This window comes from Tamandua tetradactyla, chromosome 7, assembly GCF_023851605.1.
Source record: "Tamandua tetradactyla isolate mTamTet1 chromosome 7, mTamTet1.pri, whole genome shotgun sequence".
In the NCBI taxonomy this organism is placed as follows: Eukaryota; Metazoa; Chordata; class Mammalia; order Pilosa; family Myrmecophagidae; genus Tamandua; species Tamandua tetradactyla.
Genome location: NC_135333.1, coordinates 66,482,657 through 66,626,835, shown reverse-complemented (window position 1 = coordinate 66,626,835; position 144,179 = coordinate 66,482,657). Strand labels below are relative to the sequence as shown.

At 42.5% G+C, this 144,179-nt stretch overlaps 3 protein-coding genes and 2 long non-coding RNA genes across 11 annotated transcripts; 3 read left to right on the top strand and 2 right to left on the bottom strand.

Annotated features, from left to right (window-relative positions):
- The first annotated feature begins 25,637 nt into the window (after window positions 1-25,637).
- FGF23 (fibroblast growth factor 23) lies at window positions 25,638-33,915 on the top strand. Its single transcript, XM_077167897.1, has 3 exons — window positions 25,638-25,934; window positions 31,878-31,981; window positions 33,354-33,915. The coding sequence occupies exons 1-3, from the start codon at window positions 25,739-25,741 to the stop codon at window positions 33,789-33,791; spliced, it is 738 nt and encodes a 245-aa protein (XP_077024012.1). The 5' UTR covers window positions 25,638-25,738; the 3' UTR covers window positions 33,792-33,915.
- Window positions 33,916-43,331: 9,416 nt separating this feature from the next.
- On the bottom strand, window positions 43,332-91,405 carry TIGAR (TP53 induced glycolysis regulatory phosphatase). Of its 2 annotated transcripts, XM_077169728.1 has the most exons (6): window positions 91,245-91,405; window positions 61,830-61,867; window positions 60,112-60,233; window positions 55,185-55,262; window positions 48,030-48,140; window positions 43,332-45,284 (listed from the first exon to the last, which is right to left on the bottom strand). In XM_077169728.1, the coding sequence occupies exons 1-6, from the start codon at window positions 91,274-91,276 to the stop codon at window positions 44,847-44,849; spliced, it is 819 nt and encodes a 272-aa protein (XP_077025843.1). In that variant the 5' UTR covers window positions 91,277-91,405; the 3' UTR covers window positions 43,332-44,846. The 2 variants fall into 2 exon arrangements, with proteins under 2 accessions (XP_077025843.1, XP_077025844.1); XM_077169729.1 differs by lacking the exon at window positions 61,830-61,867 and having other exon boundaries at window positions 91,245-91,403.
- A 179-nt stretch (window positions 91,406-91,584) lies between these two features.
- On the top strand, window positions 91,585-103,604 carry LOC143691373 (uncharacterized). Of its 6 annotated transcripts, none has more exons than XR_013179499.1 (5): window positions 91,585-91,769; window positions 98,966-99,117; window positions 100,769-100,854; window positions 101,637-101,769; window positions 103,346-103,604. It is a non-coding gene; the product is annotated as an uncharacterized LOC143691373 (long non-coding RNA). The 6 variants fall into 6 exon arrangements; XR_013179497.1 differs by having other exon boundaries at window positions 98,966-99,168; XR_013179498.1 differs by lacking the exon at window positions 101,637-101,769.
- A 5,644-nt stretch (window positions 103,605-109,248) lies between these two features.
- CCND2 (cyclin D2) lies at window positions 109,249-134,881 on the bottom strand. Its single transcript, XM_077169727.1, has 5 exons — window positions 134,376-134,881; window positions 132,372-132,587; window positions 129,796-129,955; window positions 120,040-120,188; window positions 109,249-110,875 (listed from the first exon to the last, which is right to left on the bottom strand). Exons 1-5 carry the CDS (start codon window positions 134,568-134,570, stop codon window positions 110,726-110,728), a joined length of 870 nt encoding a protein of 289 aa, XP_077025842.1. The 5' UTR covers window positions 134,571-134,881; the 3' UTR covers window positions 109,249-110,725.
- LOC143691370 (uncharacterized) lies at window positions 125,981-128,786 on the top strand. The gene is made up of 2 exons (XR_013179493.1): window positions 125,981-126,305; window positions 128,653-128,786. It is a non-coding gene; the product is annotated as an uncharacterized LOC143691370 (long non-coding RNA).
- Window positions 134,882-144,179: the final 9,298 nt, after the last annotated feature.

Here is a 144,179-nt window from a genome sequence, read left to right as displayed (position 1 = left end):
ATATTTTAAGTGTGATTTAAGGAAGCTCAGAAGTTGCTCTCAGCTTCCTCTCCCAACCAAAAACATCCCTCCTGCCACTTGCCTGAAAACTGCCTTATCTGTGGACTTCAATTTTGAGTGCATAAATTTCATTTTTGTGGAAAGTAAATCTGAATCAATGTTTTGCATCAGTATGTATTGAATTTAACTTACCTCTTAGAGGGGAGAGCACATTTCTGGGTTCTGGGGCATCAGAAGATTTTGTTTCTGCCTCACTGTCCTCTGAGCCCCTGCAAAGCTACCCATACCACTAGGAACTCAAATGGAAAATACAGACAAAGGTGTCAGCAGTCGGCAGCTTGGTAGAGTGAAACAACCAGATTTTGAAGGCAGAAATAAACCAGCAAGTTTCTTCAGCTCTCTTTTTTCATCTGCAGAGTGGGAATCATAGAATCTATTTTGTAGGTCTATCGGGAGGAATAAATGAGATATTATAGTAAAATATTGGTGCATAGAAAACAATTAGGATTATATTGCTATCATGGAAGGATTTATTTATATTTTCACGGAGGTAGGTTGGTTTGAAAAAATGGATTCATAATGGCCACATCTAAGCTGGTCATTGCAGAAGGTGCCTGGCCTTAGCAACTAGGGGCTAAGCAGTCATGGCTCTTTTGGATAAGATGAGAGTTTCTCTGGCAATACAGTTTGTTTATGGTCAGTTCCTTCACTTAGTAAACATAGGTCAAGCCTTATACAGACACAGTCTTTGAGCATCCTGTCCAGTGGGCTTTGCACTCTGCCCATCTCCCTGAACCCAGTTTAAAGACACCCACATAATATCCTCAGGTAGGGGGTCCTCAGCACAAAAGCTGATCTTGGCCACAGCCTGTGCAGTGGGCCAGGTGGAGTAGCTTACAGGGAGGTATCTGGGGGAGGCCTGGCCAGGCAGGCTTCTCAGGCCTCAGCACCAGCTGGAAATAAGATTCTTGCCTCTTTCTCTGCTTTCCTATGGGACTTTACTAAAGGTCACGTAAATAGCCTATACTCCAATATCTGAAATTTCCCAGTTTCCCCTAATCCTGTACCTTCAGTGAGAGCTTACTGACCATCCATGGTTCAACCAACGACAGCCAGGCTGGTGGCTTCACAAGCACAGAACAGAGTCACCAGCTTCCCTGCCTGGCACAGCAGGATTCCAATCATCTGCTGCCATGCCTCCTTGACTCATCTCCTTCCTTATTTCAAGGCATGGCACTTGCAGCACTTTGCTTCCTCAGACCCGATTGAGTTAATATGCCGCCTCCAGCTCAATTTAATTCACAAAATGAGAGGTCTATAACTTGGGCAGGTGCCATGTGACCCATGGAGACCAGCTCTGCCTCCATGCTGTCACACCCCTCCTACATGTGCTGGCTTCGTCCTCAAGTGAATGAAGGTAAGTGGTAGGTAGGTGGCTGTAGCCTTTCCTGGCCTTTCTTGCAGACATGCTAATGTCTTTGTTGTCTTTCTTTGGGAGCAAGACTCCCCATCCCCCATGGCTTCACCTAATGCCTCGTTGGTCAAAACTGGGTCGCATGCCCACGCCTGGACCAATCACTGGCTTGGGAAGTGGAAGTTCCTTGGTAGTTTTCTACTTGAGATCTGGACCCCCTAGAGTCACCAAAACCCTTTCAGGGGGGTCAAGAAGGCCACAACTACTGTCATAACAATACTAGGACATGATTGCCTTTTTCTCTCTCTTGCTCTCACGTTGGAGTTGTGCAGAGACCAGCTGAGGCAGACACGAGAATCCAGTGGCCTCCTATTAAGCCAGACGTTAGAGAGATTGGCAAAGATGTGAATACAATGCCATCCTACTTACTAAATTTGGGGGTCAGGGAAAATATAGTTATGCTTCATTAAAGTGTGTTAGTCAGATCAACATATAATGGATATATTGCTATTTTAAAATTAATATGTTAATTAAAAGTCTTTCAGTTTTCATTTCACATACAGTAAATATTGATAGATATTAATACATAAACAAAAGTTCTTTGGGTTCCTCAATCATTTTCTAGAGTGTAAAAGGGCTCTGAGGCTGAAATGCTTGAGAACTGCTGCTTAGATTAGCCAGCAGGCTACCCAATGAGGCTGGAGGTAGACCAGCTAGCCCGAAAGCCCTAAGGCTATTCAGAGGAGGGGGTCATGTCTGGATGAATAGGGGCATGGGCTCAGTTAGAAAGGAATAAAAGGGAAAAGACAAAAGAGAACTGAAGCAACTTGCCCAAGGTCATGCAAGTAATAAGTCAGAGAAGGCAGAACTTCCAGTCGGGACTTGTGACTGCTAGCTAGAGAGAGCTAGACCTCTCTTTGCTTTCTGCTGACCTATTTCATTTTCTCACAAAAGGTCAGAAACAAATTCAGAAATCCCGGTGATGTTGGAATAAGCTGGGCGTGCTCATAAAATGCTGGTCAGAGGATAAATTGTACAGTCTTTCCAAAAAGCCATTTGGCAATATATGTTGAGAGCTTTAAAAATGTTCATACCCTTTAACCTAGTAATTCCACTTCTAGGAATCTGCAGAAAGGAAATAATCAGAAATGTGGATGGAATCTATGTACAAGGATGCTCATCAAAACCTTATCTTTAATTATGAAAAACTGGAAACAACCTGAATGTCCAACAACATGGGAATAGTTACATAAATTCTGATAAAGCTGTGGCTGTTTATAGTTGTTTTCTTTTAAGGTGTGAATATAGGAAATGTTCACATACTAAACTTGATAGCTTTGCAAGCATGTGTTACTTTGGTGATCAGAAAAGCAATAAAGATAAATAGTAATTATGAATTTGCAAGATATTAATAACATGGAATGATGTAATATTCTTTTGAGTTAAAAAGTGCAGTATAATATAAGATAATGCTATTTTTATATGTGTGGGAAAATTTCAGGAAGGAAGCACCCCAAAATATGTTTGTCTTTATCTCTATGGTATGAGATTATTGGTGACTCTCTATTTCTTTTCCTGCATTTTCCAAGGCTCAAGAATGTGTATTTTCTATTGTTGTAATTAAGGGGGAAGTAAAGGTTATTTTAAAGCTAGATTGGTGCAGAAAGAGGAAAGGACAGCCCAGCAGAGCCCAGCATAACTGCAGGGGAATGAGGAGAGTTGGAGGCCCACTGAGGGCAGGCACTGCTGGCTGCATTGCTGATGGACCACAATTTTGCTTGGCCCAGCAGCATGCCTAGCTTCAGGCAAAATACTCATTTGCTCAGTCTGCCCTGTAGCCGGAGGTGACTATGTAACACACTTCTGGACAAGGAGACCTGAGCAGAATCCTGCCAAATTTTCCAGAAAGCCACCCGTGCCCTGTTTCCCCTATTTTCCTGCCTGGAAAAAGAACACGATGCCTGGAGCTAAAGGCCGAAGACTCACAGTGATGCCAGCCCTGATGTTATTGAGCTGCTGAATCATCACCAGCTAATACCTCTGGATTTCTTGTGACACTAGAAAAATACCCCCCTCTGTGTTTAAGCCATTGTTGTTAGGCTTTCTGTGACTTACAGCCCAAAGTGTTCCTGATACACACCACACCTGGGGAGCTTAGGAGAATTAAGTAAGACCATGTATATGAAAATGTTCCATAAACTGTAAAATACAGTCACACCGCAGAGATAATGACATCTGTTAAAACTAATGCAAACGGGGGGAAATTATCAAGACAGTTGTTGATCGTTTTGTAAGTCAAGCATTTTAGTCGGTTTCATATAGACACGCATCTCAGGAGTGCACTCAGGAGTGATATTTAAATCTAAGTATCATACAAACTAGCTCACTGCAGACCAGACACTTCTCCTTGGGCCTAGTATTTCAGCTGAAAGCGGGATGGATACTCACTCAGGTCCCACTAGCCCTCAGGTATTTGATTTTAGTGCTGCCTCCCATGTCCCTAGGACTGGCAACCCTGGAGCCAGCAGAGTGGCTGGGTCAGGGAAGCGGCTTATGCCACAAGTGCAGTGAACACACACACATTCTAGGTTTACCAGGACAGACCCCATCTCAAGTATCCTGTACCACTATCCCAGTAGGGAGGTCCATACCATTCAGAAAATGTGTCCCAACTTTTTTGATTGTCAAATATTGTCACTATGAACATTAAGATATCTCCATAGCAAGATATTATCTTGGGCATACTTGACATATTAAACATCACACTGGAACCTCAAGAACTGGGACACCGCCGCAGCCACCTTGTCTGGTCCCTACCTACAAGCTCACTAGGGTGTTTCCATGGGCATATCACCCTCCGGCCCAGCCTTAGGAGTTCCCAGCCAAACATCCTGCCATCTCCATGGCCAAGTTCAAGCACAATAACAACAGTCTGTAGAGATAAGATTAATTTTCTGCTTGTTGTTTCCACATTATGTAAAAATGACCTAAGAAAAACTTTAAAACAAATTTGGGGATGATCGTTCTTGAAATAGTATACATGCTTGAATTGCGGTTAATGTCCAAAGTTAGAACTAAGAGTTCTAAGAACCCCTATACTCAAAAGAGAATAGCCATCACAAGGCTTCTAAACGGCAGCCCCACCAGCCCTACTCCAGCTGCCATCACCCCTTCCCCTCCTCTACAGTCAAAAAGGTATAAAAAACTACTGGGGAGCAGGGTATGGTGGCCACCAGCCCTTTAGGAAGGTATGATGCACAAAGGGCAGGCATAGGAGGACCCAGCAGTTCCTGAGCCCCATGTAAGGGAGCTCATGGGTCGGTGGAGGTGCAGGAGGTGTGGGGCAGCAGCCGGGCTAAGTGATGGAATATCCCACCTGGGGTGGGAAGGGATCAGGGGCAGGCACTGCTGACTGGGCCAAAGGGAGACTCAACTTCTCCCAGGAGGGTGGGTGCTCAGGGACAGGGATGGCTGGGTGACACTGAACACCACTCCAAGAACCATAGCCACCTCTACAGAGACCACATGCTATCGAGTCCGCTACCAACAGACAGACCCAGCACAAAGCAGAGGAGATTCGGGGTACCTCACTGCTACCTACATGCAGCAAACCACCCAAAGTAGAGGCCTTTCCAGTCCTCTCCACTTCCCCTATCACTGGGAGCTAAGGGGGTAGTAGGTAAACAATCATATCCCACCCCCCAATCCCAGCACCTGACATTGCAAATCTAGCTTGGGGGGACAGTGGAGAAAACATGTTTAACTGGATGTGAGATTAAACTTTTTAACTATACTTTTCTATTGATTTCTATTATCTCCTTGGAATTTTCTCCCCACTCTTTTTGACCGACCAACCAATCAAACATGAACCTTTCCTTGGTTTCTTTGAAGATAGCTGAGACAGGCTGGTATTTTCCAAAGAAACAGCACCAAGATATATTCTGTTAACTTACTGGACTTCAAGAATTCTTCAGGTATTCTAAAAATGATATGAAATGTTAAATGAATTAATATGACCCAAGTATTAAAATTAATTAGAACAGACCATGAAACTTAGTAAGCTCCCTCTCACTCCACAAAAAAAAATCTAAATAGAAAAAAGCAGTTCACCTACCAAGGTAAAATCATGTTGACCTCAGCCTTTTGAGAGCAATAATTAATGCCAGAAAGTAATGGAGCAATATTTATAGAGTTTTGAGGAAAATAAAATTGCTCCCTTAATTAGAAACATCAGGAAGTCATTCAACATAAAGGCCAAAACACAGAATTCCTCAAATCTGAAAGAAGTTAGGAAGACATGACCCCTACTTGGAAAACAAAAAAACAACTTATAGTAAAATTCAATTTACTGGGTGGCTGTGGTGGCTCAGCAGGCAGAGTTCTCTCCTGCAGTGCCAGAAACCTGGGTTCAATCCCCGGTGCCTGCCCATGCAAAAAAAAAAAAAAAAAATTTATTTACTAAAGGATGAATCCAAATTAAAAATTCAGGAATGGAGAAGAGTTAAAGCATACCAGTGGTTAGAACTGAAACCATTAGGTTCCAAATAAAGACTGGACAATTGTAGAAGTTATGATTCCAGGACACATTTTAACATGGTAGACTTTGAGAAAATCTAAAATAAATTTTACAATGTAAATTATATAGAATAATTAATGAAATCAGGGAGTTATAGGGAGGGAAGAGAGAGAGGATGTGTGAAATGTGCAAATTATTTTTCATAGCCAATACTCAATTCAAATTGCTTAATTCAAATCAGTAACCAAAAAATATATCAGTGATGATTCTAACCTCTTAATGTTTTCTATAATGTCTTCATAATCGACTTTTTAAATGTGGAAGGATTTTATTAAAATATATCTTGTGCAAAAACACATTTATCTGAAGTGTACCTATTCCTTCAGTTTCACCTCAATTTCTTTTTCTTTTGTTAAATCCAAGTAAAATGTAACTGAGGGCGGGCAATGGCGGCTCAGTGGCAGAGTTCTCATCTGCTGAGCCAGAGACCTGGGTTCGAGTCCCAGTGCCTGGCCATGTCAAAAAAAAAGTAATTGAATATTTTGTTTATAAAATAACATAGATGGTATGGTCCCATTTTTATAAAATATTTCTGGTTATATATATTTTTTTCTCAATTGCATTACTTTTTAATGAACTTTCATCAGAATTTTCACTTTTGTAAAAGAATAATATGTTAACCATGATCGTTTTAAGTCTTTTTTTAATAAGCATTTTTTTATTAATTAAAGAAAAAAAAAGAAATTAACACAACATTTAGAAATCATTCCATTCTACATATGCAATCAGTAATTCTTAACATCATCACATAGGTGCATGATCATCATTTCTTAGTACATTTGCATCGATTTAGGAAAAGAACTAGCAAAACAACAGAAAAAGATATAGAATGCTAATATAGAGAAAAAATAAAAATAATAATAATAGTAAAAAAAAAGACAAACAAACAAATAGACAAACAAAAAAAAAACCCTATAGCTCAAATGCAGCTTCATTCAGTGTTTTGACATGATTACTTTACAATTAGGTATTATTGTGCTGTCCATTTTTCAGTTTTTGTATCTAGTCCTGTTGCACAGTCTGTATCCCTTCAGCTCCAATTACCCATTATCTTACCCTGTTTCTAATTCCTGCTGATCTCTGTTACCAATGATATATTCCAAGTTTATTCTCGAATGTTGGTTCACATCAGTGGGACCATACAGTATTTGTCCTTTAGTTTTTGGCTAGACTCACTCAGCATAATGTTCTCTAGGTCCATCCATGTTATTACATGCTTCATAAGTTTATTCTGTCTTAAAGCTGCATAATATTCCATCGTATGTATATACCACAGTTTGTTTAGCCACTCGTCTGTTGATGGACATTTTGGCTGTTTCCATCTCTTTGCAATTGCAAATAACGCTGCTATAAACATTGGTGTGCAAATGCCCGTTTGTGTCTTTGCCCTTAAGTCCTTTGAGTAGATAGTTAGCAATGGTATTGCTGGGTTGTATGGCAATTCTATATTCAGTTTCTTGAGGAACCGCCAAACTGCCTTCCACAGTGGTTGCACCATTTGACATTCCCACCAACAGTGGATAAGTGTGCCTCTTTCTCCGCATCCTCTCCAGCACTTGTCATTTTCTGTTTTGTTGATAATGGCCATTCTGGTGGGTGTGAGATGCTATCTCATTGTGGTTTTGATTTGCATTTCTCTAATGGCCAGGGACATTGAGCATCTCTTCATGTGCCTTTTGGCCATTTATATTTCCTCTTCTGAGAGGTGTCTGTTCAAGTCTTTTTCCCATTTTGTAATTGGGTTGGCTGTCTTTTTGTTGTTGAGTTGAACAATCTCTTTATAAATTCTGGATACTAGACCTTTATCTGATGTGTCGTTTCCAAATATTGTCTCCCATTGTGTAGGCTGTCTTTCTACTTTCTTGATGAAGTTCTTTGATGCACAAAAGTGTTTAATTTTGAGGAGCTCCCATTTCTTTCTTTCTTTCTTCAGTGCTCTTGCTTTAGGTTTAAGGTCCATAAAACTGCCTCCAATTGTAAGTTTCATGAGATATCTCCCTACATTTTCCTCTAACTGTTTTATGGTCTTAGACCTAATGTTTAGATCTTTGATCCATTTTGAGTTAACTTTTGTATAGGGTGTGAGATACGGGTCTTCTTTCATTCTTTTGCATATGGATATCCAGTTCTCTAGGCACCATTTATTGAAGAGACTGTTCTGTCCCAGGTGAGTTGGCTTGACTGCCTTATCAAAGATCAAATGTCCATAGATGAGAGGGTCTATATCTGAGCACTCTATTCGATTCCGTTGGTCGATATATCTATCTTTATGCCAATACCATGCTGTTTTGACCACTGTGGCTTCATAATATGCCTTAAAGTCCGGCAGCGTGAGACCTCCAGCTTTGTTTTTTTTTCTGGTTATATTTTTATCTCTTCTTCTGTCCATATATATGCATATAGATATGACTGGAAAGATGTTTATTCAAGGATGGATATTTAGGATGGTGATTTTTTTTATTTTTATTTTTTTTAGTTTGCACTTTTAAAGGCTTTTTCCTTAAATTATTTGTGAGCAAATATTATTTTCACAAAACAAAAAAAATATTTTTCAAGAAAGAAAGACATATCAGGAAAATATACTAAATTTTTATCAAATAATTATCTATGTTCAGAGAGATTATGGATGATTTTCCACCTCTACTTCTCTGTGTTTTCCAAACTTGTTCTTTCAGATCTCGACTCAGCCAGCCTCATTTCCTCAGGGTCTTTGCACTGGCCCTGAACTGGATGGCACCCGCTGCCACATCTCCTCATGGCTCTGAGTCCTGCTCCTATCATAACATTTATCACACTTTAATGTTATTTATAAAATCATCTGTCTTTCCTGCTAAACACTAACCCCTGGGAGAGCAGAGGCCTGGTCTGACTTTTTAACTGCCAAAGTACTGCATCTAACACATGGCAGCGTTACTCAACAAACATTTATCAGCTAAATATAAATGCTTGTTATATCAGCAGATATTACGGCAGCACATGCAACTGCTTTTTCTTTTCTAAATTGAATTCTCTGGTTTTGCTGAGCTTATCAGACTGTAAGTTACTTGGACATTTTAAGGAGGAAATAATTTTTAAATATACCCCCAGCTTCTCATTTCTCTGATTGGAGAAGACCAAAAGTCCCATGATTGAAATAAAGGAGGCAAATGAGGATAGGTGGTAACATTTCTCTAAAAATTGTCTTTTTACAGTTTGATAAGCAAAGGATTTTCCCTTTCAGTTTCTTAACTAATTTAGGTCGGAACATCCCCCTATGTTTCCATCTCTTATGGTCTTTCTGTACTTTAAAAGAGTGACCCCACTCTCTATTTTCATCTCCTCATTTCTGGTTCTGCCTTAACCCACTACAATCTCACTCCATTGAACCAGCTCTTTTCAAGGTCATAAACGAAAAATTGAAAATCCTTTGTCTCCTTAGCTTGTATCACCTCTCTGCAAGCATTTAGCGTGGTTGATCACGTCCTCTTTCTGGAAATGTCGCATCCTTTGACTTCCTTAACACCCCACTAATCTATTTCCTTTCCCATTCCTTGTAATTAAGAACATACTCTGACTTCTAAGATTTTAAAATTTGCGTTTCTACCCCCAGGAATGGAAATTGGGATATGAGTCAAGAACAAAATGGGCTTCGTCCCCTTAAGGGCATACACTGGCATACTCATACTAGTGGCTGGAGCTTCTTTTTGTTATTTAAAAATTTTTTTTATTGTATAGTATAACATATATACAAAGCAAAGAAAGAAAAAAGCAATAGTTCTCAAAGCACTCTTCAACAAGTAGTTACAGGACAGGTCCCAGAGTGTGCCATGGGCTACCATACGATCCTCTCAGATTTTTCCTTCTAGCTGCTCCAGAATATAGGAGGCTAGATGGATAAATATTTTTTTTATCATCACAATTGACTTTTTTTCTTTTTTTGTGAAAAATAACATATATACCAAAAAAAACCAATACATTTTAAAGCATAGCACCACAATCAGTTATAGAACATATTTCAGAGTTTGGCATGGGTTACAATTCTACAATTTCAGGTTTTAACTTCTAGCTGCTCTAAGATACTGGACACTAAAAGAGATATCAATTTAATGATTCAGCATTCATATTCATTTCTTAAATCCTATCTTCTCTGTATAACTTCACCATCACCTTTAATCTTTCTATCCCTCTCTTCAGGGGTATTTGGGCTATGGCCATTTTAACTTTTTCATGTTGGAAGAGTCTACTATTAATATGGGGTAAGGAGATGGAACTATCTGATGCTCTGGAGAGGCTGGGCTAGGTTTTGGGAATTATCTAGACCAGGGACCCATCTGGAGAGCGTAGGTTTCTGGAAAGTTACCCTAGTGCCTGGAACCTTTGTAGAATCTTACATATTCCCCTAGGTGTTTTTGAGGATTGGCTGAAATGGTTTTGGTTGGGTTTGGAAAGTTATGATAGGAAGCAATGTCTAACTGAAGTTTGTGTAAGAGTGACCTCCAGAGTAGCCTCTTGACTCTATTTGAGCTCTCTCAGCCACTGATGTTTTATTTGTTACACTTCGTTTCCTCCTTTTGGTCAGGATGGCATTGTTGATCCCAAGGTGCCAGGGCCAGGCTCATCTCTGGGAGTCATCTCCCATGCCCCCAGGGAGACTTTCACCCCTGGATATCATGTCCCATGTAGGGGGAAAGGCAATAATTTCACTTTCAGATTTGGGCTTAGAAAGACTGAGGAGTGGCTGGAGCTTTTTAATAGGAGGAAAAAAGAAACTAGTCATGGAACCAACCTGGGGTAAATTGCACCATGCCCCTTCTCAGCTGCTAAGATCTTCTATTTCTACCACCACCCCCCACCTCCGCTCCCCCCAAGCACGTGGTACACACTCAGGTGGGGCTGGAGGAAGGAGTAACTAGGTCAGCTCTGCTTCAGCACTTAGGAAAGAAATCCTCCATTCTTTGCCTCATTTAAACATCTGTTCTAGTTTGCTACCTGTCAGAATGCAATATACCAGAAACGGAATGGCTTTAAAAAGGGGAATTTAACGAGTTGCTACTTTACAATTCTAAGGCCAAGATAATGTCACAATTAAAGCAAGTCTATAGAAATGTCCAATCAAAGGCATCAATGGAAAGATACCTTGGTTCAAGAAGGCCGATGAAGTTCAGGGTCTCTCTCTCAAGTGAGAAGCCACATGGCGAACATGGTGTCATCTGCTAGCTTTCTCTCCTGGCTTCCTGTTTCATGAAGCTCCCCTGGAGGTGTTTTCCTTCTTCATCTCCAAAGGTCACTGGCTGGTGGGCTCTCTGCTTCTTGTGGCTGTCGTTCTGCTCTCTCGGAATCTCCCTTTCTCCAAAATGTTTCCTCTTTTATAGGATTCCAGTAAACTAACCAAGACCCACACCCAAATGGGTGGAGACACGCCTCCACCTAATCCAGTTTAACAATCACTCTTGATTAAATCACATCTCCAAGGAGATGATCTAATTACAGTTTCAAACATACAGTACTGAGTACAGATTAGAAGAAACGGCTGCCTTTACAGAATGGGATTAGGATTAAAACATGGCTTTTCTAGGGTCCATACATCCTTTCAAACCAGCACAACATCTTTATTCATTTACCCCTTTGGTAATTGGAGAGGTAAGACTCCAAAGGTCAAGAGCAGGTGGCAGTTTAGAGGAGAGAGACTGAACAGAAGGCTCCTTCCATCTGCCTTTACTCAAAACCTCAAGTTAAAGTCAATGCCATGCTCAGGATGCATACACTGCACAGCACAGTTTACTAGATTGGACATGTAGCTCATCATAAGTAAGGAGCATTCGTTGTACATCTTTACATCTTCTATCCTTCAGCAATCTACTGCCACCCAAGATAGTTAATCTGTAGGTACTCAGGTTTGCCAGTCCAAATTTCAAGATCCATGTTTCTGTTCTCCTTCAGGGGATCCTCTTCTTCTACCCTCTTCTTAAATGGTGATATCCAGGATCCTATCCTGGATCTTCCATGGGCTCTCCCTGCGTGATCTATCCTTAAAATTGCTCCAACTGTCATCTGTGTGCAAGTCACTCCCATTTCTACACCACCAGTCTTGATCTCTTGAATGGCACACATATCCTAATGCACCCCAAGCCCAACAACACTGGACCTATCATCCATCCTACCAAACCCAGCCCTTGCTAATATTCTCTAGTTTGGCAATAGTACCATCAGCTACTTTTCTTGCTCCCATGTATAAGTGATTATCTTCTATTCCTGTCCGTTCATCTTTCTAGCCTAATCCTGCTAATTTCTTGCCCAATATATCCAAGTTGTCCCCCTAGGCTGAAGGTTATCAGCTAAATTTCTTAGTACGCTGTTTAAGCCCATTTGTAATCTAATTTCTGCCCACCTTCTCATCCTCATTTCCCAATACTTCACATCTCTTTTTGTAAGCAAAAATTGATGCAAAGATTCTTTTTTGTTAATTGTGGTAACATGCATATAACATAAAATGTGCCATCTGAACCATTTTTTCATCTGAATCATTTTTAAGTGCATAATTCAGTGTACACTTATTCACAATGTTGTGCGACATCATTGCTATCTATTTTCAAAACTTTTTCAACCCAAACAGAAGCTCTCTTCCCTTAAGTCATAACTTCCCATCCCCCCCTACCCCAGCCCTTGGTTACCTCTGATCTACTTTCTGTCTCTATGAATTTGCTTATTCTAGATATTTCATGTAAATACAATCATGGACTATTAATATTTTTGTGCCTGGTTGATTTCACTTAGCATAATGTTTTCAGTGTTGTGGCATGTATCATAACTTCATTCCTTTTTATGCCAGAATGATATTGCATTGTATGTGTATACATTTTGTTATCCATTCATCTGTGGGTGGACATTTGAGTTGTTTCCACCTTTTGGCTATTGTGGATAATACATCTATGAACATTGATGTACAAGTATCTGTTTGAGGTCCTGTTTTCAATTATTTGGGATATATACCTAGGAGTGGAATTGCTGGTCATATCATGTTCTATGATCAACTCTTTGAGGAACTGCCAAACTATTTTCCCAAGAGTATACCTCCTTTTATTCTGAGTTACCTCTCTAGAGATGTGTTCTCTCATGACTCTGTGCCTTTCCATATGTGACCTTCCTTTTAAAATGCTCTCTCCTATGTCAGATCCTGTCCACTCGGCTAACTCTTACTCCTACAAAATCCAGCTCAGCTGTTAACCCTTCAGGGAAGCCCAAGTTGACTTCCCCTGGCCAATCTTGAGGCTCTTGCTGCTGGAGCCCTTTGACCACCCCTCCTTCCTGGCCCACCTCACACTGAGAGTGGGTGTCTCCTTGGCCCGTGCCTTTCCCCACTCTACTGTAAGCTCTTTGAAGGCAAGAACAAAGTCTTCTCAAGTGTCTTTCAGCCTAACTTAATGTCTGATATATATTAGGCATCCAATAAATATTCACTGAATAATTGGATAAATATTCAACTCACCTTACCTTGAATGAACTTTATGGGGACAGGAATAGAAATATAATGTGCAAATGATTTTTAGAGACCATTGGGTGCTTTAAGGAAATATGGACTGGAAGGGAATTTGAGTACCTACAATGGGCTGGGCACTTCTAATAGGGAGACATTATATCCCCATTTTACAGGCAGGTTAATTAAGTTCAGAGATGCCAAGCAACTCATCCAAGATCACAGCGAGCAGGAGGGATCCTTGGGACCCCCAGATGTAGCAAACATGAAGTCTGAGCTTCCACACCATGTAATCTGTCAGAAGAGCCCTGGTATATATCACCTCACCTTCCCCAGCTAGAATGCGAAGACTGGAGAGCTGGGCACCATCCAGTGCCATGAGACACTGAACCAGTCAATAATCTTTTTAGGTCTCAGCTTCCTCCTCTAACAAATAAGGGTAGTGGCACCAGTCTTGGCTCCCTCCCAGATCTGTGGTGAAGCTCAAGCGAGATCATGTGGACTTGCTTTGAAAGACACCAAGGAAAAGAAAGTGTAGCTAGATGGTTGCCATAAAATCATGGTGAATCAATGAATTCCTAAAAAATATGAGAACATACCCCAAGATAAAGTACATGCATGATTTGATGCCCCTTCATAGGAAACATTGAGATAATGGGCAGGATGAACTCCTGGGCTTGTGGGAAGAAGGTGGGGGAGGCTCCCTTTAAGGAGTGAGTTGTGTCACTTCCAAAGGAGGAGAGAAAGAACAGAAAAGGATGGAAATGACTGTGGCACAGCCAAGGTAACGCCTGCTCTGGGTGAGGGGGGCTAAATAGAACAAATCTTTCTTCCTGGAGTGGGAAACCTGAAAGATGGAATAATTGTACCTAAAGAATAAACTGCCTTGACCATACAGCCCCTCACAGTTTCCAAAGCAGTGCCACACCCTTGGCACATCTGACTTTACAACTCTGGGGAAAGGACTGGGTGGGAGCCAAATCCCTACTTGACAGATGAGGAGACTGAAGAACATCGAGAATAGACATTCAAACTTTCTCAGCTGGGTCACAGCACTAGCAAAGCAGTACCACTGGGATTTGAGACCAGCTTCTGTTTTTTTAATCTTATTTTCATTCCAAGTCCAGAGTTCTTCCATCATTTCAAGTAAAGGAGGTATTGATTCACTTATTCAATGGATATTAATTAAGTACATAAAATGTGCCAGATGGCAGAAGCACAGTAACCCTGGAAGACACCTGTGAGGAATTCTGATAAGAGATGAGAGCCAGGTAGGAACCATCTGCAGTTGTGATTGGAGCTTTGGGTTGGGAAAAGGGGCTTCAATAGTCACAGCAGGACAACAAGCATTTACCACAGGCCAAGCTGATCTCTGGGACCCTTGCACATGAGACTAAGGATTATAGGTATCATACTATTAAGTCCCATTGACAATATATGAGCTAGGTTCAGTTATCTTTTTTTTTTTACAGATAAGGAAACCGAGGCTCAGAGAGATGAAGAACCTTGACCAAGATGGCATACTGGGTCTGGGGCACAACTCAGGTTCTGACCCAGACTCTTTCACTCCAGGACCTGCATCCAATCACAGGTCGATTCTGAGCAACCCTGAAGAAAAGTGATTCTTGACAAGGAGAGGACTGCCGATGGTGTGTGTGTGGAGTGGGGGGGGGGGGGGGGGTCCGGGCTCAGAGATCTGCTGGAGGTGCGGGGAGGCTGAATTCCAGCTTTCCCCCTGGACGCCCAGCTCCTCCCAACCAGGCGGCAGGAGCATCCTGTCTGCCCCTACTCCCACGTCTCAGCAACCCTGACCTCCAGCAGGCTGAGGGGTGCCTGCCTCCGGAAGCCCCCACATCCTGCATTCTGCTGAACCCACAACGTGTCAGGTCACCCGTCCCAGCTGCGCCACCCAGACAGCTTGACCTGACAGGCTGGGCTGAATTACCGGCCCTTCAGCTAGAAATAGCCCTCCGAGAAGTGTGTGGTGGCTACGTGTCCACAGGGAGGGGAGGAGGCAGGACAGGGGAGCCAAGGAGTCCCAGGATCCTGAGATAACATGGGCCGGATGTGCAATGACCTGAACATGGTAGGCTGGCCTGGGTCACAGGAGGAGAATGGGAACCAGGATGTTGGCTCCCCAACGTGGGCTGCGTGACAAACTCAGGCATCCTAAGAGGGTGGGCTGGGTTCCAGTGGGCAGCTTTTGTGCGCCAATCAGATCAGGCACACAACACACACACACACACACACACACACACACACACACACACACACACACGTCTTCTCTACAGTCCCTGCAGGCAGAGTAACCAAGGGCTCTAACCATCATTCCTCCTTTCTCCACCTAGAAAAGAACAAATATCCACAGTTTGCCCAAAGGAAAGCAGTTTCTGGTCCTGAATCCCCAACCTCTCCTTTGTAAATGTCCTCTATCTGCTGCCTGCCCATTCCAGCAGCACCTTCTTGATAGCAGACATTCTCAGAGGGGTGTGGTATAGTTGACCAAGCTCTGAATTCAGACTACGAAGACCTAAGTTGGATACCCAATTCTGCCATCCAACAGGTGTGTGATCTTGGGCAAGTCATACCTTGATCCTCAGCTTCTTCATATGTAAGATGGGGCTTCTTGATATCCCATGGGGTGGTTGGAAGATCAAATGAGAGAATCCATGTGAGGATGCTGTGTAAAGAATATACAGTTTGGAAAGTCTTGGACAAATGCCAGGGCTGACTTCTATCATCACATGAGTCTCAGTGGCATGAGGTCTAGTCTCAGCTTTGACTATGGGTTATCTTGGACACATCCCTAATCATCTCATGTTATGACACCACCCTGGTCTTCTCCATGGTCCAAGTACCAGCAAGTCTGAGAAAGTACTTTGCCTTTGGGACTGTTACTGTACCTGTCTTCTCAATTTTTTTCATAGCTCAGCCCACTTGGAAAATAATTTTTGTACAGCACACTGGCTGCCCATGACTCTGGGGACAACCAGTCCAGAGATCCCAGCCACTGTGGGCTGAAAAATCAATGTTTCTACAAACCTGGTGCCCCTGGGGACTTTCAGGACACACATTTAGGACTTTCTACCTTAGAATTATAAAATCCTCACACATATAAAGTGAGATCAATTGGTGGGTAAGCAATGGGGGGGTGGACATTGAGGTCTCTAGAGATGGTTAGAATGCCTCAGTCAAGACACAAATTCTTAAAAATTTGTAAAGAAGGCAAAATATATTTTGAATTTTAGCATTTGGTTTTCTGGATATAGAAATGGCAACGAAGAGGGAACAGCTAGCATAGCAGTGTCTTTAAGCTAAGTACATGGATTTCAGAGCTGAATGTGTCTAAAGAGCTCCTCTTCTAGTTGAATCCCTTTATTCAACAAAGGAAAGACATAAGATCCATGGAGGTGATGGTGAGTTAGTCTGAGACTCAAACCAGGAGCCCCCTCTTCACATCTGTTTTGTCCACCACATGACAAGAGCTGATAATGGTGAAATCAGGACTGAAGATGAAACATTTGTGCAAGGAATGTCTCCAACACTGTCACTGTAAGCACTAAGAGGTGTAAACATCCTTGAGGTGGAGGGAAGTGAAACTCTGGGGCACTAACCCTTCTGATGTCCAGACCAGTGCTAGGACTCTGAAGGCAAAGATGGATCTGTTCACAAAGAGCTCATCCAATGCCCCAATATGATCTCCTTCATCTCCATCATGTCCCATGTTACACATGGCACAAGAGGCATGGGTCAACTGTGCAAAAAATCACCCAGTTTTCATGAAGCAGTCTGGAAATCCAGGTGACCTGATTCCTTTCCAGTGAATTCATTCCAATGAATAAATGTAGGTGTGTGTGGTGGAAGGGACTGCTTGCTGAGACTCAGAAGTCTGGGTTAATACCAAGCTTTGCCTCTAATGTAGCCTTGTGACCTTGGGTAAGTCACCTCTGGGCATTGACTTTTTTCTTAGGAAAAAAAAAAGGCTAAAATGATGATCTGCAATGTCCCAAATGAAGTTCTCCATCACCTAGCTCTGAGATTCTGTGTTTCTGTGACTTACACAAAAAGGAGAGTGGAGGGAGTAGAGTTTCCCTGATTGCCTTGGTAGGGGGTTGGTCGGGGAGGAAGAGAAAGAAAATGATGAGAAAAGGGAATGGATTCAAATTTCACAAGTTTTCCAGGCTCAGAAAATTCCAGGAGGTTTCTGATGTAAAAAGCACAAGGTGGAGATGTGGGGATGCACTGGGTGGGAATGGGAAAGCTGGGGAGATTCAGTCACTCCAGCAAGGGCCATGGGGTACCCTAGTTGGGTCAACCAAAGTAAGAATATTCTTACTTATTCTTTATACAGTAAGAATAACAGTTTGGGGGATTTGTTGCAGGTCTCAGAAGTTTCTCCAAGTCCACAATTTCTGCAAGGTAAAAGTGAGATAACCATTATGAAAGAATCTTGAAATGTTACTATTCAAATATAATGTCAAAAAATTTTTCTTGGAGGGTAAAGAGTGACGATGAGGAAGGAAGGACAGTCAAGGATACCCCTGAACTTGAGAATGAGCATAGGGCTGGAGTAGTACAATTTGACAAACGTTCCATTGACGATTATGTATGCACACATTAATTCTAAAGCTCTATCGCCCCCGTTCCCCCACACCACCCCCATTCTGACCTAACTACTTGGCTTTGTCCCGAGTGGAACAAACATGACCCTGTCCTTATCACCTAAAGTGAGAACTTAGTGCGATCTTTCACGCAGACTCTGCTTCCCCTACCCATGGTACTCATATTGTCTTATCTCCCATGAGCTGGAGAGGTGGAGGCTAGGGGAGGGTTTACAGTAATAAGGACATGGACAGAAAAGAGGTGGGGGGTGAGGAGTTGAGAGGGAAGGAAAAGGGAGTTGAGGCTGCAGCTATGGCTCAATTGCCTGGACTTCTCTCCTGTCCTTTTGCTCTCAAGCTCTTCTGTGACCTTCAGTTTATTGGTGTCCCCCAGATGAAATGATCTACAGTTCCTTAACCCCCTTTTGTCCTGGCAAAATAAGCTTCTGGTTAGGGGTATCAAAGGTGACATAGCAGTTGTACTGATTCTATAATGCTGTAAAAGTAGTTTGTATTTGGTTTTGGAATGTATAACTAGATGTATTGTTTGGATTTACTCTTGAGTAAAGCTCTTGGGCTGAGGTTGATATTATAGTGACTTATTCCTTGAGTGTATTCCTAATTCAGTAGAGGCATTGTAAGCAAGAAAAAGGGAGAGAAATAAGTCCACCAGCAGGGAATTTAAATGCTTCCGTTCACCATCCACAAAGTGGGCAACTCACATGTAGACAGATGGTCAAGTATAGAAGTTGACAAAGGAAACAATTTGATGGGTCAGAACATCCTACCCCTAGAGTAACTCCCAGACTATAATATCTGGGAGGAGTTTTAAAAGATTGTTTTTACATCCCACCTCCCCAATATACAGCTGGGGGAATTTAGGTGAAAAGAGAGGAAGTGATGTACTCAAAGTTGCTCCTACTGACTTACAAAGAAATGGGCTCTGACTTTACAGGGAAGCTGATACATGGGATAGAGATGGGTGAGAGATTTACTTGGATCTTATTTTAGAGGAATGAAGAATAGCTAGCCTTACATAGTGAAATATATGCTGTCTCAGCATGTTTTATTTATGTGATCCTGGAATGAACCATTTCAGTACTGATTGAATCTAGACAGCTATTGAGGCAAACATCACTGCTGAAATTCGCTTCCACGTGCTTTTAAAGTCTTTCCTGTACTCAACACCCCTCACAGAGCAGCCATCTCAGACAGAAGACTAAGCGACACCTACCGTTAATGAGAGCATGCAGTATAAGGGTTGCCTGTTCTCATCCCCAGGTCCTAATATCAGCAGAGCAGCACTCAGCGGGAAAAGCATTTCCCACGGGCTGTTGTTGGTTGTCGCTGGATGACTGGGCAGTACCTGCACCTACTGTTGATTAGTCCTGTAGCACACCTGCTTCTGCTCACCCCCCCACCATTCGCTCTTCAGGGTTCTCACAGCAGTTTCTTTTCAGCCACTGTTTTAGTTTCCCGGGCTGCTCAAGTAAATCCCATGAAGTGTTGACAGCTTAAACAATGGGTATTTATTAGCTTATGGTTTTGACACTAAAAGAAAATCCAAATCATGGTGTCACCAAGGCGATGCTTTCTCCCTGAAGACTGTGGCACTCTGGGGCTGGCTGCTCCCTCTTGGTCCTTGGTTTGACATATAGCAGGGCACATCGCGGCATCTCTGGGTTCCGCTGGTCAGCTTCTGACTGCTCCTTTGGAGGCTTTCCCTCTCTTTGTCTCAATTTCATTCTCTTATAAAGGACTCCAGTAACAGGACTAAGAATGAGGAGGTCACACCTTAACTGAAATAACCACATCAAATGGTCCTACTTGCAAGTTCACACCCACAGGAATGGATTAACTTTAAGAAGGTGCTTTTCTGGGGTACGTGGAGTTCCAGACCATCACAGTTACCATTTATCAGACCTCCTTTTTAATGTTCCTGTGAATTCGTATACTCAGGGCAGCCATTTTACTATTTACTATTGAAATACCTTGTATACTTTGAATTAAGTAAATATTTTCACACCTTTGCTATTCTGACAAAAACTTTTGTCCCCTGCATTATGTTCAATGTGGGTGACAAAGTTTAATGTTACACATTTGGAAACCTAGGCACATTGTCAAAAGGATGCAGTAGATAGCACTCTGGGGCCTACTCCTCTCTTAACAGTCATTACTGACCCATCAGTGTCAATATTTGTAAATCAACAAGTGTGATTTTTATAAGATCACTGGAAGTTTGGGGTGCATTGGCAGGAGTGGCAGGAGCGGCAGAAGTAAACACCATGCCCACCTGGATCTCAGGGAAGCATTCAGCACTTTATGGAGATTTGAACCCCTTTTCAGACTGTGGTGCTCTACTCCATTGAGTTCTAGGCTCCCTTGCCCAGGGTCTTGGTGATGGGCCTGTCCTGAAGACAAGCCCCCCCATGAGCCTTTATTGTGGAAAAGGTGTATGACAAAAGTAAGCTGGAAGTTTTGTCCTAAGGAGGAGAAGTTGGAACATCTGTTTTGGAGGGAAAGAAGGGAAGTGGAAGAGATTGATATATCCCTGTAGCACAGAGTGGGTGCACCAGAAGCTGGGATGCTCCTGGGCGAGGTATCGGTTCTAGGCCAAGACTGGAGAGTCCTTGAAGTGACGGAGAACAGTGGGGACCCTAGCCCCCAGAGCCCCTCCTTGCAGGGCCACCACCCATGATGTTGGTATATGTTCACGTGTATGTGTGTGTGTGTGCGTGGGTATGTGTGTACACATTTAAAGTCCTGTGGCCTTGGGAACCACCCAAAAGTCTCTGGGGCAGAGCTTGGCAGGGAAGAAATAAGGCTTCCAGAAGAATCCATCTCTCTCAGATGGAATATGATGAAATAGAATATAGCCATTAAAGAGAAGGGGTAGAGGGCGGGCCACAGTGGCTCAGCAGGCAGAGTTCTCACCTGCCATGCTGGAGACCCGGGTTCGATTCCCGGTGCCTGCCCATGCCAAAAAAAAAAGAGAGAAGGGGGTAGAGACACACCGACTGGCCAAGAAAGATAGTCAAAAGAGACTGCTGCATGGGCGAAGTAGACTTACATGATATACAGTATGATCTCAATTTTTATCTTCAAAATAAATATTTTAATAGCTTATTTTATATATTTATATATGATATAATGTAATGTTACTATTAAAATATTTAAATATATGCCAATATTTTACCTTTGGTAACATTTTGCCTTTGGAGGGTGGAAACTACAGGAGACGTTCACTTCCTACTTCATAAATTTCTATACTGATGAACTTTTCTTTCAACAAAGTCCATTATTGAAACAGTTCTTAATTAACTTTTTAATAAACACAGATGTCAAAAATAAAATAATGATTTTCCCCCTTTCTTTTTTATTTTTTAACATGGGCAGGCACCAGGAAACGAACCAGGTTCTCCGGCATGGCAGGCGAGAACTCTGCCGCTGAGCCACCGCCGCCCTTCCCTTTCTTTGAAATTCCTATAGCCGAGAACGGGTGCATCAGCAGCTGGGACGCTCTCAGGCAAGTCATTGAAGAACATCTCCCAGCCAGCCTCACTGGGCTGGTTTCAGGATAACTGAGAGACTAGATAGGGCTGTACATTGTACATTGTGAAGCGCTGGACAAATGTTAAACACATTCTGCAGCAAATTGTAAGCTCCTTGAAGGTTGGGACTGTGCATTTCCCTTGTTGGGCTTTCCTAGATTTTTAGATGGTAACAGCCATGTAATAGGTTTTCTATGAATAGCTATGTTTATATGTGTATATATATGTTTAACGTAGTCTCATTAAAGCAGGAGAGACTCTAACTGGTTGAAAGGAAGCACTCTTTAACTCGACAGGACATGGGAATGGCATTCTGAGGAAGGCTGCACACTCCCTGTGATGGTTTGGAGCTGTATGTGCCCCCGAAAAACAGATTCTTAAATTTAATCCTTTCCTGTGAGTGGGAACCCATTGTAAGTAGGACCCTTTCTGCTTTGTTTTGATTTCTTCCCTTCTTTTTAAAATTTTTCTAGCAAGACCTTTCGATGAGGCTACTTGAGTCAAGGTGTGACCCATCACATTCAGGATGGGTCTTAAACCTATTACTGGAGTCCTTTATAAATGGAATGAAGAGACAAACAGAGAGAGAGTGCACACGAGCTCAAACCGTGGAAGAAAGAAGCTGAAAGCCATGAAACCTGGAAGAAAAGGGAGAGACCAGCAGATGCTGCCATGTTGCCTTGCATGTGGCAGAGGAGCCAAGGGCCATGGGCAGCCAGTTCTTTTGGAAGAAAGCATTGCCTTCAAGACGCTTTGACTTGGATATTTTGCAGCCTCAAAACTGTAAGCTACAAAATTCCTACCATTCAAGCCAACCTATTTAATGGTATTTGCCTTGAGCAACCTAAGAAACTGAAACACTCTCTCAGAGAACTTTGAGAGGAAACAACCAGGTGTCCCGGATGGCTTAGCCATCCACCTGCCTGTACCCAGAGAGGGGACAAGGCAATCCTCTGAGAAAGCAAGAGGCTTTCTCTTGACACCAAACAGGCATGAGGGAGATGGCATCTGAAGAGGAGAGGGACAGAGGGCAGAAGCTTACCAGCTCCCCCCTTCTGTGGGACTGAGCTTTTAGACCAAGTTCACCTGAGAATGAGCCCCCACCTACCCCCTACAAAACAGGAAAGAAAACTGAGCCACCCTGAGGCCACCTCCTCTGCCATCTCCCAGCTATTCTTTCACCTTGCTCTCTTCAACAATTTTTCATCCTAACCTAATGACAGTCAAGACAATGTTATGTTTTGAAAATTGTTGAGAAGCCTTCTATATTGAGAGAATATGCTCTGGGGATGATAATCCTCCTGAATTCCTCCTCAGAGAGGATTCTGAGAAAAAGGAGTCAGAAGATGAGGGAACAGGCTCCTATAGCCCCCGGCCCATGTTAGAGCCTTGAGTCTACCATTATAAACGCAGGGACAGGACCAGAAGGCCTCCACACAGCAACTTGGGCAAATTCTCCTGATGGGGCTGGGGCTTCCAGGGCAGCCTGGAGAAGAGCAAGTTTCCTTACTTTAGGACCAATTTCTCAGCTGCACCCTAGGCAGGACCCAGGACCATGATAGCCACAAAGCACAAACCGTAGCCTCCTCCTGAGTCTCTTGCTCCCCTCAGAGGTCAATGTTTACATTTGGCTCCCAAGGGCACACTAGTTCCCCCGGTCCTCCCACCTGAACTGTGGCAGGTGAGTGCCCCCTAGGTGCAAAGAACAGGAACTGATGGACCCTGGGCTCCCTCTTTCCTGTCTCTGATACTGCAAAGGAGACACCCACAACCAGTGAGCCCAAGGAAAAGGCTTCTTAAGACACAGTATACTGACCCCGTATTCAATACTGAAATTCCTTATAATGGCCATTTATGTCTTAATCTGCACAGTCAGGCTGGAAATCTAGAAGGTGTTGGAAGATCAGGCAGGCAACTGAAGGTTACTAATTCCAAGCAAGGTCGGTACTCAAAGTCTGTTCATTGATAAGTGCTTTTAGTATTGGTAACAGCTAAGTGTGGTGGATTAGTATCTCCTAAGTAGCTTTGACAAAATGCAAACACCTGGGCTTCACTTCTGCAGATTCAGTAGCTCGGAAGTTTGTACCAGGTCTGGGAACCACTGGCAGTGAGTTCAGCTGGGACCTGGAAGATATGCGATAGTTATGTGTGCTAACAGGCAATTCCTCACCTCCTCTCTCAATTGCTCTGTATCACAGATGGGAAAACTTATTCTGAGATCCTTGGCACCTCCCATTACTCTTGCCAAGTAGGGATGCTGACAGAAACAGATCTTCCTGCTCCCCTCGGCTCTGCTCTGCCTTCAGAAGACCTAGGCATGCAGGGCTTCTTGGAGTGGAGCCTTGGGACATGGAGTAAGCCAGCACATCGGTTCAAACAGAAGTGGCCAGGGAAGGTACCCCAACCACTTTGGGAACTGCACGAATGAGCAGGTATCCTTCCCAAGGCAGCAGCACTCCTACCCTGTTGTGCCGTGGCAGGGGCTAAGCCACACCCTTCCCCTTCCATCTCATGAGACCCTTCCCTCAAAGTCCTCCTCAACCACAGCGTCTGTGCATAAGCCCCACTTCACCCCCTGTGATCTCTCCCTTTTCTGAATTTTGTTAGCATTTCTTCTGTGTCCTAGTCATTTAGCACCTCTTACTCACTGCCTCGAATTGAACATAGTTGTTCCCTGTTCACTTATAAGTCCCTTGAAGATAAGTTTGTTCTGCGCTTTATTCCCATAACTCCTTCCCTTCCTTCTCTCTTGTACAAAGAAGGTTCTTAAGAGCTACTGATTGCTTCACAGATACTTCCCTTCTCTTTACCCCTTGCAACCAGAAGAGGCAAAACACAGTTATTGATTGGCAAGTGTTCACGAACAATTTGCCTATCTCACAGAGTTGTAGTAAGATTCAAATTAGCATCGTGAAAATGCTTTATAAACTATACAAACCTGTCCAAATGGAGGGTCATGATGTGATCTCTTTTTGCCTGCACCTGCATGAAGACACATCACATTTTGCTTTGTACTATGTTTTCATCTGCTTAGATGGTGAACTCCTTAAGGCAGGGATCATGTCTTGCTCACTACTGTCAACCATTATGTTTAGCCTTGTGCCTATCCATGGGATGTGCCATATGGGTTCCAGTAGCTTCCTTCCCATTGGACTATCTGTGCTAAGATTATCTCCCAACATCAGATTGTAGCTTACCAGAGGGCACAATGGTGAGTAGCATCTGCAAGACCCCACTGACCTGGGTAAACCCTGCCCTGCAGCCCTGCTCCTGGGACCCTTCCTGGGATCTGATTCTCCATGTTCAGCCTGCAGCCTTTCAACTTTCAAGAAATCTTTGAATTGATCCCCCTACTATTGGAGAGACTGTAATGACCGGTTTAGTTGCCCCAGACAGTTTAAACTAGGGCAACTGAGAATGCAAGCCTTGGCATTTTATAAGGCAGCAAAAAACTCAAGGCTTTTTCCTCCCATTTTGAAATATTTCCAAGATGGCAACTTTGATTTTTGAGCCTGGGGTTGCTCTTTACAAAATGATGTCATGTACTCCTCCATCCTTCAAAATACACACCTAGGGCTGTGCTCAGAGAAGTCACTGGTTACATACTTGCTGATTGGAATGAAAAGGATGGAGAAAAACCAAAATGAGTGGACTCAATGGGAGATTAATTGCATAGGAGTCAGTCGACTGTATAACTGAAGCTGGATTTTTTCAGAACCGCTAGCTGCCTTCGCATTTCCTGGTGGAAGTGGGACAGGTCAACAGACAATCCAGAGTTGCAGATAACTTTTGCCCACACATTCACTTTTTGGAGCTTTGGCTTGAAATTGAGGGGTGTGTGTGCATGTACGTGCGTGCGTGTGTGTGTGTTTGTGCGTTTCTGGAACTGACATGCCCTCCATGAGCCTCAAGAGGTCTCTTCAAATGGGCTGATTACAACACAGAGGATGTGAATGGTGGAGTTTTTCCTGTTTGATGTCATACTGCTACCCTTTAAAAGTCAAAGGGGGAAAAGGAGGGAATCCAGCCTAAGATCCTCACTGCAGATATCCACGAGAAGGGAAAAAGGCCAGAGAGGAACTGGTGGAATCGGGGAGGGAGTGTCAGATTTCAAACTTGGGCCCAGCCATTCAGAGCAGTGCAATGTCAGGGACCCGCCTCGGGCTCCTGGTCTGTGCCCTGGGTAGTGTGTGCCTCATCAGAGGCAATGCCTCTCCGATGCTCGGCTCCAGCTGGGGTGGCCTGACTCACCTGTACACGGCCACAGCCAGGAACAGCTATCACCTGCAGATCCACAAGGACGGCCACGTGGATGGCACGCCCCATCAGACCATCTACAGTGAGTAGGGGCTTCAGCCGGAAAGAAGGGGTGCTCTCCTTTCCATTACCTACCTCCAAGGGGATGCTGGGGGCTGGGCCAGAGGGCTAACCCAGCCTCCTAGCTTCTTTGGTGTGTTTTGTAAAACTTGGGGAAAGTTTCTGCCACCAGCTAACTAATATTCTCTGATTTCTCCAAATGTCAACAATTTCTGTCTTAACTATATCCCTCTTTCCACCGTAGAAGCCCTTTTCCTGTGTCCTGTCCAAACAGCCAAAGAGTGTACAGAAAGAAAGGCTAGGGGACTGAGCAGAAAAGAAGCCAAGTAGATCAATAGATGATGAGTTTCAGCTCATGAACTGTGGGCTGGATTCGCTAGGGAGGTTGTCAAGAAGATTCTTGTGTCAGACGAAGGATTGGACTAGTTGAATGCAGGGTCTCTTGCCAGTGCTGGCCTTCCAGTATTCCAGCCTTATACAAATGATCAGGAAAAACATGTTAAGGACAGGCTATTCAGGCGTGTTGTCTCGGTGAGTCTGACCTGGATAAGGGGGTCCTTTGATGATCCATCCATGCACTTAGCTATCCATCCACTTATCCACCCTTCCAACAAGTTGTATTGGGTGCTTCAGAGGTGCTTAATTTGGTGTGAGTTGGTAATTCTTCCTTGTGGAGCTGAAAACTGTGGCAAGTTGAGCTAGTTCTTAACATCAGACAGTGATACTGTTTTTAGAGATTAGTTTGTAGAAATACTGGACCACCATCCCTCAATAGTCAATTAGCTATCCTTCAAATGAGAGGCTGTTTGTGTGCACCTATAAAAGGGCCAAGGGGGTGGGAGGAGGGTGCGGATGTTGAAAAAGATAGTGTCGTCTATTTTAGACGAACATGTAAAAATTATCTCAAGGGCACAGAAAAATGCAAATTGATTCAATATAGATCAAAGTGAAGGAATGAAAGAGTAATCACAGTCTCTGTTTAAAGAAAACTTCTGATAGAAATTATGATTTGCTCATTATAGTCATAATAAGTTAATAATTATGCTGTGGCCTTGCTGTGTTCATTTCAGTGGAATTAAAGGTCCTTAACCCAGAAGCAAGCTATGTGCATAGGAAAAGCTCACAGTTCAGATCTCTTCAGGGCATTCAGTGAATGACTACAAGAGCTGAGGAGAGGGATAGAAGGTCTCTGCAAATACCAAACAGGTTCCTGAACTCAAGGGGATGTAATGGGACTCAGGAAGCCAAGTGTATGTCTAACAGCAAAAATCTGAAACCAGTCTGGACACACTTGAGCCATCCAAAGTATTGCTCATTTTATCCACTGGGTATTTAACAGACCCCACAATGTAGTTGCCATATCCAAAGTTTCGTGACTACAAAAGAAGATAGAGCCCTGGCCTTCCAGGACCTCACAGTCTGCCATCTTGGTCTCCCAGTTCATTATTAGGAAATACAACTTCGCACCTCTAATGGAGGGCTGCCCTTAACTCTACTTATAAGATATGCAGGACTTTTTTTTTGGGGGGGGGTTGTTTGTTTGTTTTTGCTTTGTTTTTTGTATGCTGTGTGGCGGGGGTCACATTTCATTCTTTTTCCATATGAGGATCTCCTTATGGCAGCACCATTTGTTGAATTGTTTTGTTTCTTTGTTTGGTTTTGTTTTTTGTTCTTTGTTTGCTTGTCTGTTTCTTTTTGGGGGAACTGTATGGGCCAGGAATCAGACCCAGGTCTCCTGCATGGCAGGCGGGAATTCTACCACTGAACTACCCTCGCACCCCAGATATGCGGTTTTACATGCTGGATAGTGGATTATGGTAAATTATTTTGACTCCTATAGATGAAAAGGATTGCATACAACTAGAGAATGCTTTAAAAAGCATGCCTAGATCCATAGGATCCCTTTGCTGAAAGGAACCCCTAAAGACTCGCTGTCCTTAACCAGCAGTAGAGTAGAGTAGCCCAGGCCAGCCATCCGCAGTGCAGGGAGTGGGGCTCAGCCTACTTCGTGAGCAGTCTCAACCGTAGAACTTTTTCTCTCAAAAACTCATGCAGTGCCAGGTTCAGGAAAGGCACTGAGTACTAGCTGGAATGAATTAAAAGGACTGAGTTGAAGCAAAATGAATTGACCTGATTTCAGATTTTTCTGATAGAAATATGATTTTGTTCCATCAGATATAAATATCAAATAAGCATCATGTCTCTGGAAAGATACACACTAAACTGGGGAGGGAAGCTCTGGCTGGGGGACAAGCGTGGGTGGAGCTGGGGGAGGGAGACTTACTTGTCCTAGAAAATATAATCATTTGTACTACTTAAATTTGTTGCCATGTGTATTCCTCAAAATGGGAAAAAATATATACACTAACATAAAAAGTTACCAAAAAGGAAACATTTATATATATATAGATAATTAACATTAGCTGCTGAGAAAGCTGGTGAGGGATTTGTAATGACCTCATCGATGACCGTAAAGCAACATATATACTGCTGAAAGGGTGCACTTAAGCATACATTTCTAGTGAAATCTTGTTCATCTGATAATTTTGAGTTAGTAAATTCTTGAATAATATGTCAGTGCCCAATCCATCTGGGCCAATGATTGTTGACCAAATGAAAATATCTGCCTAGGAGATTCTATAACTTTCCTCAGGACTCCCAAATCCCAATGTCAGGAGCCCGTCCCCTGTCTGCTCCTCCTGCTCTGATAGGAACAAGACAACCCTTCCACCTGGCATTAGATTCCTAGATTCATTTTGTAGAAATAGAAGAGAAAAGATGGCTCTCCTCCCTCCTTAGATTTAACATTCCTACTTCCTTCAGCTTTCCCTGGAAATTTTCTCTGCTTGAAGCTGAATTTTCTTCAGGCTCTTTAACTCTCCTTAATATTGTCTTTCTCTTGAGCCACTTAAAGTAATTTATATCTATCATCTTCTTTGTCATCTGCTTGCTATAAGGACAGACTGGAGTGGATTCTTTTCTACTTTTATAGCAGGGGTTGAGATGAAGTGGTGATAGTGACAATTATAAGCATTTAGAAAGTACTTCACGGCAGATAAACCATTCTCTCATTACCTTTTTTTTTAACATGGACAGGCACCAGGAATCGTACCCGGGTCCTCTGGCATGGCAGGCAAGCATTCTTGCCTGCTGAGCCACTGTGGCCCGCCCTCTCATTACATTTTTTAAATGACCAGGCAAGGTAAAGGTTTCTGCCACTCCCATTCCACATATGAGAAAACAGGTTTACAAAACTTAAATAGGGCAGACCACAGTGGCTCCGTGGGAGAATTCTCACCTGCTGTGCTGGAGACCCAGGTTCCATCCCCGGAGCCTGCCCACGTCAGAAAAACAAACAAACAAACAAAAAAACGGCTCAAGGTTGCAGTGACTTGGAACATCCTGACTCAGTTCCCAGGTACCTTCCACAGTCACTCGCATGGAAACCCCTCAGTCACTGAGAGCACTGATGCCCGTTGAGCCCACAACAGGTTGCGGTTCCAGCAGCTGGAATGCCACATTCTCCGCTCAAATCTTTGGGGCCTGGGAAAACATGCTTCTGAAACTGCAAAGGAAAGAAAATCTGCCTCTTTGGAAAGTTCTAACTTCCATAATTGGCTTATATTAGTTTGATTCAAGAATTGGTGCAGCCTCTGCAAGAGCTGCTCATAGTTCTGCAGACTGTTTCCTATTGGGACTGACCCCGGGGGCCAAGAGTATGTGCACCTCCCGCACTGGCCACACTGACCCCAAGCAGCAAGCCAGCATGACGGCCAAGGTATGGGGTGGCCATAAACAGTAGGTGAGCAGAAAACAGAGTAGAAGGTCTTCCATTGGCTGAAAGCTTCCAAGTCACTTGTACGGCCATTATCTTGTTTGCATCTTATTGTAACCTTTCAAGTGGGCAAGACAGAGATTAGTAGTCTCAGTTTACAGTTGAGGAATAGGAGGCTAGAGAAATGACTTTCCCAAGGCTAGTAAGGGGCAGAACTGGGACCAGAAGCCACGTGCCCTGCTTCCCAGCTCAGCGCCCTTTCTCGGCCTTGTTCAGGGGCGCCATGCATTGGCGTCCTAATGGCCTACGGCATTTATTTTGGATTTCACCTTCTCATGTTGCAGTGATTTCTTTTGGGGTCATGGAAAGAGCAGCTGACCTGGGTCTGAATCCTGCCTTAGCTTTCTTATCACTAAATTGATGCTAGTACCGCTACTGCTATAATATTAATATAATAGTTGTTTTGATAATTCAAAATATGTGAAGTATCTATGATATAAAGTATCAAAAGTGGTTATGAAGTGTAGCTTTTTCCCCAGTGAAACGGAAAATGCATCACGATAGAAACCATTTCCTACATGTTCCTTACATTTCTCTCGGGGCTTGCCATAAAATTAGCCCCACACTTGCGTGGCACAGGCAGACACCATCTTGGAGTAATTTAAGCGTCCTCTGCACCTCCCATCCTCCACACCACTTTACAGAAGCTTCCACAAACCAAGCCCTCAGCCAAACTTTGAAACAAATTTAGCTTTTCTCTTTGGCCCTCTTTCTTTCTCTTCTCTCTGGGTCCACTCTCCCCCTCATTCCCTCTAACCACATCATTCCAATTTCAGTCCTTATAAGGCTCGGTTCTCAGCTGGTATCACCTGCCTGCTTACACCTAAAGGTATCTGTGTTGCACCTGAGCAGGGTCGGGAGGAGCCTGCATGGGTGGGGGAGGAGCCTAGGCTTTAAATCAGCATGAGAGGAAGGGAGCAGGACACCACCACTTGCTGGGCACAGACTTTTACAACCTCTCTATCTGCAGATCGGTGATTAGAATCTCTGCTTGGCCTCACTCCCTGAGGGCTGTGAGGTCAAATAAGATGCATTTAAGCAATAGGGACCCTCTGACAGCCCCCAAAGACCTAAATAAATGATTTTGAAGAGAAAATTTCAGGTAATTAAAGACTTTGGGGCAGATATCTTGTGGAATCACCATTCAAATCACACCACTCCATGACCTAGTTACACCTTTGCCACAAAACAGAAAGCTCTAGATTTTATTTAATTAGGTTTTGATACTTGTTAAAATGCAAGTCCCCATGGAAGGGGGCAGGGTGTCACAGTAAAGCTGTTATCAATTACTAAAGGTGTAAGTAGTCTGACTGGGTTTCAGTCCTTACTGGTGACGAATTTTTGAGGGAAGACAGTGAAAGACCATGAGGGGTCACTAGCAAACTAGAAAAGGGCCATGAACAGTGAAAAAACCCAAGAAGAAAATGCCATGCATTGCAGGTGTCAACTCAACATGGAGATATAAGCCCTCTGTTCCTAAGTAGCTAAGGCACTAGCTAGGTAAACCCAGTTAAAGCCAGATGAGGGAAAGCTATACTACAACAGAGGGGTAGGCATTGAGCTGGGGGAGCCGAGAAGAAATGACAATCAATCCTGATTCCAGTTAGGAGACTCTTCATAGAGGTAGTGGCATGGGTGAGTGATTTCAAAGAGGACAATCAACCCTAAGACGGGACTTGCCATATAATGGGTGTTGACTTATGTATCACAGACTGTGGCTTAGTTATCTGGGTGGAAAAGCAAACAGGATCCATGAAATACATCTTGATATAGATTAAAAATCATAAAAGCAGAAGGCTTGGAAGACAACTACCACCACAAACATCAAAAGGAATGAGCCAGGCAAAGAAGGGGAAAATAGAAGCATTACAGGCAGAGAATGTCCATGGACAACACAGGCGAAGGGATGTCAGTGTGCCCCATACAGGCAAGAAGATAAAGCAGAAGGCAAATGGGGGCCGGGGGAGTCACAGGAAATGAAGCTGAACAAGTTAAAGGGGAGAGTTACATGAAATCATCACTACCCTTCAGATCAATCCAGGGAGGTTTCACAAAGGTGAGTTTAGGGAGTACTTGAAGGTAGGAATTGGACGTATGGGAAGTTTTTTATCTGAAAGTTTTTTTCCGTAGGTGCCCTGATGATCAGCTCCGAGGACACTGGCTTCGTTGTGATAACAGGTGTGATGAGCAGGAGGTACCTCTGTATGGATTTTAAAGGCAACATTTTTGGATCGGTGAGTCTCTTTTTCTGATGGTCCATATTTGCAAACAATTACCTAATTTCTTTGGCAGAACATAAACTTTTACAGCTTAAAACTTCCATTTGCCCATACCTTGGTAATCTGTTTTCATCGAGTATTATATTCAGGCTAAGTGTTAAATACTCAGGTTAATATGGCTGGGATTTGAAGCAAGGCAGTCTGGTTCTAGAACTTCTATTCTGCATTGCTTGCTGGTACCCATTTTTGCATCTAACACAGCATCTTGTATGTAGTAGCAGGCCCTGAGATCACATGAGGGACTTCAAGTTGTTGAGTAAAGTACATTAACAAGGGTGAGAAGCCATGGGGGTCATCTTGATTCTGTTCCTGTGACTTTGGACAAGTCGCCTCAGTTCTCTGGACTTCAGTGCCCTCATCTGGAAGAAGTAAAGTGGGATGGACCATGTGGCCTGTGGCGCTCCCTTCCAGTTTAAAGATCTCTAATAATCTTAGCCCCAATTGTGATAGCTGACCATTCGGATTTGTAAGCAAAAGGATTTCTCAAACAAAATATATTCCAAAGGATTTTGAGATTGTAGATAGTAGGACTGCCTCTCTTGGAGGCTAGTAATACTAGGCACACCTGCTAGAAATTCCATCATTTCTGTGTCCCAGCATCTAGAGTCCTACTGGCCCAGAGTAGGCCCTCAATTAATATCTGTTGAACAAATACATGTATAAAGATAGGTGGTCCTCATCTGTAAAACACCTGCATTCTGGAGTTTGAGGATTAAATGAGATAATACATAAGGGCCCTAGTAGACACTCAATAAAACCCAACACCAGCTAGTGGTAGTAGAGACAAGACTCAACCCCGGGTCACCCATTATCACAGCTCATGTCCCTAATCCCCAAATTATACACTCTGTCTCTGCTGGGATTACCCTCATTTCTCCTTACCCGACAGGCTCCATCCCACTTCATTTCTCCAGGTAAGGAGAGGACCCCAACCCCATTTTCAGCAGGAAGAGGGTTTCAAAAGGTGGAGAGTGTAAGGACTGTGTGGCATCCCAGTTCATTCTGCCCCCAGAAACTGAACCCAAGCAGCATGCTGGCTCTGAGGGGGCCAGGCCAGGCAGGGCCAGTTTTCCTCCTGAAAGTTGGAGCAGCTGCATCTAGCCCTCAGGCAATTAGGAAGCATTGATATCTTAGTGTCCTCTGCTGGAAAAGGAGGTTAAATAGAAGCTCCCTAGGGGCGTAAGGCGACATATGCAAAGCCCCAAGCACGATAAACACTGGAGGGCTTCAGGCTGCGTAGCACAGAGCGGGCGGCCCCGAGAGGAGTTGGCGCTTTTGGGGTGCAGACCAGAACCCGCCTCCACCCGGTCCGCTCTCGCCCTTTCAGCATTACTTCAGCCCGGAGAACTGCAGGTTCCGACACCGGACGCTGGAAAACGGCTACGACGTCTACCACTCTCCCCAGCACCACTTCCTCATCAGCCTGGGGCGCGCGAAGAGGGCTTTCCTGCCGGGCATGAACCCCCCGCCTTACTCCCAGTTCCTGTCCCGGAGGAACGAGGTCCCCCTCATTCACTTCAACACCCCGAAACCGCGGCGGCACACGCGCAGCGCCGAGGACGACTCGGAAACGGATCCCCTGAACGTGCTGAAGCCCCGGCCCCGGATGGTCCTGGCGCCGGTCTCCTGCTCCCAGGAGCTCCCGAGCGCCGAGGACAACAGCATGGGGGACAGCGACCCCCTGGGCGTGGTCCGGGGCAACAGAGTGAACATGCATGCGAGGGGGGCGGGCGGAGAAAGGTGCCGCCCCTTCCCCAAGTGGTAAACCCGGGGGAAAGAACCCTTTTAACCAATCAAGTCTTCTCTAACTAAGCCGTCTTTAAAGGGCCCAGCTCCCTTTCCATTCCAGGGAAGGGGAAGGTGGGGTGATGTGTGGAATAAGCTTCTTCTCCCGTTCCCTTCCGCAGGGGGACCTCTGGCAGTCAGACTCCCAGGCCTGAGGTAGGACGCCCCCTGCCTTCCTCACTCACATGTACCACCTTACTTTCCTGAATAAGCAGCACCCCCCCCCACACACACACACACCCCGTAAGTAAACTAGAAACTTCCTCTTCACTAAGGGGAAAGAAGGGATTGCTTTTTTTTTTTTCCCTATATTTTTCTTCCCTGTGCCTTCCTTCTTAATCAGTTTAGCATGAAAAAGCAAGTACTAGCGGGACGAAGCAGTACAAGCTGCCTCCCACGACTCCCGCCTTCATGATTTCTACCCGGGTTCCATGGGCATCTGAGTTTGCAAATCTTGACCAAGGGCATTAACCGGTAAACTTAATCAACGGGTGGATGAAAATCCTCTTTTTAAGTTTTTGTTCTGCCTTGAGTTTCTCTAGGGAAGAGTTGTCAGAAAGATGGATAGTATGTTGTTCAAAATTTAAACAGGAATGGATGCTCAGTGAATCCGGGCAAAAATCAATCTCCCTTAACAGGAGGGGCAGGCCTTGCCTGTCTTTCCCTCTAGCAGCCAGAGCCCCAAGGGCTGAGGACTCTACCCTACCCCCATGTGGACCACGATTGCATTGCTTCTTGGCTTTAGTGGATTTGGTCTGAAGAAGAGCTTTAAAATTGGCTCATGAAAATCTACCTTACTAGGATTTGCAAGATGGAAAAACATTCACACTCTCCTAAAAGGCTTTTAATTAAGCCTATGCTTCCAGGTTCTAGATGAATCACCAAAAAGTTACTGTTACAGGCCAGGGGTACCTTGAGGAACGGGACTGCCTGTGTTGGGTTTTCTGTGGGTTGGCACATCCTGTCCCTTTTTTCTCAATGAAGTGGCCTCAAGGGTTCAGGGCAGTATGAGGCCCAATCACCAGGGGATCAAATGTAGGAGTTATGGAAAGACAACTCTCCTTGCTGTTGACTGTGATCGCTCCACCACTCTGAGGCACTGGCTGTGGGATCAGATCAAACACTCGTAGGCTTCTGGGTCTCAATCCCTGGAAATTCTTGGTGCCTTAAATGAAGACAGCTTTCAGTCCCTGCAGCCCCACCCACACTTACCACATAACTAGGGAACACCAGAAGGGAGGGTCTGCTGCTCAGCTCTTATCCTAGCTCACCCCATGACTTACAAGGGGACCCTATTTTCCTACCTCCACTTAAATGACCACCTAAAAAGCAGAATATTAGCAAGCAAAGTAGACTTAAGCAGTGCCTTCTTCCCAGTCACTTTTCCCCACTACTGTCATGTACCCAGCCTTAAAAATTGATTCATTCTTTTTACTTACTATAGAAACATTGGACAGCTGTTTTCATCTGATGATTTTATGCTGAACTCGAGGGACCAGTTCTTATTCTGAAACACTAAAACTCGGTATAATCCTATATAGAAGTGCGTGGCAAAAAACGGTCTCTAGTTTCCATTTCTCATTGGAGATATTATCCTGCATTGTAGCTATTGGAGGCTCCCTGGTAGTAATAACTAGATGGAGAATCCCAAAAGGACTCGGGTAGAAAAACAAATGTAAACTCAAACACTGTGTACCACCAACAGGAGTACTTGATTTGGCAGGGCCAAGGCAGCGCCCCCCCCCCCCCCCCAGTTTCCTATGTCCCTTACTATGTGGCAGTATTTATTTATTTATTTGGAAGAATTTGCCTATCACTCTATATTTATAGATATTTATAAAAATGTAAGCTCACCTTTTTTTCTTTCTTCTAATTGTTTAAAGGAAAAATAAAATTTCTCTCAGCTTCTGTTAGCTTCTCCTCTTTGTATTACTACATAAAATTATGTCAGAATATGAGAGTAAAAGGAATAATGGGAGGGGAGTATTGGGAAAATCCAGAGAAAGCAGATAAGAAGAAAGTTATGGGAACTTTAAACTATTCAAAGATTTGTTTCCTTTCATAAGTAAATTCAACAAATTTGATTAATCCAGACAGAATTATTGAAAATAAGAAATTTTACAAATATTGAATATTGAATCACTCTAGTTCTAAAGCATTTCTTTTAAATAGTTTTTTAATTTGAAAAATACATGCAGACACAACCATATCAATATCCTAGTAAACTAGATGCTATGTACTGAGTGCATTCACAGTGTTACTGCCCTGTGGGATTTTTAATAACAGGGCGCCAAGATAATGGATCCAGAAGCCTTTTCCTTGAAGTTTAGATTACCAAAATTCCTCCTTTAATCTCCATCTGACTGTAGCACCAAGACACAGGAAAGAAAGATGCCTATTACACATTTACATCTCTGTTTTTAAATTCACATCTGTCCAAGGCTATAGTTATTCATTACCTGATTTGAGCCATCAACTTTTCCCTTTTAACAATTAATGTTAAATAACTTATAAAAGGGTTCCACTGTTTTTATTGCTGTTCGAATAACTTTCTGACATAGTCTGCAAAAGGAAACTTTGATTATGTAAGAGTTTGAACACAAAAATCCTACAAACCATAGAGAAGGGTGATGGCTAAACCATAGGATAAATACAGGGGAAACATAGGTCAAAACACTTATTTTGTTGATCACATAAAACAGAATTATGAAAAGCAGATTATTGTTTAAAAAGTTCTCTCCAGTCTTTGTTTGAAACAAATAACTTGACTTCTGATTGCTTATAAGGGTCCTCCCTCCACAGTATTTCAAAATAAAAAGGGGCACGTGATTCTTAATTTAGTTTCTGGCCCAAAGGACTTTAAAATCTGGTAACCTACAGGCATGGAACAGTACCAATATAATCATTTGGGAGTAAACAGACCTTCATTCTATTATAGAAGAAGAATTAAATATTGAAGAGGAAAAAAGAAGAAAAATTAAACATTGAAGACAGGTAAAGATGACTTACAGATGTTTCCCTTCCACAGGTGTGGGAGAGCTCCTTTCTCTTTCCATGAAAGTACTCCCTAAAGAAAGGAAAACGTAAAGCTTTTTAACAAAATACAATTGGTGGGATGAGGACGGACAGAGTAAGGGGAGGACTAAAATGTGAATATATCACATGCATTTTTAGTGAATTGTATTGACACTATTATATACACCTGGCTTTTAGAAACTTCAGAGACCTGACCGTAGGCAGTATTTCCAAGTTTTAAAGTCCAATCTCTGTCTTGTCTACAAAAGTATAAATCCTTACAGGACAAAGATGTCATGACATTCATAAATAGTTGTAGATACCGTTTAAACAGAAACTTTGCACATTTAACTCATTTAACTCTTGAAACTACATATCTTCCACTTCAGTTATGACAGTTGCTGGTATTAGACTTGGCCTCTTGCCCAAAACAACTACATAACAGAACAAAATATATGAGGTTACTGTTTTCAGGCATGGAGTAACTCAGGACAATGATCCTCATAATGTAAGACTCTGATTGTTTGGAGAAGAGACTCACATTAATTAACTCACAAATTAAGCCCCATGATTAATGCAGCCTTTTAACTTAGGAACACATGACACCCACAGAGCAAGGAAATAGAACTCAGTAAGTGTGGTCATCTTGCTGGGCTGAGAAGGCAGCAGGACTTTGTGAGGAAGGATAGCTGAATAGAGGGAGCTAAGCAAAGGAAAGAACTCAAAGTCTGCATGAGCATTCACTGCAGGTCTGTGGCCATGTACATGGAAAGATTCAGCAGGGCCAAACAGAGATTACCTGTTAAAGGACCAGGAAATCAACAGGGAGTGATACAGAAGCCATGTGATGCTAAGAAACATTAAAAAGCCAACCAAGTTAGGGTAAAGAGATCACCTAAGTGCACAGACATTTAACTGAGACTATAGAAAGTCCATATCTCATAGGTGAGAATAAAGCCTCACAGAAGGACGTACACACTAGAACTAAATTTAAAATGGAACTAGACCTGCACTCACAAAGAACTACTCCAAACCTGACAAAACCACAAGAATCTGCCAATAATAAAATTATCTGTCAGAATAAACTCAACATCCTTTAAAGGAAGGTAACATAATTCAGTCTCAATACATGGTATCATCTAAAATCCAGCAACAATAAAAAATAACTTAGACAAGAGAAAAATAGGAAAAAGTGGCCCACAACCAGTCATTAGAAACAAAGGTAAGCACAAAGAAAACCATACTTAAGTATATCATGGTCAAAATGCCAAAAGACTAAGCTAAAGAGAAAATCTTGAAAGCTATTGCAGAAAAATGACACATTATATGTAGAGGAATGTCTATAAGAAAGATGGCTGATTTCTCATCATGAACAATGGAAGCCAGAAGACAATGGAACAACATGTTGGAAGGATTGAAAGAAAATAAAAACTACCTATACAGAATTCTATATGTAGCAAAGACATCCTTTAAAAATGAAGGAAAATAAACACAGATAATTTGTTGCCAGGCTGAAAAATAGTTACCAGAACAAATCTGGAACTATAGAAAGAAAAGAAAAGCATCAGAAATAATAAATGTATGGGTAAATTTAAACAAATATATTTTTCTATCTTATACTTTCTTTCCCTGATTTCTTTAAAAGACTATTTGAAGCAAAAAAGTTTTTAACACTATATTGTGCTGTTCAACATGCAGATGTAATATACATAGTAACATTGGTTCACAGGATCAGTGGTAAATGGAACTACATAACTACAAGATTATAACACTGTATGTGAAAGCCATGCGATATTAACCCTATGTAACTCTGATAAGGTATGGATGCATGTTGTAATCCCTAAAGCAACCATTAAAGTCACCATAATAATAATTCAGAGATGTCAGTAAAAAGCCAATAGAAGTATTACAATAGAATACTAAAACTTATTTACCCAAAAAAAGGCATAAAAGGAGGAAGAGTAAAACAAAAATCTGATGAAACAAATAGAAAAATGATAGACTAGATACAATCACATCAATAATTACATTAAAGATAAGTGAACCAGATGCTGCAATTAAAAGCAGAAACAGTCAGACTGAAGTTCTTCTTATGCTGGGTCATAAAAAATGTGCATCTGCGGATTTTGTAAAAGCCAAAGGGCCTTTCAAAATGGAAAAATCTGTTCTAAGTCTCTCTAGCAATATTTGAAAGTTGCTGTTTTCTCACACCTGTATCAACACTCGATACTGTTTAATTTTTGCTAAAGAGTGAAAAATGGTCACTTTATGTTGTTTAGCATTTCTGTGATTACTAATGAATGGACTTTTTTTTTTCAACATATGTATTGCTTGGTGTACACATGAAGAAATCATACAATGCAACAACAAAAGAACAAACAACCCAATTATGAAATGGGCTAAAAATATGAATAGGCATTTTTCTGAAGTGAAAATACAGATGGCTAAAAAAACATGACACGATGCTCATTTTCATTAGCTATAAGGGAAATGCAGGTCAAGACTACGAGATACCACCTCACACCTGTAAGAATGGCAGCTTCTAAATAAACAGGAAACTACAAATGTTGGAGAGGATGTGAAGAAATCGGGACACTTATGCACTGCTGGTGGGAATGTATAATGGTACAGCCACTATTGAAGACAGTTTGGCAGTTACTTAGGAAACTAAATATCCAGTTACCTTATGACCCAGCAATACCATTACTCGTACATACCCAGAAGAGATTAAAGTAGTGACACAAACAGACATTTGCACACTGATGTTCATAGCAGCATTATCCACAATCACCAAAAGATGGAAACAATCCAAGTGTCCATCAACAGATGAGTGGATTAACAAAATACAGTATACACATATGATGGAATATTATGGAGCAGTACAATGAAATGACATCCTGAGGCACATGACAAGGTGGATGAGCTTTGAGGACATAATGCTTAGTGAAATAAGTCAAAAACAAAAGGACAGATACTATATGATTCCACTTTTATGACCATGATAAAGGTTAAAATCAGGCTTATAATACAGAATTTAGGGGACCTAGAGATACACAGAAGCTAGAGGTGGGTGAACAGTTAGCTAATGAGGTTGAACTCAAATGTAAAGGAATAGACAGATATGAAGGCAGTTCACTAGTGGGTCTATAAGTAATACTACCATATTGAAGGTGAACATGATTGAAACGGGTTTTATAGACCTATGTGTCCCACCGATTAACACTACAAATATAAATAAGTTCTTGAATTAACTACTTCAAAAGTATGAATCTTGTACAAAGAGTGTATAAGTTTGGGGTATAGAGGGGAAACTGCTATTGCATGGTATGGTATATGTTTAACAGGAAAACATTAACAGTACCACAGCAATAAAAGGGGTAAATAATGGGAGAAGGGACAAGAGTTAAGGGGAAAGTTAGATTTTCTATTTGGTGAGGGTGTGTTTATTGGTTATCTTTCTTTTGGGAACAATGAAATTATCTACAACTGAGTGTTGATGGACTGCTGCCTTTGGACATTACATATGATGCCTAATGAACGGAGGGGGCTGAAAGATGCACTAAGTAGATTGGCAAATGATAGTGTATACATATGATCAAAATTGTGCTGCTACAAAAAGGAGTGAAGTTGTGAGGCATACAACATTGTGAACGAACTTGTGGGACACTTGGTGAAGCAAAATAAGCCAGAAACAAATGGGCAATTATTGTATGATCTCATTTAGAAAATTCTTGTAAGAAATCAGGGGCCTAGATTGTAAGCTCTTGTAGCAGTCACAATTAGCCCAGAGTGGTAGTTATTATTTCTGCATTTTGAGAAGCTATTTTACATATGCACAACCTGATATTTATAGTTAAGAATGAAGCCGATCAGGTCGGTATTAAGGTAATTCAGAATATAGGGGCAAGGAAGACATTGCCTATATTTTAGAACCTCACCTACTCTGTGAAACCAAAGGAAGAAAGGGTTATTTTGCCCTGAATCTAAATTTTCTATAGCACATAATCTAACTCAACCTGTCTGGATAGATCATTTAAACAATCCAAACACAGGGAGCCCACAATAAGAATGAGGGCCTTTAATCCTGTACAGTTTAATGTAATGCCTGAATACATCCCCAAGTAAGAAATTCATTGTTTTTTTGTATATATGTTATCGTTCACAAAAAAAGAAAAGAAAAATTCTTCTAGCCTCTAGTGTTTTGGAGCATCCAGAAGGAAAAATCTGAAATAGTGGAATGATAATCCATAACAAATTCTGAAATCTGTTCTGTATCTACTTGAAGTGTGCTTTGAAAATCACTGTTTTTCCTTTTTTTGTATATATGTTATATTTAACAATAAAAAATGTAAAAAAAAAAAAGAGAGAGAGAGATCAGACTTCAGTTACAGATAAGAAGGAAGCCTATTGGATCAGAACTATGATAAATCAGAATGCAGGTAAGGAAGACATTGTATTTTAGAACTTCACCTACTCTATGAGACCAAAGGAACAGAGGTTTATTTTGTCCAGAACCCAAATTTTCTGCAGCACATAATTTAACTTAACCTGTTTGGAAAGATCATTTAAACAACCTAAACACAGGGAACCCACAATGGGAGTGAGGGCTTGCAATTCTGAATCGCTTAATGTAATGCCCAGACACATCCCAGAGTATGTTGAGCAGATAATTTAAAAGTATTGGCAAAGTCCCTTGAGGATGAGAGAAAAAATACAGAATTATTAAGCTTTACCACAAGGGAAACTCCTGATAATACCTCAAACAACTGGGACTCCCAAGGCCACGGGCTAAGCTCTTGGGCTTGAGGCTTGTTTTTGTGAAGCTTATTTATGTAGCAGAAAAGCTTAGCCTACCAGTAGATATACACAAGTGTTACTTCCAGAGGACCTCTTTTGTTGCTCAGATGTGGCCTCTCTCTAAGCTCAACTCTGCAAGTGAAATCATTACCCTCCCCTCTACGTGGTACGACATCCAGGGGTGAGTCTCCCTGGCAATGTGGGATATTACTCCCAGAGATAAGCCTGGCCCTGGCATCATAAGAATGACAATGTCTTCCTGACAAAAAGGGGGAAAAGAATTGTAACAAATAAGGTATGAGTGTCTGAGAGAGTTCAAATACAGTCTAGAGGCTACTCTGGAGACTACTAAGGTAAACTTCAGCCAACCACAACCAAAGAACACCTAGGGCTTTGAGATTCTACAAAGGTTCCATGTACTATTACTATACAGAAACATACAACCTCCAGATAGGTTCTTAGGCCATATAAGTTATATAACCCCGAGGGGCCAGCCTCTCCAGAACATCGAGTAGTTCCATCCCCCATCCTGTATTATCAACATGAAAAATTAAAATGGACATAGCCCAAACAACACTTGAGATTGGAAGAAAGAGGGCGGGCCACGGTGGGTCAGCAGGCAGACTTCTCGCCTACCATGCCAGAGACCCGGGTTCGGTTCCCAGTGCCTGCCCATGCTAAAAAAAAAAAAAAAAAAAAGATTGGGAGAAAGATCAAAGGAAAAGGGGGGTTTATAATACAGAGGATAGGATTTAACAAATGAGTATGACTGCTGAATCATTATACTGATTTTAATTTCCAGTGTCTTGGATCAGCTAGAGAAAAAACCTAAAATTGTGGAATTGTAACCCATAAACAAACTCTGAAATCTGTTCTGCAACTAACTATTGCAGTGCGCTTTGAAATTTATTGCTCTTTTGTATATATGTTATTTTTCACACAAAAAAATTTTTTAATTAAAAAGACTTTTATGAAAAAAGCATCCTAAATGGGACTAAAAAACGCATAATACAAGAAGATAACGGTATTGTATACAGAAGAGGATTTTTATCTAGAATATTCTAATTACTCCCATAATTCATGAAGAAAAAGCCAAGCAGCCCCACAGAAAAACAGGCAAATACATAACAATGATTCACCAGTGAGGAAATCCAAACAATACATATGTTGAAAAAAAGAGTCCACTCATTAGTAATCGCAGAAAAGCTAATCAACATGAAGAGACCATTTTTCACTCGTCAGCAAAAATCAAACAGTATCAAGTGTTGATACAGGTGTGAGAAAACAGCAACTTTCAAATATTGCTAGAGAGACTTAGAACGGATTTTTCCATTTTGAAAGGCCCTTTGGCTTTTACAAAATCTGCAGATGCATATTTTTTATGACCCAGCACAAGAAGAGATGCAAAAGGATGTTCTCTACAGTATTGTTTCTATAAGAAAGTATTGACTACACTTAAACTTCCATTAATAAGAAAATAAACAAAAAATGCTAATATTTATTCAATAGAATCATCAACAGTAATTATAAGTAATTAACTAGGTCTATACATATTAATAAAGACAGAGCTCCAAAATGTAAGTGAAAAAGAATACATCCATCTTGATGACATTTGTGTATATTTTACAAACAACAAAACAAAAATTTCCTAATGATACTAGGTGAAAATGCAAAAAATAGATGAAAGTATACACAAACTCAATGAAAGAACTGGTTAAGGGGACTTTATTTACGTCTTGATGTTCAGAAAGCAAATACAACAAAATGTTAACAGTTATGATTTCTGAATGGTGGGAATGTGGATATTTACTATTACTTGTCCTTTTCTGTTATTTTTTCAGATTTTAATTCATTTCCTCCGGTGTTCAAACAGATGCTCTGTTTCAATACTGGTGGTAAACTGGACACACTGAAAAACTGTTCAATACTGGACTTCGCATGCGATTTAAACGATGTTCAAAATAAAAGTTGACTAAATGTGACATTAGCATTAACTGATAACTTTAGTATCGACCCTCTTAAGAATAGACTCACAGCATTCATTAACATGATAACGTAAAAGCAAACCAAATGTAAAACTCTTTCTTCAATTATATAAGGATTTTTGAAGGACCAATCTTTGGACAAGATTAAGTTAATCAAACTAGCTTTTCTCCAGCGCCATCTGGTGGAGACAAGCAGCAACCTACTCTGTACCTTCCACAACTTAACCATGGCTAGGGTTATCACAGCAGCACTCTTTTCAATGGTGGCACCTCTTTTATTCTGAAGTTACTGAATAGTGTACTACTAACTGTTTAAAGTCTTTAGAGTCTTCCTTAAACTGTAAATTCATCAGCTTATTGGTTAGATAAGAGGCAAGCGGATATTTCACCTCTATTCTCTTATACTTATTTTTCTTTCTTTTTTTTTTTTGCTTTCTTGGCTTCCACTGCCTTGCCTTCTGCAAAATAAATGAATTTAGACTGATCATTTAAAAGAGATGCTCTTTTAACTTCCTCTCAGACTCCCTCTTTAATTTTTTAAATCAAATAATGCCTTAACTTCGCTTCCACTCCAGAGCATCCTCAAATCATAATCTCCACTCATCCACATTCCAGATCTGGTACAAATAATTCCAACAGTTGCTCCCTATACAAAAAAAACAAAAACTGTAGTGTCACTTTACTTTACATAAACTTATGACAGTGACAAATTTTCATTTAAAGGACAGCACTTTTTAAAAATACCATATTGTTACTATAAATATGCAGTGGGAATTACAAAATAAACCGTTCCTTCTCCCAAATGCTGGTTGAGCTAGTGAAAAGCATTACAGTTTCTTACAAAGAGCCAATAAAATAGGCTAGATTTTCAGACAGTAAAGAAAAATATCAACATGACAAAAAAGGAAAGAAACACAGTAACAAGGTTATTAATTCCCCATCTTACAACACTGAGTTCCTTCATCCTGGGTGGGAAAAAAAGAAAAGATGGAACTGAGCTGGGTGAAAAAATTATTCTGGAAAATGTCAACTGTACTCAAACAAATAAGTCCTTTCTAAATGGTTTCCCATTAGTGTTTGTTTTATATGGCTATGATTGCATTCGAACTTTATAACCTGCTGTACAATAGAAAGATTTTCAACTGTTTGCAAAGCAGCAGTAGCAGAGAATGGAAATAAATAAAGCCAAAGGCACTCCCTCCCTCAGAGGCTCCAAACTGTTAGACACTGATGTAGGTTTAAGCTTGGTGGGTTTCAGTCACTCCATTCAGATGTTCCTTTAGGTTCATACAAACACACTGAATTGCTGGTTTAACTTCTTTTCCTTCCTCCAAGTTTATGATAAAGAGACTAACTCCCGTATTGGGACTGACTGATACAATCTCAGATTTGCTCACAGTTGCTGGTAAGGAACACTTAAGGTCAGTCAGAAAATAATCAAATAGGCTTCTCATATAAGCTCCATGACTCACAACTAAGACACTGGCTGCTAATCCTGGAGTACTGCCGTTTGAATTAAATTTGGATCCAAGGTTTTTTGCTAAAGGAAATATTTCTGCTAAAGAAGTTTCCAGAGAGTTGCCTGGTACGCCTTGTGAGAACTGTTCTTTCTGACTTGCTTCTTTCAGGATCAGTTGACAAAGATATTCAAAAAAGTCTTTTCCGCGCATTCGCACCTACAAGGAAAGAAAGAAAGAAGTGAGAGTTCTCAAAGAAAGTGGCATAATGACTTACCTTATAGAGTCTGATCATTCTTTTTTAAAAAAGATTAGTAGTTACCATTTACTGAACAGCTAGTAAAGGACAAAGCCATATGTATACCAATTTATATATATATATATAATCCACTTTAAACCTTAGGAGCAACTAGGCAGTTGACAAGATCAAAGCTGAAGAAGAGGCTGAGTAATGAGTCTTAAGGTCAGGCACAGGCAACGGGCCATCGGGAGTCCAGGGTGTCCACTCCAACGTACCCATGGCCTGTGGCCAGACATCGGACTCTAGTACCAAAGCCAGGATCCTGCCTCTTGGAGCCTGTGGGTTTGTTTGTTCTTTTTCTTCTTCCTGAAATGTCTTCCATTTGACCTTTTTTCCCCTCACAACTTCAAAAGCGAATACAAACTTGCTACAGAAAAATATGCTGGTATACAAAAATAACACATACAAGACTCCCGCGATTCCATCCTCTGGGGTTTGGGGTGGGCATCTCCACATCTTTCACAGTCTAACTTACCTCCCTCACACACCTCCATAAAAGCAGGAGAGAGAGTAACAATATACATAAACATATACATACATACACATATATATATTTTGCATGGGAAGGCAACAGGTCTCCAGCATGGCAGGCAAGAATTCTGCCACTGAGCACTGTTGCACAGCCCAAGAGTAACTATATTTATATAACTTGTTTATTTAACCAGAGTTTCCTAAACATCAAAAAGATTCTTTACAAATTTAGCTTATGAGCTTTGTCTGTTGATACCTTTCAAGAAGCTAAGTACTTATGTGTTCCAGGGGCCCTGATTCTTGAGGACAAGTGCATAATGGTGTGACTTTTGCAATGTGACTGTGATTGTGAAAACTTTATGTCTGATGCTCCTTTTATCCAGGATATGGGCAGATGAGTAAAAAATATGGATAAAAAATAAATAAATAATGGGGGGGTAAGGGCAAAATAAATTGGGTCGATGGAAATACTTGTGGTCAATAAAAGGGAGGGATAAAGTAGATGAGATGCATGAATTCTTTCTTTTTATTTCTCTTCTGGAGTGATGCAAATGTTCTAAAAATGATCATGGTGATGAATACACAAATATGTGATGATATTGTGAGCCAATGATTGTATATTATAGGATTGTATGTGTGTGGAGATTCCTCAATCAAAATAAAAAATAAAAAAGAAGCTAAGCATTTAGCACATATTCAATAAAACCTGCCAGACTTTGTTTTGACTTAATAACATTTAGAAAATAAAAGAAGATATTATTTTTACAATTCATCTGAGAATTGTAAAACTTTATGAGATTGTCCTGAATTCTAAACCTACTCCCTACCCCAATCCCAACTTCCAGGCCCTGGGCTGACTATACTCAGGTGAGTGCTTGTCCCAACAGGAGACAGCAGTGCCCTTACATCTCCAGCCACTGTAGGCTCATTTTGATGCCTGATACCACTTTCCACAATGCTGGTCCTCAGCTGTCCTTAAGCGAATACAGTATGATCCTAAGAACTTACCCCCTGAAATGATCAGCAGGCTGCCATGAACTAGGTCTTTCCTGCTAGAAGCCCCACACCCCTATTTTGAAGCCCACACCTACTTATCAGGCACCTGTCTCCTGAAAAAGAAGCAGGAGTACTAAGAGATGGCACACGCCTTGGAAGGAAAAGAGAGGTTTTTTGAATTATACAGAATCGCCATATAACTTCTGATAAGATACAGTGAAATAAATCACACAGGGAAATTATTTCTTTTGAGTTTTAGATCCTGAGGCCAAAAATATTACTTTAGCAACTAAGCAAAATGAATGAAGGGAAATGGTGATATCTGTTTCTCCACACCTGAAATTGCAAGTCCATGTTCACTTTACTTGTTTCTAGAGGCAATAAATTAGTCCCACTGCTTATATAAAACATATCTGATTTGATTTTTTCCCAATATGTTGACCTAAGTGCTACATAAGCAGATAACTCTCAATCTATATTTCTTTTTCACTCGGTCATTCCACAGACATCAGTAGGAGCCCCCATGTAGCAGGAACTACGAAAGTTCATGAGGGACCAAGATGAGTAAGATACAAGTCCTAACTCCTATTTCAAAGCATTCAAAGTCTAGTTAGAAAAACCTGCAACTAAACAGAAACTTACAAATAGTGCTAACCAGAAAGCTACATTTGTATTACCTTAGTAAGGTAATATATGAAGTCTTTAGAAGAGAATTATGAAAAGAAAGAATAAGAGGGGAAATTGCCAACAATGCAATTCAAAAGCAGCACGCACCAAAGAAATGCAACAGCAATGATGACATTGCTGAAAGAGCTAGAGTGGCAGAAGAGACTTGGTTTTGTCACTCAGGTGACTTGCCTTACCCTCCTTGAACAGCACCACACACACTTTTCTAATTTTCACAACTACTATTGAAGATGCTACTTTATAGTTAAAGATTTTCCTAAAAGTGCCATCTAATAACATGTTCCCGTCAATCCATTATCAATGACTGCCAATGTACAGTCAATGAGAAAGATAGGTTATTCTAAAAAGGAAACAAATGATATCAAACAGCGTTGTTTTATGAACCAAGCAATGTTCCAATTGTTCAGTTACAATTTAGAAGCATCTAATTTACACAACGAGCCTGATCTCAGTTCTTTTATGACACTGGCAAGTTTGTGAACATGGTGCTTTGTACTGGTGCTACGTACCTGGTCCAGTGTCTCTCCTCCGGGTGGTGTGAAGGTAGGGCATTCCAACCCCGCTACCTTTGCCAATGCTCTTAGCTCAGTCAGTGCCTTGCCTTCCGCAGCCCCATATCTCTGCAATGGTCCGACAGATAAAAGTGGCCTTGAATGAATTTGCAATACAACGATGAAATACATGTTTTTGGCAAATTTATAATAGTCACTCCGGGTTAAGCTTCAATTCCTACTACTATATTATAATTCCTCTGAACTGATAATGGGAATATATTCGGTAGTGGGCCACGTCTCCTAAGAAATACAACTGAAATCCTGAGTTGGGCACGATGTCAGAATAGGTTGTACGGAATAACTCACTTGGGTTATGCGCTGGTTTGAATCTGTGGTGTACCATAGGAAAGCTAAGTTCTTTGCTCCTCATTCAATATTGCTGTGTGGGAGTCCTGATTGTTTCCATGGAGATATGACCCACCCAATTGTGGGTGGTAACTTTTGATTAGATGATTTCCATGGAGATGTGTCTCCACCCATTCAAAGTAGGATTGCTTACTGAAGTCCTTAAGAGGGAACCATTTTGGAAAAAGCTTTAGAGCCCATACAGCCAGAGAACTTTAGAGATGAAGAAGGAAAATGCCCCCAGGGAAGTTTCATGCAACAAGAAGCCTGGAGAGAAAGCTAGCAGACATCACCATGTTCAACACGTGCCTTTCCAGTTGAAAGAGAAACCCTGAACATCATTGGCCTTCTTGAACCAAGGTCTCTTTCCGTGAATGCCTTAGCTTGGACATTTTCATAGCCTTAGAACTCTAAACTTACAACTTATTAAATTCTTCTTTTAAAAAGCCATTTTTTTGTGGTATATCGCATTTCGGCAGCTTTTGGTATCAGGGAAATGGGGTGCTGCTGCAGTTTGCAAATACCAAACATGGTGGAATGGCTTTTTGAATGGATAAGGGGAAGATTTTGGAAGAACTGTGAGGAGCTTGATAGAGAAGAATGCTTTGAAAAGACTGCTGATAGAAATGTGGACTCTAAAGATAGCTCTGACGAGGCTATAGACAGAAATGAGGCAAATGTTACTGCAAACTGGAAGGAAGGTGATCCTTGTTTTAAATTGGCAGATAATCTGGCAAAATTGACTAGTGGCTTTGGCTGGAAGGCAGGTTTTAAAAGCCATGAACTTGGATATTTAGCAGAAGAAATTTCCCAAGTAAATGTGGAATATGCTGTCTGGCTGCTTCTTGTGAAGCAGGATAAAATAGGGCAACTGTCACTCTCTGCTTTCCTATTCAGCTCTGAAAGTGTTAACAGACAACTGTAAGTCCCTTGTTTATTATCGGAGCTCCAAAGGAACTAATACAGAGCTGTAAACTTCCTGGGACAAAAACTTCCCTAAAGCACCCAAATCTCCCAAAACCAATAAATCCTTCCCAAACCATAAAAGCCTGTAACATTCTGGGCCTAAAGGAGACTCTTAGTTAAAAATAGGAAGCACAGGGTCATAAAGATTGTTAACCATTTGCCCAAAGACAAATTTTAGGTGTGTGACAACAAACCATGAATTCTGCTATCTCTTCCTAGAACAAAGAAGATACCTAGTATTCAAAGGTTACTATGGAAACCTGCCACTGGTAAAACTTTCCTATAAACCAAGCTAAGCTGGCCCACTTCACTCTGTGCCTGTCCTCCCTTGGGGATGCCCACGTTAACCTCTCCAACGTGTACTCTTCTCCCTTTAACAAACTTTTCTTTTAATAAACTTTAAAACCTATGTCTACTGGCCCTCTGGTCTCTAAATTCTTTTAGTTTCCAGACTATCAAACCCGGATCAGGGCCCAACTGGAACCACTGACAGCAGGGCACCAGTTACATTTGAAGCTTATAGTGAAATGCAAGAAGAAAGAGATACACTGAGAACTGAACTCTTGGGTACAAAGAAACCAGAAATTGATGTTCTGGAAAATTCTAGCCTCCAGAAAGGGAGACCCCAGAGAATGTTGCCCCACAAGAGGATTTAACCAAATGTGGAACCAGCCAGAATTTGAGATGGAGTTATCCAAGGTCATGGCTTTGGAAACTCCTTTTGTCTAATGAGCACGATCCTTGCCTACTACATAGAAAGCGAACAATAGTGTTGTGGTATCTGTAAAATGGAACCGCTGCCTGTCTGAACTAAAAGATTCAGAAACAGGACAAAGTAAAGGTAAAATGTCTTCAAAGGCAGAACCATGGAAGCTAAGTTCTGAAGTTAAGAAACCTCAGGCCAGGAGCACAGACCCAGCCAAGCACTTGGAGAGGGTGAGTTTGCCCAGAAGGCAGAGGATAGGCCTTCTACCTTGTTACAGTGGAAGAGTGGTGCCACCTCAGACCTTGGAGAGAGTGGAGCACATTCCCTGGGGACTGGGAGAGCCTGGCTGCCACCACATGGAGGGGTTGAGTGTATGCCCGGGAGATGGCAGAAAGCTGGGGTGCAATCCTGATACTTGAAGAGGGTGGAGCCAAGAAAAAGGTGGTCTTCCCAGTGTTCCCCAAGGTTGCATTTGGAGAGAGGTGGGCTGCTGAATAGGCCCTTGGAAAGGGTGGGACTGGTGCTTTCTAAAGCCTTGAAGATAAATGACTCTGACTTTGAAATCTAATGGAGTTTACCCTACAGGTTTTCGAAACTGCTTGGATCTGGTGACACCTGTGTTCCTTCCAATTTCTCCCTACGGAAATGGGAATATGTATCTTATGACAATTCCTCCTGCAGCAGATAACTTGTTCTGAGTTTTACAGGTCCAAAGCCAGAGGAAAATTTTTGCCTTAGGACAGATCATGCCTGTAACTGACTTTGATGAGATTTTGTACTGTTTCTGACTTTGTATTGCATTTGTATTGTTACAGAAATGGCCTAAGGCTTTCTGATATTGTTATGGAATGAATATATTTTGCATTTGGAAAGAATATTTTTTTGGGGGGTCCAAAGGGTGAAATATGCCAATTTGAAACTGTTATTACCCAAAAAAAGCCAAGTTCTTTGATCCTCATTCACTATGGTCCAAAGGGTGAAATATGCCAATTTGAATCTGTTATTACCCCAAAAAAGCTAAGTTCTTTGATCCTCATTCAATATTGCTGGTGGGAGTTTTTTGATTGTATCCATGGAGATGTGACCCACCCAAATGTGGGTGGTAACTTTTGAATAGATGGTTTAAACCATGGAGTTTTGTGTCTCCATCCACTCATGCTGGGATTACTTACTAGAGCCCTTTAAGAAGGAACCATTTTGGAAAAAGCTTTGGAGACCATGCTGCCAGAGACCTTTGGAAATGAAAAAGGAAAATACTCCTGGGGGAGCTTCATGAAACGAGAAGCTGGAGACAAAGCTAGCAGACATCCCCATGTTTGCCACATGCCTTTCCACTTGCAAGAGAAACTCTGAACATCATTGGCCTTCTTGAACCAAGGTATCTTTCCCCGGATGCCTTAGCTTGGACATTTTCATAGCCTTGCCTTAATTTAAACTTTTTCACAGTCTTAGAACTCTAAACTTGCAACTTATTAAACTCCCCTTTTTAAAAGTCCCTCTATTTCTGGTATATTGCAACTTTCAAACTAGAACAGGCTAACTTATGTAGAGGGTGGGGCTTAACTGGGCAAACCAAGGGATGTACACAGAATTCAGGGCTAGAGGATGGACAGCCACATCCCATCCACAAATTATTTCACCTGATCTGCATAGCAGCATGATGAAACAGGTGTTTCATTTCCATGCTTATAAAAAGAGGAATCTGAGTTTCAGAGTTTAAGCAACTTGTCTGTATTCTCACAGCCAATAATTAGCAAAGCTAAAATTCAGACTCAGGTCTGTGCAGCTTCAAAGCTCACAATGATTCTAGATCTGCTAAGGCTGAGTCCTGATACAGGACACACAAGTCACAAAAGAAATACAGATGGCCAAGAAACACAGGGACTCTTCTAACCTCATTAGGAATTAATAATATGAAAATTGACAAGGAACCATTTTTATACCATTAAATTGGAAGGTCAAAAAGACTAATAATATCTGGTGTTGATGTGAGAAAAGGGACTTTAAAATGGCACAACTTTTCTGGAAGGTAATTTAGCAACATGTTAAAAGTCTTAAAGAAGTACACATTGAGCAATTCCATTTCTTGGAATTTATTAGACACCTGTGCAATGAATTATAAAGGTATTTATTAGCATTATTTACATCAGTTGTAAAAGCAAGTTACAACTTAGATGTCCATCAGTGGTAGCTTGATTAAATAAATTATGCAAAATCCATAGACTGGAAGGATATAGAGTCATTAAGTGATTACACTGATGTGTATTTATAGGTACTTAAAAATAATTATGACATAAGTGGGGAAAGTTGGCTAAAAAACAATACCTATAGCAGGATTCTATTCAGAAAAATACATGCATAAACATATAGATAGAAAGACAGACAGACAGGTAGGCAGACAGATCTGAAAAAAGGTCAGGAACACACATACCAGAATTGTTAACAGTATTTATCTGTGGGTGGTAGAATTTTGTGTGTGTGTGTGTGTGTGTGGTAGAAATTTTAAGTTTTTTTCAAGTTATTCTCCTATTTAATTTTCTAAAGGATAATAGATTACCTGCATAATAAAATATTTAAAGAGAGAAATCATTACTTGTTGTGCCAGTTCGAAAGGATGTATGCACCCTAGAAAAGCCATGTTTTAATCCTAATCCCATTTTGTTATAGCAGCTGTTTCTTCTAGTCCCTATTCGGTACTGTATATTTGAAACTGTAATTAGATCATCTCCTGGAGATGTGACTCAATCAAGAGTGGTTGTTAAACTGGATTAGATAGAGACACGTCTCCACGCATTCGGGTGGGTCTTGATTAGTTTACTGGAATCCTATGAAAGAGGAAACATTTTGGAGAATGCGAGAGATTGTGAGAGAGCAGCCACAAAATAGCCACAAGAAGCAGAGCCCACCAGCCAGTGACCTTTGGAGATGAAGAAGGAAAACGCCTCTCAGGCAGCTTCATGAAACAGGAAGCCAGGAGAGAAAGTTAGCAGATGACACCATGTTCACCATGTGCCTTTCGACTCGAGAGAGAAACCCTGAACTTCATCGGCCTTCTTGAACCAAGGTATCTCTCTCTGGATGCCTTAAGTTGGACATGTCTATAGACTTGTTTTAACTGGGACATTTTCTTGGCCTTAGAACTGTAAACTAGGAACTTATTAAATTCCTTTTTTTAAAAGCCATTCCGTTTCTGGTATATTGCATTCTGGCACCTAGCAAACTAGAACACTTGTGTTTTCTAATGATGCCAGAAGATCCTAACACCATAACCAGATATAAGCCAGTTCAAAATTAAATTCTTTCTGTGTTGTTACGAGACTACATGCACAGGTTGTTCTTCCAATCTTCAAGTCCAAATTCACATATCCTCAACTCTATGTGAAGCAACCCTTATTACACAGAGAGACGTTAAAAATCATTTGCTTTGTCATTATTAAACAAATATCCTGAATACCACCATGAAACACATCAGGCAATGAGGCCACAGAAGTGAAGCAGAGAACAGAGTCGCAGAGTTGCCCGGCCTCACTGTGATGACAGCGTGGTGGGACACTAACCAAGGACCTACAGTAAGAAAGGGCCATAAAGGAAGAAAACACAGGACACAGAAGCACAAAGGACAGAATATAATCTGGACATGGGGAACTGAGAAAGGAGGATATCTGAAAGGCAAGTGGACATTGGCCAGGTATGGGGAGCAAGTACTCCAGGTAGAGTGGACCACAGATGCAGAAGTTTAGTGAGGAGAAAGCACGAATTATTTGGGTCACTCAGAGATCCCCGAGAGGCAGGCTTGGTGCTCAAGTGTGTACTCCAGTGCCAGACAGCTTCAACTTAAACCCCAGCTCTGCCACTTCCTCGCTATGTGACCTGGGCATGGACTTAACCTCCACGTGCCTTAGTTTCAGCATCTGTAAAATGGGGATTAAAAAAAGCACCCTCCTCTTTGGGTTCTTGTGAAGATTAATAAACTTTCAGTGCTTGCAACAGTGCTGGCATGGATGGCAAAGCATCTAAGTGCTCACTCTTGTATGATTGTTAAAGCTGGAGCCCTGAGGCCTAGGGGAAGAGGGAGCGGGTAAGTGGAGATGATGAGTAAGCAGAAGTCAGCTCACACAGGGCCTTCAAAGTCAGGTTAAAGAGTCTGGACGACCGCTGGAAGGCAAAGGAGAACCAGTGAACCTGTGTTATACAGAGGCATAGCTATCAAATCTTCGAAAGACAACTCTGGCTGCAGACTGGAAATTGATTGAAAAAGAAGGTATGAGACAGAAAGCAGCAGAATCACTGTTAAAAGGGCACTGAACTCCAATGGGATGGCAGCAGTGGGGGGTGGGGACTGGGAGGAAATTTAAGGACACCAGAACTATTACAAAGGTAGACGTGAGAGGAAAGGATGGACAGTGGGACACAGTGGGGACAATTCTGGTTTCTTTGTGAAGAGTAGGGCAGCAGTTGAACATGGGTCAGTAGGTCCTATTACACAATAAAAGAAGTCTTACAAAAATTCTTCCTAGAATGGATTCAGGACATAAAAAGAAGATTTCTGATATGGTTTGTCTATTTTTCCTTTCCGGTTTTTCAAAGTTGTCCCATTGATGTCATAGAGTTTTTATATGTCGATATCCTGATATTAATCTTTTGTCAATTACATATGTTGCAAATTAAAAAAAAAATACTGAACTAGGAAGAGACGTGGGTTCAAATTCCAAACCTGAAATGGCTGCTTGGTTTTAGCTAAATCCCAGCTTCAGGAAGATTCATTTCTGGTATATAAAATGGACATAAAAAAATCTATTCATGCTTAAAACTGGGAAGTAGGATTGGGAGGAGAGAAGGAACTTTTCACTTTTACTATAAAATAAGTTCTTATGAGTATGTCTTGCTTTCACAATTTAAGATACTCAAATAACTTCAATAATTAAATAAGACCTGTATATGAGTGTATATAAGTGCCAGTCACATAGTAAATTCTTAACATGCTGGCTGATTTCAAATACATAGTAGGAATGCATTTAATTTTTAGCCATGCATTAAACTGAGGTGGCTTACTGTTAATTTATTTTACAGAACATACTATATATGTCACTTACCCTTTCTCGAAGTCTTGAATCATACTTTACTGTCAGGTTACTGCAAAACTTGCTTTTCTGCAAAATCCCGTGCATGGTCTGGAAATTAAAAGACACGTGTTTCTTCTCTCATAAAAATAATTATTCTAGCCAAAATGTCAAAATAACACATCAACTTAGTGAATAAAAAAGAATGAGAAATTTTCCTTTGCAGAAGTTGCCTCTCCTCTGCACTGCTCATCCTTTGTCTCTGCATCCCTCATTCTGATATTTTCTAACTTTTCTTCTCCTTCAGAGGTCAGCAAACTAAGGCCTGTCAGCCAAATCCAGACCATTACCTGCTTCTGTAAATAAAATTTTATTGGAATACAGCCATGCCATTGTTTATGTACGGTCTCTGGCTGTTTTCATACAACAACAGCAGAGTTGAGCAGCTGTAACAGAGACCATATGGCCTGCAAAATATTTTCTATCTGGCCCTTTACAGAAAGGACTCCAAACCCCTGTTCTTTCTAGTTCATTTATACTCCTCCATTCATCTATGGCTAACCTGCTGTTAAACCCATTCACCAAATTAATTTCAGTTATTATATTTTTCATTTCTAGAACTTGCAGCTGGTTCCTGTTTATAGTTTTCAATTCTCTGCTGAAATATTCAATAATATTTTAATACATAAAATAGTTATTTTAAGGTCTGGGTCCAATAACTGCAATTATCAGATAGTTTCTGAGTCTGTTTCTATTGTCTTTTCTGTTTTTGTTCATTTGTGTTGTTTCCTCCTCTCCTCCTATACATGGTCATTTCTGACCGACACAAAACATTGTATCTGCAATTATAAAATAATTTAAGATGAGCATCTTCCTTGTTTTTGAACCCACTCTCCACCCACCAGATTAGACATTATCATCATTATCATTTCTTATTGCTAATATTTGTTTAGATCTACCTACACCTTTACCAATTTCTTTGCTCACCATTCTTCAAACCTTCCTTCTGGAATTATTTTCTTTCTCCTTCAATTATCCTTGTAAAGTTACCTTAAAGCATATTTGTCTTCATTTCAAATATACCCTAGAAAAAGTTTTGCTGGGTATAAAATTCTAGGTTATTCCTTACTATCTTTCAGCACGTTAAAGAAATTTCTGTTGATAGTGACAAACCTGCCGATAGCCTAACTATAGGTTCTTGGTGGATGGCATTTTTCCTTCTTTTACTTCAGAGTTTGGCTTGAAGATTGATTTGTTTTTTATCCTGATTGGGATTTATGATACTTCCTGGGTCTGAGAATTTGTGTCTTATTAGCTATGATCTCTTTGAATATTGCCTCTTCCCCATTTTCTCTGAAACCTCCTTTTCAAAAACATTTGAACTTTTCATCATATTCTTCATGCCTTTTAAACTCTATCATATTTTTAATCTATTTATAATATGGGCTACATTTGAGTTATTATATAAGATATAAACTAATGACTGCTTCAGCTGCCTAATCTGTAATTTAGCACATCCAAGGAAGTTTTGTTTTTTGCATTTTAACTTTTTCATTTATTTTAAAATTTATTTTACTGATGTACAATTTAAAATAAAATAAACCTATTTTAAGGGTACGGTTTGACTTCTGACAAATGTATAGACCCATGTGAGCACCAACAAAATCAAGATATGGGAGAGGTCCATTACTCCTAAAGATTCCTCTGAGCCTTTGCCATTCAATACCTCCCACCTTCTGGCCCCAGGCAACCACTGGTTTGCTCCATATAACTAAACTGTAGATTAGATTTGTCTTTTCTAGAGTTTCCTATAAATGGAATCATATAGTAGGTAGTCTTTTGTCTCTGGGTTCTTTCACTTAGCACAATGTTTCTGTGACTCTGCATGTCTGTAGTATGTACTGACAGACCTTCTCATTGCTGAGCTCTATTCCTTTATGTGACTATAGCACAGTTCATTTATCCACTGTCTACTGATGAACATATGGGTTGTTTCTAGTCTCTAGCTATTACAAATGAAGCTGCTAAATCAAGTCTTTCTGTGTGTGTGTGTGGGGGGGGTGTATATATATTATTTTCTTATATAAATCCCTAAGACTGAAAATTGCCAGATCATTTGGCAAGTATGTAACCGATAAATTAGGATTTAAGGGATGATTTTTTTTTAAGTTATTTAAAAATATTTTTTCTCAGTAAATCTTCACAAACATACATTCCATACATGGTGTATAATCGATGGTGAACAATATCATCACATAGTTGTGTATTCATCACCATGATCATTTTTTAGAACATTTGCATCAGTCCAGAAAAAGAAAAAACTCATGCATCCTAAACCCCTTACCCCTCCTGCTCACTGACCACTAGTATTTCCATCTACCCAATTTATTTTACCCTTTGTCCCCCTCTTATTTATTTATCCTTGATCCATCTTTTATTGCTCATCTTTCTATATCCTAGATCAAAGGAGCAACAGACATAAGATTTTCACAATCACAGTCACATTGTAAAAGTTGTATCTTTACACAATCATCTTCAAGTATCAAGGCTACTGGGACACAGCTCAACAGTTTCAGGTACTTTCCTCCAGCCACTCCAATACACCATAGACTAAGAAGGGATATCTACATAATGCATAAGAATAACCTCCAGGACAACCTCTCAACTCTGTTTGAAATCTCTCAGCCACTGAAACTTTATTTTGTCTTATTTCTCTCTTCTCCCTTTTGGTCAAGAAGGCTTTCTCAATCCCTTGATGCTGGGTCTCCACTCATCTTGGGATGTCTGTCCCACATTGCCAGGGAGAATCATACCATGTAAGGGGGAGGACTAAGGGATGATTCTGATTATTGAATTGTTTTATGGGTATTCCTTTTTGCTTTCTGGTATACTGAAGTAGACAAGGGGAAATACCTGAAATCTCTAAACTGTAATACACCAGACTTGATCTCTGATAATGATTGTATAGCCCTTATCTTCTGCCCCTGTAATTGCAAAACCCTTGTGACTAACCTTCATTTGTATCCATTTATCCAGTTTTTCAACTTTAGAGTCTTGTAATCACTAAGGACAGACCCTAATGTTTACTAATGAAGGGCCCTGGGTCAGCCCAGAACTAACCCACCCCAAGCCAAAGTTAACTTGATAACCAAGACTGGACAACCAAAATGGGCCCGCTTGACATGCACAGTAGCTTAGACTTTAACCTATAAACCACCTATACTTTATTTATACCCATCATCATATTGAGGCTGCCATCTCCTTACATAGGTGCTGTGACTAAGCATGTAATCAACCTGTGCATGCTCAATAATTAGATCATCTCTATACAAATAATATCATCTGGGGCCACTGTGCTCATTATCCTGAACCCTGCCGATATTTTTCTCTAATAAAACTATCCAAATTACTGAAGTTGGGAAGACAAATTTTGGGCCAATAGGTCATCTGCTCTTTTACTACACACCTAGTAATAAACCTTTTCTCTCTGAAACCCTGGTGTCTCAGGGTCTGGCCATTGGCACACTGGGCATAAGAATTCGCTGCCTTTGTCCGGTAGCAAGTACATACTCAACTGTCACACTGTTATCCTAAGTGGCTGTTCCATTTTATATTTTCACCAGTAATGTATGAGCTCTACCACCATCTCCTCTGCAACACTTGGGATGGGTCAATCTCTTTAATTTTAGCCATTCAAATGTGAGTATAGTAGTATTTCATTGTGGTTTTAATTTGCATTTCCCTAATGAACAATGATGCTGAGCATCTTTTCACGTTTATTAGTCTTCAATACATCTTCTGTGAGATGCATGATCAAATCTTTTCTCCATTTTTAGGCCAGGGAGCTTGTCAATTACTTAAGGGTAAAGAATTCTTTATACATCTGGAGGCAATCAAGTTCTTAGTCAGAAGTGTGTGGTATGATATTGTATATATATATATAAAACATTACACACAATTCACAATTTTCTCCCAGTCTGTGGCTTGCCCTTTCATTTTCTTAATAGTGTCCTCCAAAGAATAGAAAATTTTATTTCTTTTATGGTTCATACTTTACTGTAAGAAATTTTTGCTCAACCCAAGATCATAAAAGATTTCTCCTGGCTTCATGGGGTTTCACAATACACACGTGCAGATTACTATTCCACCAATGATTCAGGAGACTCCGGACATATTTCTAGAGTTCTTTTATGAAGCTCCCTGGTCCAACATTCTGCCCTACAAACTTCAGTCCTCTTAGCCTCTCCAAATACCAAGCTCTGTCTCCTCAATTCCCAGGGCTCCATTTGGCTTCCTCTTCCCTCTCAGCCAGAAAATTAGGAGAATCTCAGGGAACAACCTCATTTGCTTCCCTTCATTCAGGGATCACGGTCCTGTATGGCCAGAACTAAAACAGTTTCATATATTTTGTTCTATTTTCTAGTTGTTTATGGATGGAAGCTAATTCCCAACCCTGTTACTCCCTCGTGGTGGGTCACAAAAGTTTCCATCCACTGAACTTTTCATTTCAATATTGTATTTTATATCATTATTAATTGATTTGGTTCTTCTTTAAATCCCTGGAGTCACTGATAGTCTTCTCTTCCCTAAGAATAGTTCAAGCATGTCTTTCTTATTTCTTTAATATATTGGCACAATTTTTTTTTTTATTATAAATGGTAATTTCAGTATCTGAAGTCTCTGAGGGTTAAATGTTGCTATCTGTTGTTTCTGCTGGCTCTCCTGCATGACACCTTCTGTGTATTCTTGTTAGACATATTTTCCAAAGCTATTCTAATTTTAAAATTACCAAAATAAAGTACAAAAGTAAAATGAAAAGAAGATAAATAAGTTCTGGGAGACAGCAACAGGTGTTCTGTCTCTCTGTGATTTAATTCCTTACACACCCTACTAAATTTTTCAAGGATATGCAATGTTGAGATTTTTGGCCTGCCTGCCTTAACCTTGACTCCAAACTTACCTGCTTGGTCCTTGTGAGATCGCTGGAGAAAGCATGAGTAAACTTGACGTTTTTAAGATACATCCCAACGGCAGCTGCTTGTTTAAATCCAGTTTCTGAAAGAGGCTCATCTATTCCTTGTCCTGTGGTGTTAAGAGAAGGAACAGTGACATTAAAACACACACACACACACACATTAAGTGGTGCAAATTAAATCACATGTAAGAGAATATTAATTGCGCTTCTCTATATTTTAAGATCTCCTTGGGTGGTTTCTCACATAGCACTTCAAAGAATAGATAGCAAGTAAAATTAATCTGTAATTCTATAAAAGCTCAGGTAGTCAAATATTTTTCAAAACAAGGTTCCCCTAATGGGAGTGAGATGATAAGAATTCAACTGTTTTAGGCTTTTTCCCTAATCTAGAATGGAAACTTTTACTCACATTCCATTGTGAGTTTCTAATGAAATAAGATGAATGAGCAGCACTATAGGACAAGGATTATCCAAAGGATATTTTGGGTGAGGGACACATCATTTAAAAATAAAGATTCACCTCATTACAAGACTAGCTTCCAGAAGAGGGATTCAGGAACACGGAGCATGAAAAACAGTTTCTGACAGCCCCAGGAGTCCCTACCCAAAAAAACAAAACTACATGCTTTTATAATCATAGCACGAAAGTACTGTCTAGCTGAAAATTCACAAAAAATATTCGGGAAAAAACAGACTAGCTGGATAGCTGGGAGCTCAAAAGATCTAAGTACCAGGTAAGAGGACAAGAGAGGAAATATCTTTTCAGAATAAAATAACAACCACATGGGAGAAAAGGAACTCTCTTACTAAATCTCTTCTATTGTTACTTCTTAAGTTACTATCTTAGCAGAAAAATACCATTAACACCAACCAGTAAACTTGATGCTTCCAAATATGAAAGCACTTTTCAACCCAGGCAGTTACATATATTCTGAGACACCTAGATCCAATATAACTCTTTAATTAGCTAGGTGGGCCACTTTGAAGCCATGCATGAACAAATTTGGAGAACTGTTCTTTAAATTAAAACATCAACCCAAGATCTCTAACCCTAGCTCTAAAGTTAATGTTTGAATCCAGTCAAACTTACACTATCTTACTCCCTATATCTCATTCTAACAATACAATAACAACTGTACTGACAGCCAATCTTTTTTTTTTCTTTTTTACATCAAAACAGGTACATTTCTATTGGGCTATCTGATACACAGAATAGCGTGGTATGGATGGGTAGTTAGAGTGACAAATAATAAAAATTTATTTTATCTGAAATAAAAATGCTTATACAGTTCAACGGTTCACTTGGAAACTCTCTCATTTGTCTATACTACTGAGCAAAAACAAAGCTGAAGCACAATCACCCTTCTTTTTGACATGTATTTGGAGATAGGTAGGAAGACACTACTTGGTTTTCAAAAAACTAGCCTTCCTTTAAGGGCCTGGTCATAGAAGTATAAACAATGTAAACGAATCCATCATTGCCAGCTGTCATATCATAGCTACATCACCTGTGTACACACTTCAGTGCACTTAAAAGACATTCATTCCTCTTGATTACAACTACTGTTCTGATCATATTATGATGATTTAATTCCATAATCTCAATTCACAATAAAATGCTGCCAATACACCCCGACCTACCAAATCTGATTAATCACATATCACATCAACACTAAAGCTAATAACAGTCAGATTATACCAACCTTGAATTATTTTCTCCTTGTTAAATCTTGTTTCTCCACTAAAATAGAAGGAAAACAAAAAACTTCATTATCAAATTATGTTATTTTGCAATGAGAATAAAGAAATCAGAAAATTCTTACCAAGATAAAATAAACTACTATAAACTTGTAGTAAACGTACAAGTCTGTATGTATATGTGTTGTGTGTGTATATATGCATATTTAGTTGTTAAATGATCTTTTAAAAATAAACTACTTCATGGGTAGCAGGACCAAAATATGAAACTCAGTCTATTTGTTGCTGAACAAATAATAAATGAAATGGAATCTGAATGAACTGAAAAAGAAGTACACAGATCTTCAGAACTCCTTGCCTTCTCCTAGTCCCTAGATCTTCTTAAGTTGTTAGGTTTTATAATATTGAAAAACATCCTGCAGACCACTCTCAGGAGAACTGAGGTTTCAGCACTATGCTTTTTTGTTTTAGAGCCAAAACAAAACAAAGCAAACCAAACCCACACAATCTTGAAGCAACCAAAAGGGTGCAAGGTCTGGAAACACTGTCAAGAAGTAACTGGAGTCAAGATCGTGGTGTAGGGAGGTGTGGAATTTAGGTAATCATCTAGAGCAACAAGTAGCCAGGAACTGTCTGGAACAATTATTTGAGGGACAACCATGAACACACACATTGTACACCAGTCTGGAATGGATGGAAGGGCCGAGACCATAACACAGAACTGTAAGCCAAGCCTCTAAACTCCAGAGGCTGGCGCCCGTCCCTGACTGGCACGCAGGATCAGCTGGAGATACCTTCCTGTGGGAAAAGATGCAGTCTCTGCTGGGAGCAAGGGAAAGTGGCTCAACTAGGCTCCAAATGGGGTTTTAATCAACAAATGTGAACTGCTGAATATAAGATTCAAACACAGACAAGCTCAGAGTAAGCAGGAAACGTATCTTGAGGTCTTGCCCCACAGAGAGGAGGTGGGGCTGATGAGAAGGGAAAATAAATAAATAAAAAGGAGGGTTTGGAGTCAGCCAATCTCAGAATACACGAAAAGGGCTACGTCCCAAGAAAAGGGGCACACAGAGCCAGGTACCATCTCCAGCCCTTGACACAGCACATTAGAGAAAGCCTCAGGTATTTTTCTGTCTTTCTTTCTTTTTTTTTTTTTTAATGCCCCCCAGCCTTCTTCCTCTCATGGTTTAACTGTTTTAACTCTTTTTATTGTAAAATATAACATATACACAGAGCAAAGAAAAGAAAAAGCAATAATTTTCAAAGCACTCTTCAACAAGTAGTTACAGGACAGATCCCAGAGTTTGTCATGGGCTACCTAACCATCATCTCACATTTTTCCTTCTAGCTGCTCCAGAATATAGGAGGTTAGAAGGAATAAATTATTTTTATCATACCAATTGACTTTTCTTTTTTGTGAAGAATACCATATATTAAAAAAAAAAGCAATAAATTTCAAAGCACAGCACAACAATTAGTTTTAGAAAAGATTTCAGAGTTTGGTATGGTTTACAATTCTACAATTTTAGGTTTTAATTTCTAACTCCTCTAAGATACTGGAGACTAAAAGGAGTATCACTTTAATGATTCAGCAATCATATTTCTTTGTTAAACCTTACCTTCTTTATATAACCCCACCATCACCCTTGATCTTTCTATCCCATTTTTTAGGGACATTTGGGCTATGCCCATTCTAACTTTTTCATGTTGGAAGGGGCTGTCACTAATATGGTATAGGGGGATGCAACCAGTTGATGTTCAGCAGAGGTTGACCCCTCTGCATTTAAGGACTTATCTGGTCCAGGGACCCACCTGGAGGTTGTAGGCTTCTGGAAAGTTATCCTAGTGCATGGAACCTTTGTAGAATCTTATAGATTTCCCTAGGTATTCTTTAGGATTGGCTGGAATGGTTTTGGTTGGAGTTTGGCAAGTTATGATAGGTAGCAATGTTTTACTGAAGTTTACATAAGAGTGACCTCCAAGGTAGCCTTTCAACTCTAATATGAACTCTCTCAGCCATGTGTACTTTATTAGTTACACTTCTTTTCTCCCTTTTGGTCAGGATGGAAATGTTGATCCTTGGTGCCAGGGCCAGACTCATCTCTGGGAGTCATCTCCCATGTTGCCAGGGAGATTTTCACCACCAGACGTCATGTCCCATGCAGCAGAAAGGGCAATGATTTCACTTACAGATTTGAGCTTAGAGAGTGAAGCCATGACTGAGCAACAAAAGAGGTTCCTCCAGAAGTAACTTCTAGGCATACCTATAGAAGTTACTGAGCTTCTTCACTACCTATATAAGATTCACAAGAGCAAGGCTCAAAATCAAGGGCTTGGCCTGTTGATTTACATGTCCCTAATGTTTGGCACAGTATCAGTCAATATACATATATATATATCATAGATACAGATACAAATATACAAAATAGCCTCTCAAAATCCAGAAATAATAATTACCACTCCAAACTAAATAGATCTTACAATCTAGGCTGCTGTTTCCTTCGAAGCATTTTCTAAAGGAGACCATACAATAATTGTTCTTTCATTTCTGGCTTACTTTGCCTTACCAAATGTCCCACAAGTTCATTCACATCATTGCATGTCTCATGACTTTGTTCCTTTTTGTAGCAGCACAATATTCGATCATATGTATACACCATCATTCACCAATCTATTTCTCAGTCAGTGCATCCTTCAGCCACCTGCATTCATTAGTCATCACACATAATGCTCAAAGTCCAAAGTCCATCACCACTCTCAATTTTTGATAATTTCACTGTTCCCAAGAGAAAGATAACCAATAAACACACCCTCATCAAACAGGAAATCTAAACCTCCCCTTATCTCTTGTACCTCCCCCCATTATTTACCTCTGCTGTTGCTGTGGTACTGCTGATGTTTTCCTGCTAAACATAGATAGCATGCAATAGCAGCATTTCCCCTGTACCCTGGATTTAAACACTCTTTGTACATAACTCATACCTTTAAAGTAGTTCTTGCAAGAACTTATTTATATTTCTAGTGTTAGTCAGTGGGACACAGGTCTATACAATCCCTTTCAATCATGTTCACTTTTCATATGCTAATGTTACTTATAGACCCACTAGAGAACTGCTCAGGCATTTTCAATTTTCTGCACTGACCCAGGCAAGGGAAGAGAGACAAAGTAACAAGTCAAGTGAAGGAGAGAACCCCTAAAGAGTGGACCTTCCCCAAGAAAAAGGAGAGGGGCTGTTCTAGTTTCCTAGCTGCTGGAATGCAATATACCAGAAACAGAATGGCTTTTAAAAAGAGGAACTTGAGGGAGCTTCCGGAGAAGATGGCGGCTTAGTAAGACGCGCAGGTCTTAGTTCCTCCTCCAGAACAGCTACTAAAGAAATAGAAACGGTAGAGAACAGCTCCCAGAGCCACGACAGAGACCAAAAAGACAGCATACCCCATTCTGGAAAGGCTGAACCAACAGGGAGAATCTGCTGCGGTGAGATACCCGAGGGGCGTGCGCTTCCCCGGGCCCGGGCTCCCTCCCTCCTTTCCAGGTCGGCTGGGAGAATTGGACAGGCGGTCCCCTCAAGCCACGGCGGCCGGCGCACCCCCCCACAACGCGCGGCCCCCCGGGCCGGCTGGGAGAATTGGATAGGAGGTCCCCCAAGCCGTGGAGGCCGGCGACCGGGGTCCCTTCCACACACGTGGCTTCCCAGTCTGGCTGGGAACGTTGGATCAGCACTCCCCCAAGCCGCGGCGGCCGGCACCCCACACCACGCTTGGCTTCCCGGGCCGGCTGGGAGATTTGGACCGGCACTCCCCCAAGCTGCGGAGGCCGGTGTCCCCCCCTCCCCCCACGCGTGGACTCCCAGGCCGGCTGGGAGATTTGAATCCGAACTCCCCCAAGCCACTTCGGCTGGTGACCCTCCCCGACAGCGAGCGTTTTCCAAAGTTAAAGGAGCCACAGCATCTTTTACTGGTGGGACCCGCAGACAGACGAGCGCCACGAGCGCCACATACTGGGCAGGATAAGAAAAACAGAGCCCAGAGATTTCACAGGAAAATCTTTCAACCTGCTGGGTCCCACAAACAGAGAAATCTGATTAAATGCCCAGATGCCAGAAGAAAATAATGGATCACGCTAAGAAAATTGAAGATATGGCCCAGTCAAAGGAACAAACCAATAGTTCAAATGAGATACAGGAGCTGAGACAACTAATTCTGAATATACGAACAGAAATGGAAAACCTCTTCAAAAACCAAATCAATAAATTGAGGGAAGACATGAAGAAGACACGGGCTGAACAAAAAGAAGAAATAGAAAGTCTGAAAAAACAAATCACAGAACTTATGGGATTGAAGGACAAAGTAGAAAAGATGGAAAAAACAATGGATACCTACAATGGTAGATTTAAAGAGACAGAAGATAGAATTAGTGAACTGGAGGATGGAACATCTGAATTCCAAAAAGAAACAGAAACTATAGGGAAAAGAATGGAAAAATTTGAGCAGGGGATCAGGGAACTGAATGATAATATGAAGCGCACAAATATACGTGTTGTGGGTGTCCCAGAAGGAGAAGAGAAGGGAAGGGAGAAGGAGGAGAAAAACTAATGGAAGAAATTATCACTGAAAATTTCCCAACTCTTATAAAGACCTAAAATCACAGATCCAAGAAGTGCAGCGCACCCCAAAAAGAATAGACCCAAATAGGCATTCTCCAAGACACTTACTAGTTAGAATGTCAGAGGTCAAAGAGAAAGAGAGGATCTTGAAAGCAGCAAGAGAAAAACAATCCATCACATACAAGGGAAACCCAATAAGACTATGTGTAGATTTCTCAGCAGAAACCATGGAAGCTAGAAGACAGTGGGATGATATATTTAAAATACTAAAAGAGAAAAACTGCCAACCAAGACTTCTATATCCAGCAAAATCGTCCTTCAAAAATGAGGGATAAATCAAAACATTTTCAGACAAAAAGTCACTGAGAGAATTTGTGACCAAGAGACCAGCTCTGCAAGAAATACTAAAGGGAGCACTAGAGTCAGAACCAAAAAGACAGAAGAGAGAGGTATGGAGAAGAGTGTAGAAAGAAGGAAAATCAGATATGATATATATAATACAAAAGGCAAAATGGTAGAGGAAAATATTATCCAAAGAGTAATAACACTAAATGTTAATGGACTGAATTCCCCAATCAAAAGACATAGACTGGCAGAATGGATTAAAAAACAGGATCCTTCTATATGCTGTCTACAGGAAACATATCTTAGACCCAAAGATAAACATAGGTTGAAAGTGAAAGGTTGGGAAAAGATATTTCATGCAAATAACAACCAGAAAAGAGCAGGAGCAGCTATACTAATATCCAACAAATTAGACTTCAAATGTAAAACAGTTAAAAGAGACAAAGAAGGACACTATATACTAATAAAAGGAACAATTAAACAAGAAGACATAACAATCATAAATATTTACGCACCGAACCAGAATGCCCCAAAATACGTGAAGAATACACTGCAAACACTGAAAAGGGAAATAGACACATATACCATAATAGCTGGAGACTTCAATACACCACTCTCATCAATGGACAGAACATCTAGACAGAGGATCAATAAAGAAATAGAGAATTTGAATATTACAATAAATGAGCTAGACTTAACAGACATTTATAGGACATTACATCCCACAACAGCAGGATACACCTTTTTCTCAAGTGCTCATGGATCATTCTCAAAGATAGACCATATGCTGGGTCACAAAGCAAGTCTTAACAAATTTAAAAACATTGAAATCATACACAACACTTTCTCGGATCATAAAGGAATGAAGTTGGAAATCAATAATAGGCGGAGTGCCAGAAAATTCACAAATACGTGGAGGCTCAACAACACACTCTTAAACAACGAGTGGGTCAAGGAAGAAATTGCAAGAGAAATGAGTAAATATCTCGAGGCGAATGAAAACGAAAACATAACATATCAAAACCTATGGGACGCAGCAAAGGCAGTGCTAAGAGGGAAATTTATTGCCCTAAATGCCTATATCAGAAAAGAAAAAAAGGCAAAAATGCAGGAATTAACTGTCCACTTGGAAGAATTGGAGAAAGAACAACAAACTAACTCGAAAGCAAGCAAAAGGAAAGAAATAACAAAGATTAGAGCACAAATAAATGAAATTGAAAACATGAAAACAATAGAGAAAATCAATAAGACCAGAAGTTGGTTCTATGAGAAAATCAATAAGATTGATGGGCCCTTAGCAAGACTGACAAAAAGAAGAAGAGAGAGGATGCAAATAAATAAGACCAGAAATGGAAGAGGAGACATAACCACTGACCTCACAGAAATAAAGGAGGTAATAACAGGATACTATGAACAACTTTACGCTAATAAATACAACAATTTAGATGAAATGGGCGGGTTCCTGGAAAGGCATGAACAACCAACTTTGACTCAAGAAGAAATAGATGACCTCAACAAACCAATCACAAGTAAAGAAATTGAATCAGTCATTCAAAAGCTTCCTAAAAAGAAAAGTCCAGGACCAGACGGCTTCAACATGTGAATTCTACCAAACATTCCAGAAAGAATTAGTACCAACTCTCCTCAAACTCTTCAAAAAAAATCAAAGTGGAGGGAAAGCTACCTAATTTATTCTATGAAGCCAACATCACCCTCATACCAAAACCAGGCAAAGATATTACAAGAAAAGAAAACTACAGACCAATCTCTCTAATGAATATAGATGCAAAAATCCTCAACAAAATTCTAGCAAATCAAATCCAACAACACATTAAAAGAATTATACATCATCACCAAGTAGGATTCATCCCAGGTATGCAAGGATGGTTCAACATAAGAAAATCAATTAATGTAATACACCATATCAACAAATCAAAGCAGAAAAATCACATGATCATCTCCATTGATGCAGAGAAGGCATTTGACAAGATTCAACATCCTTTCCTGTTGAAAACACTTCAAAAGATAGGAATACAAGGGAACTTCCTTAAAATGATAGAGGGAATATACGAAAAACCCACAGCTAATATCATCCTCAATGGGGAAAAATTGAAAACTTTCCCCCTAAGATCAGGAACAAGACAAGGATGTCCATTATCACCACTATTATTCAACATCGTGTTGGAGGTTCTAGCCAGAGCAATTAGAAAAGAAAAAGAAATACAAGGCATCAAATTTGGAAAGGAAGAAGTAAAACTATCACTATTTGCAGACGATAAGATACTATACGTCGAAAACCCGGAAAAATCCACAACAAAACTACTAGAGCTAATAAATGAGTACAGCAAAGTAGCAGGTTACAAGATCAACATTCAAAAATCTGTAGCATTTCTATACACCAGCAATGAACAAGCTGAGGGGGAAATCAAGAAACGAATTCCATTTACAATTGCAACTAAAAGAATAAAATACCTAGGAATAAATTTAACTAAAGAGACAAAAAACCTATACAAAGAAAACTACAAAAAACTGTTAAAAGAAATCACAGAAGACCTAAATAGATGGAAGGGCATACCGTGTTCATGGATTGGAAGACTAAATATAGTTAAGATGTCAATCCTACCTAAATTGATTTACAGATTCAATGCAATACCAATCAAAATCCCAACAACTTATTTTTCAGAAATAGAAAAACCAATAAGGAAATTTATCTGGAAGGGCAGGGTGCCCTGAATTGCTAAAAGTATCTTGAGGAAAAAAACGAAGCTGGAGGTCTCACGCTGCCGGACTTTAAGGCATATTATGAAGCCACAGTGGTCAAAACAGCATGGTATTGGCATAAAGATAGATATATCGACCAACGGAATCAAATAGAGTGCTCAGATATAGACCCTCTCATCTATGGACATTTGATCTTTGATAAGGCAGTCAAGCCAACTCCCTGGGACAGAACAGTCTCTTCAATAAATGGTGCCTAGAGAACTGGATATCCATATGCAAAAGAATGAAAGAGGACCCGTATCTCACACCCTATACAAAAGTTAACTCAAAACGGATCAAAGATCTAAACATTAGGTCTAAGACCATAAAACAGTTAGAGGAAAATGTAGGGAGATATCTTATGAAACTTACAATTGGAGGCAGTTTTATGAACCTTAAACCTAAAGCAAGAGCACTGAAGAAAGAAATAAATAAATGGGAGCTCCTCAAAATTAAACACTTTTGTGCATCAAAGAACTTCATCAAGAAAGTAGAAAGACAGCCTACACAATGGGAGACAATATTTGGAAACGACATATCAGATAAAGGTCTAGTATTCATAATCTATAAAGAGATTGTTCAACTCAACAACAAAAAGACAGCCAACCCAATTACAAAATGGGAAAAAGACTTGAACAGACACCTCTCAGAAGAGGAAATATAAATGGCCAAAAGGCACATGAAGAGATGCTCAATGTCCCTGGCCATTAGAGAAATGCAAATCAAAACCACAATGAGATATCATCTCACACCCACCAGAATGGCCATTATCAACAAAACAGAAAATGACAAGTGCTGGAGAGGATGCGGTGAAAGAGGTACACTTATCCACTGTTGGTGGGAATGTCAAATGGTGCAACCACTGTGGAAGGCAGTTTGGCGGTTCCTCAAAAAACTGAATATAGAATTGCCATACGACCCAGCAATACCATTGCTAGGTATCTACTCAAAGGACTTAAGGGCAAAGACACAAACGGACATTTGCACACCAATGTTTATAGCAGCGTTATTTACAATTGCAAAGAGATGGAAACAGCCAAAATTCCATCAACAGACGAGTGGCTAAACAAACTGTGGTATATACATACGATGGAATATTATGCAGCTTTAAGACAGAATAAACTTATGAAGCATGTAATAACATGGATGGACCTAGGGAACATTATGCTGAGTGAGTCTAGCCAAAAACTAAAGGACAAATACTGTATGGTCCCACTGATGTGAACCGACATTCGAGAATAAACTTGGAATATGTCATTGGTAACAGAGACCAGCAGGAGTTAGAAACAGGGTAAGATAATGGGTAATTGGAGCTGACGGGATACAGACTGTGCAACAGGACTAGATACAAAAGCTCAAAAATGGATAGCACAATACTACCTAATTGTAATGTAATTTTGTTAAAACACTGAATGAAGCTGCATCTGAGCTATAGTTTTTTGTTTGTTTGTTTGTTTGTGTTTTTATATATATATATATATTTTTTATTTTTTATTATTTTTATTTTTTTCTCTATATTATCATTCTATATCTTTTTCTGTTGTTTTGCTAGTTCCTTTCCTAAATCGATGCAAATGTACTAAGAAATGATGATCATACATCTATGTGATGATATTAAGAATTACTGATTACATATATAGAATGGAATGATTTCTAAATGTTGTGTTAATTTTTTTTTAATTAATTAAAAAAATAAATAAATAAATAATAGGGGGAACAAATGTTAAAAATAAATTTAGTTTAAAGTGCTAGTGGTAATTGAAAGCGAGGGGTAAGGGGTATGGCATGTATAATCTTTTTTTTTTTCTGTTATCATTTTATTTCTTTTTCTGTTGTCTTTTTTATTTTTTTCTAAATCGATGCAAATGTTCTAGAAATGATGAATATGCAACTATTTGATGATATTAAGAATTACTGATTGTATATGTAGAATGGAATGATATCTTAATGTTTTGTCTGTTAATTTTTTTTAATTAATAAAAAAATTAAAAAAAAAAAAGAGGAACTTAATAACTTGCTAGTTTACAGTGCTAAGGCCAAGAAAATGTCCCAATTAGAACAAGTCAATAGAAATGTCCAATCAAAGGTATCCATCCAGGGAAAGATACCTTGGTTCAAGAAGGCCAATGAAGTTCAGGGTCTCTCTCTCAAGTGAGAAGGCACATGGTGAACACAGTTAGGGTTTCTCTCTCTCAGCTGGAAGGGTACCTGGCAAGCAAGGTGTCATCAGCTAGCTTTCTCTCCTGGCTTCCTGTTTCATGAAGCTCCCCAGGAGGGGTTTTCCTTTTTCTCTCCAAAGGCTGTTGGCTCGTGGACTCTCTGCTTCATGGTGCTGCAGCATTCTATGCTCTCTCTGAATTTCCTTCATTCTCTAAAATGTTCCTTTTTTATAGGACTCCAGAAACTTATCAAGACCCATCCAAATGGGTGGAGACATGTCATCAGCTAATCCAGCTTAACAACCACTCTTGATTAAATCACATCTCCAGGAGATGATCTAATTACAGTTTCAAATACATGGTATTTAATAGGGATTATTCTGCCTTTATGAAATGGGATTTAGATTAAAACATGGCTTTTCTAGGGGACATACATCCTTTCAAACCAGTACAGGGGGACAGGGCCCAGCTCAAATTGAAGGTGCTCATTCAGAGAATTCAGACCCCGGAGACTCAAAAACAGAAACAGCCTAAGCCTGCCTTCTACCTCAGCCCCTGTCTCAACCCTGGCAGGGACAGGGCTGCTGACAATTAAAGGCATTACACCATTTTACATTGGTCAGCAGCCACGGGCTGAAAAGTGCCAGCTGCTGGGCAGTATAGGAAAAGCACAGGGTCTAGAGGCTTCATAGGAAACTCTGACAACCTGCTGGGTCTCATCCCCAGGGAGATTTGATATTGATAATACCCTCCTTGTGAGATCTGGGCCCGTATGTCTAGAAAAACTGACTGGGGTTGATCATATCTGAGAAGACCCTCCTCAAAACACAGACAACAAAACAAAACAAAGGTTCCATTTAAGCAGGTCAAGAATCAAAAGAACAATAGCTGAAAAATTCTTATCAGCTAAACAGAAGCTATGCTAGAAGTCTAGAATAAGTTGAGCTGAATGCCAAAGAACAAATAGAGTACAGAGCCACCAATAAGAAAACCCTAGGTAAAAGAGTGAAAACAACCTCCAGAATAACTAATCAAGGAAATAAGGCAAAAAATTAGAAATCACACTAGGAAAAATGAAGATGCAGCCCTGTCAAAGGAACAAACTAATACTTCAAACAAGATCCAGGAATTGAAGCAACTAGTTAAGGATGTTCAAATAGACATGAAAATCACATCCAAAATCAAATTAATGAGTTGAGGGAGAGAAGTCAAAAAAGATGAAGGATATAAAGAAGACACTGGGCAAACAAAGAAGAACTCAAAAGTTCGCAAAACAAATGGCAGAACTTATGGAAAGGAAAGAACTTATGGGAATGAAACAACAGAAGAAATTAAATATGCATTGGAGACTAAAATAGTAGATTTGAAGAGGCAGAAGAAAGGATTAGCGAACTAAAATCTGAAATCCTACACACAAAAGAACAGATAGGGAAAAGAACGGAAAAATATGAGCAGGGTTTCAGGGAACTGAATGACAAAATGAAGCGCAGAAATATATGTGTTATGGGTGTCCCAGAAGGAAAAGAGAAGAGAAAAAGGGAAGAATGAATAATGGAGAAAATAATCTCTGAAAATTTCCCATCTCTTATGAAAGACATAAAATTACAGATCCAAGAAGCACAGTATACCCCAAACAGAACAGACCCAAACAGATTTCTCCAAGACACTTACTAATCAGATTGTCAAATATTAAAGATGAAGAGGGAATTCTGAAAGCAGGAAGAGAAAAGCAATCCATCACATACAAGGGAAGTTTGATAAGACTATGTGTGGATTTTTCAGCAGAAACCATGGAGGCAAGAAGGCAGTTCTAAGATATATTTAAGATAACAAAAGAGAAAAACTGCAGCCAAGAATTCTATACCCAATAAAACCATCCTTCAAAATGAGGGAGAATTTAAAATATTTACAGACAGACACTGAAAGAGTCTGTGAAACAGAGACCTGCTTTGCAAGAAACACTAAAGGGAGCACTACAGGCAGATAATTAAGACAGGAGAGAGAGATCTGGAGAAGAGTATAGAAATGAAAACTATCAATAAGGGTAAAAACAGGAAAAAAATATATGGCATATAAAATCCAAAAGCTAAAATGGTAAAAGAAAGTACTGGCTTTGCATTAATAACATTAAATGTAATGGATTAAACTGCAATAAAAAAGACACAGACTGGCAGAATAGTCTAAAAAAACCAAGAGCCATTTATATATTGTCTAAAAGAGTCTCATTTCAGACCCAACAAAAATATGTTGAATGTGAAAGGCTGGAAAAAGATATTTCATGCAAACAACAACCAGAGAAGAGCTAATTCCTGACAAATTAGACTTCAAATGCAAGACAATTAAAAGAGACAAAGAAGGACACTATGAATAAATAAAAGGGACAATTCATCAAGAAGACATAATAAATATTTATGCACCGAGCTGAGTGACCCAAAATCCATGAGGCATACACTGACAACACTGCAAGAAGAAGGGACTTCAATACACTGCTCTCATCAACGGATAGGGTCATCCAAACAGAGGATGAGTAAGGAAACAAGTGATTTTCAATAGTATGATAAATAAACTAGACTTAACAGACATTTACTGAACATTACAGCCCACAACAGCAGTATACACATTTTTCTCATGTGCTCATGGATCATTCTCCAGGATAGACCACATGTTCGGTCACAAAGTAAGTCTCAATAAATTTAAGAAAACTGAAATACACAAACTTTCTCAGATCATAATGGAATGAAGTTGGAAATTAGTAACAGGTGGAAAGCCAGAAAATTCAAGTATATGGTAGCTAAACAAACAATGAGTGGGTCAAGGAAGAAATTACAAGAGAAACCAGTAAATATATCGAGGCAGATGAAAATGCAAACACAATATATCAAACTTACAGGATGCAGCAAAGATGGTACTGAGAGGGAAATTTATTGCCCTAAATGCCTATAATAAAAAACAAGAGCAAAATTCAAGGAACTAACTGTTTACCTGAAGGAACTACAGGGAGAACAGCAAACTAACCCCAAAGCAAACAGAAGGAAAGAAACGAAAATAAGAGCAGAAAAATAAATGAAATTAAGAACATGAAAACATAGGAGAGACTCAACAAAACCAGAAGTTAGTTCTTTGAGAAAAATTTAAAAAAAAAAATGACGGACCCTTAGCTAAGCTGACAAAAAAAGAAAGGGGGGGGAGAGAGAGAGAGAGCGCGTGAGCGAGTGCACATGAATGCAAATACATAAAATCAGGACAGGGAGAAATAAAATGGGAGAGGGAGACATAAAATGGGAGAGGGAACATAACTACTGACCCCACAAAAATAAAGGAGATAATGAGACGATATTGTAAGCAACTATATGCTAATAAACTAGACAACATAAACGAAATGGACAACTGCCCAGAAAAGCAGGAACAACCAACACTAACTGGGGAAGAAATATAGGCAACCTCAACAAGCCAATCAAAAGTAAAGAGACTGGGTGGGCCGCGGTGGCTCAGCGGGCAAAGTGCTTGCCTGCTATGCCGGAGGACCTCGGTTCGATTCCCGGCCCCAGCCCATGTAACAAAAACGGAAAAACAAAATACAATAAAGCAAGAAAATGTTTGGAAATGTTTCCCTTTCTTCCTTCCTTCCTTCCTTCTATCCTTCCTTCCTTCTCTCTGTCTTTCCTTTAAAAAAAAAAAAAAAAAAAAAAAAAAAAAAAAAAAAAAAGTAAAGAGACTGAATCAGTCATCAAGAAGCTCCCAAAAAGAAAAGTTCAGAACCAGAAGACTTCACATGCGAATTCAACCAAGCATTCAGGAAAGAATTAGTACTATTTCTGTGCAAACTCTTCAAAAAAAACTGAAGAGGAGGGAAAGCAACCTAATTCATACTATGAAGCCAACATCATTCTAATATCAAAGCCAGACAAAAATATTACAAGAAAATAAAATTACAGACCAATCTCTTTAACGCATACAGATGCAAAAATCCTCAACAAAATACTCACGAATTGAATCCAGCAGCATATTAAAAGAATTACATACACCACAACCAAGTGGGATTTATTCCAGGTATGCCAGGCTGGCTCAACAGAAGAAAATCAATTAATGTAATATACCACCATCAATAAATCAATAAAGAAAAAGTACATAATCACCTTGATTGATGCAGGAAAGGCATTTAACAAAATTTAATATCCATTCCTGATGAAAACATTTTTGAGGATAGGAGTAGAAGGGGACTTCCTCAACATGCTAAAGGGAATATATGAAAAACAAACAGCTAACATCATACTCAACAGGAAAAGACTGGAAGATCCTCTAAGATCAGGAATGAGACAGGATGCCCACTGTCACTATTATTTTTCAACACTGTGCTGGAAGTTCCAGCTAGAGCACTTAGGTAAGAAAAAGAAATAAAAGACATCCAAATTGGAAAGGAAGAAGTAAAACTTTCACTGTTCACAGATGACATGAGACTATCTTGAAAATACAGACAAAATTTATAGTAAAACTAAAACTAATAAATGAGTACAGCTAAGTGGCAGGGTACAAGATTAACACCCCAAAATCAGTAGTGTTTCCATACAATAATAACACACAATCGGAGGAGGAAATCAAGAAAAAATTTCCATTTACAACAGCAACCAAAAGAGTCCAACATTTAGGAATAAAGTTAACCAAGACCACAAAAGACCTATACACAGAAAATGACAAGAAATCAAAGACGACCTAAATAAATGGAAGGACATATCCACGAAGAAAGTATCTTAACTATATTTAAGGTGTCAACTCTACCCAAACTGGCTTATAGACTCAATGCAATATCAAGTGTTTTAGTTTGTTAGCTACCGGAATGCAATATACCAGAAATGGAATGGCTTTTAAAAAGCGGAATTTATTAAGTTGCAAGTTAACAGTTTTTAGGCTGTGGAAATGTCCCAATTAAAGGAAGTCTATAGAAATGCCCAATCTAAGGCATCCAGGGAAAGATACCTTGATTCAAGGCCACTGAAGTTCAGGATTTCTCTCTCAAGTAGAAAGGCACATGGCAAACATGGTCAGGGTTTCTCTTTCATTTGGAAAGGCACATGGCCAACATGGCATCATCTGCTAGCTTCCACTCCAGCTTCCTGGGAGGCATTTCCCTTCTTCATCTCCAAAAGCTGCTTCTTGGTGGACTCAGCTTCATGGTTCTGCAGCATTCTCTGCTCTCTCAGAATCTCATGGCTTTCTCTTATGTTTTTCTCTAGCTTTTTCCAAAGTGCTGCTTCTTTTAAAGGATTCCAATAAAACCAATCAAGACCAACCTGAATGGGTGGAGATACACTCCCACTTAATCAAGTTTAATATCCACCCTTGATTTAGACACATCTCCATGGAGATAAGCTAATTAAAGTTTCCAGCATATGGTACTGAATAGGGATTAGAAGAAACTGTGGCTCCCACAACGTTGATTAGGATTAAAACATGGCTTTTCTAGGATACATAAACCCTTTCAAACTGGCACACCAAGTAAAATCCCAACAACTTACTTTGCAGAAATAGAAAACCCAATAAACAATTTGCCAGGGCAGGGTGCCCCAAACAGCTAATAAGTATCTTGAGAAAGAGGAATGAAGTGGGAGGTCGCACACTATCTGACTTGAAAGCATATTACAGAAAGCTACAGTGATCAAAACAGCATGGTACTGGCATAAAGTCAGATATTCTGACCAATGGAATCAAACTGAGGGTTCAGAAATTGACCCTCTCATTTATGAACAACTGATCTTTGATAGGGCAGTCAAGCCAACTCAACTGGGACAGAGAAGCCTCTTCAATAAATGATTTTTAAAGAATTAGATATCCATATCTGTTCTAGTTTCCTAGCTGCCAGAATGCAACACACCAGAGATTGATTGGCTTTTAATAAAAGGGGATTTATTTCATTAGTTCTTCAGAAGAAAGGCTCTTCAGAGGTTCTTTCTTACACGAGAAGGCACAGGGTAATCTCCACTGGCCTTCTCTCCAGGCCTCTGGGTTCCAACAACTTTCCCTGTGGTGATTTCTTTCTGCATCTCCGAAGGCCTGGGCTGAGCTGCGAGTGCTGAGATGAGGCATGTTGAGCTGCTTGCTACATTGCACTCTCTCATTTAAGCACCAGCCAATTAAATCAAACATCATTCATTACAGCAGGCACGCCTCTTAGCCGAATGCAGATGTAATGAGCAACAGATGAGGTTCAGGTACCATTGGTTCATGTCCATAGCAACAGAACCAGGGACCTTCACCTGGCCAAGTTGACGACTGAATCTAACTACTACAATATTTAAAAGAATGAAAGAGGACCCCTATTCCACATTATGCAAAAATTAACTCAAAATGGATCAAAGACCTAAACATTAGAACTAAGACTATAAAACTTTTAGAAGAAAAGGTAGAGATATATAGATCTTGTGATAGGAGGTGGTTTCCTAGACCTTACACCCAAAGTACAAACAATGAAAGAAGAAACAGATAAATGGGATCTCCTCAAAATTGAACACTTCTGTGCAAAGGTCTTTGTCACAAAGTAGAAAGATAGCAAATGCAATGGGAGACAATATTTGGAAACCAGATATAAGAAAAAGGTTTAATATCCAGAATATATAGAGATCCTATAACTCAACAAAAAGACAAACAACCCAATTAAAAGACATGAGCAGATATTTTTCCAAAGAGGAAATACAAATGGCTCAAAAACATGAAAAGATGCTCAGCCTCACTGGCTATTAGGGAAACGCAAATCAAAACCACAAGATATTATCTGACACCTCTATAATGGCCATCATTAAAAAGAAAAAAATAGAAAGTTACAATGCTGGAGAGAATGTGGAGGGGGAGGCACACTTATTCACTGTTGGTGGGAATGTAGAATGGTGGAACCACTCTGGAAGCAGTTTGGCAGTTCCTCAGAAAGCTAAGTACAGAAATACCATTTGATCTAGCAATTCCATTACTAAGTATATATTCAGAGGAACTGAAAGCAAGGACACAAACAGATATTTGCTCATCAATGTTTACAGCAGTATTATTTATGACTTGCCAAGAGATGGAAACAGCCCATTTGTCCATCAATGGATGAGTGGCTAAACGAACATATGATGGAATATCACACAGCTGTACAACAGAATAAAATCATGACACATACAACAATATGGATGAACGCTGAGGATGTTGAGTAAAATTCGCCAGAAACAAAAGAACAAATACTGTATGGTCTCACTAACATAAACTAACATTAACAGCAAACTTTGAGAGCTAAAGTTGACGACATAGGTTATCAGGAGATAGAGTGTAGAGATTAGGCATCTGGTGCTGAAGGAGTACAGAATGTTCAACAGGACTGATTGCAAAGATCCAGAAATGGATAGCACAAACTATGAAGTATAATGAACAAAGCTGAATGTGAGTAGGACTGAGGGAGGAGGGCTGAGGGCACATATGACACCAGAAGGGAAGACAGAGGATAAAGACTGAGACAGTATAACTCAGCAATACCTAGAGTGGACAATGATGGTGATTAAATGTACAAATCTAAGAATGTTGCTTACACACAAAGGAGAATAAACGAATGTCAACATTGCAAGGTGTTGAAAATGGGATGGTAGGCAGGAAGAAATTCAACCAATGCAAACTAGGGTCTACAGTTAATAGTAATGTTGTAATATGCTTCCACTGAATGTGACAAAGGCAATAAGCCAAAACTAAATGTCATGAGCAGGATGGGTAGAGGGGGAAAGAATTCTCGGTGATGGTGTCATTTCCCTTTTTATGTATTTATTTTTTTAGTCTTCATTTTTTTCCCTCTTCTTTCTTTGCAGAAGAAATGGAAATGTCCTCATATAGACTGTGGTGCTGAACTCATGGCTATGTGATAATACTGGGATAACTGGTTATAAACTGATGGCTTACTTAGGTTAGATGTTTGATATGTGAATAAAACTGCTTAAAAATAAAGAGAGAGATACAAGTGCTGGAGAAAATGCGGAGAAAGCTGTCTTTATTGTTAGAATTCCCCACGACCCTCAACCCACCCCCACTCTCCTGATGCAGCTAGCCCTAACTGTGACTTCACACAGCAGTTGCAGACCACATTCCTGCAATAACCCTTTAACCCAGCATCCACCCTCTGGCAACTGTGTTCCTTTGACTTCCTAAGTGCAGGCCCAGACGACACTGGTGTTTAAATTTTAAACCCTGCCAATGAAGAGTTGCTAACTCCCCAACTTCCCACACCCACCAAAACCACACGGCGCACCCTCATGCTTCCAGTACTCGGGTCCCTCATCACAGATATACATGTGATATCAAAGTTTTAGGAATGTTAGAGCCTCCCCCTCACAAAGTTGGGAGTAACTAACCAGCTGTGGTTTATCTTCCCGTAACAACCCCCATCCATGGCTTACTGACTGATCAAGAAAACCACAGCCTACGTGCGGGAGCACAACCCACCAATTCCTCCCCAGGAGAGCAAAGAAACCTAACAGTTCCTTACTGGCCCTTAAACATCTCACTGGTAACCAAGCCCTGCTACTCATCCAAATATGCCACTTCTCCTTACCCTAATTCTCCACCAATCATAAAATAACCCGTAAACTGTACTAACCCCTCCTCGGCCCACATGACACAGTGTGTATAATATTGTACGCACCCCCCTCTCCAACCAGGGGTGGGCTGGTCTGCTCTTCAGACGCCCTCCACGGAGAGAGAGCTTCTCAAACTTCCCGCCTGCAATCATCAGTCTCCGCGTGCAGCTGTGCACCGTTTTTCCTAACGCTTACTCACCACTGGTAGGGAAGCCGAGTGGTGCAGCCCCTCTGGAGGGTAGTGTGGTGGCGCCACAGGAGGCCAGGGGCAGGGATGCCATATGATGCTGTAACCCTGTTGTCAGATGTATACTTGGAGGAACTGAGAGTAGACACAAATGGTCATTTACACACTGGTTTATGGCAGCAGTGTTCATGACCTGCTATGGATGGAAGGGGCCTAAGGGTACATTAACTGATGAATGGAAGGGCGATCTGTGGTGTATATATACAAAGGACTATTAAGTGGCTGCAAGAAGGAATGAAGTTGTGAGGCATGCACCTAGGTGAATGAACCTTGAGGATATGTTGAGTGAAATAAACCAGAAAAACGAAAGACAAATATTATAATGCCTACTATGGACTAACTATATATGCAAACTCTGAAAACTGAATTCGAGAGCACAGGTTTATCAGGGGAAGGCCTATTGTAAAGGCTCCTGAACTGTAAGCCCTTACAGCAGTAACATCTATTCCAGAGTTGTAACTTATTTCTAAATTCTGAGATGCTGTCTGTGTTTAACTATACAGACATAAAAAAGGTCTTTCATGGGGAAAAAAATGGGGACAAAATCATAGGAGTTTTGTAATAATTGGGTTAATATAGGCAAAGCATTCAGAACACTGCTTAGCTTTAAGTGAGAACCCAGTAGTTATTTCTGGACCAACCTATATAGAAATTAAAGAATCTGTCTTCAGAGGGAGCAAGTTTCCTGATTCTAAAGAGTACTTTAAACAGTTAAGTTACCTGCCTGGTGTGACACTCTGAAGAGGTTCCAAGCATCAAAAGATTGGACTAAATGGCCCAGAAAACAGTGAAAGTAAATTGGAGGACCTAATCAAAAGTCCCCCTCAAATTGCCAGCTGTGAACTTTACAGCAGTCGTTTCGTATTACTGAGCCATTTCTGAGATTCTCGATCTGTAAGACCAAAATCATAAAATAAAGAATTTGAGCAAAAAACCCAGTAAGGTATCTGTCAATTATTAGTCGGGGAGTGGTTAAGAGAAAATGGGTCAAGTTTAGGGGATCATACTGTTGGAAGGTGGGAAAACAGCTGACTGCTGGCAAAAAAATAAACCAAGACTTCATGCCAGGTTTCACTGCCCCACCCTACAATATAAATGGTACAGTCAAGCTCTTGATTCTTCAGAGATTTAATGAACAAAATCTATTTAGCTTAATGCATTTTTTAAACTTTTTAAAAATTGTGAAATAAGGTACAAAATATATATATATATATAACTATAAAGCCAACAACCATGTAATCACCCAAGCCAAGAAATAAATCACTGCTGGACTCCTTTAAGAATCCCCTCCTCCCCCATTTCCCCATCCCAACGTCCTCCCAACTCCAGGGCTAGCCACTACACCTGGATATTTGGATGCTCATTTCCCTGCCTTTCTTTATGTATTTTCCCCATTCTTGCATAGTATAGATTAGTTTTGCCTATTGTTGAACTTTATAATGAATTGAATCGTACTATACAATCTCCAGTGTCTTGCTTTTATTAACAATGCGTTTGGGAGGTGCATCGGTGTTGCCGCAGTGACGTACTGCGCTCCTCTCATTCGTTACTGTCTACTACTCACTAAGAACATACTACAACGCACCTTTTCTGTTGGTGACATATTTAGATCATTTCCAGTTTGCAGCTATGCTGCTATGGATTTCATGGTGCTGAGTACATCTAGTTCTCTACGGCAAAGGCTATCAAAGTCCGTTCTCTGACCAGCGACACTGCATCCACCTGAGAACTTGGTCAAATGCACCAGACCCACTGCATCAGAAACTCAGGAGTGGAAGCCCAGTCGTCTGTGTTTTAATCAGCCTGCCAGGTGATTCCGATGTGCACTCAAATCTGAGAACCACAGCTCTAGGCAGGGATTGGCAAACAACTGTCCTTTCAAACAAAGTTCTATTGGACACAACCACAACCACTGGTTGACATATTGCTTATGGCTGCTTTCCAATTATAAGAGAACTGAGCAGTTGACACAGAGACTGTATGGCCTGCAAAAGCTCAACTATTTACTACCTGGCCCTTTAAATGTTGGCTAAACACTGCCTGGGATATCTTTACCTACTGAACAATACGGTATGCAAATATTCAGCTTTATTAAGTAATGCCAAAGTGGTTCTACCAGTTTACTTCCATTTGCAATATTCCACATCCTCACCAATACTTAATGTAAGAATTTGAGAGGATTACCTTACTGTGATTTGAATTTGCATTTCCCTAATTACTACGGAAGCTGATCAGTCTTGATTTGTTTTACAGAGAAGCACCAGTTGCTTTTTAAAAAAAAAAAAACACCTTGATTCACTCAGATCCAGAAAAGAACTTCATTAAGAGTCAGAATCAGACCAACAGGTGAAGAATGGAATTCTTTCTAACAGGATTATTTTGGGAGAATTTCCCCAGGGAGGAGCTTTCTCTTTATATACTGCTGTTACTACACAACAGAAACTGGCAGGTTTGTGCATTCAGTTGCTGGCTTCCACTTCCGGCTTCATGTCCACAGGGTCCTATCAGTGGTGCTAATAAAGATATATCCTCCAGTGCCATGGAGAACGTGACCCTTTCGTTCCCCTAATGTTTGGTTCTTTTACTGCTGAAAAACGAAAAACATTGGTAAATCCAGGAAATGCAACCTTCAGAACCTATGAGGGCTTGATGCACAGTTCATGTCACCAGGAAATGATGGATATTAACCAAATCATTGACAAGTCCTACCATCAGCTGACTGACATCACTAAGAAGCCTTGGATAGAAGAACACCAGCTTCCTTGTAGTAGAGCAGAAACTTTTAAATGTGCCCAATCCTGAAACTTCTTGTTTGCAGTGTTAGAATGTTTTGCAAATACATACCAATGATACAGACGAAATAACATCTCCTCATGGGAAATGTACGTTCGTTTAAGTTTCTATACATGTATTTGCATAATGTGATCCTAGAGTAATACCGATAATAAAATAGGTGAAGTATCTGGCTTTTTCCAAATGTAATTCAGAAAAATAATAAAATACTGCAACCAGAATATTTATTACATCATTTGGAAATTATTAGTATGCTTAATGAAAATTTGTTTAGGTATAAATGAGCAGTTAAGATATAAACGATTAAAGTGTGCTGTGACTTAAACTATGGATTTATTCCAAAATTACCTAGTTACCATACAATGGCCATATTTTTATATATGTATTCATAATACATAATAATTGTTATACAAAGTAATGAGATGGTATATTATTCCTAATAATAGGGATAATACTTTAAAGTGTTAATGAAAGTAATATTATTGCGCTCCTCAATTAACGGCCTTTTTATTTGGGGGACCAGACTTTTTTTCCTATCATTTCCATTTAATATTCTTACCTCCTCTCTAGGAAAGACATGTTCTTCTTTTATTACCTTTTAGAGGAGACCAAATATTGCTTCCCTGACACAGACATCTGGTGTTAATAAATGTTGTAATCTGACATTCAAATCACAGACATACAATATTTATGATGTATTTATACTTAATGAAACCAGGCATCACTGAAAACTGCACTGCTAATTTCTTCAACTGTATCTAAGTCCAAATTTAGACTTATTTTATTAGAATCTTTAGTTCAGGGAACAGGAATATTTGTATGACTTTTAACTTTCTGTAATCAACTGGAGAATGACTAGATCATACTTTAGTATGTTCTGAAATATTTAAGACTTGGTCTTAAAAATTGTAATTTCTATATGACCCAGCAATACCATTGCTGGGAATCTACTCAAAGGACTTAAGGGCAAAGACACAAACGGACATTTGCACACCAATGTTTATAGCAGCGTTATTTACAATTGCAAAGAGATGGAAACAGCCAAAATGTCCATCAGCAGACGAGTGGCTAAACAAACTGTGGTATATACATACGATGGAATATTATGCAGCTTTAAGACAGGATAAATTTATGAAGCATGTAATAACATGGATGGACCTAGAGAACATTATGCTGAGTGAGTCTAGCCAAAAACTAAAAGACAAATACTGTATGGTCCCACTGATGTGAACCGACATTCGAGAATAAACTTGGAATATGTCATTGGTAACAGAGTCCAGCAGGAGTTAGAAACAGGGTAAGATAATGGGTAATTGGAGCTGAAGGGATACAGACTGTGCAGCAGGACTAGATACAAAAACTCTAAAATGGACAACACAATAATACCTAATTGTAAAGTAATCATGTTAAAACACTGAATGAAGCTGCATCTGAGCTATAGGTTTTTTTTGATGTTGTTGTTGTTTTTTTGTTTTTTGTTTGTTTTTGTCTGTCTGGTTGTTTTTTTATTTTTGTTTTTTTTGTTTTTACTATTATTATTACTTTTATTTTTTTCTCTATATTAACATTCTATATCTTTTTCTGTTGTGTTGCTAGTTCTTCTAAACTGATGCAAATGTACTAAGAAACGATGATCATGCATCTATGTGATGATGTTAAGAATTACTGATTGCATATGTAGAATGGTATGATTTCTAAATGTTGGGTTAATTTCTTTTTTTTCTTTTTTCCGTTAATTAATAAAAAAAATTGCAATTTCTAAGATTATTTGGTCTAAGATGATTCTTCTTGTAGCATACAGTTTAAGTTTACTTATTTTGTACATGTTTGAAACCAACTACCACAGAAAATTAGAATTGCTCAGAAAATTTTGCTGTATTTTTATCTGCAAATGAACTTTAGTCAAATGAGTTTTTAAATTAGTTTTTGGGCAAGCATTAAAATAGCAACCTTTTGATTTTATATAGTTAGTATTTTCAGATTACTGGTAAAAATAATTTGAAAACAAATTTCTGATAATAAAGGTTAGTCAGAACTTGATACACATGGTATAATTACCACCCAGTTTAATATTTAATTGAAGTGTATGCTTTGGTATTTTTGAATTGTTAATTTTGGGGCTGTATTCCAACTAATTGGTAATTGATAATGGAAATTATCAATTTCATGATGAAATTATCCAAGTGCTAACTGATAATGGAAATAATTTGGCAGTGTACAATATGGAATGTTAATAATTAAATCATATGTTTATGTCTGGATTTAAAATTTTTAAACAATCATTTACAAATGCATTGTCTTCTACTTTGAAGATTATAAAGTTACATTCAGTTACATAAATCAACATCTTATTTATGGTAAGATATTTCATTCCATTGAAAAGTTTTGCTGTAGTGTGGGAAAATGTAACCTTTTTCACGGTTTCTATCAATGTGAAATAAAATTGAATTCTGAAAAAAAAAAAAAGAGTCAGAATCAGGGTATCTGCCTGGAGCCTCGCCCCCTTGCACCTGGCTAATAAGTTCTCATGCCAGCTCTTTCAGGTAGTCTTCTCTCCTGGGTACAGGCCCGACCGACCCACCTACCTTGACCCACCTACCTCGACCCACCTACCTCGACCCACCTACCTCTACCCACCTACCTCGACCCACCTAACCTCTCCCCCTAAAAGGTCCCAACTCTGGACTCCTTTTTACCCAGGCACTCCACCTAAGCTATTGTCTGTATTCTAATTGACTTTTTAGTTGTGTCTACTCGGGAGTTCCTTCAAGGCAGAGCCAGAGGTTGTACCACTCTAATTTTCCCAGTGCCTGGAGAAAATTCTGGGAAGTAATAAATTCTTGTTGATTGTACTCTGTGTATGGCGGATGTTATGGCAATAACTGTCAAAATTACAAATCTGTTTACCTTTGGCCCAGCAAGCCCCTTACTGGGAAAGCCTATATTCATGCATATTTAAAAGAGTATTTGTTTCAGTACTAAATCTGATACAGATGACTGTAAATATTCCAAATGTCCATCAATAGGGGACTGGTTACCTTATCAAATAAACTGCTAAAATTACACAATGGAATGCTATGTGGCTGTGTAACTTACAGGGAGAGATTTTGGGTAAAGATATGGAAAGATCAAAACAGATTATCAAGTAGAAAAAGCAAGGTACAATAAAAGATATAAAGCATGCTATTTCTTTAGAAAGAAAAGTGGGAAATAAGAATAAACATTTGCATCTTCACAAATGAACACTAGGATACACAAGAAACTAGTAAAAAGTGCTCACCTATGGCTTGGGGGAAGGAGAACGGGAGGCTAGGGAAAATTGCTCTGCTTTCTCAATATGTGGATATACTAACAGCAACCAAAAAAGCATGATAAGTGAAGTTCTAAAGAACTATTTATGCCTTGGCAAAAACCAGTACAATTGATTCGACATTATCACTGCTGTTGAGAATATTAATAAAAGATTTCTCATGCTCTAAAATTCTTTCAGCAATGTTGGAAATAGATGTGGGGGAGATATGTAACCTCTACCGTTCAGTGGTACCATCCAGGAAAATGATGGGAGTCTTGTCACTTTCAAGACAACCTTGCTGAGGCAAAGGATAAAAGTGCTTTTTAAATACAAATACCATCCTCTTTAGAGAGTGGCTTTGTAGCCAATTCAGTTTCTGGCAAAATCCAATGACCCCTCATTGCCTTGCATTTACAAAATAACCTTTACACAGAGATCTCAAAAGATATACTTACTTTATTTGAATCACAAGCTCTACTGCTCATTTTTATAAATTTAAAGTCAAGGATGAGGAGAAACTGAATCATTTTGTCGACCCCCAAATCATGCAAGAGCCAACACAAAGTTCAGGTTTTTTCAGATTGCACATGTTCAACAGAGAGGATTATTTTTTGCTTGCTTGTTGAAAAGTTTAGCGCATAATTTTAATTTACTCTCAAAGCAGTTTTGATAAAAAATACAGATAAAAATAAGAGACTGTCCTGGTCAAAATGCCATCCAATCGAAAATGGAATTCCAGCATCTGATAGTCTTGCAAAGGTACTACACCATCATCTAATGATTTTCAGAGACAGGGGGAAAAAAAAAAAAAGCTATGACATAATGAAAGACTCTATTTAGCAGCAGAGGCTGTGCACACATTACTGTATTAACAATCACTGGCATTCACCTTTACCTTCTATAGGACACTTCAAATCACTTTATAAATACTACCCAGTAGGAACCCAGAAATATAATTTTTCCCAAAACACCTCCTTAAATATTTAGTTTTACATCTTTTGTCAGCTTTAATGAGAGCTGTAAATAAATCCCTGAAACAATGGTTTAAAATTAATTTCTTTAGGTGGGAGGAAAGGAAAATAGATAGCTAAACTAGTTTTGCTTTTAATCCACTTCCCTTAACTACAGTTTGGCTTGTGACAGTGGCAGAGAAGGTGGAGAGGAATGAAAGGTCAAAGGAATACACTTTGGAGGAATCAGAAGCAACACATTTTCAAAATCTGCTGCACAATCCATTTGCAAAACAGAACCCCTGACTGCAAGAATCCAAACCTCAAGCCAAGAAGTGAAGTCTTATGACCAGCCATTTATAGATTCGACAAATAGATAACACTCATTTTTGCATACTAAAACATTTTATTTTTTTGATTATTACTCCACGGCACTTCTTTAAAAATTATACAGAAATCTTAATTTCCCAATCGCATGCTTTTAAAGAATTCAAATTCAACAGAAAAATATGTGCCTTGCCACAAAAAAGAAACAAATCATGGGAAATTAGTACACTTTTGGGGCAAGTTTTCAAAATAGGTACGATTTCATTTACATAGAAATGTAAAGCCTGATACTTTACACCTGATCCTAAATCACAGTTGACTCCTGGCTCCTCTACGCCAATTAACTCATTTGAAAATATAGACGATCTCAAGGGTTGATGACAGAGAAACTTTCACTAAATGGATTGAGGATTTAAAAACCCTGTAAAATTCAAAACTCATCATATGTTTATGTTTATATACAGATTACTCCTAGTTTAAAGGCTCTCGCCAATCAATTAAATAAAATTACATATATCTTCATAAAAATACCAAATTATAGATAATCTATTATTATTCTGTTTTATTCACATCCAGAACAATGAATAGCATACAACAAAAAGTAAGTTAACTGCCAATAGAGGTAAAAAATAAGATAATGAAACCAGCTTTGTCATTAATAACTTTACTACCTCATCATCTTTAAGTTATGAAAACTAAGTTAAATTTAGTTTGTAAAAAAATGTTAGTTTTCAGAGCTGGTTAAAAATGGAAGTGAAATGGACTGTTCTGTAGTTGACAATAAACACCTACAAAAACATTCCAAGGAATACCAGGGCAGGTGTTGTGCATGTGATGGTGATTTCAGCCTGCACGTTGGCTTATTTGATAATGTCATTCTGTAAGAGCAGGAGAACTTACAGTTTAATAATAATAGTATATTTAAAGTGTGACACCTTGGGCATTTACTCCAAAACTGATTCACATGGGGTACTTTCCCTTCAAAGTACGCTGAAGGGATAATCATACACACAGGAATGGCACCAGATCCACAAGGTTTTGGTAGAACTTAAAGGAATTGCTTCAAAAAAGTTTTGTCGGATTATCTGGTAATGCACTGTCCTATAAAATTATTCAGCACTTAGAAAAATATATTGACCATGCCATCAGTTTCAAAGCATTTGACCAGCTTAGTTATACAGAATCAATCGGGTAAAAGAAATTTCAATTGCCTATTCTCAATAACATGCTAAACTATCCAATCTTGCTAGTTCTTTTAATAGTATTATATTTAACCATGGTGATTCGTGATCAAATTTGGAATCATTTCTTTTCCTGAAAGAATTACCAATTTTTAGCCTTGAGAAATTCTGAAGGAGATGGGGGGGGGGGGGCAGATGGTCCAAATGGGAAAGCAACCAATCAGAGCCCTACCAATTCATTTAAACACTTTCATTCTATTTTCCCACATATAAAACATAGTAAAACAAATTATCCTTATCAATAGTCACAATTATATAAGGACAAATAAAAAGTAGCCTCTAATATGGTTGGGGATATTAAAGTAGCCTACAAATACTAGGTTTTGACACAAGTCAAAAGTACAATGGAAGAGTACAATGGTAAAGAGACAAGTTGCAAATCCTACCTTCTCAATTTGCCATGTGGCTTCAAGCAAGTACATGACCTCTCTGCATCTCAATTCTCAACTCAAATTGGGGCTATCAGTCCTTATATCTATGGATTGCTGTCAGGATTTATTCAGAACAGAGTCTGACACACACTGGTAACTTATTAAGGATCATTTTTTAAATGAATCCTATGAGGGACTCCACAATCAAGTCCTTTTTAAGAAACAAGGAAGGGATAAAATCTATAGTCATCTAATTATTGTCTATTAAGGATCTAAACTGGGGTCACTTTATTTTTCAAGAGGCGCTTTATTCTAAATTTCCTACAACAAACATCTGAGCTTTGGTTATACACCAGACACTGTGCTGGCTAGGTCTTTAAGGCATCCAGAAAGCACCCCAACATTGGAAGGGGGGGGGGGACTGGGACTCTAGCCCTGTTTTGCTACTAATTAGCTATATGACCTTAAGTAGGTCAATAATCCTAAAGCATTCTTTAGGAGGGGAGTAATGTGGGCAGTGCTGGGTGAGAAGAGAAATGGAGGTAACTAAGATTTCTAGTTTAGTCTTAAAATCCTGTGTGACATCTAAAAGATAACATCAGATAATCCCAAGCTTATCACCCCATAAAGAAAGAATAGAACAGAAAAGACAGCTGTTCAAACTGGTGTGACAAGGTTAAACCTATCAGTGTTTCCTTGTGACCTCCATGAAGGCAGAGGCAGTGTTTTATCTATCTTCCAGTCCACTGGAAGACAGTACCTACCCAAACAAGCTGATTTGATAAACTGTACACACATATTTGAGGACTAACTGAATTGATATTAGAGTAGACCGTATAAAAATAGAAGTTATTTAACCCTCTGACATGTTTCTTCCTCACCATTGTGCTGTGTGCTTTACCTTTTTTCATTTAATACTCAGAATAACTCAGTAAAGTGAATACTATGATGATTCCCATTTTATAGATCAGGAAACTGAGGTCGAAAAAGATTATACAAAGCTTAACTGGAGCCGAGATCGCAAACCAGGCCTGTCTTGCTTCAAAATCGGAGCTCTTGATGACTCAGAGTTTCACTTCCCATTAAGACTTAGCAAGTAAGTTGTTGAGAAAGAATAGGATAGGCGTTATGACGACATATCAGCATTTAGCCTTATTTAACCTGTTCAGGATAATAAAGATATTCGCTCGGGGTGATACGGTCTGCTGAAACCAGAGCGGAGAATCTCTTTCCTTTCCCTGATTAGTAACCTCTGAAGGGGAGGAAATAATCTCAGATAATATATGCCCGTGGAACTGACTGTGTTGGCAAAAGAGGGGGGACCAGTTAAGACGAAGAGAGAGCCAGTATGAAAAACATCAGCCAAAACGAGCTATTCTGCAAATTCTTTGAAATCCGCAGGGGAACAAAAACGGTGCACAGAGAGGTGTTCGAAAACACGGTTTTCTTTCTTTAGTTTTAGCTCAGCCACCAACTGGCTGAGAATCTCGGTAATTTACTCCCCCAGACCTCTCTCTCACCCCTGGGACACGGGGCTGATGAAGATATTAAGACCTCCTTCCTCAATCGGAGTTGCCAGGGGGCCATGGGAAGAGAGAGGACGAAATTGGGTAAAACATTCTAAGGCGCCTTGAACACAGCCGGGTCATAACCAACCTTTCCGAGGGTTGAGCAACCGGCAGAGGACTTCACCCACCCAAAGAGAAAGAAACGAGGCCATCCTGCGACAGCAATACTCACTGCCGGATAAAAGTCAGCGCGAAGCGTGTCATCTTCCTGGTGTCCAAGGGAGGTAGAGCAAGGACCACAGGTCGGCGTCCCGCGCCGGTGTACCACGCCACCCCTCCTCTCTGCTCTGCGGGCTCGCCTCGCCCACCCGACTTCCGCCAACCCCAGCCGGCCAGTCGGCCGGCGCCGCTATCATAGGTCGAGGCGCTCTGCAACGTCATCATCGAAAGGCCAATCAGAGCGGGGCGAGGCGGGAGGGCCGGAGGAGACTGGTGGGAGACAGGGCCCCGCTCCAGGCTGTGGCGCTTGCGCACCTGCACACGGGTCTGTGATTGGCGCGCAGCAGGTGCGGGCAGATCACGCTCAGAGCCTAGGTGGAAGCGGTTCTTGTCCCGGCAATCGTAGATCCCAGAGACACAGGAGAAATGAAAGAACTAACGCTCTCGTTTTTCGTTGACCAGATTTGAGGCTGGAGTGCAGCCCAAAATCTTTTGAGCTGACGAGGGTGATGCATACTTCACAGATGGATAATGCCAGGCAAGTTGGATCCGTTGAGGTTTAGCCATTAATCCTAACGTTGGGGATGTAGAACCAGCAAGGTGTGTGGGTTGAGATCGACCCGGTTTCAGTCCCCAATTATGCCATTTAATAAACTTCATTATTAAACTTGAGAGTTACTTAAACCTCGCTAACCCTCAGTTGCATGATGAGTGAGATGGGATAACGGTACTAGCCATAATACATGTGAAGCTTAAAGTGGTAGCTAGGTAATACTGTCTGTCATGTCATTTTAACCTAAATGATCTTCTGTAATAATGTATTCGTTTCCTCGAATCTCCATTTATATGAGAAGATGGGTTTATGGAAATTGTGATGTATGACAGCGCTTAGGTTTACGGGCACAGATTTGAACAGTTTCGCATGCATTGTCACATTTGGCCGGCAGATCAGTTCTGAGGTAGGCGGGGCAGGCTGTTATTTTCATTTAATAGATAAGAAAGCTGGCCGAGAGAGTAATTAAATCATTTGTCTAGGCTCACACAGCTAGTCGGTGTTGGTATAGAGATAGTTTAGAGGTTCGCAGCCTGCCTGCACATTAGAATCATCTAGAGACCTGTTGAAGGCCAGTTTATGCCCCCTCCCCCAAATTAAATCTGAACCTCTGGGTGGAGGAATTCGGGCATCAGTATTTTTTTTTTTTAGTCCCTAGTTATTTCTAACATGCAGCCACCCTTGAGAGCTAGAAGTTTAAAGCAATACTTCTCAAACTTGACTGTGTACTCAAATCACCAGGGGATCTTATTAAAATGTATGTTATGATTTAGTAGGTCTCGCATGGAGGGACAAATTCTGCATTTCTTTCAAATTCCCAGAAAAATAGGGGGCATTTCAAGATGGAGGTGAGAGGGATCATTCAGGGAATGCAATGGGGCACAGATTGTCAGTGGGATACATGCCTGTACATGATAGATACTCCATATATGTATTCTGAATTCCTGAATGAACAAATCAGTCCAACAAATTCTCCTGGAAAACTGAACTAGAAAAATTAAATGGATGAGATAGTTATCTGTGAGGGCTAAAGCAGAAAAGTAAGCATAGAGAGAAACTATGAGATAGAGTTAGGGCTTTGAAAGATTGTGAAGACCAAGGATATGAAGCAACAGAAATTGCCAAAAAAGCAATCTTGAGAAAAGATTTACAGGGTAGAGGGTAAGAACAAGCAAAGCTAATGGGAGAACAGAGTAGGTACACAGAGAGAAACAGATACCACAAAGGTATAGTGCAGAACGTACCTGGTTCCTAATCCTTTAAAGCTGCCGTAGTACCAGATTCCTTGTAGATTCTGTTTTGTTTTGTTTTTAATAAAACCCCTTTTTCTTAAGGTAGTCCATGTTAGGCATGTCTGAAGCCTAACTCAAAATAGTCTTCCACTTTTTTCTGATTTAATACAATAACTGTATAAGATAGATGTTATTTCCATTTTATGGATGAAGAAAGAGGTTAAAAAATTCCCATCTCCCAAGGTCTCAGAACTGAGTTTGGCTCCAGTTAAATCTCAGAACTGAGTTTGACTCCATGTAGTATCAAAGCTATAAATTAGGAAGGTTAGTATTGCCTCTACTTCATTATTTCCCTGGCTCCTAGCAAAATATGTATAACACAGTAGGGACTCAGAATTTGTCAAATGAATGAATGAGAGATATCTGTTAATGATCAATTTTCAAGTGAATCATACATCTTAGAAATCAGCTGATATAATGGGAAAGGATTATGGTTTTAGGAGAAATTTAACATAAACCACCAGTATTAATTTTAGGATGATCCAACAAGTATAAAAACAATGTATTCATAGACTTTAATGACTGAGGGGGAAAGAACAGGTTGAAAGATGAGCCATCTCTGAAAGAAAGGTCATTATCCTGTTATTTGCTCAGCAGTCCAGGGATTGATTACCTTTCATCTTGTAAAATGATCAGGTGGTTCCTTTTAAATTTGGTTTGGATAGAAATCGGAAATCACAATTGATATTCTTTTTTGACAACCTATCAAAGCACATATGCCTTCCTAAAAGTGAAAAATGGTATTTTGTTCTGGCGTAAGTATGTAATGGAATTCTCATTTAGTCAAGATAGGCCAGGTTTTGCTGAGGTAATAAATTAACCCTGAAATTTCCATGGTTTAATACATAAGTTTATTTCTCTGTTACACGACTTGTCTTCATGTGTCAGAATGAGGTTCTGCTCCACATAGTCACTCAGGGACCAGGGTTGACAGACATGTTGACTTTAATGTGTGAATTCATGACCTGTTGAGGTAGGAGGTGAGAGTGATTTTCTTCTTTTTAACTTTTATTGTGATAACATATATACAACATAAAATTTCCCATTTAAATCACTTTCAGGCATATAATTTAGTGTCTTAATTATATTCACAGTGTTATTCTACCATCATCACCATCTATTAGCAAGACTTTTTCACCACTCCAAACAGAAGCTCTTTACCTATTAAGCATTAACTCCCCATTCTCTCCCCACCTCCTACCTTTGTAACCTGTAATTTACTGTCTATCTCTATGAATTTTCATATTCTATGGATTTCATGTGAATTAAATCATACACTTACTTCACCCAACATGGCTGTCTTCAAGATTCAACCTATTTTCGCATGTATCAGAACATCATTCCTTTTTGAGGTTGAATAATATTCTATTGTATTGTTTACTACATTTTGTTTATCCATTTATCTGTTAATGGACACTTTGGTTGCTTTAATCTTTTGGCTATTGTGAAGAATGCTGTGATGAATATTAATGTACAAATATCTGAGTCCCTGTTTTCATTGCTTTTGGATATATACCTAGAAGTGGAATTGCCAGATCATATGGTAATTCTATATTCGACTTTCTGGGGAACTGCCAAACTCCTCCATGGTGGCTGCCCCATTTTACATTTTCATCCAACAATGGGCAAGGGTTCTTATTTCTCCACATCCTTGCCAATATTTGTTATTTTCTACTTTTTAAAATTAATAGCCTTTCTAGTAGGTGTGAAATGGAAGCTCACTGTGGCTTTGATTTGCATTTCCCTAATGGCTAATGATGTTGAACATCTTTTCATGTGCTTATTGGCCATTTGTCTGTATTCTTTTGGAAATATCAAGTTCTCTGCCCATTTTTAAAATTAAGTTGTTTGTCATTTGTTGAATTGTAGGCTGAATTAGTTTTTTGGTTGTTTTTTTTTTTGGCATTTAATTTACTTTTATTTCCTAGCTCTTGATACCTTGGAAACCTAGATCATTAATTACCAAATTTTTCTGTTTCTTAATGTTAGAGGTGATATCATTAAAAATTTTATCAGTTTTGAGAGGATAACAAGGAAATATTATGAACACATTAAACAATACATTTTTCAGTTAGATGGAATGGGAAAATGTTTGGAGAATGTATATTTTAAAAGCTCATAAAAGTAAATAATTGATCACCTTAGAAGGGCTATATCTTTTAAAGAAATTGAGTTTGTAGTTTCAAATCTTCACACAAAGAAACCCCCAGTTCATATAGCTTCACTGGCAAATTCTGCCAATCATAAGAATAAATAATACTGCCTCTAACAGTATCTTCTGGGCCAAGGAACTATTTGTTTTGGGCCATCATTTCTCTGATACTCATTAAACATAGTAGCTTACCTTTAACTTTTTTAGTTTTGTTTAGTTTTTTAACAAGGATAATGATATCACCTATAAATACAGGTGTAAACTAGTTCTTAAATGCTTCCTTCAGTCATTGTCCAGAGCTAATCACATGGCCCTGCCTAACTGCAAAGGTGATGGGAAATGTGGGGAGCATGTCAATGTTTTATGGATAGATGATGTCTCTGCCATCAACACTGTGCATACTTGAGTGTCCAGGGTTCTGCACTTGGCCTTCTCTCCTCAGCCATGCAGTCTTCCGGGTGATGGTGTACAGCACCTAGCTCCTCAGCCTGCACCTCTCCTGAACTCCCCAGCCATTTATCCAGTTACCTACTCAACATCTCCACTTGGCTCTCTGCTGGGCATCTCACACCTACCTTTGCCTCCACAGAACCTTCGATTTTACCACCGAAGATTGCTCCTCTTCAAGACTTGTCTCATTTCAGGAAAAGGCAATACCATCTACCCAGTTGCTCAGGCTTAAAACCTAGCTATCATCCTTGATTCTTCACCTTCCCTACCACTCCCCATCAAATTCATCATGAATTCCTGTGGGCCCCGTCTCCAAATTATATTTGATTTACCACTTTTCGTTGGACCTCACTATATCCTTCCCTCGGCCTCCTTCATCTCTTGTCCAGGTGACTGCAGTAGCCTCTTAAAATAGCTCTGTTGCCTCTACTTTTCTCTTATAAATATCCCTGGCCTATCAGCCAGAGTGATGGTCCTAAAATCAGATCATGTCACTCCCTTGCTTGAAAATCCCAAACTCCTTACCTGGCCTGTGGGTCTACATGACTTGACCTTTCCCTAGGTCTGCAGTCCCATTTCCCTCTTTACACCTCCTACCCCTCTTCATCACACCCCAGCTTCTCTCTTTTCCCAAACCATGGCACACTCACTTCTTTCCCAGGGCCTTTGAATTTTATTTTCCTTCTGCTCCCTACAAAGTTCTTTCCCAGGATGTTTGTGTGTCTGCCTCATTCTCAGTCTTCAGGCTTTTCACATCTCAAAAATCACCACCTCAAGAGGTCTTCCCTCAAACAAAGTAGACTGCTTACTATCTATCATCTTATTTTATAGTAATTAGATATGAAATTAGATAATTTATTTAGTGTGTTTACATGCTCATGCCTGTCTCAGAAAAAAATGATAGAATGGAAACCTACTATGATCCTGATTTTATACAAAAAATGTTTATATATATTCTTTAAAGCACACACACACAGAAGGAACATGATTTTTGTTTGAAGGTGTTGTCTAAGTGGTAGTTATAATGGTAAACATTCTTATGCTATTCTAAGATTTGTTTTTAAGAATATCAGTATATGCCTATGAATTTGCAACATCTCTTTCGTAAACAAAGAAAATTACCCAGAGAGTGGGTGAGGAGGATCACATATATTGTTTTATGTATGTGGCCACTCATTCAGGCAAGCAGACTTACTATTATGACTATTTAATAGAGAACAACTCTGAATATTAAAAAAAATAAATAAACTTTGGTGATGGGTATATGTGGTCTTGGTATTTGTTCTGTTTACTTTTGGCAATTGATACTGTATGATATTGAGATAAAGACTCTCCAGAATAGAGACAAGGAGATTTTAAGTTTAAGACTGAAAAATGGACACACAAAACTGACATCAGAGATTAATATAGATGGGAGTCTTCAGGATCAGTTGATTTCTGAGAATTCTGGTTTTACAATTACCCAAGTTATTTCTAATGCCACTCCTTTTCTTTTTCTTTCTATTGCTTTTAAGTTGGAAATTGTAGTGATTGATGGCAATTTAATACAAGAGAAAACTTGGGTTTTTACTGGCAGGGATTTTCATGCACCACCCACTGTCATAATTGATTACATGGTGTATCCTGATGGAAGAACAGAATTTCCAGGCCAACAGAAGATCACAAATACATGGTAAACCATCTGCTTTGTCCAGTGACTAAGAAATAATAATGTGACCAACAATCCAAGCAAGAAAGCACTGCCAGTGTCCAGTCTTCCATCAGCTTGATATCTGAAGGTGCAGGGAGATTTGTCTTGGCAGCCACTCTGCCAACATCTGACATCTGTCACCCATAGTTCACCGTTATTGCTGGTTCCAGAAACTCATATCTGCCAGTCAAATGGCTTTTTGACTAATAGACAGTCGAAGGATGCCTTCTCAGCCTGACATACTTCTGGAGAACTCCCCTTTATTTGAATACATGTACCCACTAATCCATTTTCATGCCTTGCCTTTTAGCCTGTCATCTCGTGGGGGAGAGAACTCTCCCCAAGTCCAAATTCATTGTTGTTGGGAAGAATGGCAGAAGCACGGGGAGTTCTAAGTGCTTACAGTTTTACTGCCTTGGTATCAAGGTCCAAAGAAAACCCCCTCCACCCCTGCCATTTTGAAGGAAATAACGTTTGCATCCTTAATGCCTTTAAAAGGAATTAACACATTACCTCATGTGTTGACAAATATTCAGATTAGCAGTTTCTTTTCAAAGCTTCCTAAGTATAAAGCACTTTACATAAACTACCTCATTTAATCCTTTTAATTATCTGGTGAGGTTTCCTGTTTTATGAAGGAACAAGCAGAGGCTCAGCATTTATACAACTAGTAAGTGACAGCACTGTGCTTCAAACCCAGATCTCCTTGCTTAAGTGAAACTCATTCTCCCACAGCACCCTGACTCTCCCCATCACAGTGATATCTATAATATGTAAATATGGACACAGTCAGTAACACTGCAGGCTCGTTGCAAGCTTTGGGCATGCTCTGTGGGAAGGTCAAGGCTCCTGCTTTTGGCAGAACCATGGCAAAGTGCTAAGAAGAAGAGAAGACCTTTAGGACTCTAAAAATCCTGGTCTTCTGGCCCTAATACCTGGGGAGATGTAGGGTATAGAGCAAGGACGGCCGTGGGAAGGGCCATGTTGAAGCAAGTCTCCCACCGCCCTTTCATCTTGGTTTTACAGTGACATATGGCAAATATAAGGGGGTGATTGTTCTTTTTAAACATTTTTTAATTGTGAAATACAACATATATGCAAAAAACCAATAAATTTCAAAGTGCATTGTAACAAGTAGTTACAGAACAGATTTCAGAGTTTGGTATGGGGTACTGCTCCACAGTTTTAGGTTTTTCCTTCTAACTGCTCCAAGACTCTAGAGACTAAAAGAAATAACAGTATAATGATTCAGCAGTCATACTCATTCGTTAAATCCTGTCTTCTCTATTATAATTCCTCCTTCTCCTTTGACTGATTGCTCTTAAAACATCTCATGCATAGAGACTTTCTGGGAAAGTATTGACCAACATGCCCAGAGGCTCATTGGGCTGAGTGATGAATGGAAACCTGCAGAGGCCAAGACTTTTCTTCCACTTTTGTTCCTACATTGCTGGGAGATCAAAGTACAGTATGGTCCCTGGCAGGCCTCCGGTTATTACATCTGTGGTCAGATAGTGCTTTTGAAATATTAATATTTTTCCTGAGGTATTTCCCCCCTGCATTTTTTCCACACTTTATCCTGTTTCTCTTTTCTCAGGGAAGGGAAAGTGGATACCAGAGTCAAGAAAAGGAATATGTCTTTCTGAAGAATAAGGAAAGGAATCTTGACAGAAGTAAAGAGTTTGGAAGACTGTGATGAGAAGAGCAAGCCTTCCCAGCCCCCTGGACCTGAGAGATGCCCCGAGCTAGGTGGGGGAGGAACAGAGTATTGGCAGTGAAGTGTCAAGAGCATCCACGTTGGTGGGTCCCTGACAAATAGGGACAAACTACAATGTGAATTAAAAAAAAAAAAAAGCCAGATAAGTTTGAAGGATTGGGAGCAGAGTAGAACCCAGGCCCCCTTCTCAGGTAGAGGCTTGGAAAGTGGCAAGACCCCAGAGAAATGGCTGCACTGTATGCCTGGATGGTGCCTTAGACACCTCTCTTGGTTCCAAGCCCCCGCATGCTGTGGGAGTAGCAGAATATTTCCTCTCTCTCTCTCTTTTTTTTTCTATCCATATACCATGGAGAAACGGGTCTTTAAAAAATGTTATTTTTATTTAATTGTGGTAACAGATAGAACATAGAAAGTCCCATTTTAACCACTTCCAAGCATATAGTTCAGTAGTATTATACTCAAATGTGCTACCATCACCATGATCCATCACCAAAACTTTTCCAGCACCCCAAACAAAAACTGTGTACCCATAGGGCATTAACTCCCTATCCTGTCCCTCACCTCTACCCTTACCCCTACCCCTATCCCTATCCCTGCTCCCTGTCCCTGGTAACCTGTGTCCTAATTTCTGTCTCTGAATTTGCATACTGTAGTTATTTCTTATAAGTGAAATCATACAATATTTGTCCTTTTGGGTCTGGCTTATATCACACACCATGAATGTCTTCAAGGTTCATCCATGTTGTAGCATGAATAGTTCTTTTGCATCCAAGAATAGCCCAAAAATCATGAAGAAAGCCATGGTTACGATGTCTGCAATTTTTAAAAGAAATTTCAGAATACACAGCGTATGTGGGTGCTACTTCAACTATAACCAGGTGCAACAAGTGTTCTAATCAAGAAAGCACAATCCAGGGGTGGTCATCTGTTGTTCTGGTTCACAAGGAATTCTATTATATGCATCTTCATCAATAATGTATACTTTCCTAATTAGTGTCCTGCATTTCAGAAATGATATTTATCGGTGAAAATAGCAGCCTGTCAACTCTCATGCTCCAAGTTAGAAATGGGTCTTATTAAAATCAAGATAAGTGAAGTAGATTACAGTTTACCAAGCATCAGGTTGGGTGAGGGGAATGGGAGGTTATTGCTTAATTGTACACAGTTTCTGTTTGGGATAATGAAAACATTTTGGTAATGGATGGTGGTGATGGTAGCACAACTTTGTGAATGCAGTTAACACCACTGAATTGTATACTTGAAAGTGGTTAAAATAGGAAATTTTATGTTCTATATATGTTACCACGATAATTAAAAAAAAAATAGAATGGTACAACGCAGAGTGAATCCTAATGTAAACTATGTACTTTAGTTAATGATATAATTTCTATAATAGTGGTTCATCAATTGCAACAAATGTACCATACTAATGCAAAGTGTTAATAATGAGGAAAACTGTGGGGAGGGTGTATGGTTGTAAGGAAACTCTGTACTCTGTGCATAATTTTCCTGTAAACCTACAGCTCCTCCAAAAATAGTCTTATGTTAAAAACTGCTCCAATAAGAACATCTTGAAAAAAATTAATGGCAGTTAATAAAAAGGTTCAATGAATATTAAAAAAAAAAAGTCAAGGTAAGTGCATTGGCTTAAACACTTTAAAGACATCCCTCTCCTCTTAATAGAGTACCTTTTAGGATTCTCCTTGAGCCGGACTCTGCATAACTACTGGATTAACAGGACTTCTGGATGCTCGTTGCCTACCCTACAGGTATGAGAATCCTAGCGCTGGAATTTTTGAGTCCAGGAACCTTTGCTACATGGTGGCCTCAGGATAGAGGCATGCTAAAGAGAATATGCAAAAGTAATGGATTCTGCTGGGACCCTGCAGACATGAGCTGGATGCCTTGAGGGCCACGTCCCCACTCTGGGGTGGTGGCTGGCTAAGCAAACCAGAACCAAGATACAAACCTGGAGAAAAGGGAGCAAAATTGCCAATGGCCTGATATCCAAATTCTTCCAGTTGAAGCTTGAGTTTTGGGGGGAAATGGTACATTCTTGCACGTGTGAGTTTGTGGGCTAAGAATTCATGAATTGCATGTACTAGAAGAAATCTGGACAGAATTACTGTGAAGAGAAAGCAAAGAACAGGGCGAAAATGCTGGGACAGAAAAAGTGACTTCCAGGGTCCAAGTCCACAGACAACTTCTTAGATTGCCAGGGCCTTTTTGTTCTTGTCGGATCCCATTTTCATTCAAAGTGACCTTCCACCTCCTGATTTCAACACTCAATCCCCACCACTGACCCCCTGCTAAAAGTCTCACTCAGCTCACTTCTCTGTGTAGTGGGAGACTCCTGATGTTTGGAGTCAGCTGGGTCTGGTTTTCTGTCACAGCCTGACCCACTCCTGGGAGCTGTGTGATCCTCAAATTTGTTCATCTGCAAATGAGGAATCAAATTCCTTAGAGGGTTGTGAGGCTTACATGGGATGCTTGTCTTTCAAAACTGCAAAACATGCTTAACTGCTGATTCTCTTAAAATGTCCCCCATCAGTACTGATGAACTAACAGATTGGTCCCGGTCTGCAAAAGTAATTTTCAAAAAGACTGAATTGTGCCTCTCTCACAACTTTCTTTGGCCTGGAACAACAGCTCGCTGTGTGCTGGGCACTATTTTAAGTGCAAAGGTAAGTTCACGCACTTAATCCTCCCATTCTGTGGGGAGGAACTGTTATTAGTCAACACCATTTCACAGGTGAAGACACTGAGTCATGCACGGTTGAGGAGCATGCCCACGGTCACAAACCTCCTGGGCTGGTTTCCAAAGCAGACAGCCAGCTAGAGCTTTATGCTCTTTGCCATCACCTGAGGTAGCATCTGTCATGTGACTGCTTGTCTGTCTCTACAGTTAGCCAGTGACGTCACTGAGTGCAAGGACCATGTACCTGAGAAAGCAGGTGCTGAAGAAAATTGTTGGATGAGGTTTCAGTGCAGACTGCCTGGCAAATAACCAGCCCTCATCTGCTGAATGAACTCGCAGCATGTGGGTTTCACTTGGAACCCCATACGTGAAAAGGGAGGATGAAAAGTAATCATTTTTTAATGTAATGATTGAAACACAGCCAAAGGGAATTGTACTTTTTCAACTGATCTAAAAGTCTCACACATTTATCTTCTCATAGGGCCATCATTATGGTGTCGTGAGATCTAAAAGTGACTCCAAAATCCTGAGAAAAGGCTGATCTTTATTCCACCCCAGCCTATTTTGACCTGCCGGTAGACCCCAGCATGAGATTGCAAAGGCATCTAAGAAATCTGATCCAACCCCCCAGGCTATCAAATAACCAAAAAAAGCCATCAAGAGATAAGGGAGATTCCAAAGCCTAAAGTGGAATGGAGGTCATCTTTATTTGGGAGAGGGAAGTTTGTGGTGGAAAAGCAAAGGAAGGTTCTTGGAGATGGCCAGACCAGGATTACTCCAGCTGGGGCTCACGGGGGCTCTGCATGGCCCAAGAGCTAAGGCAGGTGCAGACCAGACTGCAGAGCTGGAAATCTAACAAAGGACAGGCTGGTGACGTGCAGGAGTGAGGCAGGTTCCTTGGGTACTGGGGAGCAGAAAAGGGGGGTCAGACTCCCCTCAGCGGCAGCCCTTGTTGCCTTCTATATTCCAAGAGTATGTAAACTCCTGGCTTCTATGCCTTTAAATGTTGACAAATAAATCCAAGACCATTTAAATTCCATGGGAGTCAAACTGAACCTGTCTACAGACTGTATTTGATCTGTAGGCGATCAGTATGCCATTTCTGGATTAGACACTTGAAAAGAACCTGAAAGAGTGATGAATAAGCACAAGCCGTCCCCCAGATGGAATTAGGTGCGGTGCTAGTGAGAAAACCAGGAGAAAGAGCTGGGCCTGCTTGTCTGCAGGAGGGAAGGTTCCCTTCCTGGACCCCCACCGGACGCTGGTTCTCTCTGCAAGTTGATTCCCATCTGTGGTATCAGTACCACCTAGTGGACTTTCTTGGAAAGGGCTGTAATATTTAGACCTCATGTTTGACTCCTACAAAGCTAACAAGAGTCATTCACCAGAGAGTAATTTCCAAAAGGACCCAGTGAGGGTGGTGCGGGATGAGAGTGACAAAGGCCAGAAGTAAAGCAAATCATTGCAAGTGAAATCGAAACTGTCTTTTGGATAATCATAAATTCCGTTTCGGTGGGATAATGAGGTAGGGTGAGAAGAAAATAAGTTGTGTTGTCTTGCAGTTTTCTCAGGCTGCCCTAGTCCTGCTTGATGGGTCTGTGGTCAGAGCTCCTGGAATCTACCCCTCGCCTGCAGGAAAGGCCCTCAAACCAGAAAATGCTGACAGCCAGCAGTCATCTCCTAGAAATTTTCAGCCGTGTTTATTTATTTAGACCTCATGAGAAATTTGGTCGGTGGTGGTTGCAAATCAATGCTCATGGCTAAGTTTATCCTGTTTCATAAGAATAAAGTGTTTATAACGTTTAAAATCCATATAGTGTATACGGTCAAGTTGACTCTGATTATTTTCCCTCCATTCTTTAAATCACTTCCTACTCCTTTATTTCTGGAAAAGGCCAAACTCTGTCTCAACTCTGTCCAAATTATGCTGACCCCCATGAACATCTTCCCCACAGTGTTTTCCTAAAACTCTTTTGCATGAGGAAGACTACCCTGTCTCACCAGCATGTGTCCCCTCCAGCCCCTCAGCACCCGTCCAGCTTGTATTTGTTCGCCTTTACCAAAAGGCCTCTTTGCAGCAGCAGCAGCCTGTGTGGAAGCGTCTTAAACCACTGGGCTTAGACTTTGTTCTCTTTGCTTCTTGAAGGCCCAGGATGGGCTCAGCACGCCCAGTTCCTTCGCCTCCATGTGCTGGCTGTGGTTGCCTGGACCTCTGCATTTGCTGCTGCTGTTGTAAGAGCAGGGGAGAAAAATCAGGTATAATACTCAGATGTCGAGGACTTCCATCACGGAAGCATGTTGAGAATATCACTACTTTATTTTGCTGGTACCTCCGTGTCCTGAGATCCAGATCTCTGGGATGTGTTAGAAATGTACAAAAGTACTCATGAGAGCATGTAAGACAAACCTGAGATTTTCAGTCTCTCACTTCTTCCTAGCTAACTTCCACTTTAAGAAACAGCACTTTTGTTTCAAGTTTGGGTTTTTCCAATTGTAAGACCTGAAAACTCTGGGTTTGACAACATGGAAAAGGGTAGTTAGATTTATCACAGGTGCTGTGTGGAATGTAACACCTACTTTGTCCACTTTCTCCCCATCCTTCAAACACCCATGGCTATGAATGGGAGAACCCCAAGGCAGTGTTCCTGGTTACCTTTGCCATAGTCATTCCTGGTTGCCTTTGGGAGAGGAGGTGGAGCTGGAGGGTTATTAACAGGGTTGAAGCAGCAGAACAAACAGACTGGGGGGGGGGGTAGGGGAGAGGAGAGTAGTCCCCCCAAACAATAGGTTGTGGGGAGAGAATTCCAGGGATGGTTAAGAGTGGCCCTGGAAACTCCCAAGAGGCTCAGCAGACTTCACTAGGCAGAAACCCAAGGAAAAAAAAAGTCACCCCTGCTGGTCTGTGAGAATGGGGAATGCCAGTGGGATATGGGGGCAAGGGGAAATTACAAGAAGCCTCATAAGCTTAAAAAAACCTGTTGACTGGAGCTGCTTGAGAACAGGGAATATCTTAATTTGGACTCCCCAGGAACTTGTTGTAATCTTACTACTTGCAACTCGGGCCAGAATTACATTGGAAAACAGCCTTCAATGACTTTGAAAAAGGCAGAAAACGAATTGTTATAGGTGGCCATTAGGTCATTCCCTTTTGCATGGCCATCGCTCCGGGAAAGAAGTTGGTCTGAGGCTCTAAGTACAAGAGCAGCTGGGATCAGGGTCTGGCAAGTGCTTAAACAACTCCTAGGCTTTCCCTTCCCATCCCTCCCGTGAGGGAGGCAGAGAGGAGCAGGAGTCAGATGTGAGCTGCTAAGTGTGCGCAGCTGGCAGGGGTGGGGCACTGCCCTGCTTCTCGGCGATCCCTGGAATCTGGAGATGGCACTGCAGGCCTCCAGCACCTCCCGAACTGGGAGACTCACTCACAGACTAGGGTGAGTAGCTGCCAACAGTCTTTCAGGGTCTGGTCTTAACACCAGCGGTTTACCCATCCTAGGAAGGGGACTGAGACTTGCAATTTACCAGATGACTGCGTGGGTGATACAATACAAGGGGGAAACGTTAACAGTGACTTGTGTTGTAGAGTGCCTTCCAGGTTAGGATTTGTCTTTTGCACCACTACCAGTTGATGCCAACAGAGTTCTGACATGCGAAAGATGCATTCCATTCTGAGAACTGCCGTTCTATAAATAAGTCAAAAGGGCCAGAGAATTTAGGTCAAGGTGAGTTTATTGTCCAAATAGCATAACCTAATTGCCAACCAAAACCATTTCCAAATCCATCTTTAAGCTAGTCAGAAGAACAGGTTATTATTTTAAAAATTGCTTAACACTGAACAGATAAGACCGCTTAAAAGGCAGCTGACTATACCATGCCACAATCATAGCCAATAAAACACTTTTTTCATACTTTCTAAAAACTTTTTGTTTACACTGATCATGCTACTTTAGCACTTTCTAGCATCCCGACCAAATAAACACCCACACCTCTTAAAGAGTACATTGTGAGAGAATAACATTGATTTGATACGGCATCACACTCATTTTAAAGCAAAATAAAAAGAAAAGAAAGTCCAAAACTAGAAACTGTGTAACTGATAGAGAGAGAGAGAGAGAGAGAGAGAAAGAGATCTCTGAGGTACATGGTAAAAGGGTAATGAACATAATGAAAAAAAAATCCAATGGCCCAATTAATTTGCTGGTGATTTAATAGTTGGCCAGCAGTAAGAACTAAAAACCAGTAATGAAGAAAAAAAAAAAAACACAAAATAAAAACTTTTCTTAAGGACAGGCACCTGTTGTAATACATTGGATACTGTAATGGCTACAGTTAGTAAGGCACTTGTTTCCTCAAAGTAGGCTGCAGGCAAAGGAATAAATGTTGCAGCTACAACATGCATGTAATATTTGCTGATGGCTTTTTGAAACCTGAGCCACGAATCGGGTCTGACAGCCCAGCCAAGTTTAAAAGCAAAGACACAAATGTAGGAGAATAGTTCTGGCCAAAATGACTCTTCTGGGTTGTTTAGAATCCAGAATCATTAAAAGCCACGTGGTATAGGAAGTAATAAACACCCTCTTGACTCTTCCTACCCTATTTTGTACAAATGGATGGCTGCCTGAGCAGCTCTCGAAAACCACTCTGAGTCCACACCAACAGGAGCCTGCACTTGTACTATGGCTACAGAGAGCTTGTTGGCTTAGGGGGACGTTACCAGCGGCACGAATTTCCCTTTTAAAGCTATTCTCAGGGTTGGACTGTCTCAAAGATAAGCAAAGAGGAATCCTTTTGGCTTAGAAGCCAACTGGCTTACTCAGACTTCCTCCCCATTCCCACCTCCCATCCCATTCTACCGATATTCTCTTCCTGAACTAGAAAGTCAATATTTACATGTTATAAGGTGCAAGTCTATTTCTTCTCCCAGCCCTGCCCCCTGTGGCTTGTGGAGAGAAAATCCCCCTGCCCTCTTTGAGAAAGTTACCCAATCCTGCCTACTGCGCTTATCTCGATGGTCCCAGATATCCCAGGGCACAGTCCTGAGAGGCCCTGGAGGCACTGGATGGAAGGAAAGCTACAACTTCCTCGGAAGAGAAGCCCATCTTGCTAGCAAAGGGATGCGGTCTGATGAAGTCCCCTTTCAGTCCCCGCCAGGGGCCACTGCCTCCAAACCATGCAAGCCCCTGACCTGGCTGACGAGAGGGAGAACCGAGCCTCTTGTATGAAGCACCCAGACCGGAGGGGGACTGAGGGGGACACGCTGTGAGACAAGGTGTGCTCACAGCGGGGTCCTGGGGCCGCTCCAGACAAAGCCTCCTGCAAGAGCAGCAGCCGCTCCTCTTAGGGAGCTTGCCACCCAGCAACCGGGAGACGTTCTGCTGGGGGCACTATCCCTTGCTTCCATCCGTAGGCTTCTTGGCTGTTAAAAGCCCACGTGGAATTATTAATTAGGCTTAGCATATATTTTTGGCATACTAAGATTTTCCCCTCTGGGATTTGACCAAAATAGGGGAAGGAAAGAAATTTGGCAGGCTGGGGGAACAACTTAGCCCCCACTGATGGAGAAAAAAAATATTCCAAAATCTAAAAAGGAGGAAGGAAGGAAGGAAAGACATAGAAAATGACCGGAATAGATTTGGAACCCCTTTAGTATGAGGTGAGAAGGCGGGCGGTGGGGGAGAGGAACAGGTTCAAATCCATGGGGGAGAAGCAAATGCCTCTGGAACAAAACCTCCTACCAAAGAAATCAAGATCCAGGAGAGGACATCAGGGTTCCTTCCTTTGTTTTTACAGGGAACAGGCAAACATACCAAACAACCCAGCACGCTTCTCATCAGCAACTCTGGGCCTGCCATCCTGCCAGGCCCCAAAGGACACGGAAGGAGAAAAAGCAAGAAGGCCCCAGTGGCACCTGGGGCTACAGGAAATGTGGAAAGTAGAGGCTGGTAGGCCTGTTCCCTTCCTTATTTGTCAGGTTCTCTCATTTGTTGCTTCTGTTTGAGCTTCAGGGTTGGTCACTGTTAAATGAATTTGCACTGCATTTTCTCATCAGGCTCCAAGTTCCCTAAGAACAGGGACCGTGCCTCTTGTCCTATGGGACTTATCGGGGCCCAGAAGAATGTCCTGTGCAAAGTGGGCTCTTGACAAAAACTAGCTGACCGACTGGCTGCTCAGCTTTCCTCTTCAAAGCTTTAGAATTCACCACCCACTACCCCAACCAGAAATTCCCTAGAATTCCATTAACTCACAAAGTCCTGAACTCTGTATTTCTAAACAACCTTCAAGAGACTGACTCCTCTGGAATTTGAAGAGAAGCAGCCTCTCTGTTTCCCTTCAAACTACTCTCCAGTATTCGTCTGACCTATTTCCCCTATCATGCCAATTCAATGTCATTTAAAACCTGAAAACCATTTAGTACCGCTTAACAGAGGGCCTGGCCTTGCACAGTGCTTGCTGCAGCCAAACGCAGGTGGGAGAAAGGACCACCGTGGGGACTGTGCACTGCAGATGGATGCACAGAACTAGGAAAACCTCCCAGATCATCCTAACCTGGGGACAAGGGGAAAGACAGAGGGGAAACCTTCAAGATGAAAGGGCCCAAAGCAGATGATAGCCCTGCTTTTGAAAGGGCAGCAAGATGAGGATCTCCAAATTGCCTGCTTGGATTCTTTTTAGTCTGTCTCCTGATACCTGGTACCTAAGTGCAAACTATGACTTCCTGATCCACTGCATAAGTGTTTGTGCTGAATGTCTGGCTTGGTGGGAACCCTTGGTTCAACGTATTTTTTCCATCATGATGAAGAGACCGGAGTTGAAATGGGAGCCTGATGGCTTTTGTGAGAGAAAAGGTCCCTGGGCGTGAGGCCCTGGGGTCAAACCTACCCTGCCTTCCACCTGAGAGGGGAGCTCAGCCACCTCTCACCTTCTCTGTGCCACACACGTTATTGGCTCCCAAGCAGAACTGCACATTTGAGGTATTATGAAAACAAAAATATGAATCGTTTTCTTTTTGTAGTTATTGATTTTGTCCAGTAAACCTGAGGTAAAGAATGCTCTGTCTTTGAAGAATGTGATCAGAAAAAAAAAAAAAAATCCCCAAAAAAAGAGAACATGAATATGCTACCAGAAGAAAACAAACTATATGGAAGGGCTTTTCCAGTACGAAGAACTCATATTTCAACCGTCTACTTCAGGACTTGGAATTTAAGCAGTAAAATAATATATTATAAAAATGTTTATAAAATAGCAGCACACTCTGTGAAACATTACAGCTAGTTACTGTTAATGTGAATAAGGATGAACGATTTTAGCTTCTTAGCAGCGAAAAAAAAAAAAACTGAACAAAATAAAATGAAAAATAAGAGACCCTTAGATTTTTCTCCATCTTCAACCCTCATGCTACCGAACAAGGCAGAATCTGTTTATATAAAATAATTCTTCCAAGTGGCCCCGTTCTGATTTTTTTGTTTCTTCTAAAAAAAAGGCAAATATTTTAACAAATAGCTTCATTACCTGTCAATTTATAATTGTGCAAAAAAAAAAAAAAGTTGTTGCTCCAACCTCTTTGCTAACTGAACGTCTTGAAGAAGTGGAGAGGAAAAAAAAAATTCAAGTACACTGAGTACAACGTTGCAATAAAATTAACAAAAAAAAAAAAAAAAAAAAAAAACCCAAAAGGGAACAAAATGCCACATCCTGATGTTCAGCCCTCTGTCTTTTGCACCAGCAACAACTTTTCTTTCCATGTCCAAAGGAAAAGTATACAGGTGGGAATTAAGAGCCTTCTGTGACATTAAAACGGTAACAGATCTTTGTGAGGAATGTCAGCGGAAAGGGGTGTCTCTTGAGCTCCGGCAGGGCTACCAGAACTATGTATCAGAGAATGTCAGATACCAGAAGTTAATCCAGACTGGGGGCAGGATGGGAAAGGAGGAGGAGAAGATTTGCATAAACCATCCCATCTATCCCTTGGGAACAATTTTTCAAAGTGCTTTTCGAATGGAATGGTTTATAACAATGCTAAACCTGTGGACCAGACATGTCAATCAGCACCAAAAATGAGTTTTTCCTAAGAAGGGATTCCAAGGTCACGTTACCCTTTCTTAACACAGTAAGAGAAGAGACTCCATTCCAGATCCTAGCCTTGGTTTCCATCTGTCTCCGTCTCACAGGAGTTTTGGTTACGACCCACAGCTGGATTTCCCCGTTAGATACAAATACGGTGGTGCCTGCAATGAACCATGTTTGGAAGGAGAAGCTGGACGTCAGAACACTCGAAACCCAGAAACCTGTGTCCAACTGGCAAAAGAAAGCATCTTCTTTTTCAGGTAGCAGCTACTATAGAAAGAAAGAATACGTGATGTGAGATCCAGCAACACGTCTGACATAAGAACAGGTGGTCAAGGGAAAAGGTGCTTCTACGTCCAAAATGGTTCAGTCGTGTTTCGTGCTCCCTCCCCTTCATGTCCCTCCCAGCCTCTAATTCCTTCTTGAGTTCATTGCTTTGCAATCTAATCAAGCCAAAAATGGCAAACGCAGTTCCTTGAAATCATCCTAAAAGGGAGTATATGCACTAGTTCATAACGTGAAAAAAAAAAAAAAGTCTCCTCTAATCTGTTTTCATATTGCAAGCATACATTATCTCTAGCTAATCTGCGGGTTTTCATGTAAGCATTTTACTATGACTTTTACATAACCAAACAGTAACTGCTTGCACATAACAAGGGATTCCCTTCTGTTTTACTTCAAATAGGCACCAAATGCTTTTAATTATTCAGTTTTTGTAGACCATTTTTCTCTCACTTCTAACAGATCTTTAAATATGATCTAGATGGGGCAGATTTTTTTTTTTTTTTTAAGTCTCATCCTAAAACACAAAGAACAAAACACAACCAAAAGAAGGGAGAGAACGGATTCTGAACGCGCCTCTCCCGGCCGCCCGGCTGCTATCCTCACAGATCGATATCTCGCACATCCGTTGGGGTGCTGGCTTGGTCCAGTTCGTCTTCCGACTTGGATCCATCCCCCTGGTCCTCGCGGAACTGCTGCAGGCTATTTAGCAGCAGCGCCTCGATCTGCTCCTGGCAGGCTTTGAGGCAATCCTAGGGGAATGACCCAAACCAGAGTAGTTAGCAAGATGGACGGGGGGCGCACAAAGCGTGTGACGAGGAAAGCGTGCATAGTTGAAAGCCTCACACCATTCTGCACCCGTGTTTCAGTAGAAATAAAAATGAAGTAAATGAGATGTGTTCTTGGAGTACCGGGGTATTTCACTCCTCAAAGTGGGGTCTAGGGACCTGCCACATCAGCATCACCTGGGAGCTTGTTAGAATGTCAGACTCTCAGCCCAACCCTGAGCAATCTGATCAGAGTCTGCATTTTAGCAGGAGCCAAGTGACCTGTATGTCCATTAGAGTCTTTCTCAGACTAGTTGATAGTCCATTTATGGAGGATTTGGGTGTCGCCTGGTGATCATGAGCCTGACCAGATACTTTCCACTTGGGGAGGCTGGGAGTCGATAGGGAAAGGGGGAAAGCAACCAGAGGTACTACAGTAGCAGACAAATTCAGTACCTGAGGAACAGATAAGAGAGAAAAGAATGGGCTGAAATGTACTGACCCCCAAATAAACTGTGTAAATTGCTTGAAAAGAAATCCGGTCAACAGTTTATTTACCACTCCCTTAACTCATAGAAGTACAATACAGAATGTCTACAAAATTCTGGACATTTGAGCTGCCCAATTTGGGAATAAGCAAGAATTTGCAGCACTGCTTTGATATTAGTCTATATTTGGTGGGGAAAATTCAGAGTGTGTTTGCTCCAGGCAGAAGCTTCTGTTAGCTGGGTGATGTGGAATGCAACAGCGAGTCACGGGTGTCACTGGGAAGGGGCTCTGGTTCACACAACTAATTGGGACTTGAGCTGAAGGAATTGTTCTAAGAAGGTATTTTCCAGCCTCTCCCCTCTGCAAGGCTGCTCTTCTGCACGCTTTTTTTTTTTTTTTTTGCATGGGCAGGCACCGGGAATCAAACCTGGGTCTCTGGTATGGCAGGTGAGAACTCGGCCTGCTGAACCACCGTGGCCTGCCCTTCTGCAGTCTCTTTACAGCATGCCGGGTGGAAAATATATTCAACTGAATCTCCCTGGGTCTCTCCACAGTTTAATATATATTTCACTGTGCAATTTTCCTTTACTGCCCAGATTACTATTTGGCAAGCACAAAAGCATTATCTTTATTTTCCAAAGATCTAAAAGTTGGAATTAACTACTCAGAAACAAAGTTTCCATACCCCTAAATTTTCCTTTTCTATCTCTCACCCGTTCCATATTTCCAACTATTGCTCCTTATGAAAATTAGGAACAGCAGCAGACCAAGGGCGAAAGACAAGAAATATCACCAAGGGTACAAGAATAATGAAAAGAGGGAAGAAGGTGGCATCTGCCGCCCACCCATCTCACTTGGGGACAGCAGCTAAAGTATTTAACTTCTCTAGTCTCGGTTTCCCCATCTGTAAAATAAGGATAATGAAATGGCTGAGTAAAGATCAACTGAGACAGTATATATAGGGAGCTCAGTAGTAGCTCAATAAATCATAATTATTTACTATGAATTATAGTAAATCAGTCCCGGAGTCTGAAAACAATGAGATTTCCTTAAAATGAGGTGTGTGTTAGCATTTGTCCAAGATTTGTTAAGATTCTCCCGTGCTTTTGGGCACTGGGGATATGGTGCTGAAGGCAGAAGTGGGCCAGCAGCAGTCCTCCATGCAACCCTGATCAAAGCTGAGAGTCACGGACTGCAACCGAGGACTTACTAATGTCACTGAAACTTTTCTGTGGCCTCTCCCACTCTTCTGTCTGATGCCCTTGGCTAGTGATTAGAAAACTGACTCTTCTCGCTGTCCTCTGTACCACTCTCATGTTCCCTCTCCGTGGCCTGCCCTGCGGCACTGTCCTTGGAGGCCCTCGGAGACCCATGTGCTGAAGGTGCTAGGTGCTAAAGGCTAAAGGCATCACGCTCCTAAGGGCACCTGCATTTCAGCAGAGGACATTCAAAACCTTAAAACCTCAAACCTAGTCAAATCTAATGTGGAGAGTTAACATACAATGCAAAGAGCAACCACAGCCAAGTCTCCTCTGGGCCATCCCTTGGGAAGGTCGCACGTCAGAGATGGACAGCGAGTCCAATGGCATCAGCCCTCCTTCCAAAGCTGCAACAGGAAGCTACTTCTCCATGTGGGCACCATACAAAGGGGCTGGTTTGTTCTTAGGGGCCATGTAGTGGGAGTGACACACATCTTTAAATGCCAGAACTGTCACAGTGTGCTGAGGTGCTCACACCTGGAGGAGCAAGCAGGAGCTTAGACTCAAGGACAGCATCACCCCGTGTCACACATCACATTCGCTCTCCTGCACAAGTGCACGGAGTGACATGTGAGGGCACAGGAGTTAAATTTATATTATTTTCTTCTTTCTCTTTCTTTTTTTTTTGCCTTGCAGAAAATCATCGGTTGAATCCAGGAAGTCAATGTGTGTAGTGTTCCTTCACTGCAGAAGTCTTTCGGAAATCGTGTAAGAGTATGTTATTTGTTTCTTTTCTCGGAGGCAAGGTGAAACACCATCAGAGCGCCTCCATACAACAGAGGTACTAATCAGCTCCCTGACTCCCCCAAAGACAAATCTTACCCAAAACACAAGGCACGGAGTTCCTTTGTTATTTAAAGAAGATGGCAGGATTCTCAGCTGATTGAGGGACCATGTGTTGATATAAAGGGGTGGGAGGTGGGGACAGAAGATAGCGCTGGACCATTAAACGCAAAAGAAATGCGTATTAGCTATGGATGAGAAGGCAAATTTCATGAGGCCCCATACACACCACCACTTGGTGACAACTTTCTGAAGTGAAGTCCATATTATGAGAGGCCTCTCTCCCCAAGAAGAAACCTATACAAAGGCCCCCCATCCACTCCTGTCTGGTCTCCTTTTCTCAGAGGCTCTCTTATGGCCCCGTGAGGATGTACACCAGCCTCCCTGAATAGACAGGGCTCCAGAAAGCAAAATGTCTTGATTTCAGGTCATGTAAAGAGTCTTTCCTTTTGGGTCATCAATGTTCCTATTTTCCCTGCTATTCAGCTTCCCCTTCCAGCCTGAGACTTTAAAGGAACAGTTCTGAGAAAATCCTACAGGGAGGGCTGGGACTTTTGGCAGTCACTTCTCCCGGACTTGCAGAGCCAAGGGATTTCAAGATAACACGTGCATCGAGCATCACATTTATGAAGTTCCAGCCAAGGACACATGCACAGCTTTTCTGAACCAAATTAAGGAAGATTTCATACAAAACAAAATCTCTCTTTCCCTTCAGGCCCGTTTTAATTTCCATCTAAGTCATTACTGACTATGGCTAACTCTTGATCTTTGACCTCTTTTATTTGAAAGAAGAGAAAAATGATGACTTAAGACTCTCCCAGGAATGGGGGACCCTGAACCCCATTCCCCATTCTCTTCTAGATTCACCTTCTAACAGAGCTGGAAGCTAAACCCTACTGGGGCTCAATCATGTCCCCCATTCCTGGAAAAGTTATCCAGGGTCTCTGCTTTCCCTCCTTCAGGTTCCATTTCTTTCTTAGAGAAGTCTCCTCTACCTTCACCCAGCTTCACAACTTGATTATTATCAGCCCTAATTTCAACTGGGCAAATCTCTCACTCTCAGCTAGATGAAAAGCTTCCTAAAGGCAAGAGCCTATCTTGAATAAAACCAGGTGGAACATTCTACTCTCTGATGGCAAAGAGAAAAAAATCCAGCATCCTCTTTCCTTGAGACAGAACTCTCTCCCCACATCTTGATACCTTCATTTAGCATTTGCAGCAACCTTTCTAAGTCTCCCAAAGGACACATGAATTTTCTGTGAGCTGGTGGAAAGCAAACGAAGAGTGGTGCACCAGCAACCCCACACAGCCACCTTCTTGCCTCAGGAGTTCCTGCTCTCCAGAGGAGCCAGGCAGGAGTGCTGCATGGGGTTCAGATGAGGGGTGACTTGGAAAAGAGGGGCAGATATGTCTCAAATCTAGCCAGGCTGAATCTGCTAGGAAGTCGAGCTGGGAGAAGGAACTACACGGGGAAGTGAGCTAAAGAGTGTAATGAGCAAAAGATGCAAAGCTGGAGAATACTGGAGTTACAGTGTTTCAAGGGTACAGAATCACAGATGATATAAATCACAGATGATATAAAAATCGAAGGTGGTGGTCAGCAGGACCTTTGGAGATCAAATAGCCAATGTCCCCATTTTATAGGCCAGGAGTGATGCTCAAGTGTTGAAACTGCTTGCCCCCAGGTCACATCTACTTAAAAGCTGAGCCTGGACTTCTTAAAAGGGCAAGCTTCCAATTTTGGAACTCTTCTCCTATACAACCCTGCCTCTTCCAGGCTTTAGTAAAGACATATACAGTAGAGAAGCTCTAAGGAAGGGAGACAGAGGCCAAACGGCCGGAATCGAATAGCTCCTCCGATGACACGATGCTACGTGCAGGTAATAGTGCAGCCGCACTGGGACCTCTGCTTTCCGACAGCTCTAAAAGCACCAGCCACTGCGCTCAGATGCCCCAAATTAAGCTGATTAAAAGGAAAGCCATAATGCTCGTCTGTCAGCAGGGACAGGTGGCACTCCACTGCACTGGAGGTCGGGCGAGCCTCCAACTTCTAAGACGCTAGGCCCCTCCTTCGAACGCAGCTTTCCAGCCCTGACAGCGGCATTTGTGGTCTCCAGCTCCTTACACGGGCCTCTGACTTCCTCTACGCGCTGGCTTGAGCTCCCAGCCCTGCACCCTCCTCTGCCTCCATGAATGGGCTGACGGAACTCCTACCATTAGCCCTCAGTGTAACTGCATCACTCCATTGTCACCACACACGCACTGCACTCAACACAGGGACAAAGGGCTGAATGAGCCCCAGACCCGCGGCCAACTCAGGCAGAGACAACTTAGGAAACTATCTCATTCTTCCTTTCTTTCACAGCCTGTTTGGCTTATTTCCTTGCATGCAAAATGAGGCCCAAAGTGGGGAGGGGTAGGCAGGAGAGGGAGGCTCGGTTCCCAATTCTATTCCTTCCACCTCCTCACCCCCGGCTCCCCTTGCAATGACTTTTCACAAGCTTCTGGACCACAAGCCCCATTGGCCCACAAAAGCCACTATTGGTAGGTACCCTTAGATAGGGTGAGTGCATGTTAGTGTACTGTGCTTCTTAGCTGGGGACCCTATGAATAAAGTACAGTTGACCCCAGAGGCTACTCCCATTCTACTGTTGTTTTTTAACTGCTCACTGACAACCAGGATGACCCTCAGGAAGGGATATCATGGAATCTTCTCTGGGGGTGTTTAAAAATGAGACAAAGAGTTGTATTGTAACCCAGATACAGAAGGATAAACAAAATGTCCAGAGTCAAGAGCTGTTCTATTAAGTATCTTCACAAAACTCATTATGGCCTGAGAGCCTCAGTTCTATCCCCTACTTTTTTGGGGGGAGTGGGGGGCGAGGAATTGCATGGTCTGCGAATCAAACCGGGGTCTCCCACAGGGAAGGTGAGCATTCTACCACTGAACCACCCATGCACCCTTACCCCCCTACTTTTTAATTAGTGAGTTAGTGAAACTGTGTTACGTGAAAATTAATTGACTTGCTCTAAGTTGAAGCCAGGTTAAACTTAGAGGAATCTGGAATCTGACAGCTAATTAACATTAAGAACTATACAGCCTTCCAAAAGACAAGGGGAGACCAAAGAAGTAGAAACACACTTGAAACCCATCTGTCCTCCCTTTGTTCTTCCTTCCTTCCTTCCTTCCTCCATTCCTTCCTTTGCTCCTTCCCTCCCTCCCTTCAGCATCTTTCCCAATGACTCTGCCAGGGGCTCTGGATAAAGAGCTGAGTAAAAGTTGGGTCTTGTTCAGGAGGTTCTATAGACAAGTAAACAGTGAGATAAACGCTGGCACCAAGGCACGGATAAAGAACCAAGGGGGCGGAAGAGGAACCCCGATTCTGCCCGGGGGAACAGAGAAGCAGGGCAGTAGAGCCCTCCTCTCAAACTCACCCCCAGCCACGGGAGCCCCAGGGCGAGTCCTCCCCAAAGCCGCTCACACTAATGTCTGTTTTTAGCAACGCTTAGGATTGTAAGGAAAAAGTACTTAAAATATACCACCCTCTGAGACTTTTATTCCCTGTAAAACTGTCAGGCTTCTCACTCAGCTTTCTCTTTGGAATGAAGCATTCCGGTTTATGTTGGCAAAGAGAGGAGCAGCAAAGACCAGCTTTCTCAGAGCTGCATGGGTCCCTCCTATCAAAGCTATCTGCCGCTGGCCAGCGAGCCAGAGAAGCTCGTCTGACAGTCCCACACAGACCAAGGGGACCCTCTTTCAACAGCGTGCTCCCCGACAATCCTTGATGTGTCTACAGGGGCTAACGCAGGACTTGAGGGTCTCAGAGGTGAACTGTGGAGCCTCCCCTGATCCCTCGGTGGGCAAGCGCAACGCAAACCCAGGGCCAATTCCTGGCACTGCCCAGGGACATTCGCTGTCAGAATTGGAAGACCTGCCTTTCACACTGAGGCCTCATGAGCTGCTTCCTCCGACTTCACTTCCTGCAGCGTTTATAATTCATAACACATTATTTAGTGCTCATTCATTCATGATCTTAACCAATCGGCTATGGTTTTGCAGGCCTTGCTCTCAATTCTCCATACAATCACTAAGTTCATTGAAGGCAGGAATCTCATCGGTAATTTCCCATGCACTGCATGTCCCCCATCAGTCCCTAATTTCTAGTATAGTGCCCAGGGATCAGGCTTTGCTCCTCTCTATGCCTGGTAACACCAGTCTGCAACTGCAGCAGACCTTCAACAAATACTTCCAGAAATGAATGGAAAGGAAGACCCTGAAATACATCACTTCCTGACTCATGAAATGGTAAACAGAGCCCAGGAAGGAAACCTTACCACCCTCCAAATAGTTAAGGCATCTAAATTCTAGCCTTTTTTTCCCTCACTCCAAAAGCCTCAGCTCCTCACAAGCTGATAGAAGGGAGATTTAACACTTGGTAAGCTGTGCCCACACAAACAGCCTATCCTAGTACTTCTCAAACCTTCCCGATAAAAATATTCCTAGGAGAGAGTGAATGAGTATCTTGGGGAGATCTGACAGCACGGAAGGTACATATGGAACCTATGGAGGTCTTGAATTTTTATCCGAAAAAGTGGTATGAATTGTGCATTCTATTAATTAATTATGCCCATGCATTGTTTTTAACATTCAAGTGTTTAAATTATTGAGCATGAGTGGTTTTGCACAGCCTGAGCCCACTAACGAGAATAAGGCATGTGAATCCCAAGCCATTACAGAAACGAAGTTCCAAGCCTGCTGGGAGGATTTCCAGGAAGAGACCCCTCAGTTGCTTTGTATCCATTTAACCCAGACTGAAGCAGACTTGAATGCCCTAACCCAAAGTATCTCAAAAGGGCAAGGGGCTTCTGCAGCAAGAGTTGAGAGACTGTTCTGCAGCCCCCCAAAGCAAGCCACATACCAAGAGCCACAGAGGAACCCCCCAGGAGGGACTCCTGTGCATTTGAAAGCAGTTAGGGGTGCCAAGGAGTGAACAGGAAGTAGGGTGAGGAGATCAGCCAATCAGAATAGATCTAAAAATACCTGAAAGGTCACAGAGTCTGGGGGTCACACTCCTGTCCCAGGCATTTTTGTCTCTGTGGGGTCGAGGAAGGGCTTATCTGAAGCTGGCTGGGAGTCCTATTTGTCAGGCAGCCTTAATAGGAGATATTCAGAAAAAGAAGGAAGTATCTCCTTTCTATAAATGTTAAGTTCTGACCACGATTTTCCTCTGGAGGATTCTAAAAGCATTCTTCCTGCTGAACTGGAGGGGTCTTTTAAAAAGCGTGTTTTGGAGCCCATGTTGTCAAAGCATGTGTTAAAGCACATCGAAGATGCAGCTGTCTCCCCGCAGTAACAAATCCCAGGACAAAAATATAGGCAGTGGTTAGAAAGCGAGGCTTTCTGAGGTTCTGAGGCCCCCCGAGGTTGAACCTTCTGCTCAGCATCCCGCACGAGGCACGAGCCACAGACCTGTAAACCACATTATCCCTTAACTCGTATCATCCCACATTAGGGCATTCCAGATCTCCCTGGAATGTCCGGAGAGTGTCATTGAGAAGTTCCCCTGCATTCTTGGGCCTTAGCACCGTGAGTCACGACACCCTGCTCTCCAGCTGCCTTCAAACCAAAGGCTTCTTCTCACACAAGTAGCTGCAGCTGAGTGGGTGCAGAGTTCACAGGCCAGGAGTTGGGGCACTGAGGTTCTCGTCTCAGTTGTGCTACTCGCCCCCGCCCCCAGGGCTGCCTCCTTCGCCCTCTGCCACCCCCTCTTCCCCTCTATCTCCAGCGGGCTCAAGTGGGAAGAACTGATCTGTCTCTCTGACATCTCAAAACCACCTGCCTCTGCCCTTCAATGACTGTGATTTTCTCCCAGCCGAATCCAGGGCCCAACTGGACCCTGGTCTGTCTCAAAACCCTTCTTCTAATGAGCTTAAAAATTCTGGCAACCAGAAGGTAACCAAACTGCCTCTGGGCTGTCCACAGGGCACGCAGAATGGAAAAATCTACAGCTAATAATAGTTCCTTGAATGTGTGCAGCACTTATTCTCTTTCAAGTGCTTTTTAATCCATCACTATGTGGAACAAAAGGGAAGTGAGAGACAGGAGGGGTATGAGGGGTTTGCCCAAGACCCTACACCGTGCAAGGGGCCAGCTCAGGGGCCTCTGCTCCATTCCCCTGCAGCAGGGGTCCCTGCCCTCAGTCCAATATCCCTTGTCGTCTCTGTGCCTTCCCGCCTCAGCCTGCTCGAGCAGAAAGCTCTACAGTGTGGAGGAGAGGCAGCCCGACAACGTGGACATAAATGGAAGTAGAGCGACAACTCAGACCCACTGGGAAGCCCACACCATAAGGGAAAACTAGCCAACAACCTGCCCTCCCTCCTTGCATCTGCTTGGTGAGTTCTTTTCTGTATCTTATGGCACATGGGCTTTTAAAAACTTAAGAGGAGGCCCCACCTGCTGAACTTTTAACTACCTTGGAGGTGGATCTTAGAAAGAAAAAAAAAAAAAATATATATATATATATATATATCTGGTACATCATAATCAAACCAACTGTCTCCCTTCCTGAGCTGAGAAAAGAAAGGACAGGGCTGCACGGAGGAGGCGGCACCACCTACCACGTCCGTGTTGGTGATCTTGGCCAGCAGGTCAGTCAGAGCATCGCTGGTGAGCGAGCACACGTCCTCATCTGTCTGCAGCCCACACACGGCCGCCCCAACACTTCCAGTTGCAATCATCGATGGTGGGTACATGGCGAACTTAAAGTCTGCGAGGAACGGGAGACAGAGGGAAAGGTCAGGGCATGGGAAGCCTTTAGATGCAGCTGGTCCCTGGCCTGCAGGCACCCACAGAAACGGGCTGGCAGCGGTTCAGCTGCACGAAGGACCCCTTTCCCTCTGGGCTCATCCTTCCCTGGAGTCTCTGGCACACAAGGAGCCCTCTCTTTGCTATTATTACGGCAGTCCAGGCTGAAAACAAGGAAACTGAGGCACAGCTGCTGGACTGAGCGGGGAAGGTGGGGGGTTTATCTCAGGGTACACACAGAATCCACAAAGCGCTCAGGTTCCCCCAAGCCCCTAAGCTCCACACTCATCCGAGGGGCTACGTATACCCAGCACTGTTCTCGTGGTGGGGGCGAGAAGGCGAGTAAGCGCTCGTCTCCTTCGTGCTGATGGTGGGGGCAGAGCAGGAAAGGACTGAGACCAGCACCGATCAAACAGCCTTTGTACCGCGCAAGTGGGTTCTAGTCTCAGTTGTGCTACTCAGTTTTGCAAGTGGGATACAACAAAGACTCCAGATGTGAAGGAGGGAAAATGATAAGCAAGGGATGAAGTAAGAGAAGCAGCAATGCAGGGTATAGAGGGAGTAGGGTCTGAGTCTCACACAATTCCTAACTACCTGCCCAGGGCCAACAACCCTAAGAACATGAGGACAAGAGTACAGGACTTCAATCAAGCACCAGAGAGTAAACACCACATCCTAATCAGATGCTGGGCTTAGCCTAGGTTTAATGGTTTATGAGCCCGATGGCCCCATTTTCCTGGTGGAAGAAAAAGGGTGGTGTGCCACACAGTAGTGCAAAGTGAAAATAAATGTGAAGAGCTCAAAACCCCCGCCATGTCCATCTCTCCAACAGCAAATACAAAAGGAAGCTCCTATGCTGGGAGCTAAGAGCTGATGCTAGGGCACCCACTGGGGAGACCAAACACCTCAGTGACTTCTGGGCTCACCAAGGAGCCTGTGTGACCACAAGCCAGCTGTTTCTCCATCCGTCAAGGGGTGATAAAGACACCCACAGCCTGCACCTACGACACCTGCTAACAGCTACCAGTGACTCACGGTATATACTGTACACACATCATATGCCATTTAGTTCACACATAACCATATAAGGTGCAACCAACTTTATATATATTCATGATGCATGAGAACCTGAGAGTTTAAGTTGCCCTCATCCCTGCCTTGTGTTCATATATTAAAGAGGTTACGGTTTCACCACTCATGCTAATGTCAGTCCTGGCACAGGGCAGGCCCCTCAAAGTGTGCAATCTGTAATTTCAGCATTTCTTCTGTGAATTTACTGAATGTAGAAGTGGAAAATTGATGTAAGGGGGCAGAGGAAAGACATGGGTCATACTTCAAATTATTGTAAAAATATCATATACTACATTGAACCTGCAAAAACAATTCAAGCTGGCAATTTCCCTTGCTGCTATGCAATGCTCTGTTACAAAAACACGCTCCATAGAAACACCGTGAATGGTGACCCCCATTCTGCTGGGTTGGTAGGTTTCCGAGAAGCATTGCTGGGTCACTGAAGCATACAGGTATCTCTCTCCTCTGATCTCAGCTGAATCCCAGGAAGGCAGATCATGCCTGTCCGTCTGTCTCTCTCCTTGGCTCTCTTTCCTGAACCCACTCACTATTTCTGTCTCTTGAGGGATGTATGCGCCAGTGTCCCACCCGAAGCCTGCTGTCCACTAGCCCCTCCTGGGCTTTCTCTCTGCCAGTGGGTGACAAAGCTGGCCTCCCTGCATCCTGCTCTGCTGTAGGTCTGCTTCCACATGGGGTCACATGAGAGGGTTTCCTTGCCCAATAACCTCGTTAGCTCCCCCCTGTGACATTCATAATGCAAACGAGGCAGCCAACCCATGGCCCTGGGCCCACAGAGGCCCTGGGTGGAAGCATCTGGTAGGGAAGGGGCAGGAGAGTATCCCTGGCCTTCCCTTCCCTCTGCTACAGGCCTCAGAACCAGGAAGCAAACCTTGCAATGCCCAATTTTGTTGTCCTACGGCAGGCATTACCACCTCCTGTTTTAGCACAGTGATTAATCTCCGGAAGCCAGAGAGAATGTGTGGGTTGTCCTGGGGTGAGGCAGGCCCAGGAGTTACTCAAAGGGACCATACTCCTACCCCCTTGTTTTACTAAAGAAAATGCTGGGGCATCCTTCTCGTGGGGACAATGACCTCTGCCCTACAAAATTTAGGTTCACAGAGTGGCACGGATGGACAGCAAGACAAGAATGGCTGCTTACAGACAGCCCAGCGGCTGGTCCTCTCTGCTGCTGCCCACTGTAGCAGAAAACCTGTGTCTTCCCACAGACCCCTGAGCACATGCCCCGACCTTTCTTCTGCATTAAGCACCAAAGCAATGTGAGCACTAAAGCCAGGGCTAGGCTGTGGGACCTTGGGTGAGTCAGCTCCTCTCTCTGAGCCCCTGGATGCTCATTTGCCTAGTAAAAGGGACTGGACTAGGATCAGTGTTTTTCAACCTTCCAGTTTTAACTCATTAAGGCTCAAGAATTCATTAGTGGGTCACGACCTTTTTTTTTTTTAATTGCCTAGAGTAGGATAGAAAATATCAAAGTATTTTGACAAGTACTTTGTAAAAGTAAATATTGTTTTGGGGAATTCTTGTAACAGTTTTCTGAACATGTAGTGCATCTTGAGTTATGATATAAAATGTATTTCTTCCTTCAGGGTTTAGGTCAAAAAGTTTGTAAGCAGTAGGCTGGGTAATCTCCTGGGTGCTTTCCAGCCCTAATTAGCTCTGGAAGGATCTGGCATGAGACCCAAGGAAAAGAGCAAGGAGGAGACAACAGGTGTAGTGTGGCTTCCACCAGCCAGCTAAATCACCAGCATCAGGGGACTCTGGCCTGCAGCCAAGCAGGGGGCTCTCAATCCATTGACCCCTCATCTCCCCAACAGGTCTGTGGTTCCAGTTAGGGGAAAGAGAACAGAGAGAAGAACCCCAAAATGAAACATCTGAAAGGTCATGTCCTTTTAAATGCTAGCTAGCCAATTCCCACCCCTACCCTTGGAAAATCCCACCCAACCCATTCAGCCCTTACTGGAAACCTTAAACTTTGGCTATTTAACAGCATAGAGAAATGTTCATAATATCAACTTGGGTGAGGGGAGCAGAAAAGCAAACTGTGCATGTATGCTATGACCAAGATTACAATATTCCAAAAATACGCACGCATGTGCATGGACATGTATTTCTGTGATATAACGTACATACAGATAAACAAAGAGGACAGACAGAAAAAGAAACCTGTCCTGCTAGGTAAGGAAAATAAGGGTGAGTTTGTCAAATTTTCTTTTATTATTATTATTTTTTATGCTGTACGGTGGGGGTCACATTTCATTGTTTTTCCATGTGAGTATCCCCTTATTGCAACACCAATTGTTGAATTTTTGTTTGTTTGTTTGCTTGTTTGTTTGTCTGGGGAAGTCCATGGGCCAGGAATTGAACCTGGGTCTCCTGCGTGGCAGGCCAGAATTCTATCACTGAACTACTGGTGCACCCCCTCTTTTAATATTATTTTAACAAACGAAAACCACATCAAAATCTCTAAGAAACCTAAGTCTCTTGGTCAAAGATACCAAGAAGCTGTATTTTGGTGCAGAAGGTACAGTCAGGGGAGAGGTCTCTCCTCTCCAACCTCAGTCACCCACCTGGAAAGGTGAGAGATTAATGGCCTCCTGAGCACCTCCTTCTCCTGTTGCAGAGAGAGGCAATTAACTGATCAGTGAACAGCGTGTTCCTCCCTGTTCAAGCACCATAGATGACACCACAATAAAAGTAAATTATCGTTCCCATTGCAAAGCAGCTTGGAGCTTCTTTGGGGACAGGACACCCATTTATTAGACAGTAACCCAACACAGCCTGAGGCATGATAAAAGGCCCCCTGCCTCCTACATGGGTGCCTTCTAAAGACTCTTGTCAAAGGAAGGAGGCACTCAAGTGGAGATCCTTCTTAGGAGGCCTCTCTAAGGTGAGAGGAAGGATATGGACAGTGGAGTTAAGCATCTCCAAGAGTTGGAAGGTGGAGTGCATGGAGGCTGGTCCCCTTCTATCCTCAATTTCCACCAGGGTTCTTGTTCCCAGGTGCTGCCTCTGGAGACCTGAACAGTGCAGTAGTAGCGACTCACCTTGCCGTGGGGTGGGGGTGGGGGGGGGGGGGGCGGGAAGAGAAGCTGCTCCAGTGCCTAGGGCTCCTTGTCTCCAACCGAAGCACAGAGGCACTCAGGAGCAATGCCACCTGCTGGTGACAGCTAGCTGTGCAGTCAAACTGGCATCAATTCTCTCATGTCACCACCTACTACTAGCTGTGTGAAGTTGGACAAATTACCTGACCTCTCTGAGCCTCCGCTTTTTTCATCTGCAACAAGGATAATAATTTTACCTACCTCATTGGGGTGTTCTGAGAATTAAACTAAAGTAATCCATGCAAAAGCACACACCTGGCTCTTGGTAGGCAATAAATATCAGTTGCCGCCACAACCACTATTACTACTATTGGAAATTCTGGGTTGTGATGGGCTAAGATGACCATCAGATTCTGTTCAGAATCTGGAGGGCAAGGAAAGATGTCCGGCATCCCCAGATTGCAGGCAGATGCTAAAACAGGCTAAGCACGTTGGGGCTAGAAGAAGAGGACGCTGTGCTTCCTGGAGAGTCTTTCACTGTGCAATTGTGCATATGTCCCAGAAATGACCTCAACAGTCCCCAAATCCTCTTGCTACTTTGTCAGGAGTGGCAGAAATTGAGGCCCACAAGGGAATGGAAAGAGCCCACAAACATACAATGAAGAAACTTGATAAGTTGGCAATTACAGCCCCAGTTCATCCCACCTTCACTCAGATGTGGCCCCACAGCCAAGGGACAATGCCCACGTCCTGGCAACCTCTGACATTCCCTCCTCTGCACTGGTGAGGGGCAGGAGGCAAGGGGCACATCTCAGGGGAATCCTGGTCCAACAGAAGAGTGCCAGGACAGCCAGAATGTCATTTGCTTGCTTGTTCATTTTGATGGTGGCAGCAGTGAGGAGTTACTAAAAGGACCTTAAAGGTTCATCTGACTTAAACACCTTCTTTACAGGTAAGTCGATGAAATCCTGAGAGGTTAAGTGGTCTGTCTCACGTAGGTTAAAATAGAGACTTCTGGACTCCTGGTCCAGTGCTCTCTATAATTTACCAGAGGTCAAAGCTCCTAAAAGTCAGGAGTCACACACCACTGAAGAATGAGGGTTTTCCTTTCAATTCAGGAGTGGAAGGAAAGCCCAAAAGAAGAGCCTCTGGCTTAGGAGTCAAAAGACATGGGACCTAGTCCCATGGCACCAACATGCTGGGTGACTCCGCACATGTGGCTTAAGCCCCCCAAGTTGCCCAGCAGCCTCTCAGGGCCCCAGCGGGCTCTCCAGTCTGGGCAAAGGCCATGAGAAGTGCTCCACACACACCTACATGGGATCTGCACCTCTTGGTATGATCCACTGAAGGAAGAGTCCTGAGCTAAAGAGCTTTAAAACTCCAGATCACAGGGGCCCTGCCTAGCAAGCTTACCACAAATTATTCTCGCTATGACGACAGGGGCCTTGAAGTCAAGCCGGGCTGCTTTGCTTCTGTTCACCACTAGGGGGAGAGCAATCCTAGTTCTGGGGCTGAAGTGGAAGAGGGAAGCCCCAGCAAGCATTTCCCCATCTCCCCCCTCCTCCAACCTGCACTCAGGTGGAACCCAGAGTTCTCATTGGCCAACGAATGACGCCAACGACATTGCAGCACACACTTCATCTGCCACCCCCGGCATAGGTTCAGCACACCCTGTTCTCGTCAGGCAGCACTGCCCCTGACAGGCTAGTGCCAATTTAGCTCCAAAACCATAGGTGGAAGGAGGAGGGGAGTGGGGTGGCTGGAGAATGGCAAGCGGCCTGCTATTCATTCATCTTATGGCCAGATGGGAAGTGAGATAGCGGCGTCACACAGCCTGACCCCGTGGGGCACTGACAGAGAACCGAGACTCCGGCTTCAACATGCCACTTCCCCATCAGCCCCGTGACCTCTCAGCTGTGCAGGCAGCTCAGAGGCTCACAGATGGAAAGGTGAGTTTCAATTCTTCCTTCGCAGCAACCGCCGGGGCAAGCCTCCCATTCTGAATCAAGGGCCAAGTCATCTAACTCTCTGGGTGGCCACTGCCTGGCCACAACTTGGGGATGGAAACTAATGAAACACCTTTGGGGAAAGCTCATGGTAAGCTGGAAGACTGGGAAACAAAATGGCTTATGATTCTCTTTGCAGCTCAGGCCCTGGTTTAGGGGCGCCTGGGAGGGGACCACTCCTATGCATGTACAGAGAGCCAAGTGCAGCAACTTAGGGTGGGGCTCCCGGTGCAAAATGGGGGCAGTACGGGGTGCCATGGTTAGGGAGGTCCAGCACCTCCTCCCCTGCCAAGCCTGCACCCAATTCAAACACAATGCCATTGGCTCTTCTGGGCTAACTGGAATCATCTGTTGAACATGAGATCATGCGTTAAGAATCTCCCAACACTGGGGTGCGAGCCTGACTCGTCTCCAAGGGTCTTCCTCCCTCGTCTGCAGACCTGCAGACCTAGATCCATCAGAACTAGGATGGAAGGACCCAGGCTAGGAAAGGGAACGCCAGAGGTGGTTATGAAGCTTCAGTCCCAAATGCCTCCGCTGATCAGGACCAGCCCCAGGAGGGACACTGGGCAGTTTGAGGCCATCTCTCCTCCCCCCACTCTCCCGGCAATGAAGCCATTCCAGGCTGTGCAGGGAAGGGAGTGAGAGAACACTTCCCTGCTTTGCCACCATCTTACTGCTGCCCCTTCTGCGGCCCCTCTGTGCTTTCCCTCTTCCCCTTTCACACACACATGCTCTCCACACAGACTCTGCAGAATCCCTGCCAGCTCTTTCACAACCAGCTTTCCCCATAAACTGGCCACATAGTCAGAGTTGGCCACCATGTCCCCTGGACCCCCGTGGGCCTCCAGGGCCCCCCAGCTGCAGGTACTTCATCAGCTGCAGGGCAGGACCTCCAGGCCGGGGCAAGGGGAGAGAGGGGAGGGGTGGGACACTGGCGTGGAGCACCAGCGCAGGCTGCAGGGGTTCTGTGTCTCCCACCATCTGCTCTTGGGTACCTGATGCCCATCTGGCAGATACCCTGGCCCCCACTATGTGGGATCTTATCTACCTGGAAGGGGTTTCCTCTGAGACGAGCAACCCTTGGCTTTTACACTGTTAGGGAGAGTGCTCCAAATCTCCAGGCAGTGGATTCTGTGTGACTCAAATGCCTTGTGTCATTGACCCCTCCTTTCTAGACCCGGGAAACATCTCTGAGCTAACCCCCTCTGCTCTGGCCAGAGAAGGCCTGGTACTTGGCAGGTGGTTTTGACTTGGTTGGAGGTGTCCTTTCGCCTATCCTCCCCACTGCCTGGCGCAAGCACAAGGCCCCCCAAAGGCATAATTCCTCTTCATGGCTTCCTCTGCCTCTCCTCAGACCTCTGTCCTCAGTCCCTGAATCCCAAGCTCCTTCCTCTGGCCCCAAAGTTGGCAGCCACCCCAAGGATCTGGGCAAGAAGGCCAGGAGTGGGGGATGGGCTCCCCAACTTTACAGAACGGGCCTTTACAGACTCTGGGGATGTGCCCATGCCTGGGTAATTCCACCCCCCACTCCCACCCCAATCAGGGACCAGGAGGAAGGGCGGGCAGACCCTGGGAGACCCATCAGTCAAGAAGCAAGGTCAAAGCAGAACTCTGGCTATCAACAGCTGGGCAACTGGGGATCAGCTGTTCTAGGACGAGAGAAAAAGGACTAGTTAAACCCTCCCCCAGAGCAAATCACTACAACAGAGAGGAAAGGGGCAGCCAATTCTTGGAGACAAAAAGGCAAGTCAATGAGGGACTGACCTCTAGAGCCCAGGCCAATAGGAGAAGGGAAGGAAGCCGAAGGATGGTGACTGTGGACAAGGCAGCAAGGGCCCATGGGGACTCTTAAGAATGGAACCCCAGGGCTGCAGGGAGGGGACACAGAGGGGCACAGGGCACACCCATACTCCATGAGGCCCAGTCTGGGTGCAGAAAGGGAAAGACTAAGGAAAACCAGAGGGGAAACCTGTCGCTGGAATCAAATGCAAGTGACCTGGAATTAGAAACTTGAGCTAGTGAATATAGAGCCCAGGGGGTCCTGCTGGAAACAGATGAGGGTGGACTGGACAGTGAGGTCATGATATCCACTGGGTTTGGGAAAGATCAAATCGGAACTGGGGGAGGGTGGCATTTTCACAGTAAGTACCACAGAATTTCTATTCTCCACATCTTCTGGTTTTTTTTTAAAGCACTTCCATGCACATTCTTTTTCAATTTTAATTTTCCCAACAACCCTGCAAAGGCTGTATATGATCGATCAGTCTCTTTTTTTCTTTTTTTGCAGGTGAAGAAGCTGAGGTTCCGAGAGGTTAAGCAGCCTGTCCCAGGTCATCCGGTGATAAGTAGCAAAGCCTGACTTTTTGACTCTGAACAGAGCCTGACCCCTACTGCATGCAATACAATTATCTGTGCAAACAACATGTAACAATATATTGATAAAAGGTAACCCCTAAGCTCCACCTACACAATTTAACTTCTTGACAAATCTGAGCTGAACTACCCTCAAAGATTTGTCCTAATGGTCAGTTTTTACCTAAGGTTCCTGGGTTATGAAAATATGAACTCCTGATACCTCTTCTCTCCTGGACGATGAAGGTTCCAGGGTCTCTGCTGTGGCCACTACTGAGAAAAAAGGGGTCACACCTGGTCAGGGTTCAGTTTAATGGAACATGGAACTAGTGGCCTTGAGTTTTTTAGGGAGATGTGAAAGATGGGCCAATAAGAACTATGTATCCATTGTGGGAACAACCTAGAGGGTGGGAAGGCTTTCAACCTGAAAAAGGTAGTTGCTGTTGCAACTAAAAAAGAAAGCTGTGCCCCAAATCAAAACACTGCCATTTAGGAAGTGAGGGCAGTAGAACCCGGTGCTCAGGAAATGAACCTTTGCTCAAAGCCAGCCAGGTACTCTCTCCCAGCTGGTAGAGGAAAGCAATAAATGCCCTACAGTAAAAAGAATTCCTTTAGCTTCCCTCACCACTTATCAGGGCAGGCAGCTTTTTATCTCGACATTGTTCCTTTAACCTGTATTTGCCCTGCTTCCCCAAATTTCCTCTTGGGCTTATCTGCAAGCCATCCTTTTCCTCAAAAGATTAAAGATTTAAACCCAACCAGCGAGCAGTATATATAATCTTTTAAGAGCACTTTAGACATCATAAAGAATATTTGAACAGGCACTAATTTTTTTTTTCCCCTTACCGCACCTGTCCTTATAAACCATTTATGAGTTTAGGAGAGAAAGAGAATATACCAGCTTAGATAAAGAGAAAACAACAACGCAGGAATTAAACCTCGGACCCCAGACTACTTGGGATTGCCCCTTTTTAAACTCACAAGCATTGCTTCTCCCCTGAACACCCCCCGCCCGACAGCCCACCCCTATTCCTACCCCCGCAAAGAGCTCCCCTCCCCGGCTCGCGCCTGCCCCTACCGGTAGCGCACAGAGCGATGAAGGTCTGCGCATGCTTGCGGATCAGCGGCAACTTCTCCCTGGGCTGGGGCAGTTTACGCAGGATGTGCTCGAGGAAGTCGTGAGGGGTGACGGCTGCCAGGTTCCACTTCAACTTGCCCAGCACCACCAGCTCCCACTCCTGGTGAGGAAAGTAGGAAGAGTATAAAAAAAATCCCAAGGCTGACCTGGAGGCCGGGGCTGGGGGTTGGGATCCAGACCTCGGCTCATTAAGACATTGTAAGGCAGGCCCATTTGTCAGTGCGCCCCTAAAGCTTTGAAGTTGCTGACGGCTCTTCCAATGCTTCAAATGTCGGGCTCCACCGAAAATAATGAGCTGCCAGGTAGCTGTTGCCAAGAGTCTATTCTCTTCTATTTCTGTGCCTCTGCAGCTATCCCCACCCCCACCCGGCCCTGACTTTCTCGCAGTGCTGCCGCTACTGGCCCACCCAGAAAGTTTAACCTACAATAAGATACTGCCAAGGTCACTGTGGCCCTTAGGTAGTAATTTATTGGCTATGTCTCTATCACTGGATTAATAGTCTTTTTAATCCTCATGGAAAAATGATGCACACAGATAAAGCTCAAAATAAGGTTCCCTGGCCCAACTCCTTGGCAACCAATTAGCTTGCTGGTACTTGGTGCCAAAAAGTGCCATTTTTCTCTTTACTGTTAAAACTTTCCCCTTGACACATCATGCAGAGATCTTGGAGAAATGACACTTGGTCACAGAGCAGCCTTTCACCTAAATGTATCACAGGCCTTTGTAATCGTAACAGGAGGACTGAGTTGTCATTAGCAACCCCATTTTGCAGATTGAGGGCAAAGGGGAAGGTGAGGACCCAAGGTCACAGAATTTCTCAAGCCTCTTTGGGGCCTCTCACCAGCAGATCATCCAGTATGGAGATACGTAGGGGGAATTGTGCTCAACGGGAAACAATTAGAAAGAAAACGTTTAGTCTTTGTGCAGTCAGAGGGGAAATATACCTATCAATCATTTGACTTCAGAGGGTGGGGAGGCAGAGACCAGCTCACCAGCCCCGCCCTGCTCTCCCAGTCACCCTAAGGACCCTGAATCCCACCTATTTGCTAAAGCCAAGGCCAAATGCTAAGCCAGACACCAGAATCCAACATGGCCTGGGACTATTCTTTTTCCTTCCTTTCCTTGGCCTTGGCTTTCCCATTTGCAAAACGGGAGGACTGCTGCAACCTCTGGGATAAACTGATGGGGAATGGACTAAAGGTAGCTTTGTCTAGAGCAATTTCAATTAGTTTGGCTGCTCCTGGAAAAACTGGGGTGTCTCAAAGAACACTGCAGACCACCATCATGTTGGGAAAAAAAAATGGAAGTAATTGAAAAAGAAAATCAAACTGGACACCCACTCTAGCAATTTATTCTTCACAAGCTCTAAAGTCGGCCTTGGCTTCTTATAGAGGGTTGTAGGTAAAACTCCTGATAGTGGAAACAATCAGCGTCTTCAAAGATGGTTTGAGATCCCAAACCTTACTACTCACAGGAGAATGTGAGTACAAGTCACTCGTCTTGCACCATCATTAAAGGAAGCAGATCTCCCAGAAGAAAGCACCTTTCTGGGCCTCCCGGACCAAACCAGAAGCAGCTGAAATCTGGCATTGGTTCAAAGGTGAAGTCATTTGGGCCCCTCTGCATTCTCGGCAATTCCTCCCCCAGCCTTGCGCATGTCTGCCACTAGATGGCAGCACAGCCCCAGAAAGGAAGGCTCCTCACAAAGAGCTCAGTTCAAGAAACTTAGTCCTGTGGACTTTTACGCAGGCCATGCCAGAAAGAAGGGGGGATGGGGCGGGAAGAGGGGCCCCTACCTAGACAGTATACAGAAAGGTGTGCAGACCCCTGAAGATGGGCCTCTGAGTGGATCCACCGTTCCAGTGTTGCTAAAATATGCGTATCTTATGTAAGAGGCTGGAGGAAAGGGAGACTGCGATGGGTGGGGGGGTGGGGGGGTGGGGGGGGGTTCCCTGGCAGGCAACTGCCTTGAAGATACAACCCCCCAGGAGTTTAGTGCGGTTACAGCCCCACCGGAGCTAGGAACCCAGGCCCCAGACTCTTCCAATATAAACTTTGCCTTTGCTCTGAAAAATGAGCTGATATTTAGTGAACAGCTACTATGTGCAAAAACGTGGAGTCTGTACAGCTACTCAAGACACTACTTTGAACCCCAAGTTGTTAGGAGACAAACCACCAACACATTCGTGTCGGGTGAACACACTCCTATCATGTGAGAAGTTGGAGTATTTTCTCAGAATTATGTGTGTGAAAATTTGGAATTTAAGTAAATCTCCATGGAGGGGAGTGGATTTACTTGCCCATTTGGTCTCAGGGTTTAGCATGATGGCTAAACCCAACACCCAGAAGGAGTACAAAACACAGACAGCAAACGTGTATCTTCTCATGTCAAGACGGACAGCTCCCATATGTGTGAAAAGCCTTTTGGTGGGGTGATTCTGGATCCTAAGGAGATTTTTGGGGAGTGGTGGTAAAAGGCACCTTGGCCAGTGGGGAGAAAAGAGGATGTCATTACCAGCAGCTCCTGAGGCCGGATGGAATTGTCGGTGTAAATGCATAGCTTCTCGGCCGTCAGCGGGATGGTCTCTTTGAGCTTGGAGGCCAGGAACATGCAGACAGCACCCAGGAGTTGCAGATGGGACTTAGGTGTCGGCACCCCAGCTAGGAAGCGGTCCAGGTAATTCATGGCCAAAGGGAACACCTCTTCTTCACACTTCTGCTCTTCACAGACCTACAATGGAAGTGGGAAAGGATCGGAAGGACAGGGAAAATAGTATGAGCCAAGGAGAAAAAGAATGGGGGAAAAAAATCTATGGTATCAAGGGAAAAAAAAATTAATTTGGGGGGGAAGGGGGAGGGGAGTAGAATGTGTGATCAGAATAAAGATGAGGAAAATGGGGTAAATCTAAATTGCCCGTGTGCGCTTGGGTATTCTCTCGGAGCCTTGAAAAAGGGGGTGAATTTAAAGATCCCATACGGGGAATCAAAGAAATGCGCAGTAGCTGCCGCGGCTCCGCGACGCTCCCTTATGCTACTCACTTCTTTGCTCACTCTAACTCACTCACTCTCTTTTTTGGATTTCGTCATCTTTTCAAAAAATCAATAAAAATATTCAGGAAGCTCCGGTGGTCTCCTGCTTGGTCTCATTCGGACCCCCAGACCCTGCTCTATCATTCCCGACAATTGAAAAAAATGCCCGGAGGGGTCCCTGCGGCCCAGGCGCCGCTATTGGGGGGGTGGGTGGAGAGAGGTGGGGAGGAGAGGGGGAGGGAGGAGAGGGGGAAGAGCGCCGCAGCCTCGGCAGCTGGAGTCGGAGCAGGGGGGACGGTTTCAAAAAATAATTAAAAATCGAGGAATTATCCTAGAAAAGCCCTTTTGGCGTGAAAACCCCAAGGAGGATCCAGGCTTCCCGAAACGGAGGTTTCGGGTGCCGGAAAGGTCTGTATCTCGACACTTGGGGTTCTGGATCCCGGGGGGAAACTTGAAGGGGTGAGAGCCGCCACGGGAGTGTCCGGCTGCGGCCCGCAAGGGCAGAGACTAGGGGACGTGGTGACGAACCGGGGAAGAGACAGGGGCCAGGGAGTAGCCCGAGAGAGGCACGGGGGGCTCTAGCCTCTCATTTAGGGGTGCTCCGGTATCCCTACACACACACCTCCTCCCCTCCTTCCTACCCCACCCAAATCTCCGCACCCGAAGAAGCTGGAAAACCAAACTGTAAGTAACCTTTGTGAAGTGGGGATTGGGGGGAAGGGCACGATTAGAGGTGGGGTGGCGGGGATAACGGGGTGCGGGGAGGGGTGGTGGTGGCGGGCGACGTTTCCAGCCTTTCCAACCCGAGTTTGCAAAGCAACATGGCGAAACTACGGCAGGTCCAGAGCTGTGCATACGTGGGCACACAGCTTGCTCGGCAAAGATCTGGAGCAAGGGTAAAGAAGTGGTTCTCCTGGGTTCCCCCAAAACACGTTTCTTCAATGTGACTTCCGGGGCTCCTGAATTCCCCGTCTCTCCTCCTCCCGCCTCCCTCCCCTCCCCCCCTTAAGTGCCAACGCGGAGACGCGACCACATGCGGGGACCTAAGCCTAGGACGAATTTGCTTTGGCATTTGGGGGGGCTGCTTTTTACTGTGGGTCACGATTTCGCACTCCTACTCCCCTTTTCGCCGCACTCCGAGCGGCGGCTGCGTCGCAAAAGGCAGGTCGGGAGTGGGGTGAGCAGAAGAGGAAGCCACAGGCAGGTACACGCGCGCGGGGTGCTCCCCCACCCCTGCTCCAGGACAGCCTCGTCTCTCCCAGATTCCCCCTCATCCCTCCTCTCCCCCTCCCACCACCCCCCCCCCCCCGCATCCACCCAGGCACCGAACCGAAGCCACGCGTCCCGCCAAAGGCGCGGGGGGACCTCGCACTTGGGAACCGGGAGGCTCGGGAAGAGACTGCCCTGCCCTCATTTTAGGGTCCCTGCGCGGGGGCCGAGAATCGGGGTGGGGGCACGGCTCCTTGAGAGCGTCGTCCCGCACACCTACCTCCAGCATCCAGGTGGCCACCATCCTCCGCATGAAGGGCTGGATTTCCTTCTGCACACATTTGAAGTAGGAGCACTGAGGAAGGTAGCGCTCCTCAATGGTGAGCAAGTTCTGCAGAACGCGGTCGTCGTAGAGCAGGTTGCGGTCCGGCACGGCCCTGCGGACCGGGTCCACCTCGCAGCACAACAGCTCCATGGCGAGCCGGGCGCCCACTCGTTCCCCTGCTTTCTCCGCACTGGAAAAGTTGTTGGTTTGGGGGTGGGGGAGGCAGGGGGTTCCCTTACCTCCTTCCTTTGGCTAAATTGAGGGTTTTCGAGAGAGAGGGCAGAGAGAGAGAGGCTGGGGAGAAGAGAGGAGAGAGGTGGGCGGCGAGAGAGGAGACCCTCGGGGGCTGCCTAGCTCGCGCCTGCCTTCGCCTTCAAACTGCTCTCGCTCTCCCCAGCTCGCTCTTCTCTCTGCACTCTGAGGCAGTGACGCAAGCTGGCTGGGCAGTTAGTTCTCCTCCCTCTCGCCTAGCTCCCCTCGCTGGTTCCTCCTCCCTTCCCTCCCCTCCCGTCCCTCCCCTCCTCCTTTCAATCGCTCCCTCCCTCCCTCTCTCTCTTCCCCTCTCGTTATTAAGGAGAACAGCAGCTGGCCCGACCTAACTTCAAACGCGGCCCCCCGCACCCCCACCCTTTTCCTTAGCTCTCCGAGGCCCTTTCCCTCTTCCAGCCCCGCATGCCAGGGGCCCCGGATAGGGGAACCCTGCAAAAAAAAAGACCGATTCCTGTTTATTCACTCTAATTTCGCGTATTCTGTAGGTGTATCGAACCAAAATACGAAACTTCAACTTTGGCTTCTTCAAAATTGACCCAAATACTCCTGCCCACGTATTCAAGGAATGGTGGGGTAGATTATTTTAAAAGACCGAGGTCTGGTGGGCTTAGACCATTCAGACTTTGCTCTCTTAAGTGAAAAGGGGGTGATTTTGGAAAATAGCAATGACGCATATTCAGAGATAAAGGCTATGGATGGACCATGTCCCCGAAGTTTATGTTCCTGATCATTTCGGAGCTGTTTGGAAAGCTTGATGAAAGGGACCAGAACAATGCCCCTCCCCCTCGCCCTCCCCCGCAGATGTGGGTTAGGAGGAAGAGAGGAAGGGGTGCAGTATTAGGAGAGAGGGGATACTTTTCCGACGTGATAGAATATGCCCGTGGAGCACAAATCCTCCGACTCTTGGGGGCGCCATTGGGGGGACCCGGCGAAGGGCCCCGGGCTGCTGCAGGCCGGGGGCAGGGCTACAAGAGGTTCCTCCGCGGCTGGCGGCCACGCAGGAAAAACCCGCTTCCTCACCCCTGCATCTGTTGACAAGCAGCCAGGGGTGTCTGCGCCGAGCGTGGCCACACTGATACAGCTTTCTAGGAAATAGTCCGGGAGGGGGAGGGGAGGGGGGCAAGGAGGGATTAGGTTTGGCTCCCCCTCTCTCCCCCTGCGCAAATAACACTACCCCTTCCTTTCTCGGAGGCTCAAGACTTTCACCCCGTGCCCTTCGCCTGCATCCTTGTCCATTCCTCCGGGTTCACGCCTCTCTTAGCCAACCAGGGCTTTCTCCCCGGCAGTGGGTTGGCAGTGGAGACGCTGCCCGCGCAGCCGGCTCTGACATGTGCTCAAACGCATCCTCGGGTCTAGGCTGCTTTTACAGGGGATCTGATGGCGTTTTCTTAGCCCCTTCCTCCCGCCACCCCCTACCCCGCATTTCACTTAGGGAGGAGTGGAGCGAGCCCAGCGCCCTCAACGTGCTGGCCGAGCTGGCACGTGCAGTGAGCATGGCGTGGTCTGGGTCGCTCTGGACACATGGAGGTCGACCAAGTACCTCCTTCTGGGATAAAGGGGGCCCGAACAGGGCGAGGAGAGCAAGCCGGGAGTGGGGGGAGGCCGGGCTGAGTGAGCAGTTCACAAGGTTCCCTGAGAAGCGGAGGAGGGGAGGTGGAAAAGAGAAGGCGGGGAGCGAATAAACCAGAGGTGCAGGCGATTAACTTAGGCCCCGGCGCCAGCCCCTTTAAACGAGGGTGGGGCGGAAGGGGTGGGTGGCTGGGGGTGGGGGGGATATCGCTTTAAAAGGGTGAGTAAGAGTTTGGGGCGCCGTCTCCCCTCCCTCTATTTGCATAGCCAATAGCTCTGGGGCTCCTGCTACTGCGCGCTGATTGTTACCGGGCAGATTACTTTTTTTTTTTTTTTTTTTTAGTAGGACGCGTTCTCCGCTACATCAAAAGGAAGCCAAGGGAGGGCGGAGGAGAGCGGGGACTGGGGCGGGCGAGGGCCGCGGAGAGGCAGGGGCGCCTCCGACCTTATCAATAGCAGCGGGAATTAGTATCCGATCTACTGTCTGTAAAGAAAGGGGAGGGAAAGGGGCGGGCGAGGAAAATGTCTAATTGCTATGGAAGCCATTAGCTTTCAGGAAGGGGAAAAAAAAAAGCTCACTGAAAAACCCAAGTTACAAACTCAAAATGAAACAGTCCGGCGCAGCGGATGACACTCGGGCTGAGGACGGTGTTCACAAGAATACAGTCGGGGCCCTAACAATTACCTTTTGATTTTAGTCAAGTTGGACTTCCCGACTTAAGCATTTGAGTCACTCCGAATAAATACATTAACTTGCATTTTAAGACCCCATAAAGGAGTTACTCAAACCTCACCTCAACCACCTTTGAGCCGGTCATAGAAAGCTGCTGGGGGGGGGGGGGAGGCAGATGGGGGGGTGAAAGGCATTTTTAAAGTATAAATCTAACCCGACAGACAAGGACAGACGCCAATGAGGGCTTCAGCCTCTTGACATCACTTGATAACTGAGTGAGCACGGCCTTTTCCTCCACCTCCCTGGGAGGAAAGCATCCCGAACTCTAGGTCCCCTGAAGTGGGGGTGGGGAGGCGGGGAAGAGGCGGGTGGTCGTCCCTGCAGCCTTGCCCACCCGGAGAGAAAGCCTGGTTGGCGAGTCCTCAAGTATCGGGAATGAGCCGAGGGTCCTCTCGCCCCTGCCCCCGCCCCCCTCGCTTTACAGAGAAATTCCAGCGGGGCGCGGGGCTGGAGGTGGCCGGCAGAAGGGAGGGGCCGAGAGGGTCGGGGGGCGGCTGGCCCCCCTCCCGGCCGCCCTCTCCATTCAAGGAGATCCGCGAGTTCGGGTGCTTCCCGCGAGGCATGCTCGCCTCGTTAAGCTCCCCCATTCACTTCCCCTTCCTATTACTGACTGTTCCCGAACATTAACCTCGCATCGAATCAGTCCCCCGGTCGGTTTTCAGTCTCCGACACGCGGGGTGGGGCGTGAGAGGATGCGGGGGTTGGCAGGAGCGTCTCCAGGAGCTTTGGACTGGAAACTGAGTTTTCCCTTTTGGTGGCCACTTCGACCATGTGTTAAACCCTTAATTTTGCTTGTTAAAAAGCACTCCGCCTGGCACGCGGGAAAAGACACGTTGTCTTACTGGGCAAACGTGCACATTTTGAGTGTAGACCCAGATTTAGAGAAAAAGCGGAGGCGCCTTTGCTCAGGCTTTAAAGTCAATCTGATAACTGTGGGGGGAAAAAAAGGGACGTAGGTTCTTCCTTATCCCCTTTTCGCACCCTTCAAGGAAAAAAAAAGTCCTGTCCTTTGTAGGATCAGTGATAAACCTTAGCGAACGCAAGTTTTACTAGGCTTTTATGCCTTCTCCTCCGGCTCCCCAACCCCCGCTCCTCGCGTTTTGGAGTTTCGGTTGGAAAGTGTACAAAACCCTGTAGGTGTAGGGTGCAGCCGGGTGTTGGGTGTTTATAGGCACATCTCTGCAGGAACCTGCAACGCTAAGCACACACGCTCCCAAGCTCACCTGGCGGATGCTGGGCAGCCAGGTGATCCCGCGGTCGGCTCAAAGCGCGGGAGCCACGCAGGTTCAAGCCCTGCCGCCTCCGCGCAGCGGCGCTCAGGACGAGGTGGGGGGGGAGTTGAGTTCAGGCTCAGGAATGGAGACCATCGCCTACCCCTACCCCAATTCTCCCAATGTGTAAAGCTGTATTTCTTCATGAAGGGATGGATGGTTAGAAAATAAAAGCAGAAAAACCCGACGGTCATTTAAAAGTAGATGGCGAAGTGACCCTGCCTCGGCTCCTGGCTCCCCGAGAGGAGGGGCGGAAAGAGGATTAGGGAGGTAATGGGGGAAGGAGTAAAAGCAAATTAGAAAAGTGCTAGAAAGGAATTGAAAAGGAAAGGTCGGGAACTGATATCCCCGAGGAAGGAGGGTGGGTGGGGACCAGCAGATCAGAGGCTCGCGGATACCCGGGTAATGGGATTCCAGGTGTGAATGCGCGGCGGGAGACACCGAGCCCCGGCGCCTCCCGGACCCTCCAGCCACCACCTCCCGCCCATCGGGTCCCGGGGGCACTCGGGATCCGGCGTGGGGACAGGTCGGGCCCAGCCTGTTTATTTAAACTGCACGTTTGGTGCATTTCAGCAAGAACCGGGGCTGTATCCCTGAGCAGCAGATGCCATAGGCGTAGGTTAAGAAGGCGAGCGCCTGCCGTCTGTTCACCCACCTAGCATCTTACTTCCCCTCCGTTGGAAAAAAAAAAAATTAAGACCCAAACTTCCCCCTCTTCCTGTCTGATTCAGCTGCAGGGCACGCCTCACACGACCGAAAATAGCTCTGGAAATGCATTTGCTTTATAAAAATGAGAATTTCCAATAAGATTTGGGGAGGGGGGCGTCTGGCTGCCGGCGTGGGCGGGGCCCTGCCTCCCGGGAGGAAAAGGAACCGCACATCTCGGTCCCTCTCCCTCCCCCAGGCGCCCCCGGGGAGGGGGCCGCTGGGCGGCGGAATCGCGCCTCCGCTCGGGGAGCCACCACGCGGCTTTTTCGCGGAATTTTGACGTCATCTACACGTGGGGGGAAGGGGCTGGGAGAGCGAGAGGAAGCGGCGGGGGAGGGGGCCGCGGGCGGGGAGCGGACGCTGGGCGGGTGGCGGCGGCCGCCGCGTCTCCGGCGCTCTCCCGGCGCTGCGGGCGCCTTCGCGGTAGGCGCTGCGGGCTGCGTGGCTGCGTGGCTGCGGGCAGTGACGCCTGGGCCCCGCCGGCACGCGGGGTGGAAAAACCTCGCCTTGCTTTCCCAACAGCCGGAGTTGCGACCCTCCTTGCCTCCCTTCCTTTCTCTCATCCTCGCCGCACCACCACCACCACCCCCCCCCCCCCCGCCATCTTCCACCCCCAAGGAGTTTAGTTTTTACTTTGAAATCGGGCGCCGTTGGCTCCGAGAAAAGGTTTATTTCTCTCCGCGGTAGTCCAATTCGGCTTGATACCATCAGACCGAATATCGCGATTGCGGGTCGCGGCTCCCCGCCACTAGCTTTCTATCCTCTCTCCAGCTAGGGAGCCGTGGGTGTGTTTTTCTTTTCCTCGGGTAGTGGGTTCTGCATTTACATTTTCACACCCGGGGTTTTTTTACGCGCGACCTAGTCCTCTTTGCCCCCCTCCCCCCTTTCCATCCACTGAATATCAGCGGGGTTGGTTAATGCTGTGATAGTTACGCTTAAGATCTATCCCCAGTGGATGGATGTAAGCAATATTGGACGAATTCTGCTGTATTAGGAACAAATCCGTTTGGAAATATGCTTGTCAAAAGAGTTCCACAAATAGATGGACAAAAAGTGCACTGCGACTCCCCTCCCCTGGCCAGATACCCATGTGGTATCCGTACTCTGGGAGAACCTTCTAGACCACAAGGGCAGAAAGCTGCAACTGTAGAGTGAGCCCAAGCTCCTTCATTTCCCCTAAATTTGGGTAGTGTTTTTTAATCTTTCAATCTGGGGGGGTGATATGTGAAATGTGTCATTTTCTAAACCCATGGTGACAGTTCTGAGTCTATGCTGAAATTTACAAGAAGCTGCCAATGGGGATGCTTGGAAGGAAAACAGTACACAGAACTACCTGTTACCTCAGTGAGATAGAGACTTGCAGGAATCAAATGCAAAAAGCTGGAGGCTTCTTTGAAAATGTGAATCTGAGGTGGAATTTTTTGTTTCAAATGGAAGGGAGAAGTTTGCTGTTTGAATCAGATAGGAAGTGTGGAAATGTTTCTTTTTTAAGATGACAGAGTTTGGTTATGAGCAGGGCTTTCTTCCTTCGTTTTAACAAATTCTCTCTATTTTTAACTTATTATTTGTTTCTTTTTCGTTTAATGGTTGCTGGTCTAACCCAACAGACTTTGTTTTATTTCTCCTGAAAAACAGAGTCAAAATTAATAAAAATGTCAGTAATTGGTGTTGTAGTTGAGCCTAAGCAAACTGTATTTAAGAGTGCTTGCTGTTTGGTACCTGATTTGATGAACACTTGGTTTGTGTGTACAAAGATAGAAAAATAGAATAAATTTTTTTTTTTATTTCAAAGGAAGGACACAAAAGATGTGTTTTTAAAAAACAAAAAACAAATGTCCTTTAAGTTTTTCTCCAGGTTCATTTTAGGCATTTAAGTTCTGTGAGATCAAATTAAGCACCCTGTAGGTGCAAATTCTTAGTAAAATGTCAAGACTTCCCCACCAGAAAATTTTTTTGAGTAAGAGTCATTTTTATTTGTTTTCTAACAGCTTTGATTCTGTTCAGGTTCAAACATTCATTCCCCTTTTAAGTGTGCATTTTTCTAGTATTTTTGAATATTCTTTCGATTTCATGGTTTTATTCAGCTGTGTATAAATTACAACCAAATTGAAGCAATATAAAATATTTTTAATAATATTCCTTATTTCTTATTTTATTTTTCAAGTGTCCAACACAAGGATTGCCGGCATCTGTTGGTACAGTTTATAACAGTTCCACAACATGCTGAATTCATGTATTCCAAACTTTTAAAAACTAATTAATAAAAACCGGAGAAATAGCTTTCTTGTTACGCCCTTTTTTTTCCTGGTGGCAGATTTCAGGAGGCGGATTGAAAATTTTTTTAAAATTATTTTCTTGGTGGCCTTTTATGGACCTTAGAAGGAATAACTTTTGAAGTGTGAAATAGGTTACTTTTTAAAGTTTTGAAATGTTCAAAATGGGTGTTTCTGGAGTGATATATTCCTTATATTTTAGAATCGATCTGAAAACAAGTAGTTTGTATAAATATGCTCTACAACCCTAGTTAGGTTGGATTTAGACTCCTATGAGGAATGCATTTCCTCCTTGCTCAGCCTTAAGTAAGGGCATCTGCTCTTACATGAACTTGAAACAAAGTCTGTGCCTATGCATTATGTAAACAACGTAGAAGAGAACAAATCCTGAGCAGAGAGGGGTTTCTGTGGAAGGTGAAATTGGAGCAGAAAATTCAGTTTACATCTGGTCCGATCAGCTGTAATCTAAATAATTCTCTGTAATGTACAGAGGTGAGTTCCTACAAGCCCTATTTAATAAAAATTATAAAATTTATTGTTATTATTACTCTCCCCCTTAGTCTCCTTCTCCTTCTGCCTTTCCTTCACCTCCTTCTTCTTGCAATGACTACATGTCTTCGCTTTCTTTTTTTCTTAAAATATAGTCATCAAACAGTAAAGAAATTATGAATATAAAGTTAAGTTTTTGTCCCGGAAATTAACATCAAAAGCATTCAGCTTTCCACTTTTGAAAATAGAAAGTCACCAACATTTAGATATCTACCGCCCAGGGGAACTAAAAAAAAAACCGAACAGGATTAAAAAGGAAAAAGAAAATTTTTCCCTCACGTCCAAAGCCTTTCCTTCATTGTGCCCACATATGCTTCCATTTTTGACAGCAGCTTATTAGTCAATGGGGCAAATGCAAACTCTGGACCAAAACTCTTTACTGGTGTCAAAGAAGATGTTCTGAAGCGAATGGTTGGGCAAGTTTACATAAGGTATCGGATGAAATACCTTACATCTAGCATCCCATGGCCACCAACTATTTCAGGATCATGAAAACTTACTTGAAAAAGAATATTTTGAGAGAGGGGACCCTAAATCATGGATTAGATCTGTGCAGGCCATTTTATGTGTGTCTTCCTGAAATCATTTAAACTCAGGAAATTTAGTTGTATCAGGTAGCAGCAATGATCTCTATTGTATGATTCCAATAAACTGGTAAAGAGCAAGTTTTTCTAACCCCCTGCTTTTGTCTGAATATTCTTCCAATGATTCTCTTTCTAAATAAAATGGTATATTAATTTGAAATTTCCTCAACAGAATATTGAGCAGGGCTCAAATTTACTTGCTTTTGTACAAAAAAGTTCATATAATTATTCTTTGTAGTGTAATTACCAGCAATTTTATGTCACCTAGCAAATGATTTAAATAAGTCAATAATTGAACTCCGGTGAAATTTGCTGCATGTGAGATGAAAACTATACTCACCTCAAGAAATCAAAGTCTTACCTTCCATTTAGACACTTAAGCATTTACCTAGGCAGACTATATTTCATTCATTGGGAATCTTTCAGATTTAGGAAAGCATCCTTCTCTACCATAGGTTAGGTGCAGTCTTGTTGAAGACAAAGGGGTGGACTGTAGGACCTCATGACATTTTGGCCGGTCATTGAATATGCCTTCTGTGTCTGGGACCTGCGATTGAAATTCTATATAGCATTCATCCAGTTTATTCATGCTGAGAGATCACATATGTGTTAAACTGATAACATCACAGGTCTGTGCAGGAATACACTGGAGTATGTCAGGGGCACGCTTCAGATTTGTAAGGTAGAATTTAAATGGTTTCGAGTCAAATGGACTGAGATTTCTGTATAAAGCCTTTGGCTTTTGTGAGTTATTCATTTATTTATTTGATGAAAAGTGAATCCTTACCAAGTGCAAACACAATAATAGGTTTTGAGGATCTAGTGGGCATGTAATAGACACTCAATAAAGGTTTTGGGAGGCAGGCAAGAAGGAAAAAATGTTGAATAAATACAGCCTCTGCCCCTGAAACGCACATTGCCTAGTGATTAAGCCTGGGAAAGGATTAATATCCCAGATAAGGGAATGTTTTTTTTAAAATAATAAAACCATAGAATGAAAGACACAGAGCAAGAAGATACTCTAACCATATTACATGACCTGTCTTAAATTAGGGAGATGGAAATTTCATCTTTAAAACTCAGTCTAGTCAAGTAATTATTTGGATTTCATAGGTTTTTTAAATTACGTTCTTAAATTGTTTTTAAATTATATTCTTAATTTGTTTATAATCTATCGGAAGTAGTTGGCTGTCTGGGTCACGTGCTTGGTTAGTCCTTTTTAAGTAGGCAAAGACAGAGCTAATTCCTTGGTGCGGCATTCTGAGAACATTCCTTTCTTTGAGGAATTGTATTTCCTAGAGAATCTGTTTTTGTCTGAATGAACCCTTCCTGAATCTGTGACAAGGTATCGATTAGTGTTTCACTCCTTTGATTAGGGGATTTGAGGTCACAGCAGCCCATTTCCTTGTCTTGGCTTACCCAGACGTTGACAGAATAGAATGCGGACCTCTGATTAGCTTGGGTGTCTCTTAGAATCGGTGCAGAAAATATTTTATATGTCATTAGCATCAAGTTGTTGCAACAACTCTAGGCTAGAAGTCAGAAAAGTGGAATTCTGGTTCTTAATTTGCTACTAACTAGCACCTGACTTTAGGGATAGCTTAGGGTTTCTGAGTTTGAGTTTCCACACCTACAAAATAGGTGGGCTGTGCTAGATGATCATTACGCTTCCTTTGAGCTCTAAGTTTCTAAAATTCCAAAGTCTGTATTATCATCATCAAAATAGGAATTATAGCTATACAGGGTCATTTATATATTTTATGCCTAATATGATAATTCTTATAGTGTGGATTGGGTATGTT

What these genes read in the sequence shown, in the direction of transcription:
- CCND2 (XM_077169727.1), bottom strand. Translation starts at nt 134,570, where the DNA reads ATGGAGCTGTTGTGCTGCGAGGTGGACCCGGTCCGCAGGGCCGTGCCG. An exon ending in TCCGGCCTCAGGAGCTGCTG is followed by an intron (nt 129,956 to 132,371) that starts GTAATGACATCC and finishes TTTCCTCACCAG; the next exon opens with GAGTGGGAGCTGGTGGTGCT. An exon ending in AGATCACCAACACGGACGTG is followed by an intron (nt 110,876 to 120,039) that starts GTAGGTGGTGCC and finishes TCATTCCCCTAG; the next exon opens with GATTGCCTCAAAGCCTGCCA.
- TIGAR (XM_077169728.1), bottom strand. Translation starts at nt 91,276, where the DNA reads ATGACACGCTTCGCGCTGACTTTTATCCGGCA. An exon ending in GCGCTGACTTTTATCCGGCA is followed by an intron (nt 61,868 to 91,244) that starts GTGAGTATTGCT and finishes CTTCTATTTTAG; the next exon opens with TGGAGAAACAAGATTTAACA. An exon ending in GAGGAGAGACACTGGACCAG is followed by an intron (nt 45,285 to 48,029) that starts GTACGTAGCACC and finishes CTTTCCTTGTAG; the next exon opens with GTGCGAATGCGCGGAAAAGA.
- FGF23 (XM_077167897.1), top strand. Translation starts at nt 25,739, where the DNA reads ATGTCAGGGACCCGCCTCGGGCTCCTGGTCTGTGCCCTGGGTAGTGTG. An exon ending in GCCCCATCAGACCATCTACA is followed by an intron (nt 25,935 to 31,877) that starts GTGAGTAGGGGC and finishes TTTTTTCCGTAG; the next exon opens with GTGCCCTGATGATCAGCTCC. An exon ending in AAGGCAACATTTTTGGATCG is followed by an intron (nt 31,982 to 33,353) that starts GTGAGTCTCTTT and finishes TCGCCCTTTCAG; the next exon opens with CATTACTTCAGCCCGGAGAA.